This window comes from Lissotriton helveticus, chromosome 1_1 (assembly GCF_964261635.1).
Source record: "Lissotriton helveticus chromosome 1_1, aLisHel1.1, whole genome shotgun sequence".
Lineage (NCBI taxonomy): Eukaryota > Metazoa > Chordata > Amphibia > Caudata > Salamandridae > Lissotriton > Lissotriton helveticus.
In genome coordinates, this window is record NC_136057.1 from 1,541,341,710 (window position 1) to 1,541,485,888 (window position 144,179).

Genomic DNA, 144,179 nt, shown 5'->3' on the forward strand with positions numbered 1-144,179 from the left:
TTACTATTCCAACTCCAGAGAGTGAAACAGTAGGGAAAGCGTTGGATAGCGTAGGGGTAACAATTACTATTCCAACACCAGAGGGTGCAACAGTAGGGAAAGCGTTGGATAGCATAGGGGGGGAAATTACTATTCCAACCCCAGAGAGTGAAACAGTAGGGAAAGCGTTGGATAGCGTAGGGGTAAAAATTACTATTCCAACTCCAGTGAGTGAAACAGTAGGGAAAGCGTTGGATAGCGTAGGGGTAAAAACGTACTATTCCTACTCCAGAGGGTGCAACAATAGGGAAAGCGTTGGAGAGCGTAGGGGTAAAAAGTACTCTTCCAAATCCAGAGGGTGCAATAGTAGGGAAAGCGCTGGATAGCATAGGGGTAAAAATTCCTATTTCAACTCCAGAGAGTGAAACAGTAGAGAAAGCGTTGGATAGCATAGGGGTAAACATTACTATTCCAACTCCAGAGGGTGCTACAGTAGGGAAAGTGTTGGATAGCTTAGGGGTAAAAATGACTATTCCAACTCCAGAGAGTGAAACAGTGGGGAAAAGGTGGGATAGAGTCGAATTTAAATATAACATACTTAAAAATAATTTCTGTATTTAAAATAATAAATTATTTAATTTTTAAATAACTCTACATCATTTACAAATACCCATTAATAATTATTAAAAACATAATTACAATTGAAGAATTAATTAACAATAAATTAACACCAAATACCAATAAATATTATTTAATAAATATTGGTCACCAAATAATAAATATTGAACAATAAAATATTTTTCATTACAAAAAAATATTAAATATTTAAAATTAATTCACAATGAAAAAATATTAAACAATAAAAAAATCATACCAAATAATACTTTTTATGAAACATTGATTACCAAGTAATTAAACACAATTTCCAATTAATAAAAGTTAATGACCAATTAAAAATATGAATTGCCAATTAACAAAATTAATTACCAATTAAAACATTAATTACCAATTTAAAAAATGATTTACCAATTAAAAACATTAATTGCCAATTTAAAAATTAATTATCAATTAAAATAATGAATTGCCAATTAATAATTATTTAAAAATTAAATAATTATCCATACCAATAAATAAAAATAAATCATTAATTAATTACAATTAAATTACTTCCCACCCAATTCCCCTATAAACCCACAACCCGCTACAGAAATAAACACAAAAATTAATTTATAATTCCTAAAAATGAATAATTAATTTAGTATATTTAAATTACTTCCCACCCTATTCCCTATAAACCCACAACGCGCTCCGGTACTAAAACATAACATTTACTTAAAAATAACATTATTAATATATAAAAAATAGTACACATATATTTTAAAACAAGTAAAATACTTAACAAAAAACATATTACACATACATAATAAAAAACATAACAATAATACAAATATCGAGATTAGTTACATCGCTATATATGCTATTGATATTATTAACTTCGATATTACTTACATCAATATAAAAAAAATCGATATTACTTACCTTAGGGTCGATATTCTGTCCAACGATATTCTTCATCTCGATATTCTGTACCTTTGATATTTCCAACTCAATATTTTTGTAGGTCGATATTTTAAACTCAATAGTTAGACAGTGCACCATTGTAACTACGTGCCCTCAGCTGTTAAAAGAACGGAAGACTCTGTTGAGACCCATTTTTAATGAACTAGGGGTGAGAACATGTTGACTCGCCATTATAATCTGTCTCACTGGGAGTATGCCCCGCCTGGTCTCACAATTTGTAAAGTTTATTTATATTGTTGAAAAAAAGCTATAAACCAAGAATGATAATGATTGCTATTGCAGGAACTTGTTGTCAAAGTCATTAATGCCAAAATGATAATTTGCTCCTAAAAGTTCTCTGCAGGACTCTGAATTGAAGTTTGAAAAGGTTTTAAATTGTTACAGTGATTGGATAAACAAATTTGAGATTTAAGAGAAATGGTTTTAAAAAAAATTTAAATGCACAATTATCTATATTTGTGGGCCTGCCAAGAAGAAAATTATTTAATTTTTTAATAACAGTTTTTGGAATTGTCCTCCAGCTGCTAATACAAATGCACTTTACACATTGCTGCTCAAAATAATAATAATAATAATAATAATAATAATAATAATAATCTTTTCACAGTTGTACTTCAATTATTGATTAGCATAGGTACTTTTAATTATTGCTGCTAACTTTTCAGTATAAAGCTGTATATGTGTTCTATCGGCAACAATAATGTTCTTAACCTATTGCGTTTTACCCTTGATTGTAATGATTTTGATTAATCAACAAATAATGTAACTACTACTACTGCCTGCACCCAACTGCGTCATGAAAATAAAAGCATGTTTGTCCCTTTTGTGGTCTCTTGTGGTCTCCTCACACCCGGTGTTCAAAAGTAATAAGAGCCCAAAGAGAAGGGAAAAGACAGTTCTAAGACAGTTCTAAACCCTCCAACTATCTACCACCTGCCAACTCCTCTCCAGGTTTCTATGTTGCTTCCTTGGCTCAATTTATATCCCAACAGAGAGGCTATAAGGATGCTATACTTTATTTTTTCTTCAGGTTTCAGGATACCCACTCAAGCTGTGTAAGCCTAATTCAACAAACTTGATTTTTGTTCACTTGCACCAGGTAGTAGTAGCAAAAAAGCTAGTAAAAGAGGGTGCTCTGGGGAGGATTGCTGGTCCTTTTCCATAGCCTCAGTTAGTTGATTTTGTCTGTTCCCTTGAGTGTTGTGCCTAAGAAAGATTCTAGGCAGTTCCCATTGATCCTTTACCTTTCTGCCTTAAAGGGTCCTCTGTGAATGGTGCTATTAACCCTCTGTCTTTCTCAGTGGACCAGGCTTTCATAAGACTGTGAGAGTTGGGCCCTGAGAATTACTGGCAAAAACAGACACAGAATCTGCCTAGTGACTCCTTCCAGTACACCCAGATGATAACTACCTGTTAAGATTTCAATTTGACAACCTCTATTATTATAATAAAGGCATGGCCGTGGTCTGTGAGGTCTCCTGCACATATTTTGAGTAGTTCAGCTCCCTCCTACAATGTATATTCACCAAGAAAAACTGTTCACCGAGAGGTAGTTCACTATAGATGATTTCCTGGTCATGGGACTGCCTGGGTCCGATGCATGAACTTGGGTTTTGAACACTCTAAGGCGTCGATTTCGATCGGTAAAATAATCCGCCGTACGAATCGTATTCGTAGCCGATTCCGTACGAATGGGAAACTACCGTCCGACCTGCGAATTCCGATCCGTTTCTGTTGATTTCCGTACGATTTGCTACGACCCGTACGAATGACATTCGTTTACCCGTACGAATAAGCCTCGTGCAGACCACCGTACGATTCGTTATCAGTCCGTACAAACTCACTATTCCGATTCGGAACGAAAGGCCTGAGCGAGATACGTACGGGCCAAAGTATTCACGCTTCAACATTGATTCATACGGGACATTCGCCTCACTACAAGCTCCACCAATACATACTACACGCACACCCCTCGGCCAAGCCTACGCGAACCCCCCCACCCACCAACGGCCCGTACCACTCCCTCACACGCACAAGTACGACACGCACACCCCTCGGCCAAGCCTACGCGAACCCCCCACCCGCCAACGGCCCGTACTACTCACTCGCACGCACAAGTACGACACGCACCCCCCCCACAAGCGTATGCGAACACCCCCACCCGCCAACGGCCCGTACCACTCACTCGCACGCACAAGTACGACACGCACACCACTCGGCCAAGCCTACGCGAACCCCCCACCCGCCAATGGCCCGTACCACTCACTCGCACGCACAAGTACGACACGCACACCCCTCGGCCAAGCCTACGCGAACCCCCCACCCGCCAACGGCCCGTACTACTCACTCGCACGCACAAGTACGACATGCACACCCCTCGGCCAAGCGTACGCGAACCCCCCCACCCGCCAACGGCCCGTACTACTCACTCGCACGCACAAGTACGACACGCACCCCCCCAACAAGCGTACGCGAACACCCCCACCCGCCAACGGCCCGTACCACTCACTTGCACGCACAAGTACGACACGCACCCCCCCAACAAGTGTACGCGAACACCCCCACCCGCCAACGGCCCGTACTACTCACTTACACGCACAAGTACGACACGCACACCCCTCGGCCAAGCCTACGCGAACCCCCCCACCCGCCAACGGCCCATACTACTCACTCGCACGCACAAGTACGACACGCACACCCCTCGGCCAAGCCTACGCGAACCCCCCCACCCGCCAACGGCCCGTACTACTCACTCGCACGCACAAGTACGACACGCACACCCCTCGGCCAAACCTACGCGAACCCCCCCACCCGCCAACGGCCCGTACTACTCAAACGCACGCGCAAGTACTGCACGCACATCCCTCGGCCAAGCCTACGCGAACCCCCCACCCGCCAACGGCCCGTACTACTCACTCGCACGCACAAGTACGACACGCACCCCCCCAACAAGCGTACGCGAACACCCCCACCCGCCAACGGCCCGTACCACTCACTCGCACGCACAAGTACGACACGCACACCCCTCGGCCAAGCGTATGCGAACACCCCCACCCGCCAACGGCCCGTACTACTCACTCGCACGCACAAGTACGACACGCACACCCCTCGGCCAAGCTTACGCGAACCCCCCCACCCGCCAACGGCCCGTACTACTCACTCGCACGCACAAGTACGACACGCACCCCCCCCAACAAGCGTACGCGAACACCCCCACCCGCCAACGGCCCGTACTACTCACTCGCACGCACAAGTACGACACGCACACCCCTCGGCCAAGCCTACGCGAACCCCCCCACCCGCCAACGGCCCGTACTACTCACTCGCACGCACAAGTACGACACGCACACCCCTCGGCCAAGCCTACGCGAACCCCCCCACCCGCCAACGGCCCGTACTACTCACTCGCACGCACAAGTACGACACGCACACCCCTCGGCCAAGCCTATGCGTGCCCCCCCACCCGCCAATGGCCCGTACTACTCAAACGCACGCACAAGTACCACACGCACACATAACGCCAACACCAAAACGACCACAAGGACCTTGCTAGCGAGTCGCACTACCACACTGAACATGTCTCCTGTGTACACACCTTTGACAATCAATGTCCTGGTCACAGCCAAACAGCCAAACAGAGGACAACACCAACACCCACCCCATATAACACCCACCCCAACAATTCAAATTAAGCCACACCCACCATTTGACCAATAAAAGGGACCACACATACAACCCATCATCCTTTGCAACATACCCATTCTTGCGAGGAAACTGAGAGCACAAAAATTATTGCAGACACATACCTTCACACATACACCCTATCTCATCTACACCCACACCACCCCTTCACATTCTGACCCAAACACCCTCATTCATACACACCATCAACCCCTCAATCACATACACTACACACCATGACCACACACAAGAATCCAAAATTCACTAACCCGGAGATGGAGATACTTACAGATGAAGTCATCAGAGTCGAGCCGCAGCTGTTTGGCGCATTGGTCAGACAGACCAGCCTGGCAGAAAGAACACGCCTGTGGGAGAGGATCGTAGACCGGGTCAATGCTGTTGCACCCATCAGGCGCACCAGGGATGAATGCCAGGCCAGGTGGTACGATCTGCGGAGGATGGTGAAGAAGAAGATGGCACAGGATTACGCCTCTGCACACCACACTGGAGGCGGTGGTCCCCGCAGACCTCCTGTATACCAGCCCTTGGAGGAGAAGGTCATGGTCCTACTGCCAGCGGTGGGAGTACATGGAATAGAAGGAGCCATTGAGTCTGGTGAGTATACAAAAAACACAAGTTACATGGGTAGACTAACAACAGTGCCCAGCAGCATGGGGTGGGTGGCCATGACTCCAAGCAGTACACTACCAAATGGTGGTAGTTGCAAGGGGGAGGCACATAGGGTGCAATGTGTAGGGTAAGAGGCTGCTCTCATGCCATATGTCCCAGGGACACACACAAGCATAATGACCAATGCACAGGGATAGGTAAATATCATACAAGATACTACACCACAGCTTCTAAGTATTTACTATTTGCTGACACACCTTACAGAGATGCATCATTTTGTGACAAAGTAAGGCAGTGTAGCAAGAGAGCAAGCACTATCTACCTGTCTCCATCCCTGTCTCGCCCTCTCCCTCTGTCTCCCTCTCCCTCTGTCTCCCTCTGTCTCCCTCTCCCTCAGTCGCCCTCTCCCTCTGTCTCCCTCTGTCTCCCTCTCCCTCTGTCTCCCTCTGTCGCCCTCTCCCTCTGTCTCCCTCTGTCTCTGTTGCCCTCTCCCTCGGTTGCCCTCTCCCTCTGTCTCCCTCTGTCTCCCTCTCCCTCTGTCGGCCTCTGTCTCTGTCTCCCTCTGTCTCTGTCGCCCTCTGTCTCTGTCGCCCTCTCCCTCGGTTGCCCTCTGTTGCCCTCTCTCTCCCTCTGTCTCCCTCTCCCTCTCCCTCTGTCTCCATCAGTCAGTGTTCGTCCCTCTGTCACCTCAATGCACATCCCTGGGGCACACACACAGTTGCACACAAGCACTGCACAGGCCTCACAAACTCCATAGAGCAGAATGTTAAGGGATGTCTCACAAGTACCAGCAAACATCTGCTATGTGCCTGTAAGACACCCACCATTTGCTGTCAACACTGTACTGTGTCAGGACACACATCTCAGAAAGCTCTGTAGTACACAATGGGCATAGGTGTAGGCAGCACAAGTCCCTCCTGTGCTCATTGCAAACACAAACACCAGGACAAGGTCACACATCCTGTGCACCAACACAAATCCACGATTATGGCAGCATGCCACATGAGGGGACAGCCAAATCATGATCAATGGACACTTGCAATTCACAAACAAAGTAATAGCATGGCCTGTTGTACACACCCCTTACAGAAACTCATCCCCGGGGGACAGGCGTTGTATTGCAACACTGTCCCAATTGCCATGTACCACAACAAAACACGTACTCATATGAATATGCATACAACTCATACATGCACATAACAGAAGCTCCAGTCCATTGTGCCTCTCTAAAAAAGCACGTGCCCCATCTCATTACCTTTGTGGATGCACATAAGTACCAACATGGACATGGGTATTGACAAGGTGATGCGTCTTAGAGAAGTGCCAAGTTCTAAAGCCATGATCTAGAAGTGGGTGTACAGGTCCAGCGGTGTTGGCATTGTTTGGCCAGCATGGAACAGCAAAAGACATCCAAAGTAGTAGCTGACATGCTAAATAATGATGCTCTGTCTCTTACATCAACATGCTGCATCTAAACTCTGTGCATGCTTGACGCACACATAAGAATTTTCACCGTATCCAGGATGTTGCGTGAAACTTACCAATGCTTTACACGTGTGGTGCCGGCAACACAAGACACAGCAATGGCTGTGTCAGTCATTGTCAAGAGATTGGAAGAATGTAAATACCCCATCGTACAATTGTTTTTTCTACCACTAAATACACAACTGTACAATGTCAACAATGTATAGCTTGTGGAACAGTGATGCTGATAATGGATAACCAAACCACATGTCACTTGATATTGCCTTAACAGTGTCTGTCTCTCCCACACACAGGGCAACGTGCGGATCTCCCCCCCAGCCAGGGGGGCCAAGGATCCCAGTCCCAGGCTCAGCAGGACCCAGACCCCACCGGCAGCGCCGTCCCTCAACGCACTGTGGATGACCCCAACCAACCTGGCTCCTCTGGATCCCAAACCCCTGCAGCAACTATACCAGCTACATCTCTGCCAACCACCGGACCTATTCCCACCACATCCCAGCAGACAGGTCAGAGCCCTGCCCATGATTCACAAGAGAGCCAGTCTGAAAATGAGGGACACCCTTTGTCGGGCGCCCCTGAGGTTGGTGACAACCTCCACCCTCCCAGCACTCGGGGGCCCGTCGATCGGATGTGCCCACAAGCGCAGGCCGTGCTCATGAGGGTCAGGGTGGTGGGAGTGGCGCAAGGCGGAGGCGAGAATCTGGCCAGTCAGCTGCAAGGACCGGTATGGCTGAACTCACTAACATCCTTGAGGCATACCGGCGGGACACCATGGAGGTAAGCCAGCTTGCGGAGACCCTCAACCAGCTCAGAGAACAGCAGGCAGAGCAAATAGCCAGGCAAGATCTGCATTATGGACGGGTGGAGGCACACCAGGCTCAGCTCTTGATGGTGCATAGGGACATTTTCCATGTGCTACGTCAGATGGCTGCCAACATGCAGCCCCCTCCCTGTGTCACAAGGCCAGCAACATCACGGCAAAGTGCAACACCAGCCACAGGGAGGGAGGAGAGGGAGAAGGAGGAGGAACCCTCTGACGTAGCGTCCCATGCACCGTCCATGCCTGCACATGAGGGTCCCCCAAGGAAGGTGGGTCGTCCACGGCGAAGACGTTGAGGGCCTGTGGCCCATGGACTTCTCCCAGGACACTGGACCTGGCATATTGCCCCTGGGTGCAACAGCATCCCCTATGAGACTCTCCCACAGGGACTTGCTGGTCACAGTCTGCCCAATGATGTCAGGCACTGTGGCCTGGACTCTGTTGACTGAAACTGTAAGGCATCTCATCTCCAGCTGTGAATTTTGGATTCCACCCCTTTCTGTACAGCACCTATTCACGTTTCATGCACAAGATCACCCAATAAATAATCTAAAAATCATACGCATTTGGTGAGTAATCTTTGAAACAGCATACATGTATATGTGTCTGCAAATGTAAAAAATGCAAGGTATACAACAAACAGCAGTCATCCACACACTTGGATCAGAATATGAGTGAGGACACACATTGGTCAGAAATCTCCACAAACTACATACATGGATGGTAAGACACACCTGTGTGGGACAGTCAATGCTGGAGGGGGGATTGAATCCCAATACTGCTAGCACAGGCAGGCCCAGGAGAGTCACTTTGAGGAGTACATGTCAGTGTCACAAAACTAGTAGTCCATGTAGGGAGTACCTACAACTGTGTCCTCAGGTATGTGAGCTACCATCAGCATGATGCATTACTGTGTATGTGATTAATGCCGCACAGGATAACGGTGCCAGGACAGACTGTGGGCAATGGGCTGGAGCACTCTAGACAAGCACACCTGGTTAGGTGACCTACCCCTATGGAGCTACAAGTACTATACTACTGTAATGGGAGCAACGCATACAGAACAACGACACACATCAGACAAATACCTACCCCTGAACGGCCAAATCACACCACACCCAAGAGACAGGGTCATGGTGTGTGTCCCATGTGCCAACTTGACTGACTGTGACAGCAATGTTGAAGTGGTGTGAGCATGTTGTGTTCTGGCACGTGACTGTAAGCTAACAGTTTTCTGATCTAGTGGTGTTGACAAGCTAACACTGTACAATATTGTGCCTATGTAAGGTGTGTGTGTGTGTTGGACACGGCACATGACCTGGTGGTACGTAGACCCAATGTCATGTGAATCTGCATAGTCGTGCCAGTATGTGTTGCACACACACGCATAGCAGCAGCTATGACTGAGTACAAAGCATTTTTATAGCACGAGGGTGAATGTCTGGTGTTGTCTGTGTGTAGGGTGGCAGGAGCATGCTCTATTAATGGATGGAAGGAGGGTCATCCTGTAGGTGTCTGTGTTCCTGGATAGTGTGCGCTGCATGGTGGCTGTGTATGCAGCTGCAGCAATGAGTGAAGACATGACGGCAGGAGGGGTGTGACTAATTGCTAAACAAACACATAACACAAGGGCACCCGCAATGCACAAAGTGACATGTGGATGTGAAGGCAGGAGTGTCTGCCTCACTCAGGATCACTGACAACAAAATGGCACAGTAATCACTACACATCACAGTCACTGGATCAGGGCCCTTACGGTCAAGTGGGGCACAAGACACACAGCGTCAGCAGGTGTATACAAGAGCTAGTGTGTTCAAATCCAAACTGCACCAACAAAGACATCTACCTCACACACAACATAGTATTCTAGCCTTCACCCACCCCATGCGTGTGGTCAATATACAGTTACACACATAACAAGCATGAGGTAACTACGTTCAAAATAGTATATGTGCACATTAGACGGACATGTGTGTTGAGCCCCAAGCAGGCACTATATTCTGTAGGAGTCAGACGTCATGCACAACATGATAATTTACATTGTGAGCCCATGGAGCTTTCACAAACATACATGTGCATTGTCAATAAGTCCAATTTACACTAATCATGATGTCACCTGTAATGCCGCATTACGAATACCTACAAGGCTGTCAACGACTGGCCATACCTTTCTTCATCAGAGTGGTGTGATGCTCTAAGGGTTCCACCTCCGAATAGCCCATTGGTCTGAGTACAAACAACAGACACAAAAGGGTGATCAGGCGAGGGAAGGAGAGGATGGGAACTGCTGGGAGGGAGACCTGAAACAGAGGCAAATAAGCATTAGGACAACATTCTCATGTCACAGACACTTCAAAAACCTCATTAGCTACACTGTACCAGTCACACCTGTGAAGTGTACTGACTGGTGAAAAATAATGATGATTAATCATGCCATCACATGAGATACGATGCTGTGACACAGACACATAAAAACTGGGACAGTCTGTCATCCATTAGAGTCATGTGTAACGCTCACAAGTGAGCACCCATGCAAAAAGATCTATGTAGTATAAACACATTCCCAGGCACAGATGAGGTGGACCTCAGTAACAAATGGAAACATATGGAAATCCAACTACCGCTAACTCTAAAGTCTGTATCTGATATTGGTTAGCCATAAGGGCCATGTAGGCTAACTTGAGCAAATCCACTACAGCTGTTAATATCACATATGATGAGGAAGCTAATGATCGACATGCAATGAAGGCACTCTGTAGCCAGTCTTTTGGTGTGTCAAGTATGCATCACAATGCTAAACATGATATGCATGTACAATAAATATTAAGTGCAAGTGATGTCCATCCAAGCTACATAATCAGACCCTACCATAGCACAGTAATGGTGCCGGCGACCAGAGATTCATGTGAATGACCGCACTCCACTGGTGCAACACAAAAATTCACATATGCATCTTTCACACTTTTTACTTAGTCATGCTAAACATACATGGCATCATGTGCATCTAAACATCACTGCTACTCACTGTGAAGGCTGGCGTAGCAGTATTCTCAACCTGCACTGAGGTAACGACATGACAGTGACATGATATACTGCTGCAAGGGGCAATGCATCCATGTTAACTGATTCACAGGACAGTTGTCTTAAGATGTGGAACATACACTGGGCAACACCGACACCACATGGTTTCATGGTAATCACACTGGACTGGCCCACAAGCTGGAGGTGAGGATCCAGTCACATTCTAATGCACACAGTGAGGCTGCAATCCCCCACAGAGTCCGTGGTTGTGACCTCTGACACAATGTCATGACATGGTATGTGCAATGTTGCTGTGGCAATGTCTACACACATTGATGCATTCACCAGAGTATCAAAGTACAACAGATGACAGAAGGGGTGACTATCCTGTCATGGGAGTGGCCATACATGTCATAAGGTACATAATGGAGTAGCATGTATGCAAGGTGACACTACATGCACATGAACATGTACCACACGTTTCTACACATACCAACGCTAAACAGCCTCATATGAGTCCTTACCCAAATTGACTTCTCCACATGTCCAAGCATGCTCCGTTGATGTGGCTGACGTTGCAATCATAATGAGCAGTAGCAGGATGACCACGATGTACCCCAACGGACAACAGGCAGGGCGAGCTGTGGATGAGAGTGGCACACAAGGGGTCAAGTTCTGTATAATGTCATTTTGCCAATGTCTGTTGAATAGCCAGATGTAGTATGACACCTGTACATTCCAAGTGCACACATAGCACGTATGTGTGTAGCATTACAACTGAACATGTGACACAGCACAACACACATCCAAGTGATCTTGCTTACAGTCTGTTGCATACACAGCATGCTACCCATGCAACTCTATAGTCCATCTTTTACATAAAAGATGAAATGACTCACCATCATGAAAAGAAGTAGCGGATGAGGTGACCGCGGATATCATCTTCACCCTCCTCGTCACTGGCATCCTGGCCAAGGCCTTCATCCTCAACGGGCGGATGTTCCAGCTCATCAGGATCCAGGTAGAGTGGCACAGCCTTCTCCACTGCCATGTTGTGTAGCATGCAGCACACGGTGAAGATGTCACACACCTTGCGTGGGCTGTATTGGAGGGCTCCGCCTGTCTTGTCCAGGCACCTGAACCGGCTCTTCAGGAGTCCAAAGGTCCGTTCGGTCACCTGCCTGGTCTTCACATGAGCATTGTTGTAACGCTGGTCTGCAGCTGTCCTGGGGTTGCGTAGCGGAGTCATTAGCCACGGCATGTTTGGATATCCAGCGTCTCCTGCAATTTGACATCATGTACAAGAGTGAATCATATGATGCAGATCATGAAGTTGTGACATACTGACATACAGAGCTCACAGTGTATACTCACCAACTAGACATGCCCGGTGGTTGTGCAGCGGCAGCATTCTCTGTGGTACCCTGCTACGCCTCATGATGAAAGCATCGTGGCACGATCCTGGATAACATGCACAAACATGTGAGATAATCATGTTGGCAAGACACACCACCAGGGCATTTATTGAGTGGTAGTGTTTCCTGTTGCGATACGCTTGCTCCTGAGCCTGTGGTGGGACAAGATTAACATGTGTACCATCAATTGCACCAATTACATGTGGCATGCGGCCCAGGGCATAGAATTCCCCCTTGACATCTGTCAACTCTTCTGGAGTAGGGAATGTAATGAATTCATCAAGGTGGAGCAACATTGCTCCCAAAACATCACCCAATACCCGGCTAAACATGGTCCGAGACATCCCTCCCACATCAGCTATGGTAAATTGGAATGTACCTGTGGCAAAGAAATGGAGGGCTGCCATCACCTTTACCTTGGGTGTCAGTGCAGTTGGATACCTGTGGCGTGGTTGTAGGTGAGCCTCAAGCCTGCCCGTCAGGTCCTTGATCAACTGTCTGCCGAACCGATATCGACGGATGCAGTTGCGCTCCCTCATGGCTTCCAAGTCAGGCAACGGCCTTTCCAGAGGGGGTGCCCTGCAAGACACAATTTTAAGGAAATGTCTTCAACTGTCTGACTAAGACTATAACAATGTACATGGCACAAGCAACACTGCTTCAAATAATGTAGACAATTTGGAGTGTGGCGTGGGATACACACTGATGCCAGCTCCCACACACTCCTCCGTGGAGAAGGAAAATACCTGTAGTGTGTGGAATGGATGTGACATGCACACAAACGATCAGATGGAAAGGTCTTAGTGAGCATGACAATGTATCATGTCAGTGAGACACGTCATGTCAATGTCAGTAGGAGGTTGTCTGCACATCCAGACGGCTGACTGCAATACACACACACACCACATGTGCCATCATTTGCACTGTTCAGCCTTAGTCATGTTGCGGTGTGTACTTTCAGTTACAATTACATGACCATCATCATACAGCATGATAATTACATTTGTCACTGATGGTCTGTGATGCCATCACACATGTGAACGGGTCATTAACACACGTGGCATAGTGTGTGTACATTAGTCACCCTGCCATCACAGCAAGGACACAACATAGATGCTCCTACAGCAGATGCACAGAACTTTCAAGGACTAGTTACTTACCTTTTGTAAACCAATATCTGTAAGGAACAGTAGGCAGTAGCAAAGTGTCACATTTCAATACATACATAGCTTAGGACTAATTAGCCTCCCTGGGTGCCATCGATCTGACCAGTGAGTGGTGGCTATCCAGGCCACACCGGAACAAAACCAGTGTTGTAGATTGGCATCCGACAAGGGCGTGGCCACGTTTTGCCCGTACCTACAATGCCTACACTGGCAGCTGTTACACAAACATATCCCACAGAGAGTGTGGGTAGCAGGCAAAGATGGATGTCAAGTAGCTAAACATCACTCCCAGAGTCAGGGAGGATGATGACATATTTGCGTAGTGCCTGTACCTCTTGGATACCCTCTACAGCGTAGCTAACGGGAATGTGTTCTGTGGTTTTGAGGCCTGGATGCAGATGCTTCCTGGGATGGGGTGGTAGGACAGGGAACATGGTCAGTCCGGGTAGGGCAGTGGGGGTCTGACAACGTGCCTATCTACAGACAAACATGCTGCGTGGCTGTACATGCGTGCCAATATACATACAGTACTTTCATCAAGATAGGCCTGCAGAGGCTCAGCTGTAGTGTAGTTCCTATTATCCCAATAGGCTCTGGCATTGGAATAATACCTCCAATAGTATAGACCTAGACCAGACGTTAACTAGGTCTTCTACTGTCGATATTAGACTTAAAGTTTTGGGTTTGCCAGCTAGCTCAGAGTTCACTAGAAACTTTCTCGAATAGGCAAGGAGGAGTTGAACCTCCCTGGATAGACAAGAAGGGATTTAGTTTCTGACAACCATAGAACATGACAACTTTGCTCTCCCCTAATCAAGAGTGTATCTCTAGAGTCGTGTGAAAACAAAAGACAACTTATTTTACTCAGTCAGTACGTGCATTCTTAGTTTCACCAGATTGTAGAGAAAAGGAAGAGACGGGCGTGTTCAATAAAAGATGTTATTTATTGATCAGTCTCTTTTCTCGTACAAGAGAAATGGATCGATATTATTGCAATACTTATGGTTAAGTAAAGTGCATACAATAAAAGCAGAATTATAAAATAATACTGTAAAAACATTGATATGGTTTCTAAGCCATACGTTATTTAAAATGGACAGAATATATACATACACATATACATTTAACTAATAGTACTCAACTGGTGCTTCTAACTATGCCTACCCCAGTGTACCTGACCTAAGCCTAATACGTGGGCGGGGATAGAAAGTAGCAGTTTAAGTTAAGTTTGTTTTGCCAAGTGACTGACTCAAGAATTCTCTGCAAGGGGTTATTCAGCTCTGTACCTAAGATCTAGGATGGTTGAGGGATAGTATCTCTCGTCTGAGGTCTCGATATTCCAAGTTGCCTGCGAGGGCTGCTCGGAAGCGCCGGAGCTGGATTTCTCAGCAGGAGAAAGCAGCGTCTCGTTCTCAGCGCGTCAGGAAGGCGGGGCAGCGCCAGTGGGCTTCGCTCTCTGCTGAGCTTCGGCAAGTCTCGCTGCTCCGATCTCGTCACCACCGCGTGTGTTTGCTTAAGGCAATATCGGTAATATTTATACCTGTAAGGTGCCGAGATTGACGTAAGGATGGACATAGATACGTCAATAAGGATGTCATACGAGCTGGTCGTTAGCACATTCTTTTACTGAAGTTCTTTGAGAAATCAAAACAATGGCCGCAGGGATTTTCCCAGGTTGTCATAGGTTTGATTTGTTTTGAGAACTCCGTATGCCTTATCAGGGGCTGGAGGAATATTGCTTGCCTAATTAGATGGCAAGCGTTATGACCTAATCAGATAACGCGCTCCTGTGCCGTGGTCTGGCGTAATCAGATAACGGTTTCTGCATCATGGGATGGCTGCTAGTTAATTTGTTAACCAGAATAGGGTCAGGAATAGGGGGATCGATACAGAACCTATAGGAATACATCACACCCACTCCACGCTAACTATGGCCATATTTACGAATCTAGGCATAGTAAAACATACTGTAGAGTATCGTGTATACCTTACCACCCCAAAATACACATAATGCATTTTGAAATTATGTAACATACGGGAAAAAATAGTCATATGTACTATATGCACTCAAGCAGTAGAATAATGCTAAAATAATCACGCATATGTATACATTATTAGTAATTGAATATTAGAATTACACATGAAATGGCTCTTAATACAGAAGAAAAGTTCGAGACCACTTCATCACAGTTCAAAAATATTTATGAACATACCAGCGGGCAGCTAATGTCTATGAAGTTTCTAAAAATAGAAATTAGTTCTCTAAGAATAGTTCTTACTTTAAGCAGAAGAAAAGTGTCCCGTAAAAATTATAATAAAAATTTTTTTTTGGGGCTGCTAAAAAATTGCTGTCCGTGGACTGGAGGAAAAAGTTGATCTTGCTACTTTATTATTAAAGTTGAAGGCCAAATTCAAGGTGTCGGGAACGCCGTGTGCTAGCTTGTTCAAGAGTCATTATTTCTGCTCTGGTGAGAACATCATATCATTGAGACTGCTGAAAAAGCTGTCAACAGCTTCCTGTGAGAGTTCCACTAACTCGGAAAAGGATGTAACCATGCATTCATGTGCATGATTGTCTCCATTGACGTTTTGAGTAGTATTGCTGACAGAAGGTTGTACCTGATCGATGCTGCTTTCATCTTGATCTTCACTACCCCTTAATCGTAGTGGTGAAGTTTCCACGAATGCCGTCATCAGGATTGGCAGCCGTTGCCTTTACCGGACCCAACAATGTTTCTGCATCCATTGGCGCATCCAATTGTAGCGTCAGACAGGTGTCCAACACGCATTCTTCTCCGCACAGCATGCACCTTAATACAGGTAAAACACATCTTTGCCATATTGGCCGAAATGAAAGAAACCAAGTCATGTTCAGGTCTCTAAGCCGGGTTAGTCCCAGGATTTTTGATATCCGGTCCCGGTATCCAATGGCTCGGATTGTTTCTTCCCTTGTCGCGGGTGTTTTGTCTGTGACATGGTTTGCCATAACGAAATATAAGGACTAAGAATAGGATTCCTGCAATTAGTCCCAAAATGAGGGGAACTCCTCCAAAAATCGAATGGACGAAGTCTGGAAAAATACCCAGTATGGCTTTGAATGGTGTTAATGCCATCGAAAATACTGTCTTAAATACATTTGAGACTCCACTGGTATCAGAAATATTTAAGATTTCATTCAGGATTTCTGCGAAATGTATGGGGGAATTAGTTGATAATAATGAGTGAATCTCTGCAGTCGTCCTTGCGACTAGGAGATCATACGTTTCTTTTGATGACGTGAGCCTGGTCGGCGTCTGAAGAAGCACTGTTTTCATTCTGCTTAAAGTATCAACTCGAATAGAAGTAATTTTCAAGTTAGGCCATGCCCTTGCCTCCCTGTCTGGAAAGGAGCTGGGGAACAATAAGCGTCCACAGCACATGACCTTCGCAGTCGTACTAACGAGATAAGGAACCCCGGGCAGTAGACTACAACATCTGCGATCCACAATTAGAATGTAACTCCCGTTATAGAGTCTTTTAAAGAATGGTTCTATCTCTGTTGCAGGTGTGCCTAGCTGGTGACATGAAAGGTTATTTGAGTTCCCTTCACAGGCTCCATGCAAACTAATTCCATTACACAGAAGTGTACCGCTTTGTGACCTCGCACAATTATTGCCACTAAGAAACACTTTCTGTCCTTTATTACTGACACATGCATGTGAATAGGGCAAGTTCCATGTTGTCTTAATGTACCCTTTACCCAATTTTTCGTACATGCCAGCCTGTATATATTTTAGGCAGTATTGAAACCTGAAAGTAGATATCGGAATATTAATTATCCCATGTATTATCCATTCAATGACAGGTCGTTCTGACATTGTCAATGGTAATCTCTCGAGTTTCTCAATGCTCAGGATTGTATAATCAGCACCCTTCTGTGCCATACTGATTTGTTTATCAGTAAGGTTAAAGATATTGAATAGTGACGTTGTGTTGATTAAACGCCAAGGCACATAGCCTGAACGCAGATTTTGTAACGTCCAGCCAAGGTGTACAATAGAACGCAATTGAGACTGACCGTGTTGTAACAACAGTAAGTCTTGCGATATTATGTCGATTGCTGATGACACAATGCTGTCCAATGAAAAGATTCTGGATGACAGAGTCATTAACCCATTGTCCACTACAGAAAGCGATTTTTCCAAATTAATACGGTCAATTTCCCGTATACTTTCTGCTGTCTCAATTTGAGTTATCTTCCAGGCCTCGTTGTAAGCTGCATATATAGAGGCTGCTATGAAGCGTTTTTGATGCTGTTTGCGCGGTCCCATAATGAAATCACGCAAGTCAGCACCATCAGTAAGTAAAGTTAGGTGTTGCTTAATCTCTGTCAGTGTGGAAGTTTGTAGCCATTGAAGGCAGAGTTTGCCCACACTGTAGGTGGTGATTATCCCTGGGTGTTGTCTTTGGGAATATCTAGGGTCTGGCCTGGTCAATGTGAACCCCTGTGTTTTGTTCAGGAATCTGTCTTGACAGTTATTAGTATCTGTGGGCCAGATCAACCATTGTTTCCAATCAGGATTTGTTCTGTTTTGGTTTAATACAAAGTTTACGTCTATCTCTTCATCTGCAGAGTTATTGCTGTTCATTGTTGGTTTTGGAATAGACGGTTTATTTAAGTCTTAGATTTTGGCTAATCCAAGACAGGTAGTTTGTTGAATAGTTTCATTCAAGAATATAATTTGTTCTGGGATCATGCAGGCTCTAAACAATGATTCTATACCTTGTACTTGCCATTCTTTTGTACCCCAAACACTTTTTACTTCAACATTTTTGTCCCAATAATCAAAACCAAATGTATTCATTTGTTCAAAAAATGAGTCCGAATATATCAATTTCGTGTTTGTAAGCATGGTTTTTGTTCCTGTCCTATTTGACAATTTGAAATAAAATGTTTCAGCATTACTTGTGTTGAACCCTGAAAAGTATGAATATTTGTCATAAAAGGTTCTTGAGCTTCCTTTTGGAGGGGTTGCACAATGTTCCCATTGATTATAATTTAAAACATTTCTAGGTTGTGCTGATTTATGTAACAAATGGTTACCATAGTGGTTGTAGCAGTACATACTGTCATAATTAGATGAACCCTGCAAATAATCATGTTTGGTAAATTTAGCAGACATCACTAGGTCAGACATCATGTCATTAATACTTTCAAAGTCCCAATCATCAGCAAATGAGTTTGGTTTTACAAAGTCACTCAATGAGATCTTGATTTGGTGTGGATATTTGAGGATTTCAACCGGACCATAGATTTCATAGTCAGTATTGTCCCATGCTACCCCACCCGGTATAGGATTGGCTGTGAAGTTGACTGAAGAAAGTTCTCTTTTCTCGACGTGTGAAGACGTGTGTGGCTTGAGGATCAAGTTGATTTTCTGGCTTGCTGTGTCCATTTTTGCATATTTTCCCTCAATGAAGCGTCCCAAACATAGTATCATGATGAGCCAAAGTATCAGGATAAATACACCAAAGGACACCCAAAATTCAATCCATGGAGAAATCAGATAGGTTTCTTTCAGCTGTTTCAAAATTTCCTTAGCTTTATCTTTAAAAGTTTTTGTTGATGGCTGTGTCTTTCATTCACTTAGATCTTCAGAACAATCATCAAAGTTGATGAAGTAGCCGGTTGCCGTTCTGTCTATTGTTCCAATTGCTTCAGGATTACTGTTTCTTGAAGCTTCAGCATATTCATTTGTTACTTCATTGTAGGTTGGTGTGTCTCTACTAAATGTTTTTATTTGGGTTTTCAGAGGTGTGAGTTCCATTGCATTGTTGCATATTCCTTGTTGTTGTTCTGTAGGCGTTTCGAATGTGATTAGCCTTTTAGTTAGCACCTCTGTACTTGTAGCAAACCTCGGTGTTCTACTACTTATCGGGAGTCCACTTGGCTACTGTTTGTTATCGGCCACATGATTGTGGTTTTACCAGGTCGATGGATACAACTCGGTTCTCCTTTTTACCAGCAAGTGGCGGTAGTACAACTGATCTCGTCCCGTTGATGGACAAGACAGGAACTGCTTTTCTGTAAGAAGGCCCAAATTCCTTCTTTACCGCGATCTTTTCTCTGACTAGATCCCCGATTTTTGGAATCCAGACAGGTCTTGCTGGGACAGGTGGTGGTTCTTCAGTGGTTGTTGGCTGCTGTTTCAACTTTATGTTGCTCAGGTCTTTTCTTGTTTCGTTTAAGTCCTGTAAAATAGCCAAACGATCTTTAATATCAAAGCTTTTTTCTTTCACCACTGAAGTCTGACTGTCAAGATCTAAGACTAGCATCCTAGTCCCAAACAGTAATTCGTACGGACTGAATCCCCTCAGAGAATTTCTTGGCAAGTTGTTTAGACTACGTTGGACACTTATTAGATGTTTGACCCACCCAGCTCCCGAACCTAATACCTTTGCTGTTATAGATTGCTTTATGCCTTGGTTTTTTCTTTACACCATCCCGTATCCCTCAGGAAGGAAGTGAGAAGAATCCCGCTTCGCTATGCTCATTTGGCCGTGCTTTCCCACAAGCTTGAGGGCTAAAGTGAAAACATTGGTCAAACGTAGCATGCTCCTAGCGTATATGCCATTTAGACTCGCAAATCTTTGTATAACAGTCCCGACGTCAGCCGAGTGCTGGGGTCTACATTTATAAGTGGAAACTAGTCTTTATTTGTTAATGGGACGCATTATTTACACTTGTTTTACTGATTATTGTTTAGCCCTTATTGAGTGAAACGCCATGGTATTACCCCGTTCCTCTCGCCGCTGCGATCTCTGTTGCAGCCCGGGCATTTTTTTACAAAAATGTGATGATGCAGGCTCATGCCTGGCCACCAGTACACTGATTGTAGTTCTTCCAGAGAATCTTTTAGTTTGAGGTGTCTGAGACCCTCGCCCATATGTGCGTCTGCTATTAACAAAGTTCTCCTGTCCTTGTTTGGAATTACTCTATCCCCCACTCCAGGGATTCGAGCAAAAGGAACGGAGTTCGCATCGATTATGTATGTATATTCGAGTGGGTAACTGATCGGTAACGCTGAGCAGTCGCCTTTTGATGACGTTTTCACCGCCAGCTTTGTTTCACCGTCAATGTACTTTACTGCACGCTTTTTCCTAGCTACAGAAGCCGATTTAGTTGCTACCGCTGTGGCTTTCTCAGCCAATGAATTCCCTGCAATGTGAACGCCATCACGCTGATGACTCAGTGAGTGTATCACATGAGTCTTTGGTAGTTCTTTTTTTAACAGAACTATTTGTTCCCAAAGCAGTTTTTGCTTTATTGTTGCACCTGTGTCATCTTTGTAACCGTTTTGAATCCATTTCTGTAAATCGCTGTTATATGATTTGACGCAGTAATACGAATCGGACACTATGAGTGTCAGGAATTCGCGATCTGCATTATCTAGCGCCATTTTCAATGCTATTATTTCAGTCTGTTGTTCTGAATTAGTTTCTACTGAGTGTGTTTTTGTTAATAGAGGTCTTAGTATACCTCCGCGCCACACTTCTTTTGTAATCTCACATGTGGGGTTGTATGCTTGTTCTCCCCAAACGGATGGTTGAGCATGTCCGTCTGTATAGATTACACAAGCGTACTGTCGTAATGGCAGAATGTCGATTGGCAGAGGGAATATTCTTTCATATTCTAGATATTTTAGTTCCTCTAGTTCTGGATCAAAGTAGTATTTTACTTTGTCCATTGTAATGGAATTCACCCATTGTATCCATTCCGGATTCAATGCTGTTGTTGGTAAATTACACGGGGTTGTTAATGCCTCAAAGGCTGATTCTGCTGTTCTGACTGTGATGTGTCTACCGTCAGCTTTATCTTTTTCTCTAGCTATTGCGGTTTGAACTGCATGAACAATTTTTTCTTTAATGCTGAATTTCTTTTCAGCTTTAGTGTACAAGTGTGATTTGAATGCAATTGGTACCTTTTCTCCCTCATTAGAGGTCAGGTATGTGAATCCGCATCTTCCTGGGATGACTCGAATCACATGGTTGCGTGTGTTATCACGTGTTTCTAATTTTGTTTTAATTAACATATCTGTTTGTAAGGATCTCAGAATTTCTGTGTGTATTTGAGTCCAATTGGTTTTTTTAAAATCTGGTTTTATTAGATCATAAAGGGGTTTGACCCTTTCTGCGTAATTTGCAATGTATGTTCTTCCGAAATTTAGGAAGCCTAGAATTGACTGTAGGTTTTTTAGTGTTCTAGGTGCTTGGAGTACGGCACATTTCTCTAGGAAATTGTCAGCCAGGCTTTTGCCTTCACTTGATAATTCATATCCTAAGAACAGGACTGTTAGATGGGCAATTCTAGATTTTTTAAAGTTGAATTTGTAACCCTCTGCCGCGAACCCAAGTATTATGGTGTTCACTCTCTTCAAGTGAGTATCCAAGTCATCGTCTGTTAGGTATATGTCGTCGACATACGATAATGCTTCGTCATCATATGTTTGTAGTAACTCTGTTACTCTCGCTGAGAATAATCCTGGGCTGTTCTTGTACCCCTGGGGTAACCAACAGAATTCTTTTTGAGCGCCATTTATTGAGAACGCTGACAAGTATCTGCTCTCTGGTGCTATATTTTGACAAAAGAATCCATTAGAGATGTCTAATGTTGTTTTATATTTTTTGCGCACTATGTTATTCATTAGTGCAGCACTGTGCGAGTTTTGTACTGCAAAAGTTTTGCAACATGAGTTAAGGTGTCTGTAATCCAAAACTAGACGATATGAATTGTCTGGTTTGGAGACAGGAAACAAAGGGTTGTTCATTTGTGAGGTGCAAGTTTCAATCACCCCCTGGTATTCTAGTTGATCTAGAATTTCTTTTACCTGTTTTTTAGCTTCTTGCTTGATTGGATACTGCCTTTGTGCAGTAGGTTGTGATTTTAACTGGATTTTCTGAGGAGGAGACCCCTCATCCCATCCTACATGATTTTTATATAAAGCAGGAGCTTGAGCTACTGCCCACTTTCTTGCAAGTGTATATTTTTTATGAATTGGAATATGATTTGAGAAGGCAGGCATAATTATTTCTTCGCCATGTGGGCACTCCCTGACGAACTCTGGTGGCCAATCTTTTTCAGCTAGAAGGATGTCATAGCCCTTGGAGAGATTATCCCAAAAAAGGCCCCTTATTTTCCTAGTCTTATCCCCTTCTATACGTAAAGTTATTTCATATATTTTGTGAGGTTTGCTAACTCTGGTGTCTGCAGTTTCCACCTGAATGTATTCATTCGTGTCCACTGTCTCCAGATGATTCATAAGGACTTTGCGTGCTATGCTCACTTCTGCTGCGCTGTCTAGCATTGTCTGAGCCCACTCTCCGTTTTTCAGCTGTGTCCTCAGTATTCTCGGCATTGTTGAATACTTTAATACTGGCTACCTTCTTTTTTGGAAACTGTAATTTTTTATTTGGATGAGCAGGTTCCTTGTCTTTGGACTTGACGTGCCCTTCCCTGGGTTCTGATCGTCCTCTTCTTTCCGATTTCTGCGAGGAAGTCTGAAAAGATTGAGAGGGACGTGTATCAAAATCTTGATATCTATCCGGTTTCTTTATGTTATCCCTATTTCTAAGGTTGTATTTTTTCACAGAGGGCTCCATTTGGGGAGACCCGGGTCCTTGGTCCGGAGATCTTTCTCTCCGCCGAGGAGACCTTCCTCTGGACTGGAATCTCTTTTCTTTTGGATTGGATTGTTTGTTTCCATCCCAGTTCTTCTTTTGACTGTTTAGATTATTTTTAATAAATATTTTTTCAGGACTTTCAATTAGTTGGGGCTTTACTGGTATTCCACCCAAACTATCTCTACCTAGTTCTTCATAGGATTTTTCTATAATTCTGGCAATTTCAGCTGGTTGGTCAGCTATATCTGTCTCTTTTAACCTCTGGCGGATCGCCACATTCGCTGCTTCTCCTTTTATGTTGGCTAGTAATATTGCCGAGACCTGCTTGAAGTCTTTTAGTAATTTCATACCGAGAGTTAAAGCGGGTTCTGGACCGTATTCGTCTTGAATTTGTTTTAGCACATCTGGTATTACCGACATGGATGGTACACCATGTGTTTTTGTGTAAATGGAAGCAAAGACTGTACCCCAAGTGTCACAGTCCTCCACGTGTGGTGCGATTCCCATTGGAAGACAGATAGTCAGAATCCTGTGTTTATCCACAGGGGTGGTGTCTGGAAACACCGCCTCTATTTGGGTGATTTTTTGTGCTAACAGGAATGGTATTTGTTCCCGTTTAGCTGGTACTTTACCTAGGCAGGACTGTATGTTCTGTGGTGTAATTCTATTTGTGTTCCCCTGATGTGGGGTCAGCTGTGGAATTTTAACTACAGGTTGGATGGTTGAAGTCCGCATTACATATTGGACTAGTTGTCTATATATTTTAATTAGTTGTTTTAGTTGTACTAAAACATCTGCTGCAGACATTCTTTCGATGTCTGGATGTGGTGTGTATCCGGCTAGGACCGGCCATGTTGCTCCTGGTCTACCTAGTGGACCGAGCCTGGTGATGTGATTATTATGTTTTAGGGCGCCATTAAACAAGAGCAGGTGCTCTTGGAATTTGAGTGGTACTTCCACTTCCTCGAAAGGAGTGTAGGTATCCGGAGGTTCCTCTATTTTATAATAGTGGAACTCCTTTGTTACAGCATTTGCTGCTGGAAAGTTTATCCATGAATAGAATACCTCTGTCTGCCGATATTCGTGTGCCTCAATTACGAATATGACTGTACCACCTCTTGGTGTCAGTCCATTTTCTATAAGTTTTAACGTTATAGATCTTCTTATGTTGACCGGGATGAGTTTTATATCCGGGTCCGCTTCTTGCATAGTATTATCAGCTTCTATTAGTTCAGCTGCTAATCTAGCTCTCTCTCTTTCATCATCACTTTCTGGCATTTTACTGTCAGGAAGGTTATTCTGTTTGTTTGCAGATCAGGTTTCTTATGGAAACAACGAATAGATGCACAATATTTTGGAACAGTGTATCCTTCAACGTTGATTGAACCAAGAACCATACATAGGAGTTCCCTCCTGCGAGGTTTGGCGGATTTTACCTCTCACCCACTCCAGACGTCTTTGGAGTATTATGGGAAAAAGGGGTCTGAGTGAAAGAGCACGACTGAGTTACTCTAAAGTATTGCGTTAGTTTTATCGCCTATCCAAACACGTTGGGCGCCATGTAGTGTAGTTCCTATTATCCCAATAGGCTCTGCACATTGGAATAATACCTCCAATAGTATAGACCTAGACCAGACGTTAACTAGGTCTTCTACTGTCGATATTAGACTTAAAGTTTTGGGTTTGCCAGCTAGCTCAGAGTTCACTAGAAACTTTCTCGAATAGGCAAGGAGGAGTTGAACCTCCCTGGATAGACAAGAAGGGATTTAGTTTCTGACAACCATAGAACATGACAACTTTGCTCTCCCCTAATCAAGAGTGTATCTCTAGAGTCGTGTGAAAACAAAAGACAACTTATTTTACTCAGTCAGTACGTGCATTCTTAGTTTCACCAGATTGTAGAGAAAAGGAAGAGACGGGCGTGATCAATAAAAGATGTTATTTATTGATCAGTCTCTTTTCTCGTACAAGAGAAATGGATCGATATTATTGCAATACTTATGGTTAAGTAAAGTGCATACAATAAAAGCAGAATTATAAAATAATACTGTAAAAACATTGATATGGTTTCTAAGCCATACGTTATTTAAAATGGACAGAATATATACATACACATATACATTTAACTAATAGTACTCAACTGGTGCTTCTAACTATGCCTACCCCAGTGTACCTGACCTAAGCCTAATACGTGGGCGGGGATAGAAAGTGGCAGTTTAAGTTAAGTTTGTTTTTCCAAGTGACTGACTCAAGAATTCTCTGCAAGGGGTTATTCAGCTCTGTACCTGAGATCTAGGATGGTTGAGGGATAGTATCTCTCGTCTGAGGTCTCGATATTCCAAGTTGCCTGCGAGGGCTGCTCGGAAGCGCCGGAGCTGGATTTCTCGGCAGGAGAAAGCAGCGTCTCGTTCTCAGCGCGTCAGGAAGGCGGGGCAGCGCCAGTGGGCTTCGCTCTCTGCTGAGCTTCGGCAAGTCTCGCTGCTCCGATCTCGTCACCACCGCGTGTGTTTGCTTAAGGCAATATCGGTAATATTTATACCTGTAAGGTGCCGAGATTGACGTAAGGATGGACATAGATACGTCAATAAGGATGTCATACGAGCTGGTCGTTAGCACATTCTTTTACTGAAGTTCTTTGAGAAATCAAAACAATGGCCGCAGGGATTTTCCCAGGTTGTCATAGGTTTGATTTGTTTTGAGAACTCCGTATGCCTTATCAGGGGCTGGAGGAATATTGCTTGCCTAATTAGATGGCAAGCGTTATGACCTAATCAGATAACGCGCTCCTGTGCCGTGGTCTGGCGTAATCAGAAAACGGTTTCTGCATCATGGGATGGCTGCTAGTTAATTTGTTAACCAGAATAGGGTCAGGAATAGGGGGATCGATACAGAACCTATAGGAATACATCACACAGCGTAGCGTTAGTGTAGTTGAAGGACCTGAGTGACAAGTTGGTCCTCACCGCAGCAACAGGGAGATGAAGGGCCATGGTTCCAACCGCCCACATAAACACTACACTGTACGTTGCCCAATCATCCAAATACATCTTTTGAGTTGAGACATCACCAGTGTCTGGCTAGGTGTCCACAACACTCGCATCCCCCAGTCCACCTGTCCTGTGGTCTTGGGACTGACACTCACGTGCCAGTGGGTCTTCATGACCCTCCCAATACTCATTAGCGCCAATTGTAATGAGGTGTGGCCAGCTCATTGATGTTTACATTCCCATGCAGCATTAAGAGCGGTGTTCTGCCACACAGTTACCACAGCGGAGCCGTACAGTGTGTGGTATCGGGGCCAGCACCACCCCAGAATGGCGCCACGGCTGACACCTGGGGGAGATCTGGCAGTGAGGTTGTGAGTTGAACCAGCGGGGACCAGGATGAACATTCTGATCATGTCTGTCACAGCGGTTCTGGGACGTATGCACCGCCTGCGTCTGTCACTCAGCGAGTGATGGCGTCAGGGGCATATCAACAGAGGCGCTACTGCCCCCAGACGGGTACGGTGGGCCAGAAGCTGACGCTGAGTCAGTGGGCGGGGTGAGGGACATCATGGACATGAGGAAGTGCACTTACTCCTCCTGTGTTACATGCAGGGCTGGGACCGTAGGTCGTGGTGCTGGCTACGACGGCTGCAATTCTGATGGAGCCGTGTGGTCGCTGTCACCCTAATCCCATGCAGCATTGCACTTGCATCGTGGTTATTTGTTAATGCAATTACACATCTCTGACTTCTTTTGTTTACCTGACGAGTTTGGCCTGGGGAATGATGTACTAATAAGGGGCTCACATGTCTCCACACCCACACACATGCACTCGTCCTACATCCCAACCATGAGCTATTGTGGTGCTGTGCCAACTTCTGGAGTCTGAGTGGCTTGTGGGACAAATCACACCTGGATTCATATGTCTGGTCCCCGCAATTGGAGCAGCTCTTGTTGTTGTGCCTGACGTGAAAACCGTGGAGACACAGACGGTGAGGGTCACTCACCAGCATGAGGCTTTTTCATTCCTCACAGGCTTTGTAAGTGACATCCCTATTGGCACGGTCTTGAATACGACAATAAAAGGTAAATGCTCAGAAGTGTTAGTACAATGATTTAGGGTACAAAATGTGTAAGCTTTAACTAGACCGGACCTGCGCTGGTGTTGAGAAACAAACAGAGGACCTGACGTGTGCACGCAGAGGTGACATATGACTACTCAGATAACGTCATCAGGGCACACACAACGCCAAGGATACTTGCAGAGCCAGAGGATTTACACACCAACACACAAGTGTACGGTATTACGGAAATTGCCATGTCCAGGATGACATGTGGGGATATTCTGAGGTGAGTAATACGTTACTGACCTGTTCATGGCATATGCTAACAGCATGCACAATGTAGCACATAGCACACACATGACGTGGTCACACAGGGTCATGCTGTGCGGCTATGACACCTCTGTGACAGTGGGCATGTTTCTGTCATCATGTGCCAGTTCCCTGTACTGAATTGTGGGCCATTCAAGTGTTCATGTGCCTCGCTACATGTTGCTGATGTTAATCGGGTTGAAATTGTTGAATGCATGTGATGCACATGTGCATCATGATTGATGACATGTTGTGCAAGCTATTCTCACATCAACTGAGGCACAGGGTCACAATCCCTGTGCTTCTTCAATGTCTGCCACACCTGGCACATACTGATGTATATGTGCCATGCTGATGTATGCATCCACATCGTTGACATGAGTGTAGACTACATCCCTGCTGTGTGATTTCCTGGTGTAACTCTCCCAATGGTGACATGAAGGTGGACAGGGACGCAGCCTACACAATCGTGCACTTGACCATGTCTGACGCAATGTACTCCAATGGTACGTGCGTGTGTACGCATCGTTTCCCTATTGCATTTGGGCTCTACGCGAGCTAAGCGTACCCCAATGGTACGTGCGTGTGTACCATCGTTTCCCTATCGCATTTCGGCTCTACGCGACCTAAGCGTACCACAATGGTACGTGCGTGTGTACCATCGTTTCCCTATCGCATTTAGGCTCTACGCGACCTAAGCGTACCACAATGGTACGTGCGTGTGTACGCATCGTTTCCCTATCGCATTTCGGCTCTACGCGAGCTAAGCGTACCCCAATGGTACGTGCGTGTGTACCATCGTTTCCCTATCGCATTTCGGCTCTACGCGACCTAAGCGTACCACAATGGTACGTGCGTGTGTACGCATCGTTTCCCTATCGCATTTCGGCTCTACGCGAGCTAAGCGTACCCCAATGGTACGTGCATGTGTCCCATCGTTTCCCTATCGCATTTCGGCTCTACGCGACCTAAGCGTACCACAATGGTACGTGCGTGTGTACGCATCGTTTCCCTATCGCATTTCGGCTCTACGCGAGCTAAGCGTACCCCAATGGTACGTGCGTGTGTACCATCGTTTCCCTATCGCATTTCGGCTCTACGCGACCTAAGCGTACCACAATGGTACGTGCGTGTGTACGCATCGTTTCCCTATCGCATTTCGGCTCTACGCGAGCTAAGCGTACCCCAATGGTACGTGCGTGTGTACCATCGTTTCCCTATCACATTTCGGCTCTACGCGACCTAAGCGTACCACAATGGTACGTGCGTGTGTACGCATCGTTTCCCTATCACATTTCGGCTCTACGCGAGCTAAGCGTACCCCAATGGTACGTGCGTGTGTACGCATCGTTACACCATTCAATGTGTAGCATTGGCAATGGCAATGTCACCGTACTTGGGTGTGAATTTTAAAAAATGCATAGGGAACAACTAGGGGAACAGTGTACTGTTCAAAATGCAACCAGGTTGTCATGGATACGGAGTTTTTTTAAACTCCTACTGGTGTCCTGGAAGAATCAGTTAGGAAAAAGTATACAATGTTGCAAAAGTTGTTGTTCAGCTCTGGCTCTATTTTCAAACCATGCATATGTGTGTCATGGGCTTAGGTGTGATGTGATTGGATGGAACATAGGATGCAAATTATGGTGGCCTATCACACACTACTCCTTGGACTCACAGACCCTCTGCAGCACAGATATAAGGCAGCATGTGGCTGTGGGAGGGCACTTGCCTGCACAACATTGGTGTGCTAACCACAGCTGCTGTCTCTGAATCCTCTGGACCCTGATTAGCTGAACATGGAGAGGGCACCTGCATTCACTGATGGTGAGAACAAGGCCCTGCTGGATGCCCTCCTGCCAAACTTCAGCAAGCTGTATGGGAGACCAGAGGATCAGGTGAGTGATGTGTGCAATACCTTGGAGTGTGCACCTGTTGTGTGTGTGACATCATAGCCACTGTGTAGTAATAGTGGATAGATGCAATGTTGTTGTGAGTGAGTGCCAGGGTGCACAGTGTTGTTACAAGAGAGTTATTTGTTGTAGTGTGGTGTGTGACAGCATGTCACGTGCTGCATTGCACCCAGATATAGCATATATTGTTCAGTGAGTGCGATGCTCAAAGAGTGTTTTGCAGCCCTCATGTCATCTGTAGAATTTCAATGTCATGCAAAGCAGTTGTGTTTGCACACAGGCCACATACTCCTGGACAATGATGCAAATGTGTGTGGCATACGATGCCCTGTTGTCCTCATGTATTTTGTGCACATATGGGTGTCTTGGGAACATGCACCAGGTATACTGATGTTCTGTAACTTTACATTTGTGACAGGTATCTGCCTATGAGAAGGGTGAAATCTGGGTGGACATCGCCAGGGCTGTCCGGAGAGAGGGGGGGCCTCGCAGGAGGCTTCGAAACATAAAGAAGAGGTGGCAGGACATCCGGTGCTGGAGCCGCCGCATCGCCCGAGTCCAGCTGAATGTGGAAGCTCCACGCCGGCATGGCGGCAGCCGCCACCTCACCCCCAACATGCTCCGGGTCCTGGAAGTGGTGTTCCCAGACCTCCATAGGCAGTTGCAGGAGGGACAGCAGCACAAAGGGGGTAGGTACATGTCTGTTTGTAGTCATGTGTGTGTGAAATGGTACCTGAAGAGCTCAAAGGCATGGTCACACTCCCATAGTTTGAGTGGTGTGGTCAGACAGGCAGTTCATGCATTGGAATTTGATTGTCCCTCTGTCAGCAGCTGCTTCTTTACATGCCTTGCCCTACTCCACATTAGAGGTTTGCTTTGGCTAATGCTTGTTTTTGACATGTACTCCTATGGTGCAGTGTCTCAGATTGCATCTTCCTTTGCACATCATCATGTTGTAGGGGGGTATGTGACACCTGTTCGTACCTTAAATGTAGCACCACATGTGCACTATGTCTGCCCTTCTTCATATTGTGGCACTGTTCTTGAGTCTCAACAAGTGTTTTATGCACAAGTCAGCCTCAGTGGCCTTTGTCCATGGTACACTTTCTAATTATCTTGTGTTAGCTACAGGTGCACAATGTACATGTGCTATATTTTGGGCTTCTGCATACTCACACTGGGCAGTGCGTGTGTGCATATTCTCAACATCTGTTGCATGTTCTTTGTACATAGTATTGATGGTCTGCCACACAATGTGACTTTGGATGTACAAAGCGGTGATGGCAGTGTGAGGTGATGGAAGACTTGTTTCAGGTCCCAGGATGGCATCACATGGCAGTTCGCCCAGGACTTTTCTAATGTGGCACAGAGTCAAAGCGAATCAAACATGACCAGGTCTTGATTTGGGTGGCAGGGTTGGCTAATGAACTGTTATGCATCATCAGCTATCCTGTTGTCAGGCAGTGGATCATGATTGTGTCTCTCATACAAGTATTTTCCTTGCCTATACCTTGTCTCCTACCTTACATTGAGCGTTGTGTCTCTGACATTTGTCCACAAGTAGAATTGTCATTATGCAGAGTTCTGTGTCATGTGACTCATGATGCATGCCATGTTTAGAAATGAGGCAAAATGTATTGTAGCTTATATGTCTGATGTGTACAGGTGACTGATATGTTTTCATTCTTCTCCTTGCTCACAGCATCATCATCTGAATCTGGAGGAGACACAGGCGCGGACCAGGCGGAGGGACACACCGACAGTGCCACCTGCTTTGAGGTGTCAGAGGGAGGCAGTGGCACAGAGTGTGAGGAGAGTCTGCAGGCCGGACGACATGTGACTGACACATCTTACCATGCCGACGAATCCGAGACAGACTCTCAGGAGGGGGTGGAATATGCAGCAATGGTCACTCATTCATCTTTGGCTGCCCTCCCCTCCTCCAGTCCCATCTCCAACCTCCCAGTCCTTGGTGTGCCTAGGGTCCGTGCTAGCCCCGTGTCTCCTTTGTTCCCGGCACCGCAGCCCCTGCCCCTGTGTCCCCTGCTGCCCTCAGTGCTGAGACTGTGGACCTACTCCGGCAGATTGCAGTAGGTCAGACATCCATGCTGTCTGTCCTCCATGGAAATACACAACTGATGACACAGGTGGTGTCGTTCATGGAGGGCATGTCATCAGCCATGTCTGATCTGCGTCGGAGTGTGGCTGCCATTGAATCAACACTGACGGCACCTCTCTACACCCAGCAGCATCTGTCCCCCCCCCTCCTTCAGAGCCATCCACCTCTGCCTCTCACATACCTACACAGCATACACGCACACGCCACAGGTCAGACACACCCAGCGCACACACACAGCATAAGAAGCTCAAAGCTCCACGCACACAGTCTCAAGGGCAAGTAGGCACACCCACAGGGAGAGGGGAGACACCTCACACACGCATCCACACACCCAGTAGGACAGACTCACAGCCCTGTACCTCCACCCCCAATGTGTCCCTGGGTTCAGGTGGTAGTTTTTCCGCCCTGGCTGAGGTGTGCAGCCAGGTTTTTGAATCTACTTTCGGCGATGCCCCAACCAGTGTGGATGAATCCACTACACCTGCACCCACTCCACCTGTCCTTCCCTCTCCTGTTCATGCGGTGCCGGAGGATTGCACAGATGGTGCCCCCGCAGTCAGCACAGCTGATTAAACGCCATGTGCAGGCAGGTTTGGGTGAGATGACACCCATGGAGGCACAAACTGTTGCAGAGACTCTATTGGACTGGCCATTGGCCTTCAATGAGCGAGGACTCTCATTTGCTTTTCTTTTGTGATTCCGCTGAATAAAGCTAATTTTTTCCTTTTCAGATTTGTAGTTTGTGTGATGATGTCTGTGACTGCTGGGTGCCTGGGAGCTGGTGTGATGTTCACATTTAGGTCTGCTAAAATGTGTCTATCTCCTGAGGGTAATGAGGTTGACAATGGTATGTTTTTGATGTACGAGCTGGGCCGTGGTGGGCACTCTGATGCTGGGAAGTGGTGGGCACTCTGATGCTGGGCAGTGGTGGGCACTCTGATGCTGGGCAGTGGTGGGCACTCTGATGCTGGGCAGTGGTGGGCACTCTGATGCTGGGCAGTGGTGGGCACTCTGATGCTGGGAAGTGGTGGGCACTCTGATGCTGGGCAGTGGTGGGCACTCTGATGCTGGGCAGTGGTGGGAAGTGGTGGGCACTCTGATGCTGGGCAGTGGTGGGCACTCTGATGCTGGGCAGTGGTGGGCACTCTGATGCTGGGCAGTGGTGGGCACTCTGATGCTGGGCAGTGGTGGGCACTCTGATGCTGGGCAGTGGTGGGCACTCTGATGCTGGGAAGTGGTGGGCACTCTGATGCTGGGCAGTGGTGGGCACTCTGATGCTGGGAAGTGGTGGGCACTCTGATGCTGGGAAGTGGTGGGCACTCTGATGCTGGGCAGTGGTGGGCACTCTGATGCTGGGCAGTGGTGGGAAGTGGTGGGCACTCTGATGCTGGGCAGTGGTGGGCACTCTGATGCTGGGTAGTGGTGGGCACTCTGATGCTGGGCAGTGGTGGGCACTCTGATGCTGGGCAGTGGTGGGCACTCTGATGCTGGCCAGTGGTGGGCACTCTGATGCTGGGCAGTGGTGGGCACTCTGATGCTGGGCAGTGGTGGGCACTCTGATGCTGGGAAGTGGTGGGCACTCTGATGCTGGGAAGTGGTGGGCACTCTGATGCTGGGCAGTGGTGGGCACTCTGATGCTGGGCAGTGGTGGGAAGTGGTGGGCACTCTGATGCTGGGCAGTGGTGGGCACTCTGATGCTGGGCAGTGGTGGGCACTCTGATGCTGGGCAGTGGTGGGCACTCTGATGCTGGGCAGTGGTAGGCACTCTGATGCTGGGCAGTGGTGGGCACTCTGATGCTGGGCAGTGGTGGGCACTCTGATGCTGGGCAGTGGTGGGAAGTGGTGGGCACTCTGATGCTGGGCAGTGGTGGGCACTCTGATGCTGGGAAGTGGTGGGCACTCTGATGCTGGGCAGTGGTGGGCACTCTGATGCTGGGCAGTGGTGGGAAGTGGTGGGCACTCTGATGCTGGGCAGTGGTGGGCACTCTGATGCTGGGCAGTGGTGGGAAGTGGTGGGCACTCTGATGCTGGGCAGTGGTGGGCACTCTGATGCTGGGAAGTGGTGGGCACTCTGATGCTGGGCAGTGGTGGGCACTCTGATGCTGGGCAGTGGTGGGAAGTGGTGGGCACTCTGATGCTGGGCAGTGGTGGGCACTCTGATGCTGGGCAGTGGTGGGCACTCTGATGCTGGGTAGTGGTGGGCACTCTGATGCTGGGCAGTGGTGGGAAGTGGTGGGCACTCTGATGCTGGGCAGTGGTGGGCACTCTGATGCTGGGCAGTGGTGGGAAGTGGTGGGCACTCTGATGCTGGGCAGTGGTGGGCACTCTGATGCTGGGCAGTGGTGGGAAGTGGTGGGAACTCTGATGCTGGCCAGTGGTGGGCACTCTGATGCTGGCCAGTGGTGGGCACTCTGATGCTGGCCAGTGGTGGGCACTCTGATGCTGGCCAGTGGTGGGCACTCTGATGCTGGGCAGTGGTGGGAAGTGGTGGATGTGTTTACTTTACACCAGTTAGACAAACGTTGATATAGCAGTCGTATGTCCCATACGTCTATTACACTGGTGATGTGCGGTGACTTACCATACCCCGTGGTCGATGACGTAGGTTCGCCATGTCACCGTATTGCTCTACTGATGTGCGGTGACGTTCCGTACCCCGTGGTTGATGACGTAGGTGCGGTACGTCTCCGTATTACACTGGTGTTGTGCGGTGACGTACCGTACCCCGAGGTCGATGACGTAGGTGCGGTACGTCTCCGTATTACACTGGTGTTGTGCGGTGACGTACCGTACCCCGAGCTGGATGACGTACATGCGGCACGTATAACACTGGTGGAGTGCGGTGACGTACCGTACCCCAAAGTCGATGACGTAGGTGCGGTACGTCTCCGTATTACACTGGTGTTGTGCGGTGACGTACCGTACCCCGAGCTGGATGACGTACATGCGGCACGTATAACACTGGTGGAGTGCGGTGACGTACCGTACCCCGAAGTCGATGACGTAGGTGCGGTACGTCTCCGTATTACACTGGTGTTGTGCGGTGACGTACCGTACCCCGAAGTCGATGACGTAGGTGCGGTACGTCTCCGTATTACACTGGTGTTGTGCGGTGACGTACCAAACCCCGAGGTCGATGACGTAGGTGTGGTACGTCTCCGTATTACACTGGTGGAGTGCGGTGACGTACCGTACCCCGAGCTGGATGACGTACATGCGGCACGTATAACACTGGTGTTGTGCGGTGACGTACCGTACCCCGAAGTCGATGACGTAGGTGCGGTACGTCTCCGTATTACACTGGTGTTGTGCGGTGATGTACCGTACCCCGAGGTCAATGACGTAGGTGCGGTACGTCTGCGTATTTCACTGGTGGAGTGCGGTGACGTACCGTACCCCGAGCTGGATGACGTACATGCAGCACGTATAACACTGGTGGAGTGCGGTGATGTACCGTACCCCGAGGTCAATGACGTAGGTGCGGTACGTCTGCGTATTTCACTGGTGGAGTGCGGTGACGTACCGTACCCCGAGCTGGATGACGTACATGCAGCACGTATAACACTGGTGGAGTGCGGTGACGTACCGTACCCCGAAGTCGATGACGTAGGTGCGGTACGTCTCCGTATTACACTGGTGTTGTGCGGTGACGTACCGTACCCCGAGCTGTATGACGTACATGCGGCATGTATAACACTGGTGGAGTGCGGTGACGTACCGTACCCCAAAGTCGATGACGTAGGTGCGGTACATCTCCATATTACACTGGTGGACTGCGGTGACGTACCGTACCCCGAGCTGGATGACGTACATGCGGCACATATAACACTGGTGGAGTGCGGTGACGTACCGTACCCCGAAGTCGATGACGTAGGTGCGGTACGTCTCCGTATTACACTGGTGTTGTGCGGTGACGTACCGTACCCCGAAGTCGATGACGTAGGTGCGGTACGTCTCCGTATTACACTGGTGTTGTGCGGTGACGTACCGTACCCCGAGGTCGATGACGTAGGTGCGGTACGTCTCCGTATTACACTGGTGGAGTGCGGTGACGTACCGTACCCCGAGCTGGATGACGTACATGCGGCACGTATAACACTGGTGGAGTGCGGTGACGTACCGTACCCCGAAGTCGATGACGTAGGTGCGGTACGTCTCCGTATTACACTGGTGTTGTGCGGTGACGTACCGTACCCCGAAGTCGATGACGTAGGTGCGGTACGTCTCCGTATTACACTGGTGAAGTGTGGGAGTGTGTGGTGCAACGTACCCAGACATGACAGTCGTGCAATGGAGATGTGCCCGTGTGGCAACACGTACAGGTATGTTGGAGTTCGTTGTACTCACCTTCTGCGCCGTCGTCGGTTTCTAAGTACGAGGTGGTGGGCGTACAGGATAGGGATGAGACGGACGATGGCGTTTATGTCCTGCTTGTCGTGTACCGGGTGCCGGTTTTGCCGGAGTGTGGGTTTACGGTAGTTTAGAGCTCTCGTAGCAAAAGAGCCGTACGGAGTGTCTTCAACACGGATCGTACTTCCTGGTTCGGAAGGCGCGGTCTATTTACGTACGGACGCTGCGTGGTGCGTCAGCCGACTGCAATTCGTATGGATTTCCGATTTGTACGGTCTTTTTTACGAGTCGTACGGAGTGACGCTTTAATTTGTGATCGCACTTGCTGAATCGTACGGGGACGCCTACAGGTGCGATTCGTACGGGGAAAAACGCTCCGAACAGCAATTCGGAGCGCTTTTTACCGGATCGGAATCGACCTATAACTTGTTTGTTCAAGGAGCTGTGGGTCCCCCCTAATGTCTGACAAAAATGTTGGCCCCACCATGTATTCCTTGTTTGGGTACTGAGATAAATACGTTGACTGGCGAGTGCCACTTCTACCAGAAAAAGGTACATGCTTTCTGTTAGCCTGTAGACACAATATTGGGTCTTAAGGAGGTAACCCTGCATCAGCTTCTGGTACTAGTTGATCATCTAAACTTCACCTTGAGGATCATCCCCATGGCTCGCCCTTTTTCAATGTCAATTGCTAGGACAATAACTGACCTTACCCGCAAATATCTTCACACACGACTGCCAGCTGAGGTGAAGTAGGAACTGAGAATATATGTTTTCTACAGCAATTCAATGGCTCAGTTGTATGGCCTACAGGGTCGATCTCCATTCAAACTCTTGGTCTGTTCACTGATGGGGCTGTAAGTGTGGGGTTTGGGGCCATTCTTGGGGAAGGGTGATGCAGGGGTGATTGGACCTCTTCTTGGCATAACAGCTGTGTCAGAAGGCATATGACCTTCTTGGAACTGTTTCCCATTTTAGTGGCAGAGACCATATGGGCAGATGCTTTACAGAACAGAAATGTAGCTTTCTGTCCAACAACATGAATGTGGTAAAAAGGCTATTATTAGATAAGGGGTAATTTGCAAGTTGGTTTTTAGGTTGTTGAACCATCTGGTCTTGCTGTGCCTACAATTGAACATTTTATTTAGAGCTAAACATGTGCCAGGGATCCACAATAATGCTGCTGATGCCTTGTCTCAGTCCAAGTTGCAGGAATTTTCATCCACAGATGGGGAAGAAGATGTCAGAGTTCCCGCCATCTCTGTGGAAGATTGGAGTACCACCCTTTGGGTTCTAGCGGCGGCCTCCCTAATGAAGTGCATGCGGGCGTCATATGAGAAATGTTTTATACATTATTATATGTACTTTCTGCATGAGCATAACATGCAGGTTTATTTAGCACTACTGCCAGTTGTCTTTTCCTGGGAACTTTAAGGGACCAGGGCAGGCCAGTTTCCCATGCAAGAGCACACCTCACGGTTATAGATTTCTTTGCTAAATTACGAAGTTTAAAGGATGTGGGTAAGTGCTTCTTACTCAGGAAGGAACTGTCTGGGTGGGCTAGACTGAAAAACAGTGTTAAAGATGGCAGGAGAACTCTTAATGCATATAAACTGGGCCGCCTTGTAGTCAACATGCACAAGGTGAGCAGCTCACCTTATGAGTGACAAGATTTTTATCAGTGTTTGCAGTGGCATTTGATGGTGATTTCAGGGTCTGTGAATTGGTGGGAGCATCTAAGTTACATTATGCATGTGGTCTGCAGTAGGCAGGTATTCGCTTAGACCAGGATAGGCTCTATATCTGGTTAATGAGATCCAAGACGGATCATGAAGGGAAGGGGACATGTGTTGAGTTCAGATCAGCCCAGGGTTTGCCTATCTGCTTGGTGTCCCACATGTAGTCTTACCTTTTTGTAAAGCCCAACTCCAATACTCCACCGTTTTTTTTTCTATCTGAGTGGTCACCACCTTTCATGCTATCAGTTTGTTTAGGTCGTATCTAGCACCTAAAGGTGGCTGGGTAGATCCTGTGGGTTATTCCTTGCATTCTTTTCGAATTGGTCTGCAATGTTTGTCGCTGAGGCAGGGCTTTCTCACAGGGGGGTCTAGGGGATAGGTAGATGGTCAATATCGCCCTTCAAGCCTTATATATTTCCTGAACTGAAGTAGGAGTGGTTTACTTGCTATATACATCTCCATGCGTCTCTCCCTTCAGACTTCCTCTTTAACTTTTTTTAAGTAAAATTCCTTCTAAAATTGTGTGGGTCCTCTGACATTTATTCATAAGGCAGGGGGTCGTACAAGTTGCAACAGCGCCATAGGCCAAAGCCAGCACGGCCGCGAGACATTTCCTTCAGGTGGCACCTTTGGAATGTCCCCCACAAATTGCTTTGATGCGACTGTATGTTTTACCTTGATGGTGTGCACCTGTCTGATGTGGGAACGGACCTGTTTGTAGATGAAATGTGGGCATTCATTCAATCTCTCTGCTGTAGTGGGGAGGGCACAATAATTTCATTGCCCTGATTGCTCTTGTGGTGGGAAACACACTTCCAAGTTTACTTCTAATCATTAGCACAGGAGGCCTCCAATTCATACTTCCCAGAACAGCACTGTGGGTAGGGTGCAGCAATCCTGATCCGTGTAGAGGTTATACACACCAGCCTAGGGGCTTGATCTCACAGTTTACCAGTGTAGGACATAGGGATGTTGCTCCTGTTCAAACTAATCTTAGCTCCTCAGACAGCCTTGTGTTAGAGGGGCGGGCCCTGAGTGCGCACACAAGGGTAAAGTGAGTTAGAACCACCCCTCACAGATGCATGTGGTTCCACCTGGGTGGACTATGAGAGATCTGAGATCAGCAGGGGGCCTCTAATTCATACTTCCCTGAACAGCATGGAGGGTTGGAGTGCAACAATCCTGATCCATGTAGAGGATGTGCAAACCAGCCTAGGGGCTTGGGCTCACGGCCTACCAGTGTAGGGCATAGGGATCAAGCTCCTGGTCACACTACCCACAGCTCTTCAGACAGACGGGTGTTGGAGGGATGGGGCCCTTGGGCGCGGACAAGGGTACAGTATGTTGGGACTGCCCCTTGAAGATGCCAGTGGTTCCACCTGTGTGTCCATGAGAGATGTGGAATGCCACAGACCTTGGTGTTGTAATGTTCATGGAGGAAGCCTCGTGTGTATATAATTTGTGTTCTGATCTCAGGACCTGTAAAGACTCCTTCATATGCCTCTCTACAATTTGAATCTTTCTTTTTATTTTTTCTCCAATATCTAGTTGGTTGTATGTCAGTACAACGCGATCTTTTAGATCGCAGTACTTTACAACGCGGTTTCTACAACGCAAGTCGTTACAATGACTTGCGTTGGAGGGCGCGGATTGTGTATTATTATAATTTTATATTCCAACACCAGCCCACGTAACAGTAGGGAAGGTGTTTGGAATATAAAATTACAATATTCCTTAACCAACAGCGCCATCCAGCGCAAGTCGTAGTAATGACTTGCGTTGTAATGGCAGCGTGGTAAAGGTAGTGCGGTGTAAACACCGCGTTGTAAACGATGTTCCCCATCTACTTTGCTTTCGTATTTCTCCAATGTGTTCTATACCACAATGTACACACTGCTCACGGTTTGACACTTCTTATGACGGTTAAACTATTCAAATGCATTTCAAAACCCAAATTGTTCCTTCACCACTTAATATCATTGTGTTCCCAATATTTATTCAAGTTTCTTCTCAATAAATGTGTCTATGTAATGAACATGAAACAATTATACAATTAATTTGTAAAGCTCCTTCCTCGTTCACAACCCACACAGTATTATCCAAGTCACGTCTCTTCTCAATAACACGGTCATTATGATTTGAATATTGAGTGCATGTTGGTTGTATTCTGAGATGCTGCAACTGTCAATGACATGAACATTGATTCAGTGGAAAAGGATAGCAAACATATGAACACTCTTGAATTCATCTATATGTGTAGTAAATTCTTTGTTCTGTTTGAACTTATTTTAAATACGGCAACAGCGTTTCTAGGAATGCCGAGCATGTTTCTTTCAGGGTCTGCTTGACTCGGACTTTCAGGAGGTGCCTAACCCAAATAGTCAATGTATTCATGGTAGGTAAATGTAAAAGTGAGTGTTGTTAAACAATCCAACAATTTCTTCCCAAACATCCTTCTTATAATCATTTTCTTTTGTAATGCTTCTATTAAAAAAATGTAATTGGATAAAAACTCTCCAAATTGTTCAGAATGAACTTATCAGTTCTGGCTATCGTAGTCATAATTTGATAAATGAGCTATTCTCATATTTCCATTTGTGATTTATTGAGACCACTTACTGAGCATGGCAGTTATTTTCATCCATTTTTAATAAAAAACTTGACAGGAACTCTCATCCTTCATACCCTTTGATGTAATCAAAACAACTTACCTACTAGTTTAATTGCATTGTGTGCAATGCTGTCAATCGTCATCTTGTGCTTGCTAAATTCCTATTACTCATTGTTGGGACAGAAAAGTCATCTGCATGGTAAGAGATGTGTACCCCAGTCTTGTGTGTTCAACTGTACTGTTGATTTTGTTGTCATAGGCAAACACAGAACATGCGGGGGCGCCATGATATAGGCCTGTCTCAAGATTGCCATCTTGTAGGACCAGGAGGGTTGCCCAAAGCGCTACCATTATAGTGGTGGAATGCAACCAACTTTTCAGGAGTTAAGGAGCACGAGCGTGGTGTTGGCAGCGTACCATGCAGTGATCAGTAGTAGTGAACAGGACCTTTTTACCATGTGTCGCTGGAGTGAGGCCCACAGGCTCACTTACCTTCTTAAAAGCTCTGCTGCTGTGTGCTTAACTCACCCTTGGCCTCCATCAGGTAAGATGTGGAGCGCTGCGCTGCAGTAGTTACTGTGCTTATTGTATGCGTGCTTTGGAAGGGAACAGTACAAGGGTGAAGCATTACTATGCAGCGCATGTGTGTTTAGTACATGTACTGGATGCATGTATGCCTGAGAGGAGAACCTCACATGAGAGATGTAGTGCTGTGCAGTGTGTGCACAGGGGCATGTGTGTGGTGAATTTGTGCTTGTGTGAAATACAGTACATGAAGGGTAATGCATTGTGCAGCACGTGCATAGTGAGTGTGTGTCCTGGCAGTGTGTGTGTTTTTAAATAACACACCCTGGTTAAATATAGAAGAACTTGAGTAACGAACAGTGCACACAGATTGACTCTGTGTGCTGAATGCATGTATACATGAAAGTCAACAATGCATACATGGAGCAGTGTAGGACCCAAAGTGTGCTGTGAAGGTGCACTGAGTGAGTGTGCCTGCAATGGTACATAATAAGGAGGACCATGGGTCTCATTTTGAGAAGCCCAGGCCTGCCCGGTAAAGGCACGAGGAGGAGAGGAATCCCCCTAGACAAATTTGTGGATTGCTTCATTCCTGTAAGACGTGGAGGGGACAAACTAGAGGAAAAGGGAAAGAAAAAGACTCACTTTACACTTCAAAAGACTGATCTTTGATTCAGTGATAGATCACAAAGAAAGGGCCTGGACACATCTCAGGAAGGGACATGGGGCTGATAAGGGAATTAAAAAGAGTAGGTCTGGCGGTCTGAGATTAAACTTTTGATGCACATTTTACTATGACTGACATCCAGGTGTGAACTCTAGTCGCTTCCATGAATTGTGTTGTGGCCAATCAGCTTCGGAGTTGTGCCTAATGTGGCAGACCACTTTCATGAAGGAAGATGAAATGCAGAAGTGCCCACTTCAAAAGAAGTGGAAACCCAACTTAAAACTTCAATGACCCAAACCTAAATCAACTTGCTGTCTGGAAAAGGACTGTAATAAAGAGCGGTCGAGTCTCCAAAAATGTGTCATCTGCAAACCAGCCAGATGGGCTGTGTGAGAAGGGGAAGCTCTGCAAGACTTCTGCCTGTGAGCAAGACTGGGGTGAAGGCCTGCTAGTCACTCTGCTGGGTGAGGGGACCTCACCCAGGGCAACCAAATCCACCTGCCCTGGAGCCTGGGACAACACCACCTGTCTACTACCAAGACAAGTGGGAGAAGGAGAGGAGACTGTTAGAGGGAGCAAAGGCCAGTGGAGACTCCCTTTTTGAGGTGTGACAATTTGGCTGTGCATTGATCAGGCTTCACCCAGTGTGCAAGACTGCCTTCAGTGACTCCCCATATGCCAGAAGAGGGACGACAGAGACTGTGCCAAGTATTGAGCGCTGTGTGGAGAGCATCGAGCCCACTAAGCCTTGTTATGGTGACCCTGTATGCAAGAGAGGGCCACCGTTGGAAAAGTTGTGTGACCAGCATGCCAGGACTTGTGAAAGTCTGAGAGGCGACCCTATATGCCAGAAGGGGCCACCATGGTGCAGGCAATCGTACCTGAGGAGTCTACTTTGTATCAGGGACGTATGGCAGCAACCCTGCATGGTGAGGGGGTGCTGCCAGCACCATATCTTCAAAGACTTTGGCCCTCCACACAGAATTGAAGCGAAACTGTGTCTGGTGAGACTAGGTGCACAAAGGGATCTGCCCTGACTGAACCCCTTGGCCCGGAGGATGCTGAGAGGATGATGCTCTATCACACGACTCCAGTCTGGAGCCAAAGTACTGAATTCCCCTGCCTGGGAGAATTCAACTTTCCGCATCGATGTGAGCTGGAACCTGCTCCGATCCCTGTGGAGAGTCTACACGCCACTCCGAAGAGTGAGCCTGAGCCCTTCTGATGCTTCAGCATGTACCAAGAGTAGCCTTACTTCTCCAAGCAGGATATGATCTCATGAGTACCCATGCTGAAGGTATCTGCTGTAATGATGAACACTTCCGAGCTGCAGGAGAGGGTAGGACTAGAACCAAGGCCTTCGGGGCCCCAGGGGATTCACGGCTAAAGGTACTGCAGCACCATAGACACTTTTGATTGAAATTCTGACCAGTCAAAAAGGAACTCATGAGTAAGGCTTAATAGATTGCATGCATTCCCTCATGTGGCCACCAGTGACTGGGGAATAACTCTGAACATGTTACACAAAGGAGGGTGGGACAGGGATTTAACTGATGACCACTAGAGCCCCGACCTCAAATGAGATTGTGTTGTTGCATATGGATGTTGAATCTCTTTGCCTGTGTAGAGTTAGAAATAAACTGCTACTTTTTTTTTATATATAAACGCCAAGTATTTAGCTGGACATTGATTTATTGTTTGTACTGTTTGCATTTTGAGTTATGAGTTATGTTCACTCCCCCTCTAAGATAATGACAATAGTCCACTCACTGGTCACTAGTCTGATATGTGATCCACACTCAATAATCACCCTCTTTTTTGACATACAGAATTACCATAACTTGTAATAACCTCAACAGTGTGATATGAGAGAATTAATGCTTTGACATTATTAATGTTTGTATTATCTATGCCTATCAAATAGATGTGGACCCACAGCACACATGGGACATTGATGTATCTAACCGGCTATTCATTTGGTGGCCAGTATATTTTGATTTACTCTTTTCTTTTTTTATGCAGAGTGACTATTTATCGAGATCCTGAAGAATGCCCCAAAGGCAGAAACATATTGATCTTCTGTAGGGGTATATGTGTTTATAACCGTTAGTGCTCACATTTTTTAATCCTGTCCCTTGAGGCCACAGAGTATAGGTTATTAGGCCCTCTGTAGACAGTTTCATTCACTATACTCTTTGCACTCTGCCCTTCACTCACTCTTTACTATTGCTCCTAAGTTTCCCAACACACCTCAGATCCTTCTCTCTCTTAGGGGAGTTGTAGACTACACCAAGAACCTTGCAGCCTGGGTGTGAGGAGGGAACGCAATGATGAAGCATGTCATCTTCCGGTAAGTGAGGGTTCTTGTCCTTGAATAGATTCTCGCCTGATAACGAATCAATACACTACTCTAATCACACACTGCCTAACCTTTGTGGAGTGTTTTCCTTTCTTTCTTCACTAGACCTACTTTTATGAGGTTCAGTTGTAGTTGGGGAGTAGTTTGTCATTGGTTGGGCCCCTCTCCCTAGATTCATTGTGTGTTTGTCATACATAAGATTTGTCATTTTACAATACAATACAGGGCAACCGAAATGTTCTGATTCATATGACCAATATTCTGCCAGTTAACTGAAGAATAAATATTGGGCATCTATTTTGTTCTGTTGACGTTCGGAGAGGTGGCAACAGCACTCACAACCACTGGATGAGACAAAAGAAACACATCTGTATAAAGTTGCCTCCAGACCCACATGTCACAGATGTTGCAAATTCAGGTTTCCCCTACGACCATCACTGTCATTGTCTTTGATATTTATTTTTATTTATTTATGTAATTTATAGAGTGCATAAATCACCCCGGTTGGGATATCTCTGCGCTGCGGCCGTGTGAGAGACAGTGAGATAGGGGCTAGAAGAGTGATGTTTTACGTTTTTTTCTAAAGAACATGTTGTTAGTGCATTGACGTATGTCCAGGGGTAGTTGGTTGCAGATTTGCGGGGCTTGGTAGGAGAACGCTTTGCCTCCTAGTCTGGTTTGTTTTATGCACGGAACAGTGAGGATATCCTTGCCTTGAGATCGAAGGGTTCTGTAAGGCATGTGTCTGATCAGTTTGTCCGCCAGATATTTTGGTCCCATTTTTTTCAAGCCTTTGAACACCATACAGCTGATTTTGAATTTAATGTTTTTGCGTATGGGTAACCAGTGAAGTTTGCGAAGCAGAGGGAGTAAGGGTGTTCTATGCGGGGCACTGGTTACTAGGCTGGCCGCCGTGTTCTGGACCACTTGTAAACTACTCAGGGAGGTTTCCTTGGCAGAGATCAGCAGAGCATTACTGGAATCTAGCAGGCTAAGAACCAGAGTGTGTACCAAGGTTTTACGTGTGGAGGAGGGGAGGAAATGAAAGACTTTGCGGAGCAGGCTCAGTGCATGGAAGCAGGCCCTTTTAGTTGCAGCAATGTGCTTATCTAGGTTAAGTTTGCAGTCTATTAGGACCCCTAAGTTCTTAACCACTGCCTTTAGGGATGGTGCAGTACCCAGTTCCTCTGGCCACCAGCTGGGTGACCAACTGGTAACTGCATCTTTGAATAGCATTATTTCTGTATTTTCTGCGTTTAACTGCAGAAAGTTGTTGCTCATCCACGTTGTTATGGTTTTCATGCCTTCTGTGAAGATGCTCTTGATGTTAGGGGTGTTTTTATCAAAGGAGAGGAGGAGTTGAGTGTCGTCCGCGTGGGATATGGGAGTGAATCCAATGTTCCTTAGGAGGGACGATAGTGGGGTGACAGATATATTAAATAGTGTGGGGCTAGGACAGGAGCCCTGTGATACACTTTTGGATGCCATGGTGGTCTGAGATTTAAAGGGACCACGGTTTACTGTTTGGGTTCACCCCTTCAGACAGTTTGTCAGCCAGTTTAATGCATTGTCCTGAATGCCTATGGTTCGTAGTCTTTGCAGCAGGATCTGGTGTGAGATGGTGTTGAATGCAGTAGACAGGTCGAGCAGTATGAGGATTACTGGGGAAACATCCTTTACAACGCACCTTTTACCACGCAGTGCCTTTACGACGCAACTTTTACAACGCAAACCATTACAACGCATTGCGCTGGGGGGCACTCTAGGATAGGGAATAGATTTAATTTACTATCCAACACCTTCCCTACTATCCACGGGGACTGGAGTTGGAATAGTAAATTAAACTATTCACTATCCAGCACCCCAAAGCGCTATGCGTTGTAAAGGCATGCGTTGTAAAATACCGCGTTGTAAAGGCATGCGTGGTAAAAGCATGCGTTGTAATGTCATACATCGGGATTACTGCTCGGCCAGCATCTGCATGCATTCAGATGTCATCTATGACATTACCCAGGGCAGATTCCGTGCTATGTCTGGGGCGGAATCCTGACGGTGAGTGATCAAGGCAGTCAGAGGATTAGATGAAAGTGGATAGGTGTGTGTTAATGTGTCTTTCCAGTATTTTGCTATGAAAAGGAGCAGAGAGATCGGACGGTAATTAGAGATCACGTCAGGGGCAGTTTGGTGTTTTTTCTAATGGGCATTAACTGGGAGGTTTTCTACTCAGTAGGAAGCTTGCTTTCCTTGATAGAGCTATTTAGGATGGAGCATAGTGGTGCCGCCAGCTCTGCTGCGAGAACTCTAGGGTTTTTGGCTGGGATTAGGTCATTGGGGAATCCAGATTTGGCTGATTTTAATAGAGATTTTGTGTCCTGAATGGTGAACAGAGGGAATTCCGTGAGAATAATAGAGCTATGTGGGGCGGCGGGGTTAATCAATTGCATTATGGTATATGTAATTGATGGTATAGTTTAATATGTGCTAAACTGGGGAGTTTATTCATCATCAACACACTCCAGTACCACAGTTCATGAGAAAATCCACAGCAATGAGCAATGAATACATATCCAGCATAGTTGGCAGCAATAACCTTTGCTCTTTACCTCATGGCCTCTGATAGAGCTCAGAACCAGTCACTCCACATACACAACACAAACAGGCCACATGCACCCACCAGCCTTTCTTGGGATGTCCACTTCTCCTATAACCTGTTCTGCCATGGGAAAGGATATTGTCTGTCCAGATGTGTGTGTCTTAACAGTGGAGGTTAAGGGTGCAGGAACTCCCTATCTTCCAGCGGCCCACAGCTAACCATCAGAACAGGACAAACTCCTGTCCTGCCCAAAAAGGGTCTGTTCAAAACTTCAATATTGCAAGAGCTCAGGGTGGTATGCCGCATTCATTGTATCAGTTTGTTGTTCCTAGAGTCCAGCCCCTACCACTGCCCATGATCTGTTTAAATGCATGGAGAATAATATACATAGAAGTCACAACGCTGATATATTTTTAACAAGTGCTTTAAATCATATACGTGAATGTGTGCCTAAAGTTAAAAGGTTTTGGGCATGTATTTATTCATATTGGATTGGGCTCTTTTGTCAACATGATATTCATATAGCTTCTTCTATTATGTCCTTGATGCTTGTGTAATAGCAATAAAGGATGTGAATATTTTTTAGGAAGACTATTTGCAAAGAGAGACAATAAAACTATGCTCTCTGTTATTGCACCGCAACCCATGTACTTCACATGCACTTATTTAATTATCCATACACTCGCTCACTCATCAATCCATCCATCCATGCATTCACCTACTGATTGACTGTCCATGCACTAAATCATTCACTCCCATATCCATGTACTGACTCATTCATCCAACTGTTTACTCATTCTCATATTGACCCACTATACCACACACAAACAACCAAACTAAAGAAAGGTTGCTTTCACTAAGAAAAATAGCCAGAACAGTACCGTTGCTAGACTTTGCCAATTCACACAAATGTCCTTATAAATGATGTTTGAAGACATAGGACTCAAAGAAGCACACCCATTAGCAGGGTACAAATCGAGGGTAGACACAGGTAGACAGTGTCTATCCATTTTTTTTTTAAGTGGTGGGTGCTCTCTACCCTACCAAGAGGGTGGGCCCCACAGAAATGTGCTAAACGTGTGCCAGTGTAATGTTTAGACACTGGGACACATTCAGCAGTGCCTGCACATTGTTATGTTATGTTATGTTATTTTTGTCTTCTATAGCGCACGGCTACTCAGCAAGAGTGTCCCAGTGCTTTATTGACAACCTGAGAAGAACAAACACAACACAGAGACACAAACGGGAACTGTTATAAAAAGGGAGTCTAAAGGGCGAAGAGCCAGGTTTTCAGTCCCCTCCTGAAGGCCAGCAAGTTCGAGGTGCTACGTAGGGCCAGAGGCATAGTGTTCCAAAGCTGTGGGGCCCACAGCCTAAAGGAACGTCCTCCAGTACGGGCCTTCTTCACACAAGGGAACAAGGCAAGAAACAACGATTCTGATCTCAGAGATCGTGCCGGATGGTAAAAGGCGAGCCTCTTTTGCAAATACTTCGCCCCAGCTGCGTAAAGGGCCTTATAGGCCAGGGTCAGGGTCTTAAATACTATCCGCTTCAGGATAGGCAGCCAATGGAGAGACTGCAGGAGGCCAGAGGCTCTGGCTCGCCTGTGAAGGCCGAATATGGCTTGCGCGGCCGTATTCTGGACCACCTGCAGCCATTGCAAGAGGTACTCCGGCAGGCCAAGGTAGAGGACGTTGGCATAGTCCAACCTGGAACCAATTAAGGCCTGTACCGTCGTCCTCCTGTGATCCTCAGAAAGCAAAGGAAGAAACTTCTGAAGCATCCTAAGGAGGGCAAAGCAGGTGCCAGTAAGGGCAAGGATCTGAGATCTTAAAGTTAGACCATTGTCTATCTTGATCCCTAAATTCTTAGCCAACTGAGACGAGCGAGCTGGAGGAGACATATCGGCGGGCCACCATTCCTGCCAGTCTGGATCAGATTGACAGCCGAAGAAGAGTACCTCCGATTTATCTGAGTTGCACATGAGGCTGTTCAGCTGGACCATTTAAAAACAGCCCCAAGGCACTCACGGATACTCTCTCCATCAAAATCCTCTCCTTTCCGGCAGGTAAAGAGGAGCTGGGTATCGTCGGCATAGGATACGATCTGGGCCCCAAAACATTCGGCCAATACCGCCAGAGGCGTCATAAAGATGTTAAATAGAGTCGGGCTCAGCACCGAGCCCTGCGGAACTCCGACTCCCAAAGGCGGCATCTCAGCCGAACAGGATGAGGCCCAGACTGTTTGTCGACGGCCCGCTAGAAACGATCTAAACCAGCTAAGCACCGTCCCCCTCAGACCGATCTCATGGAGTCTGACGAGCAGACCCTCGTGGGGGACGGTGTCAAAGGCCGCCGACAGGTCAAGCATTACCAACATGGCTTTGCCTCCCAAATCCAGTGTCTCCTTGATGGCCTCCGAGACCTCCAGCAACGCTGTCTCAGTACTAAGATTAGGGCGAAACCCAGATTGCGTGGGGTGAAGCAGATCGTTCGATTCCAGGAAATTAGAGAGCACACTGTGCACATGCTTCTCCAAGATTTTGGCCAGCGCAGGGAGGAGAGAGATGGGCCTATAATTGACCAGAACCTCGGGATCGAGACCAGGCTTCTTAATAAGGGGGATGCCCATTGCCTGCTTCCAAGCCAGAGGGACCACCCCCTGGTTCAGAGAGAGATTCAGGAGAGGATTCGCCAACGGATTAACCACTGCCGCCATCTTAGCCAGAAATTTAGCCGGGCATGGGTCAAGCGGCGAGCCCGACTTAAGATTGGCCATGAGTATCAATGACGAAGAAGCTGACATAGGCGGAAAGTCTGACAGGACTGGCCCTGGAGGGACCGATGGAACTAACTCAACATCAGAGCCAGGGGTGATTACAACCTGCCTTGATGGAAAAGAGTCCTGAATCAGCTTTATCTTCGTAGTGAAGAAGTTGGCGAGATCAGAAACCCACAGCTCAGAGGGGGCGGTCTGGATCGAATTCGACCGCGGGGCCGTGAATTCCCTAACAATCATGAAAATCTCCTTGCAGGAGTTAGAAGCAGCCTCAATCCTCCTAGCAAAATAGCCTTTCTTCTCTAGGAGGATATCCCGATGGTAGGCTCTGAGCGTAGTTCTATACGCGAGCCTGGCGGCAGAGTCGTACTGAGCACGCCAAGCCCTTTCGGCCACCATTGTCTGCTTTCCTTATCAGAAGAATCCTGTTGGCAGGGAGTGGGCTTATCAGATTCCATTTGGGCGAATAACAAAGGCCAAAGTGAAGGGGCCCCCAGGCCTCCATTTAATGAATGATCCTGGCTGCCTGGGAGCTATTGGGAGCCTCACACCTAAAAGCAGTGGAGAGGTAACAAAGGCACACTGCCTCTCACTTCACAGAAAGTAGAGGCATGATTTTGACTTTGTTCAGTCCCTGTATATAAGACGTGCATGCACAGCAAGAGAGTCAGATGTGTTGGTCTGTCCCAGTTTTTACACAAATAACAATTTAAATACCACTATTTTGTTTTATTTCTTTTATAGTGCTGTAGCACTACTCATCCAGATTCAGGGTGTCACAGCACTTTATATCACACTTATACATTGACAATAAATCATATGTCTGTAAATCAATGTGCAGGATGTGTTACAAAAGACGCTGTGGGTTACAAGGTGTGGGAGCCACAAGTTCTTCATAGCTCATTGTGCTATTTTAGAAGGACTGCAATTTATGAACTCCAAGTAACAAAAGGATCTCTCTGTTAAAAGCAGAAACGCGCTTACCCATTTACATAAAAAAAACTCTGTCATCTGCTTGTTACATAATGTGTTTTACAGGAGACATATTTACACCTTATGCTGCTTCGATTTAAAACTGGGACTAGACAAGACACAGATCTCTCATCAAATATGTCAACTTCCAGAATTATTTTACCACTATTATTATTCCCTGAGATTTACTGGTCACACAAAGATCTCTGTAGCAGGTATCTTAACCCCATACCATATTTTAAAAAGCAAACTTTGCAACCAGTTAAGCAAAACATATTTACTGCCATGTGTCTCCTGGTTGCTAATCTTTTTGTGGCAGTCTTTTAAAAAATACATGTTGCAGTTGAAGCTCAGATTTTGCACCGGTGTTATGTCACATTTTAGGCTCATACCCAAAAGCAAAATCTCATTTGTTAAATATATCCATGATAGACCTGGCAAACATATGTGTGTGGTCTTCAGATCTGATGTCACTTCTTGTGATATCACTTCCTGTAAGGTCATGGGCTGTGGATGCCACTTCTTGTGATGCAATGTGCAATGACATGACCTGTGATGTCACACTGTGGCATCATGCGCCATGATGTCACTTGCATACTGCCTAACTTAGCTAGTGGCCCCATATTTGTTAGGACTTGTACACTGCCCACTAGACGCAGTATTTTTTCCATAGACTATTGCTAATTTCTTTTGGATATTTTGTTGCAGGTGCGGAAACAGCCATGGTTCCAGAATTGTGCATCCCTGTTGTGTTAACACAGTGGAAAATAAGTACTAAAGAAACTACATGAAACCCAAAATGGCATTGTTTCAACTTCTTATTGTGCGCTGCAAACACTTGAAACACCATGAAACATTCAAGAGAGTTCTAGGCAGGGCTTTAAGTGGGCCGGGTCTCATTGGGTCTGAGCACCGTTTTTTTAAAGGGGGCCTTGAAACGGGTCTCTATCGGGCTCTGTTTTGTCCCCAGGCACAGGCGGTCCGTTTCATTCCACTGCAGTGACAGCAGGCACATCGATGTGCGCTGCTCCCTTCTCACTAGCAGCCACGGCCAGTGGAGGGAGTTTCGGTGGAGCGGAGAGGCGGGGCTGGGGAGGGGCAGGGTGGGGGCTGCTAAAAACTGGAGTATGGATAATTGAAGGTAAGTAAACAATTTAATTAATAAAATGAATTTCGTAGCGCACCCTGCATCACATTTTGCGATATTCGCTGCCCCACCGAAACTCCCACCACGGGCGGTGGCTGCTCACTAGTGGGGAAGTTATGCCAAGTGAGCGATGTAGGGGCAGGGAAATCCTTGCTTCTTACATCTCCCATGTGTCTGCTTTTTAAAGCACAAGACTCCGAGCGCTGTTGCGAATGAGGGTCCCTATTGAATAGCGTACACTGCAGATTGCCACTTCTCTTTGTGAAACTCAGGAGCAGCAACATTATGGTGGTGTCACCAGGGCTTTAGGATAGTAAAAGCGTTTTCAATATTATATACAAGCCATAGGTGCTGCTTATTTATCTTATGCAACTAACAACCATTGACAAAGCCAATAGTCCTGATTTATTGTAGGTATATGATGTCACTAGAGGTATCATATATCTGGATGCAATGACAGAAAAGAGCAAAATCCAAGTCGGGCGCCACACTATGCTGAGAACAGATTGTTACCTTATGTGTTATAAGCCATGTCTTTCATTACATTGGCCACGCCCCTTTTAGAGACGCCCCAGTTTTTTCATCCCACTTAAAGCCCTGGTTCTGGGAATTTAACAAGGAGTACCAGATTTGCGAATCCCACAGTACATTTTTTTCAGGGGCGTCCTTAGGCATGTGCAAGCTGTGCACCTGCACAGGGCCACCAAACCCAAGGGGCCACCACGCCACTATATATCCTTAATATAATAATCCTCTGAGGATGGATACATATTTGCGTGGCGGCCCCTGGCAGGGATTTGGTGGCCTCCGGCTCTGTTCCACTTCCAAACACCCTGACCCCCCCCCCCCCCTCTTTACTGGCCTCTGCGCTCTGCCACGCCTGGACCCCCTCTTCCGGGGCCCCCTACCTACGCTCCCTGCCCAGGGCCACCATGAGCCTAGAGCCGCCCCTGATTATTTTCAGGCACGAAACGCCACCACAGGAAGATTTCACCCACTTCGCGTTTGTGCACAATTTTTCCTTGCGGCCTAGACTAAAATCATCGCTATAAATACACCTACATTTATAGATCTGCTTAAGGGTATTACATTGCTTCACTAAAAACGTTTCATTTACTGTAAAGCAATGTCTGCTTCTGATTGAATGCCCATGTATGTTTAAATAACAAGATGTGGAGATAAAGAGGGAAATGTTGTAATGTTTCCAGGCACTCGTCATACAAAATGACTACGGTTCATGTCCGCCCCGTCCCCCAATTCAGAAACAAAGCAGCGCCGGAGCGGTTTCTGCGGAGCTGTAATCCAAAAGCCAATGCTTTAATTATCGGCGATGATTTAAAAGCTCTTTTGAATAAACCACTCCATCAGCCCGCATTGCTGATCTGCACGACAAAACCCATTAGCGGTTGCTTTAAGCGCATTTTAAACATCATTTATCTCGGTGAAGTGGCTGTTTATGGTGTAAAGTGTGGGACAAGTATAGCGAAACCAGGGGTTGAAAGCAGAGCACAATTACTATTCATGTCTGGATGATAATTGCAGCAATTGGGTATGGTACACAGTGCGGATAGTGCTGAGGGTAAACACACAGCTGGAGCAGGCAAACAACCCATGGCTGTGGCCAATTAGTCCCTCCTGCTCTGCAAACCCACGGATACCAAGGTGGGGTTTCCAGGAGACGTGATTAGGCTCGTATTATGAAGCGTGAGCAGTGATTGACAGCTAATCAGTTGGAATGCTGCCAGTCATGCAGCCAGAACGGGAAGTGTGCAATCTCCTCGATCTAAAATTCACCCACGTGCGGGGCAAAGGCCACACATTTTCAAACGGCATGCTGACCTGTTAAAAATACACCAACTGTCTTACTCAGCGACGGTGCAGGGATTTTATGGAGCTCTAGGCAAAATTATGTTTATGCCTGCCTCAGGAGCTCTTAATACACAGAGGAAACGGTCATTTTAATATTATTTTTGCTCAGAGCCGGATACGAACAGTGAACGACACTCACTTGCTCTTCGTATCCGGCTCGGAGTGCTCCCATATTCGTCAATCGCCTCCAATATACTTTCCCCCACAGGGTTCTACCACCATTGCTCCCCAGTATCTGGCTCTGCGTGCTTCCAAATTTGGCCAGCACCTCCAATTTACTCTCCCACACTGGGTTCATCCATCAATTCTCCCCAGGGGTTGTGGATTCCCTTAACCTTGGAGTGGTTGCACTCCAAGTCTACCTAACCTTATTAAGCCCTATTCTGTCCATGACTTTGCCGTCTTCCGGATTTCAGGACCTCATTTCCCCCTAACATGGTGTTAATACTGGGACCCTTGGCGTGATTTCATCTGACTTTTTGCTTCTGCCTCCTGTATTTTTAACTGTATGTTGGACTTCGTTTATGCTGTTTATTTTTTAACTCTGGGCACTTTACCACTGTTGATCAGTGCTAAAGTGCAAGTGCTCCTGATTTTTGTCATTGTGGTCTTGTTTGGATTAGATAAAGATTGGTTATTTTTCTAAACTGGTGTGCTGTCCGTTGGTAGTGTTTTCACTGTGTTACTGTGTGTTTTATGTACAAATGCTTTACACATTGCCTCTGAGATAGGTCTGACTGCTCGTGCAAAGCTACCAAGGGGGTGAGCAGGGGTCAACTTTGGTGTGTAATACCCTTACCCTGACTAGAAGAAAGGGTTTGTACTTGGACATGGTGCATGCCTCTGCCAACTAGAGATCCCCATTTCTAACATTGGTGGTGAGCGGTGAGGATAGGACTTAAGTTTGTACCTGGCGTAGAGTGATTATTGTACACTACTTCATAGTGCAGACCATTATGCAATCACATGCTGCTTTCTGACTTTCATTTTCTGTTTTTGACAGCACTTAAGTTTTAGATTTAGAAATAATGCCTCAGCTTGGCGAGCCAGTGAAAGGAGTTGCAGAAGATAGAGAGGATGAAATCCTATACGTTGCCTCAACCTAAACAAATCCGCGAGGATCTTAATTGCCCTGTTAAAAGTTCCATAAGGAAATACAAAAGGCACTGAGGGGCTGGTGAGCTGCAGAGAAGCTTGGAAGTCAGAGAACACCGCTCTGGTACAGAACACTCCAATGCTGATGGTCTGTCTAGATTCTTCTTCCTTAGTAATGAGGACTCCCAGGAGGTTAGATAGTCCTCCCTACTTTCACCTGGAGGGAACACATGTTAGAACTGGCATCCTTGGCATGGTTTCCCCTGTCTTTTTGCTTCTGCCGCCTGTATTTTTTAATGCATGCTGGACTTCGTTTTTGCTAGTTTTTTAACTTTGGGCACTTTACTAATCCTGATCAGTGCTAAAGTGCAAGTGCTCACTGTATAAATGATGGTTATGATTGGTTATCCATGATTGGCATATTTGATTTACTGATGATTCACTAGTAAAGTTCACTGTGTGTGCCCAGGGCTTCTAAATCAAATGCTACTAGCGGGCCTGCAACACTGATTGTGCAACCCACATGAGCAGCCCTGCAAACATGTCTCAGGCCTGCCACGGCAATGTCTGCAAGTGCAATTCTAAACTGCCATGTCGACCTGGCAAGGGCACCCACATGCCAGGCCTAAACTCACCCTTTTATTACATGTAAGCCACCCCTAAGGTAGGCCCAAGGTATCCCCATGGGCAGGGTGAAGTGTATGTTAAGTTAGGACTTGCATAGGTGTGCTTTACATGTCCTGATAGTGAAATACTTCTAATTTCGTCTTTCAAAATTGCAAGGGCTATCTCTCTCTTAGGTTATCATTGGGGCTTCCTTGTAACACCTTACAAGTGTAACTTTCAATTGGAAAGAGATGGCGATTTAGAGTTAGGGTTCCCTGAACTCAGAATTTAAAAACACATATTTCTTTGAAGGTGGTTTTTAAATTGCGTCTTGAAAATCCCACTTTTAGAAAGTTGTCATTTTCTGGCTGTACCATCCTGGGCCTCTGCCAGCCTGTGGAATCCACATGTGTCGTAGATTGACAGTTGGGCAGTTTGTGCATTCATTCTAAATAGTCACACAAAGGATTCTGAGGTGTGCCCTCCATACCCTGATTGCCCATCACCTGGCTGATTGTCCTTCCTTCGCTAGAATGGTGGGATGAACTGTCAATGTATAGCGCTGTACCTGTCCTCTCACATTGCTGTTGCCACACCACCGTAGTGTGTCATAAGCCAGCGCAAGGCAAGGCAGGAACAGATCCTTCAAATGATAGTCATTGTAGTGCACAGCACTACAATGACTATCATTTGAAGTGTGCCTACTTCAAAGTTAGAAAAGGGTATAAGTTATAGACATGTAACCCCATATTTGTAGAACACTTCTGGACTGAGGACTCTGCCAAGAAGAGGAGCAGAAAAGCTGTCAGGAGGAGTACTGTCTCTTTGCTGTGTTGCTTTCCTGGGTTAACCTGCAGTTACTACTTCTGCCTGTGAGCAGTGAAAGAACTGGACTTTGCTTTTTGGGATCCTGCTTTCCATAATTCTCCAAGGGCTTGTATGTACTTGCCTCCTGTTGGATGTCTCACGGCCATCAAAGACTTCATCTGCAGCCCCCTGTACTCCTCTGCTGGGAGTTCTGATCTGCCCAGTGGTGCCAATTCAAGTTCTGGCTGCTTGGAGGTGGTGTTGCTGCTTCAAAGACTGAAAACCTTAGCATCGTCCTTCAGCACTGTTTTTCCAGCCATGGTGAAGCCAAAAAATCAACAGAGAACCTGTTTCACCACTGCATCGCCCAATGCTCCAGGATTTTCTACACATCGTACCTGTGCACGAAGCTTCCAGTGCATCACCCTAGAGAAAGAAACCACTTTTGAAATTCGATTAATGTTTTTTCCTCACAGTAAGGAATCGATGAAACAATTCTCCTGCACGCAGCAGAACTGATGTCTCAATTCCACTGAGACTCAAGAATCGATGCATCATTGTGTTTCCTAATGCTTCCCTCCTCTGCAGCTATTTTTTCACCTCGGATTTTGACGCATCAAAGGTACTTTGTACTAAAATCAACCCACCCATGGAGTTCTATGAATTTGTTAAACCTTTAAATCTGAGATTTCTACTTCTGTTTGTTGGATTTTGGCATTTCGATCATGTTTGATTTAGATAAAGATTGGTTATTTTTATAAACTGATGTGGTGTCTGTTTGTAGTGTTTTCACTGTGTTACTTTGTGTTGTATGTACAAAAGCTTTACACATTGCTCCTGAGATAAGCCTGACTGCTCGTGCCAAGCTACCAAGGGGGTGAGCAGAGGTTATCTTTGATGTGTAATCTCCTTACCCTGACAAGAAGGAAGGGCCCCTACTTGGAGGGGCGTGGCTTGAAAAACAAGATGGAAGACATTCTTTAACAAGGCTCCCACTAGGAGCCCCAATTATCTGACATTAATCCACTGTTAAGTGTGCCATCAAACATGGGAAAATAGTGCAATATTGCCCCTTTTCCCTCACAGCACAGTACTAATTTTCTGGAGAACTGTCTGGCCCTGGAAAAGGTGACATGCCCGAGACCATGCTGCCAACAGCTGGGGCCTGTAGCAAGGAGATGGGTGACTGTTGAGTGGAAGGGCCGAGGATGATGCGGAACCCAATGCACGAACTCGGCTTCTGCCTTACCCATATTGCTGGACTGGTGGGTGACTAAGGTGCCCCTCGGGACTGTTCATCCTCAAGGCTGGTGGCAGTCCTGCACAGAGTGAAGAACAGGTAAGCAACCTCTGACATTGTGTTGCTTCTGCTTCTGCTCACTGTGGGAGTTGTGGGTACATGCAAGCAGGCTCTTGTGCCACACAATGAGTATGGCACCCAGCTGCTTTCGGGGGGCCCTGGGGGCTCATTGTGTGTACTTGATGCCTGGACTTATGATGCCTCATGGCAGCCTGTACCAGCCACCACCTTTGAGCCCTTCTTGAAAAGGCATGCAGCACATTGCCTCGAGGTGCACATGGAGGTAACACCTGATCAGTTGCGGCTGGAGGACTTGCTTGCTACTGCCACCTGCTCCTACCCCTTACCTGCCTGTCCCATGCAGGAGAAGCTCCCCTTGTGCATGGCATCATCTGCAGACTAAGATTTGGAGCAGGTGGCATGGCCCCAAATGTGATCCACCTCAAAAAATCCTTCGGATGAGCGGGATTATTCAAACTCCTCCACTGCCATGGGGTGCAAACTAAAAATGGCCTTGAGGCAGTGGAGAGACTCGGAACCTTCCTAGATCGAAAAGAACCTTGCTTAAAAGTAAGATTTATAGTGTGGTGACTGACCTCACCTTATTACATGCAGATCATCACAAATTAGTTGACAAAACCTGCTCCATGGAACACACCATCAACGTTCTTGCCTACAGTACCCGCAAAATGGAGACCCCTATGTAGGCACTGTCTAACCTCGTGCACATATTGAAACGCAGAGAGGATGATGTTGAGAGTCACTCCTGACGAAACAATATTCACGTGGTGGGATTGCCAGAGGGAGTGGAAGTTCGAGACACTGTAGCATACACAGAGTGCTGGACGCACAAACTGATTCAGTTAGAAGTGCTGTCTCAGTTGTTCTCCATAGAATGCACCCACAAGGCTCCGGCACATCCTCTCCCATCTGGATCTAATCCAAGACCTGTTGTGCTCTGACTACTTAATTATGTTGACAGGGACTCTATATTGAAGGAGGCATTCCCAAATATCACAGTCAAAAATGCTTACGTAATGCTATTCCCAGACTATACTATTGCGATGCAGAGACAGAGGAACTCCTTCTTGGTTGTAAAGTGTTGACTGTGCATGCTGAACTAGCAATACTTATTTCTTTTTCTTCAGGGTGCCTACAAGTGGCATCTAATGGAAAAACAAGGTTCTTTTACACCACTGTGGCCACCTGGGAGTGGCTCAAATCAGTGGACCTATGTCGCCAGAATTTACCTGCACAAAATCGTGCTGGGTTGCATGGTAGGTCATCAGTTTGCAGATGGAGGGGCGGGGCGGGGTGCAGAAACATAACTCTCAGACTGGACTATGCCCCTGATTTGGAACAGATAATCTTAGACTAGACAGAGCCCTCCAAACAGTGGTGGCCTCCATCAGTAAAACAGCTCAAATATAAGACCTAAATGATGAGCTCACATAAGTTGGCACTGATGACAGCTATTAGAGTAACGGGCCCTCTGAAGCTGACTCCATAGTGCCTCCTAAAGTTACCCCACAGACAGCTGATGACATAATCTAAGCTGTACCCAAATTAGCTGCTGCAGCCAGAGTCTAATACTTGAACATACTGTTCATCCTTATTATCCTGCTGTTGACCCTAAGCAATGTTACCGCATGCACTGCAGTGGTAGGATGATATATACTATAATGTGCCTTACCCTCTCCCCATTTTTCCCTCCCTTTCTCCTGAAGGTCAACTGTTGTTATTAATGCATAATTAATTACTATGTTGCAAAATGTCACTTGACTAGATATCCTACCAATGCCTACTCACTTGACACACTGGGGGCGCCTACCACTGAACTCCTCTGGTCCTGCCTCCCTTGCAGGTACCTTCTTCATTTTTAATAGTTACACCAAATTAGTTGATTTGGTATTTTGGGTGGATCCGTTGTCCTCCTGCTTGGATGGAATTACCAGTTTTATTTTTCCTCTTTTGGGTTGCAAAAGTTCAAATACCACTCCCTTTTTGTTTTTAGATGGAGTCCAACACTGCACTCACACCCATGTAAGCCACCCACCTCCTCTACAGCATGCTCCTGACATACAAGTGATCGTTGATAGTAGAACCCAGATCCCCCAAGTCATGCTTCCCTTCACCCTCAAAACCCCACAAGTCAATGACTGACAAACAAGTGTTTGGGAGAAAAAGAGGCCATGTTTATTACAAACTGCACAAAAAAACATGACATTATAGTTATTCCTCCTAATCATAACAACATGGAATCAACATCCTATAAGATTTTCCCAGAACCTATTTACAAAAATTATTTTTTCACCAATGCCCCCAGACTCTTCTTAAAAGACAAGGATTTTCTTAAAAGTTGGGCAATGATTTGCCTGGCGTTGTACTAGGGACTGGTTGATCCTGATCATCAAAACTTCCAAACTGGCGGCTGATGCCATTTTGGTTGAGATTCAGATCACCGAATCAAAAATTAAAGCTACCCTGTCTGAAAAGATCTTCCGTAAGAAAAAGGAGGAGTCTGATAAGACCAATAGTGACTATAAAGATCACATCTTATTCACCAAGATGGAGAAGTTTAAGAAAGATCTAGACAAATTTCAATTTGACCGGGTCTATCCTTACACTAGCGAATCATATGCTCCACCTGTCTTTAATTCCAACAGTCGCAAAACCAGTTCGAACTATGGTACTTCTGATTCAGATAGCAACACCTCAGGGAGTGACTCTAGCAGCGATAACCAGACTAGACCAAGGAGGGGCAGAGGCAAGAAAAATTTCAATCAATCATGGCGGGGGAACCAACACAATCAAGGACCACAACAATGGTGGCCACCCAACACCTGGCAGTGTGGAGGCCCTGGATTTTTTCCTAACCAACAGAATCCTTTTCAAGCCCCAATGGGTCCTTTTCCACCGAATTACCCACCGGCTTTCCCAACAAACTTCAACGGACAGCCTTTTTTAGGGTATGGCCACGGCAGATCACGTGGCAGAAGGAGAAGTCAAGCCCTGGTTCAAACACCAGCACAACCCCAAGTACAGTTCAGCTCACCACCAACGACGAGCTCGACCAGGAACTTACGGAGCAACACGGCCAAGAACAAGGAACAAACCCACACGGAGACAGCATCGTAATAAATCTGAGCAGTCGTACTTTGACCGAGATTGAACAGACTGCCCTCGATAGAGGCCTGGGTTTTGTTCCCACTTTTCGGAATGAACATTTTGAAACCCGATTGGAATTGGCCAGATTTATCAGAAAGGTGAGACTACATTTCTTTTTCATGGACAAGGAAAGATCACCACAAGAGGAGGTAATGACGAATACAGGGCTTAGACCAAAATCGACTTTCAACCCACCGACTCATCTTATGCCAGCCCATGTGTTGGCTTTTGAACAGGCCCTTGAAAGAGATTTTGAAGAATTGTTCAAACGAGATGAAAGAACTTTCCACAATCTCCCTAAAGCGGAGCATCAAGCCCTTAAAACTTTGTCAGCTGACAAGTCAATAATTGTCAAACCAGCTGACAAAGGCGGGGCAATCGTCATCCTTGATACTGAGACATATCGAGCTGAATGTCTCCGACAGTTGAGTGACGTTAGATCCTACCGCCTTCTGGATCAGGATCCAACGGTGGATCTACAAAGAACGATCCGTAACATGACGGAGGAAGCACTTGTGGAAGGTTGGGTGATCGAATCCGAGGCCAAATTCCTCAATACAGAACATCCAATTACTCCCTACTTCTACATCTTACCAAAGGTGCACAAGGAGCAACGCCCGCCACCAGGGAGACCGATCATTTCAGGCATTGGGTCAATCCTGGAACCCCTGTCGACGTTTGTTGACCATTTTTTACGCCCAATGGTCCAAACAATGCCCTCATACCTGAAGGACACCACGGACGTCTTACGTCTTCTACCGGAGTTGGACTTTGATGTCACTACTGACCTGTTGGTCTCGTTCGATGTAGAGGCTCTTTATACCTCCATACCTCAGGACGAAACTCTTGAAGTGATTCATTCTCTACTTGAATCTAAGGAGTTAGACACCATCACTCCGGTCCACTTCATTATGGCCTGTGCAACCCTGGCGATGAAGAAAAACTTTTTCAAGTTCGAAGATAATATATACCTACAAGTGTCTGGGACCAGTATGGGGAGCGTTTATGCCCCCAGCCTGGCGAATCTTTATGTACACTACTTCGAACAACGACATATCCTGATTGAGTCCAATCCATACTTTGACCACATAAAAACATGGAAACGATATATCGACGATATATTGGTGGTCTGGCGTGGCACAAAGGCCAGCTGTCAGGATTTCCTAGGTTGGTTAAACAGCAGGAATGCCTTCTTACGTTTCACCATAGAGATTGGCGGTAACAATCTGGCCTTTCTCGACCTCATGATCAATGCCACTCCAACCGGTTTACAATCAGAACTATACAGGAAGCCCATGTCCAGGAATTCCCTCTTGGCTTATGACAGTCATCACCCTAAGTCATTACGGGACAATTTGCCATTTGGGCAATTCCTGCGAGTCCAAAGAAATTGCTCCACTGGCACAGCCTTTAAGATGCATTCCACTGCACTTAAGACTCAACTCATTAATAGGAAATACCCTTCTCGCCTGGTACATCGAGCCATGAAACGGGCTAGTAACAACAGCCGAGCAGCAATACTGGAACCAACTCCCCCTAAACCACCACTGGAAAGACTGACTTTTGTACACACTTTTGGTACATTATCGAACAGTATCAAAAAAGCAGTAAAGAAACGTTGGTCGATCTTGAACTCAGGACCCCATTCTATCCAACAGCCGTTGTTCTCCTTCAAGAGAGGACCAAATTTGAGAGACCGAATGGTCCATACTAGACCACGTGATGAGACCTCCAGAGCAGTGGGTACTTTATGGGACCTCCCTCCAGTATCCGGCCATCATCCATGTGGCACATGTCAATCATGTGCTCAAACGTCAAAAACCACAGAAATTGACATCGGTACATCTATACCCTGGAGGCAAGTGAAATTTACTAATTGCAACAGCGATAAATTAATTTACTTGATCACCTGCCCCTGCGGCCTCAGATACGTAGGGATGACTACTCGTAAGATCAAGGTGAGGCTGTCTGAACACAGAAGTACCATCAACTGTAAGAGGCAGGCCACCAGACTTACCACTCATTTCATCACCTTGAATCACTCACCGACGTCATTCAAATGGACGGTCCTAGAGAAACCGTTCATTCCATCCCACGTCACAAATGTGAGCAATTTCCTGCTTAAGAAAGAGCAAAAATGGGTTTTGACCCTTGGCACTGATCGTACAGGTTTGAACGATGACATACCCTGGTCTTCATTCTGATATAACCACCTGATTAATATTCTTCTGTGTGACCAAGACAAAAAATGTGCAAAAAATTGCAAAAAATCGTATTCTGAAAATTTTCGTTTCAGGGGTCAATCCAGTATCACCAAGTAAAATGCTACCTAGCCTTTGGTGACCGATTAACATCTGTTGGGCATCTATTACCATTTGAAGTCGCCGAGGTGCTTAGGTTAGTTCTATTGCCAATAGCGCGCAGGTACTACCCTGGCAAACACTGAAGTTCGGTGTTTTTGCCGTTTATTTACCAACCATCTCTATAACAACACGGGGGCTGCACGCTATTGGCCGAATCCCTCTAGCGCTTAACCAATCACAGCGCGGTTGGCATCACTAACGCGTGACGCGGCATCCTTGCGCGTCACGTGGTTAGGCTGTCCAATCAGACACTACTAGACAAAATAGCGTGGAAACAGACTGCCGGCACCTCCCCAGACGGCACAGATGCCGCGTTGAAGTACCGACGGAGAGGTAAGGCCTCCGTGAGTGCAGTGAGTATGCATTCTTTCTTCTTTTTCGTGCACCCGTATTACTACAAGGCGCAGCCTCTCTAAATCCCTTTTGAAAACATACACAGAGAGATAATGTGGCGAAACGGTTCCACCTCACGCCACATCGCTAAAATGCTGATATTTGTCTCGAGGCTCTTTAACCAACGTAGGGTACTACAGCTACCACAAGTATGTATGCAAGTGGTAGCACTGTCTGAGGGCACATGTTCTTCACTAGTACGATAGACCGGGACCTTGGGCCCCTTATAACATACAGAATGCTAAGTGTTAAGAGCAGGCTTAATACTATGGAACAATCCCATGTCCCATAACAGGGTTGTTCACAACTTGAGATCCAGATGGGCACAATGACTGAATAGGCCTAGAACGGGTATGACATCAATTGTACCGTTCTGCTTTGTCACACGAGCATACCATCATATTCTTGTGTGCACCAGCCTTAAATTAAGACAGTATGTCTCGGCTACGAATGAATCTTTTGTTGACATTTTGGTGAGTGATTCAGCTGTTGGATTTATTCACCTTTTTCAGAGCGGTGCTTCACCTATGTCCTGAGCCGCAGCCAGGTGGGGTGAGGTCTTTACTTCTTACAAATCAGGTAAGAAGTTGTCTGTGAAATTTGTAAAAGTTTCAAATTCTAATAGAACTGGTTGACACTAGTATAATACAGTGTGCTGTGGTTGTATGACTTGGATATAGACCTCACCAATGTTGAGAATGATCGATGGTGGACAAGGAAGCTTATTGTGGACAGGTGGTGGGTGATTTACTTATGCCATGCATTTCTTTTTCAGTCGAATACTGAGTTCGTAAGAGGTATCGGAACGAGTACACCTAGAAGGTTCAGGTGACATTTAAAACAATAACTAAGTCGTTCCGGTTATTCTTATTCTTCTTATAGAACACGAATCTTCTCACTGTAGGGTTTTTTTTGTTTGCAGTAGCGTCATTTCTAGGTCCTGAAGAAAGCAAGGCCAGAGGGCCACTTATTGCTGAAACATGTCGACCACGTTCCACCGCTAGACAGTTTATAAATTTTCCCTGTCTTGGCTATTTTTTAACCTTGGTGTCGGGAGCTATACCTTAATAAAACATTTTTGCTCCTCAAACCAATTTTACTCACCTTTTTTATTACTATTTGGTATCACTTTTTCCTAGCACTGCACTCTTTTTTTACCCCATCAGCCACATTGTTAGTATATATCTTTCTAACTCTCAACGACCATGCCCTGACCAACAGGAGGGCTAGTCCTTCTCTGTTAGAGAAAAGAACAGGTGCGTTGTCTGTCCTCGGAGCCCCAAATGATGAAGGGCGGTTCCGAGTGGTGACTGATGGGTGCCAGAGACTGGACGCAAACCTGACCTGGCTATTATAACTTTCACTGCTTGGCTATTGGTAACCACCTCTGTTCATAGTAATCACCTGTAGGAATCTGACCCTCTGATACTCTTTTGTGATAAATATCATTTGAAGTGTGCCTACTTCAAAGTTAGAAAAGGGTATAAGTTATAGACATGTAACCCCATATTTGTAGAACACTTCTGGACTGAGGACTCTGCCAAGAAGAGGAGCAGAAAAGCTGTCAGGAGGAGTACTGTCTCTTTGCTGTGTTGCTTTCCTGGGTTAACCTGCAGTTACTGCTTCTGCCTGTGAGCAGTGAAAGAACTGGACTTTGCTTTTTGGGATCCTGCTTTCCATAATTCTCCAAGGGCTTGTATGTACTTGCCTCCTGTTGGATGTCTCACGGCCATCAAAGACTTCATCTGCAGCCCCCTGTACTCCTCTGCTGGGAGTTCTGATCTGCCCAGTGGTGCCAATTCAAGTTCTGGCTGCTTGGAGGTGGTGTTGCTGCTTCAAAGACTGAAAACCTTAGCATCGTCCTTCAGCACTGTTTTTCCAGCCATGGTGAAGCCAAAAAATCAAAAGAGAACCTGTTTCACCACTGCATCGCCCAATGCTCCAGGATTTTCTACACATCGTACCTGTGCACCAAGCTTCCAGTGCATCACCCTAGAGAAAGAAACCACTTTTGAAATTCGATTAATGTTTTTTCCTCACAGTAAGGAATCGATGAAACAATTCTCCTGCACGCAGCAGAACTGATGTCTCAATTCCACTGAGACTCAAGAATCGATGCATCATTGTGTTTCCTAATGCTTCCCTCCTCTGCAGCTATTTTTTCACCTCGGATTTTGACGCATCAAAGGTACTTTGTACTAAAATCAACCCACCCATGGAGTTCTATGAATTTGTTAAACCTTTAAATCTGAGATTTCTACTTCTGTTTGTTGGATTTTGGCATTTCGATCTTGTTTGATTTAGATAAAGATTGGTTATTTTTATAAACCGATGTGGTGTCTGTTTGTAGTGTTTTCACTGTGTTACTTTGTGTTGTATGTACAAAAGCTTTACACATTGCTCCTGAGATAAGCCTGACTGCTCGTGCCAAGCTACCAAGGGGGTGAGCAGAGGTTATCTTTGATGTGTAATCTCCTTACCCTGACAAGAAGGAAGGGCCCCTACTTGGAGGGGCGTGGCTTGAAAAACAAGATGGAAGACATTCTTTAACAAGGCTCCCACTAGGAGCCCCAATTATCTGACATTAATCCACTGTTAAGTGCGCCATCAAACATGGGAAAATAGTGCAATATTGCCCCTTTTCCCTCACAGCACAGTACTAATTTTCTGGAGAACTGTCTGGCCCTGGAAAAGGTGACATGCCCGAGACCATGCTGCCAACAGCTGGGGCCTGTAGCAAGGAGATGGGTGACTGTTGAGTGGAAGGGCCGAGGATGATGCGGAACCCAATGCACGAACTCGGCTTCTGCCTTACCCATATTGCTGGACTGGTGGGTGACTAAGGTGCCCCTCGGGACTGTTCCTCCTCAAGGCTGGTGGCAGTCCTGCACAGAGTGAAGAACAGGTAAGCAACCTCTGACATTGTGTTGCTTCTGCTTCTGCTCACTGTGGGAGTTGTGGGTACATGCAAGCAGGCTCTTGTGCCACACAATGAGTATGGCACCCAGCTGCTTTCGGGGGGCCCTGGGGGCTCATTGTGTGTACTTGATGCCTGGACTTATGATGCCTCATGGCAGCCTGTACCAGCCACCACCTTTGAGCCCTTCTTGAAAAGGCATGCAGCACATTGCCTCGAGGTGCACATGGAGGTAGCACCTGATCAGTTGCGGCTGGAGGACTTGCTTGCTACTGCCACCTGCTCCTACCCCTTACCTGCCTGTCCCATGCAGGAGAAGCTCCCCTTGTGCATGGCATCATCTGCAGACTAAGATTTGGAGCAGGTGGCATGGCCCCAAATGTGATCCACCTCAAAAAATCATTCGGATGAGCGGGATTATTCAAACTCCTCCACTGCCATGGGGTGCAAACTAAAAATGGTCTTGAGGCAGTGGAGAGACTCGGAACCTTCCTAGATCGAAAAGAACCTTGCTTAAAAGTAAGATTTATAGTGTGGTGACTGACCTCACCTTATTACATGCAGATCATCACAAATTAGTTGACAAAACCTGCTCCATGGATCACACCATCAACGTTCTTGCCTACAGTACCCGCAAAATGGAGACCCCTATGTAGGCACTGTCTAACCTCGTGCACATATTGAAACGCAGAGAGGATGATGTTGAGAGTCACTCCTGACGAAACAATATTCACGTGGTGGGATTGCCAGAGGGAGTGGAAGTTCGAGACACTGTAGCATACACAGAGTGCTGGACGCACAAACTGATTCAGTTAGAAGTGCTGTCTCAGTTCTTCTCCATAGAATGCACCCACAAGGCTCCGGCACATCCTCTCCCATCTGGATCTAATCCAAGACCTGTTGTGCTCTGACTACTTAATTATGTTGACAGGGACTCTATATTGAAGGAGGCATTCCCAAATATCACAGTCAAAAATGCTTACGTAATGCTATTCCCAGACTATACTATTGCGATGCAGAGACAGAGGAACTCCTTCTTGGTTGTAAAGTGTTGACTGTGCATGCTGAACTAGCAATACTTATTTCTTTTTTTTCAGGGTGCCTACAAGTGGCATCTAATGGAAAAACAAGGTTCTTTTACACCACTGTGGCCACCTGGGAGTGGCTCAAATCAGTGGACCTATGTCGCCAGAATTTACCTGCACAAAATCGTGCTGGGTTGCATGGTAGGTCATCAGTTTGCAGATGGAGGGGCGGGGCGGGGTGCAGAAACATAACTCTCAGACTGGACTATGCCCCTGATTTGGAACAGATAATCTTAGACTAGACAGAGCCCTCCAAACAGTGGTGGCCTCCATCAGTAAAACAGCTCAAATATAAGACCTAAATGATGAGCTCACATAAGTTGGCACTGATGACAGCTATTAGAGTAACGGGCCCTCTGAAGCTGACTCCATAGTGCCTCCTAAAGTTACCCCACAGACAGCTGATGACATAATCTAAGCTGTACCCAAATTAGCTGCTGCAGCCAGAGTCTAATACTTGAACATACTGTTCATCCTTATTATCCTGCTGTTGACCCTAAGCAATGTTACCGCATGCACTGCAGTGGTAGGATGATATATACTATAATGTGCCTTACCCTCTCCCCATTTTTCCCTCCCTTTCTCCTGAAGGTCAACTGTTGTTATTAATGCATAATTAATTACTATGTTGCAAAATGTCACTTGACTAGATATCCTACCAATGCCTACTCACTTGACACACTGGGGGCGCCTACCACTGAACTCCTCTGGTCCTGCCTCCCTTGCAGGTACCTTCTTCATTTTCAATAGTTACACCAAATTAGTTGATTTGGTATTTTGGGTGGATCCGTTGTCCTCCTGCTTGGATGGAATTACCAGTTTTATTTTTCCTCTTTTGGGTTGCAAAAGTTCAAATACCACTCCCTTTTTGTTTTTAGATGGAGTCCAACACTGCACTCACACCCATGTAAGCCACCCACCTCCTCTACAGCATGCTCCTGACATACAAGTGATCGTTGATAGTAGAACCCAGATCCCCCAAGTCATGCTTCCCTTCACCCTCAAAACCCCACAAGTCAATGACTGACAAACAAGTGTTTGGGAGAAAAAGAGGCCATGTTTATTACAAACTGCACAAAAAAACATGACATTATGGTTATTCCTCCTAATCATAACAACATGGAATCAACATCCTATAAGATTTTCCCAGAACCTATTTACAAAAATTATTTTTTCAGTCACAATACAATTTAGGTAAAACATGATTATTTACTCATGACAATTAGAGAAGACAGTTCCATGAGGCTTTTGAGGGTCACCTATCCTTTCAAGCACTAAGGGACCAGTCAGCCCACGCCCTTGGGAAAACCATACAGCTCCTTCTTCTCCCTCTGTATACCAGATAAAACCTAAAATATTGGGATGGGTGGGTGGGCCAGCTTTCCACTGCTCCTGCCGCTGCAAGGATGAAAAAGGCAGGGGCCTGGCCTGTTGCACCGTAAATAGGCCCCCACACCATTGCCCGGAGGAAGCGGAAGTGACGCATTAGGCCGGCACCACCTGTGACCCTGGAAGGAGTGAGAAGCCCCCCCCGGCCATCAAGTCGGGGACAGCAGCAGATGCGGGACAAGCCCTCGGGGTCCCAGGTCCTAATGGCACGGGTCGTGAAGGCGTTGTGCTTGCCCATAGAGCCCATATACCCCAAGTCGTGCCTGCCCCGACCCCCAGAACCCCACGAGTCAATGATTGAAAAACGAGTGTTTGGGAGAAAAAGAAGCAATGTTTATTACATAACGCACAACAAAACATGATATTATGGCTTAAACATCGAAATCATAACCACATAGAATCGCAATCCTAGAGGAATTTCCAAAAACCTATTTACAATCATTATCTTTCCAGTCACAAAACAATTTAGGTAAAACATGATTCATTATTTGTGACAATTAAAGAAGACAGTTCCATGAGGCTTTTGAGTGTCACCTATCCTTTCTAGTAATAAGGGACCAGTCAGCCCGCTCTGCAGAGGGAACTAGGCAGGTGTATCCCACCTACATCCATGAGGGGTGGTTCCCAGCCATCTGATCCTTGTCCGCAACCCTAGAGGCCCACCCCTGCAAACACCAGGCCATCCACGGTGCTCATAGGGTATAACCAGAGGCTGCAGTCCCATGCCCTAGAATGTGTAACTGAGCGCCCTTGCCCCAAGCCTGTGTAAACATTCTCTCTGGGGTCTCCTCCCTCAGTGCTGCGCTAGGGAGTGTGTTGGAGGACTCCCCTTGCTGTTGTACAGTGATCTAGGTGTTACCCCCAAAAGGGTGACCAGGGCCAACCAGTCCTTTGCCTACCCCACGAAAAAACAAGTCCCGCACAAAGGCCCAGATTCTGTCAATGATGTAATCTGTGCTCATGTCTGACAGGTGGACTCCATCCCGATGAAACATGGGATCCCCCTGAGCAACCTGTGAGGTATGTCCCTGAGATGACCCAGCCCCGGGCTTGTTTATCTCTGCATTGAGGCGCCTCACGGATACATTTAAAGCTCTCTACCTCACCCCTGTTCCCACTTTGCGCCGCAGAATCATGTCATGACCAAGTCATCAGTGCTCTGGGGAAGGTCTTACCCAACCATGTGAATTCTGAAAACAAGGCCTCCCTGTCGGCCCTGCGTCCAGGCTTAACCATATCATTATCCCCGATGTGCAAGATAATAAAATCTGAGAACTTTGGTCCCTGTGGCTCCCTGTCTCTTCCACCTACTGGCGAAGCTGTACAATCTGGAGGCCCCCAACACCATGTCAATTAAAGAAAACATTGTCCAAACTCGCTGGCTTCAACATACGCTGTTGCTGCAACTGCTAAGAGGCCCCTCCCACAGCGGAGTGGCCCAGCACCCATACCACCTTGGAAGGCATTCTACTAAAGAAAAGAGAGACACATTTGAGATATGCAATGGCCTGCAAACTGTCAAGCAAGCAATTAGAGTAACCCAGGTCATACGTAATACCTAAAACAGGGTGACGACCACGAGTAAAATGCGTTTAACTTTGTCTTCCAACAACCCCACCCCTGCCACAAAGGTTGCTGCCCCATTTCTGAAAGAATGAGATGAGTAACCGACTGGGTCCAACCCCAGACTGTGAAGGGTACTGCTAAATACAGCTGTGAACTGATATTTTGAAAGGCAATCTCCATTAGCATGGACAAAAAGAGTGGAGACACTCACCTGCGGATGGATAGACAAGCATGCCACCATCAGCGTAACAGGGCATACTCCAGAACCCTAGGCCGGCCAGAGCCTGATTGTCACATCCCTTCCCGTGGGATCAGTCTTTGACCTCCTCAATTTGAGTGAGAGTCAGTCAGGATGAACTTTGGAGTCAAAGAACTGCCGACCCCCTGTTGTATCGGATTTTGATGACCCCACTTACTCACCAACCCTAAAGCTCCATAGAATGCCACAGAGAATGTTGCTGCAAACAGGGTTACCTCGTAAGGTGAAGTACATGCCACATGGAGACTGGCTAACATGGTGCCCAGAACTCGAACATCCAACGGTCTCCTTCCATCTCTTCTTGCTCCCTCAAGCCACGCCTAACCCGCCAAGGCTTTCCTTACCAGGAAGGAATTGCCTACATCACGTATGCCTCTTAGCTTGGCAGAGAAACCAATCGCCGCCAAATGAGTCCTCTAATATGATACCGGCCTTCCCCGTGACCTTAACAACTGCAGGAAGCTGTATGTGGCCCCTGGTGAGAATGGATCCATAACCGGTTGCTCCCTTACAAAGGCCCTGTATGATTTAAAGCATTTTTGGGAAGCCTTCCGAGTGTGCTTGATTAGCGTGGCTCCCACTAGATGTGATAAGGCGGGACACCAATCCTCTAAACAGATGTTGGGAAGACTGTCATCTGGGCTGCTGCTTGTGGGTGGAACTTCCGAAATACCTGCAACCTAAAGCGGGACAGAGCGTCAGCTGCTTGGCAATTTACAACTGGAAAATGCTTGCCCCTAAAAACCACAAACAACTTTAGAGACAGTAAAACCAGATGCTTCAGAAGCCTCATTGCCTGCCAGCAAGATGCACCCTGCCTGTTGAAAACCTCCACTACTGACATGTTATCTGACCAAAAGATCACTGACCTGCCCTGATAAAAATGAGACCAGATGGTGACATCGTCAACAATATAAATTAGCTATAAAAAGGCCACATTCCTTGTCAGCCCACTCTCGGGCCATGCAGCTGATCATTCATTCCTGCATCATTGTTGTCTAAGGATGGCTCTAAAACCAACACTACCGGCTGCAACAAGCCTAAGGATTTGCTGGATACCGGAGGGGTTCGCCAGACCACCACCCTATTAAAGTTCTGGAGGAAATCCCGCCAGATTCTTAAGTCCTCCTTCACCTCAGACCGAAGCCTACTTTCACTTTAAACAAAAAAAAAAAAGGAAATTACATGTTATTTTTAGTTTTATACCATAGGGCACCTGTTATGTTGGCATGGCACATTTTACACCACCTGTGTAGGCATGGTATATCTCACAGACTTAATTTCACACACCCCTATTTATAATGTAACGCATTCCTAGTAGGGAATTCAGTGATCAGTCTTTTAGCTGTGAGCTCCGCTGAAGGTTTGAGCTTGAAGCAGCTGATTGGTTTATGTGGCAATGAGCATTTCTGGATGGCATATCAAAAACACTTAAGTGAAACTCATAGCATCAGACAGACCTGGGTCAGACTTTAGCATCCAGCGGTGTAGCTATAAATGGTGCAGCAGGTGCAGTGGCACAGGATTTCGTGGGGCCCTCTTCTCCCAATAAGTGACTGTTATTTACAGCCATACCAAGTGATGGTGTAGCAATTCCCTGGCTTGCATTGCGGCCAAAAGACTCTTTCTTAGTAACTGGTGGAATCGGGATTGATTGTCTGCAAGCATGTTTACCCTGCGCGATACAAGGACTACACTTTTTACTAAAGATAAGGTCCAGAACTGATGCTAGACTTTATGGTGCTTCTCACTCGATTTTATTACAGCCTTTGTTTTCAGTGTGCATTATAAAATATCACATTTTAATGACTTGCAGCCTACACATTTCAGCGCATTCACAGCAATAAATATCATCTATCATGTTTGATACTCTACTTAGATATTCCAGCCTCATTCATAACACAGCAAATCTAATTGGAAAAATTATTAAGATTTATAGGAAGGGAAAAGGAGTGGGCTGCAAAAACAAAGCTGCGTGAAAGCTTGCAGGCTTTTTTTTACAGTAATGAACAACTACACTTTCCATTCTTTTTACCATACATAACCAGTATTCTGAACAGTATTAACAGATTAGATGTTGTACCACCCTCTTCATCCTATTAGAAAATCACAAACTATGTATAAATTGATGAGTCACAGCTATAGACAAGTGTACATTTTTAAATGTATGAAAACTGCATTTAAATTGCAATTTAAAGCAACAGAAACACCAATGTCTTGAAAAATATAGAGTTAGGCTCAAGAGGTATGGCGTTGGATTAGGGTTCTATATATGGCCTATTTAACTTCCTTGTAGGTCTACCGGTAAAGATGCCTAAAGTGAATATATTAAACACACAATAGGTGATGGGGAATGCTTGCAATAAGTCTAGTCCCTAGCAACCGCTCCAAGTAGCACTCCAGACCAACATTCTTTTGGCCACTATGACGCCTCCGATTTGACACAGCCATATGCAAATGAAACCTGATCCTGCTCCAATGGGAACAGTCATGCCAGAACTGCCAAGCCAGGTCCTCTCTGAACCGGAACACAAGAAACCCAAGACTGGTTTTGCCTTAATTTGGGCTCCTCAGTCAGGTGCAGCTTGGTTATAGTGGCACAGTGAGCATGGGACCCACGTCTGGACTTACCCATAGACATTTCGGGTATTACATCAAACACACAAAAGGTGATGGGAGAATGCTTGTCAAAACACTGCAATCGCTCAGTGTAGCATTCCAACCCATTGTACTTTTGCCTACCATGCCACCTAAAATTAGACCCAACCATTTGCAAATTAGTCTGATTCTGCTCCAGTGGGAACAGTCCAACCTGAACTACAAAGCCAGGTACTCTGTGAAATGAAACACAAGCAACCGAAGGCTGATTGAGGCTAAATATTCGGGTATACCTTGGTCCCAGCGACGCAAACTTGGATAAATAACCAGATGTTTTCCTATGGGAGTGCTAGCCATGCCACAGGGAAAATAAACTTGGGGGGGGGGGGCTTAAGTGACAAGAAATGAAAAACATTAGACATACATGCCCTACTTTTTAATTACCATGCACACTGCCTTATGGACATTAAGGCCCTACCTTAGCAATGACATTTAAAACTGAAAAACTATGCTGTAGGGGCACACTCAGAGACTGGTTTTTACAGTGTTACTTTAGTGGGTGGCACAATGAGTGCTGCAACCCACTAACAACATTACATTTACTGGCCCTGGGTAGAGGTATTACCCTGTACTAGGGCTTATAGGTAAATGAAATGTGCCACTTCGGTGTATACCACTTTAAACATGTATGAAAGGAAGGGCACAAACACTTTACCTCTGGCTAGCAGGGGTAAAGCGGGGTAAAGTGTGTCCCAGACCGAAAAAAAAAACTGATTTCACAACAGGAGGCAAAAGTCCAGGGAGACACTACCTCACTTTGTTTTTTCTATTTTTGAAAAACAAAAATGCTTATTTGCAAGAAGCATGCAAGAAAAAACTTTTTTACACAAAGCGATAATGCAAATTACACTAAAATATTTGCAGACCTCGCCAATATTTTAATGACATAGCTTTTTTATTGCAAGATTGAGGGTAATCAGCTCACTTTACGGAAAGATGCATGAATTTTGAAAATTGTATTTAAGAAATTCTCTAATATAATCTTGTGCTGTGGAATATTAGGTGATTAATTTGTGTTGAAATAAACGTATTAAAATGAATTACCATATCCAAAGTGCTCTACATTCACACAGCTTCATGCACTTGCACAAACGTATGATTATCATACAATAGAGGCTACTAGTCACATACGGTTATGACACTAAAGCCTACTTAGTGAATTAAATATGATCTTAACCTAGTTTTTCCTTGAATTCATTCTAATTTGGTGCATTCCAATAATGTTTTACATTGTCATTGTTTAATGTGTCACTGGAAAAGCCGGATTTCTGTAATGGGGGCTTGAAAATGTTAACTTTTATTCTATTCTGGGTTTGCCTAGTTAACACTGTTAAAGTAATTTCTTTTGTTTTTCTAAAATAAAAATAAAAAAATACACATTGCACCATATTCTATCATTTTGTCGTTTCTTGTTGCTTGTAGCAGGTGCTCTACTGTAATAGCTATGTACAGCTATAAGAAACTAATTTCTGATGAAGTCTCCACAGGCACCGCACAAAGATCTGTAGATCTTTGTTGGTCAACCATATCCATTGACAATTTTAGCATTCTTTAACCCCTTCCCTGCGGGGGAAATTCCCCCACGGTGCGGGGGAGGGGGGGAGCACGGCGCCGCAGTGCTCGTGCCAAGACCAGCTCGTCATGAGTCACAGTGGAGCTGTGCTCATGACGAGCTGGCCTCGTCATGACTCCGCCCACTGATTAATTCACCCGCACAGGCAGGAAATCTATCACGCGTTGGCGGAGCATAGCCGTTATGACGAGACCAGCTCATCATTAGCACAGCTCCACTGTGACTCATGACGAGCTGGTCTCGTCATGAGCACCGAAGGTGTTAAGGGACTACCATCAAACCCTTTGCAAACCCTTTTCTACTGTCTAGATTTTTCCACTGGGCTGGAGCGCCTCTATACATGTGACATATATAGCACATACAAATATCCCTAACCTCCCTACATACAGAAAGAAGACGTGCGACGAACGCCACAAGCTCAAACAAGTCTCCCAAAGCATGTATACAGCAAGGATTCTCAACCACTGAAGCCTCTAATGCAGTGGTTCCCAAACTTTTTTGACCGGTGGCTCCCTTGACCTAATTGGCAGTTGGCCGTGGCTCCCCACCATTATTTTACCGGTGGACAGGAGGGGGGGTGATGTAATCACGACCTTGGGAGTACTTACTGTTGGCTTCCTAAAGTAATTGGGATGCAATAAAGGTATTATATTCATATTTGTAACAAAATAAAAAGATAACAGTTGTTTAATGAGAACTAGTTAAGTGAGAAACAATACTACAAGATTAATAGCCACATGTTTCCATGCACCTTTTTTAACCACATAATTGTTAAATTAAACTTCTTTATCAATGCTTGTTAGTTGCATAAGATAAAATAAATAATCGACAACTCTATGGCTTTGTTGTTTTATAATATTGAAAATGCTTCAGTTGTGATATGATGAGACTCTCAAAGAAACATAACGAGTATTTTTGATTTTACATCAATGTCCGTGAAGTGTGGCACTGCTGCAGAATTAAGATTTTCTTTCATCCAGATGGTGAGGGCAAAAATGGAGAGCCCGCAAGAGACCAGTCTCAGCACCTGCGTTTCAGAACTGCCAGTGTGCACTGGCAGGACACGACTCACTTAGAGCCCTGCATTTGGCATTTCTTTTTACAGAGTTTTATTCAGCGCGAACTAGACCCGAAGGTATCAGAGCGCTTTACATTGATTAGCACTAGTTGCGATGGACATATTAATTTTTTTTTCAGCACTGGGGAGATTAAGTGATTTGCCCCTAGATTAGAATCACAGGATGTTGAGAATTCCAGCTGAGACTCAAACCTGGTTCGAGGTCTACCAGTTTAGCTGTAAGAGACCACATCCTCTCCCCAGTTGAGAAATCACCGATGCTTAACCCACGTGTGCCTGGATGAAGAACTGGATTATTCGGAGTTCACATTCACAGGTTGCTGGGGAAGTAACCGGGTTTGGTAAATCTATGCTCACATTTGCAGAAAGTGTTTACTTTACTAATTGTCCCACTTCTGCAAAAGCAGGTATTTGATTAATAATTTTACTGTGCGCTTTACTCGCTCCATGGAGCGAGTAAAGCGCAAATCGTACTTTTGAAGAAGAGGGAAAATTAGTAAAGTAAACACTTTCCGTAATGCCAGCATAGATTTATTAAACAAGGTTACTTCCCCAGCAACTTGTGGATGTGCACTAAGAATAATCCAGGTGAGTTCTTCATTCAGGCACACGTGGGTTTGGACTGGGGTGGGGAGTTGAACTTGTGGCCACAGTGAACTACATTTAAAAGGCATATCACACAGGATCCTCAACAACTGAAGTAGTGAACAACTGCACAGTGCAGCCCTCACTACTCCCCCCTTCCAAATCTCCCTCCCGCCACCCTACTTCCAGCACCTTTGCTCTAAAATCAAAGAGACACGTCAAACATGTTGTCATGCGCGTACATCTAGATGGCTTTTAGCACTGAGTAGAAAATAAAGTTAAAAAAAATATAAAAGGTTCTTGGTTCTTCATTTAAATGAACCGAAATGCTGCCTCAAAATTCGCATTTTCTCCTGTTGTATGTTTAGGAATAAAACTGGCCCCAGCCCTGCTTACCCACTCATTAAACGGAATCCTTGTTATTTTGGAGTAAATGTATCAGAAGACACACTTTGAGAAATTATTTTGTTGACCACCCCCCTCCAACTCGTCCTTATCACACACACACACTCCTTCATGCTCAGTCTAAGAAAAACACAACTCCAAATGTGCCGAGGTCGCGTCCAGAAAATACCAAACCACACGACATCCAAATGGGAACAAAAACAACGGTATACAACCTTTACAACGCAACTTTTACCACGACCTACCATTACCACGCATTTTTTACAACGCAGGATCCATGACAACGCATACCATTACCACGCATGTATTTACAACGCAGGTACTTTTACAACGCATACCATTACAACGTAAGTATTGGTAAGTATATTATTTTATTAAAAATATTATTTGTTTTTTTTTGTAAAGGGGTATTTTTTGGGTTCAGGGTCAGTTTGGGGTTTTTGGGTAAAGGGGTATTTTTAGGGTTCAGGGTCAGTATTCAGTTTTTGGGTAAAGGGGTATTTTTAGGGTTTAGGGTCAGTTTTCAGTTTTAGGGTAAAGGGGTATTTTTAAGGTTTAGGGTCAGTTTTCAGTTTTTGGGTAAAGGGGTATTTTTAGGGTTTAGGGTCAGTTTTCAGTTTTTGGGTAAAGGGGTATTTTTAGGGTTCAGGGTCAGTTTTCAGTTTTTGGGTAAAGGGGTATTTTTAGGGTTCAGGGTCAGTTTTCAGTTTTTGGGTAAAGGGGTATTTTTTGGGTTCAGGGTCAGTTTTGGGTTTTTGGGTAAAGGGGTATTTTTAGGGTTCAGGGTCAGTTTTGGGTTTTTGGGTAAAGGGGTATTTTTAGGGTTCAGGGTCAGTTTTCAGTTTTTGGGTAAAGGGGTATTTTTAGGGTTCAGGGTCAGTTTTCAGTTTTTGGGTAAAGGGGTATTTTTAGGGTTCAGGGTCAGTTTTCAGTTTTTGGGTAAAGGGGTATTTTTAGGGTTCAGGGTCAGTTTTTAGTTTTTGGGTAAAGGGGTATTTTTAGGGTTCAGGGTCAGTTTTGGGTTTTTGGGTAAAGGGGTATTTTTAGGGTTCAGGGCCAGTTTTGGGTTTTTGGGGAAAAGGGTATTTTTTTGGGTTCAGGGTCAGTTTTGGGTTTTTGGGTAAAGGGGTATTTTTTTGGGTTCAAGGTCAGTTTTGGGTTTAAATTTAAATTACATTAAATTAAATTGATTAAATTAAATTAAATTAATTAAATTAAATTACATTAAATTAAATTAAATTAAATTAATTAAATTAAATTAATTAAATTAAATTAAATTACATTATATTAATTTTAATTAAATTAAATATTAAAAAATATTATATACTTACCAATACTTACGTTGTAATTGTATGCGTTGTAAAGGTATATGCGTTGTAAATACATGCGTGGTAATGGTATGCGTTGTCATGGATCCTGCGTTGTAAAAAATGCGTGGTAATGGTAGGCGTGGTAAAAGTATGCGTTGTAACGTCATACATCCACAACGGTATACAACCTTTACACATCCGCGCCATTTATTTCCAAAATCAAAACGATAAAAAATAGATCCAGGGGGTTCAGGACAAAATTAAAAGGGGATTTTGGTGGACGTCCGAGATCAGAAGGCTGCAGCGGCTCTTCCAGGGGGCGCCTGACCTTCGGGTCAGAGTGTTCGGTATAAGTGAAAGTCCCCCTGTCCCAGACCCTCCTCTATAACAGCAGCACTTGCTACACTTTCCTAGGCTGTCAATGGGCAGTTTAGAAACACAAACATCTGAAGAGGTGGCGTAAGCGAGCCCCCTCGGCCCTTTGAAGGGAATAGAGAGCTCTCTCCATGGAGTGTGCAGCCGCCGCTGCTTAATCCACCTTCAGATCCGCCGACAAATGCGTGGAATCCCTGTCTGTCCCCCACCCTCACTTTCCCTAACAAAAGAGCCCCAAACCCAGGGAGGGTAAGGGGGAAGAGCATCTTCAGACTGTATCGTGCCAGTACTCTGGGGCCACACAATTTTCCCAGATTATGCAGGGGGGGCAGGGGGGAACATAATTCGCACTACAGCTCACACAAAATGCACTTTCCCACATTGTGTGCGTGGCACCCCTGGCACCTCACAGCAGCGCACCGGGGTGCTGGGGCGCACAGTTTGCGAACCACGGCTCTAATGGAATGCCCTGTTCCACAAAACATGTAACACGCCATGCGTCTTGATATCCACATTACACCACATACTTCACATCCATCTGAACCACAGCTAGACTGTTCTAGCAGGCTAACATAATTCAGCCAAAACTGTACAGTTGCAGCTTTCTCAACTATGCATCCCACTACACTGCATTGTGAGTACAGGGGAACCACTCTATCCTGCCACACAATCATAACTCACACAACAACTGTGTTGTTGAAGGATCCACACTCCTGCGACTTTTTAAGACTTGGACACAGTGGAGCCTGCCAGAAAACATGGCTCATGCAACCCAGTCAGTCACATAAACACAACACAACAAAAATGAGGTGCAAATGCATGATCTCCAATCTGGAAAATATTCAAGGCCTGCAGCCAGCCTAGGCATGTGCTGTCAGAATCCTATGATGAAGATTGATTGATAATTAAATGATTGGTTTAAAAAGATATTAACATGTAACATTCAAATGTACTGATTTTGAAATTTTCTAATTTAGCTTGGCCTTAGTTAATGTAGGCCGCATTTTAAAATGGTTCAAATTCAAATTTCAAATCTTTATTTCGATCGTTTGATCATAAAAGATATACAACAATTCATCATCGTTAAAATTTTTAAAGGACTATTAAAACAGAAATTAGAGTGTATCAAAACAGCATGTTTTCAATGGTCCTCTGCCATCTTTACATGTCGGGTTCTAGCATACCACAAATTTAGCCAGGTGATAGATCTGTTTTTAAAACTCTAAATGCAGGAAGGAAGGTTCTGAATCCCAGGTTTCTCAGTAGTGGAGCCAGCCAATATCATCTGCTTTTGAGATAGGCTGGGCAGAAGAAGATAACATGAACTTCACTTTCTCTAGTTTTAGCACAAGCAGGACACAACTCATTCGGCAACTGTCCCGCCCAGGCTTTGGTGAAGGACTTTAGGGGAAGAGTCCCATACCTCCATTGCAAGAAAAGTTTCCTTGTCAGAGCAGGAGCCATGCCATCCAACACGCTTTCAAAGTTGTATGAGTCTTTAATTATCATGAAGGCATGCGTCAGGGATCCTTCTCGGGCAGTAGCCAGAACTCGGGTGAGCATTTTTTCGTAATACACTCTAGAGAGTGCTTTCCTTGAGATCCTGGCGCTGGTACTTTCTGGGTGTAACCACAGTTCTGTTAATCCGAGGGTCTCGCATGTTGTCTTTATGTAATTTAGCCAAGGTATCTTGGCGGCGTTAGGTAAGGTTAAAAATTCCTGCAACTCAAATCGATAGGAAGTAAGGTCCTGAATGCTCCAAATGCAACGCCAAAACGTTAGGGGCTTTAACCCTAGTTCTTCTGTAATGGGCCTCAGAGCCAAATTCAGTCTCAAGGGCATGAGTGGGGTACTTATTGGTAGGGCTGTTAGTTGTCTTATGAATTTATTTTCTGTCATCTGTAGATTGGAAGATGACGTGTGACCCCACATCTCTCCCCCATAGGTAACGCCACCCCGAGCCTGCATTTTATAGATTTGGATAGCCGGGGACAAGGGGCGGAAGGTTGATTTGGACGCGATTCTCATGATGCCCCCCGCCTTCTGAGCTAACCTCATATTGGCTTTTATCCGGTGGGCCCCCATGTTAAGTTTTCATTTAGCGTTAGCCCCAAATACTCAATAGTGTATACCCTTTCCAGCCGCACAGAGCCAAGTAAGGGATTTGGGCGCTTTTGGGACATAGGATTCATAATCATGAATTTAGTTTTTTGGGGGTTTATTTCGAGGCCCCTTTCTGTACAGAAGTCCTGAAAGCCATCAATCCCCCTCTGTAGGCCCATTGGGGTTTTAGATAGCAGCAGGGTGTCATCCGCAAACATAATGGTGGGCACCCTGCTGCCGGTCAATTTTGGGGCGTCGGTATTGGCGATCCCGGTCAGGTGTGAGATTACCCCGTTCACAAAGAGGCAGAACAGGGTCGGTGCAAGCACACAACCCTGCCTCACCCCTCTGCGAACGGGGAATCTTTCAGTCAACTTCCCGCTTCTCCCGCATCTGACCCTTGCGAAGTTGTTGTGATGTAATTTAAACTAAATCGCAAGGATATCTTTAGGGACGCCCAGTTCTATCATTACCTCCCACAATTTTGCTCTTGGCACTAGGTCGAAGGCGGCACGCAGGTCCACAAAGACCGTGTATAAGGTGCCGCCCTCGATAAGTGCCCGTCTCCAGTATATGAGATTTAGTCTGAATACTTGGTCAATTGTGGAGACACCCCTCCTGAATCCAGCCTGATATGGGCTGAGGGTGTCCGTTTCCTCCAGCCAATTCTGCAAGCGATTCAGGATTAGTCTGCCAAAGAGCTTTTGCGAGACATCAATGAGGCTTATGGGGCGATAGTTGGCTGGGAGCAGGGGGGATCGCTTTTTAAATATAGGGACCACCTCTGCGCCCAGCCAAGTATCTGGGACCTCCATACCCCCAAGGACCGCATTGAATATCAGCAATAGATATGGAGCCCATATCTCTGGTTCCTGTTTGTACAGGTCTCCAGGGACCCCGTCCAATCCCGGTGCTTTGCCTCCTGCCAGCCCCGCAATTGCGGCGCGAACTTCTTTTAACACGAATGGTTCGCCCACTTGGCCTATCATGCAAATACTGTTAGAATTGGTATGGGGCATGTCCTCAGTAGAGTATAGGGATTGATAGTGTTCCTGCCATAGGGCAGGAGGAATGTTAGGTTCAATAGCAGAGGGGAGATCCTCCGACCCGTGGTTACCCACTCGCCAAAATTTGCGAGAGTCTTTATTGGCTAATGCCTCAGATAGGTCCTCCCATTGCTTTTGGTCCCATTCGGCTTTGGCATTTGCCAGCAATGTCCTATATGCCCGTCTTTTGCCTTGTATTATCTCACGGGATCCATGAGCCTTAATTACAGATAAAAGTTCCCGTTTCGCTTCCCGGCACGCGGTGTTGTACCAAGATTTTTTGTTTAGCATGCTACTTTTTAGTGGTGCTTCTGAGAATAGGTCTAACAGTAGTGTATTTATTAGGTCTTTATGGGTTTGACCCAATAATTCTACATTCCTTCTGTCCACTAGTTTATCAGTGAGACCAAATGCCCTTTCAAGTACTGGGGTGATTCTGGCATAAAGTCTAGATATTTTTGCATCGTTTGTTGCCAACTTCCCCCACCTCACTCTCCCCTGTTGTTCTCTAGGAGTGGCCCAGTAATCCCATTTTCATTATCCATTCCAGTGTCATCTATACCAGGGATAGCATATTCAAGTATGAGTGCATTGTGATCGCTATCCTCTCTGGCTTGTACCCTGAAATCAATTATTCGTGTCCAGTTAGATATTTGAGCTAGAATGTAATCTAGTCTGGATTCGCTACCTGGTTTGTTGAATGTGCATTTACAGGGGTTGTCTGATTTTGTACGCCCGTTGCATGCGCGTAGACCGTAGTTAAGGGTCAAAGCTGTAATTTGTAGTGCAAGGGGTGTCCAGGCTCTTGGTGGAGGAGCCACCGTGTCTGGTATCAAGCAACTAGCATCCTCTTCTAGGGAGGGTCCTTCCAACAGGGAAGTGGCTCATAGTGGGAATTGAGGTCTCCTGCTACCAACTGTGGAAGATCCCTCGGAATGTTACTCAGAAGGGTTGAGAGATCCTCAATTGTTTTCGATTCCCCAGATATGGGTACGGGTCTCGAATAGACGTTTATGACCAGTAACTTAGTCAGATTTGGCCATTCTAGGAGGACCGGTAGAATATCCTCGGAGTCCACAGCTAAACAACTAGCCTTACAGCCCAGGTGGGAGGCGACCAAAGTTGCCAAACCTTCATGACGGACATCCCTTGCCCCCCCACTTTGCCTTTTTAGAAAAAACTTCAAAACCTGGACATGTGAAATCCTCTCGTGCCCAGGTTTCCTGAAGGAGACAGATTCCTTTTGAGCTGATAAATGACAGCCAATCAGGACATTCAATTTTGTGACCAATGCCTGCTACGTTCCATGAAATTAAGTTAAGCGTAGCAGGTCTTAGGGGTGGTTGCTCAGTGTTATACAGAGTGTTCTCTTTGGGGACGAGGATAGTATTTGTCATTGGGGTTTGTGGAAATTCTCCTTGTTCGGACTCTAAGTTGGTGGTATTGTCCCTAATAGCAGGTATGCTGGTAGCATATTCTTGGGAACAATTTAGAATGTCAGGGGTGAATTTTATTTCTGGTTGTAACCCAGATTTGCCTCCGGTGGTGGGTCTATCTTCTGCAGGATATACTGCAGCAAGGTGGTCCACCACCTTTATATTGGAATCAGCCAGTCAGTCAACCATTTCCAGGGTACTGTACCTATTTGAGGTTGGAAGATAGGCTGGGTGATGCAATCTATTTGGACCAGGGACACCTCTCGGTCTACCGCCCCATCCTCCTCTCCTTCTTGTGACGTACTCCCACCCCTCCCCCTCTTCATGTGACGGTAGATATTCAGGGTGCATATTCATATGATAGTATGGTTCCCTTCTCCGTACACAGTTGTTTTCCCACTCTCCCAGTAACTCCTGATGATGACCCCATCTGGGAACCTCTACTAGATAGATGCTTGATGGGTAGAAAAATGAGAGGGGGAGAGCCTGGATTAAATTCCCTTGATCGTCAGGGGCCCAACTACAGATATACGCGGCTGTCCTTGGATCCTTAAAGCTAACCACAATGCAATCACCCCTGATAATCTTTCTCTGGTTGCCCACCCAAGCGACGCGTCTCACCATGGATACATCGCTAGTTGTTCCTTGTGGGAGGGGTCTGTAAATAGACAGCCAGTTGATGACTTTGTTTTTGAGCGAGGCTGTCGTCTCAATAGAATTGAGAGATAGTTCAGGAGCTCCCGCCAAAATCACTGTATAGGGGGATGCTTCCGGTGGTAAGTTTACGTGTTTGGGTTTCCAATTGTTAGTCTGGGTGTTATCTGAGGGCCGCGTGGCATTCTTAACTCTATCTGGGGGATCAGGCTTATGTGTGGGTTTGCTAGTTGTGTTTGGGATCCTGGGAATTGGAGATTGAGTTTGTGAAGGTGGTGCAGTTTTACTTATGGTAGCGGAAACTTGTATCGTCTTATTTTGTTTAGCAATTGATTTTATATTTTGCGAGGATGGGGGATCGTTTTTCTTCGTCGGGATTGTTCTTTTTGGGCATGCTATTTAGCCCTATTTTGGTGCCCTTGGTTTCTGACTTTAGACTGTCTGCAAGCTGGACTGTAGATTTCTCAATATTGACCAGCCTTGCTTCGATCTTTATCAGTCGGGCTTCCAGGGGGCTTAAGAGCGACCTAATGAGTGTGCCGATATCTGCAAGGGTAATGTCCTCATTTACCGAATCTATAGAAAAATCACCTTGTGGGAGAGGTTGCTCTATAGATCGAGAGGGTGTTTTTTGGATGTTCCTAATATTCTTGGATGGTTGTCCCGGAGTATTATCTCCCACAGTTCCAGCGTGGCCAACAAGTTTGGCCTCAGAAGATTTTAACTTGCTGCCATCTTTGGTTTGCCCCCCTTTCTTCTTTTTTTGTATTGCTCCCTCTCTTGCCCCCCTCTGTCGTTCTGAGGTGTTCACTATAATGCAAGGGGCAGTCAAATCCTTGCTGGAGGCTAGGGGTGGAGCAGACGATGTGCGGTTCAAGGGTAGGATCATGAGACTCATGTCCTCTAATTCCTTGGAGGTCTCCATAGTAAGATCTGGGTTAGAGACATAATGGATTGATTGTGAGACCATCTGGATATTACTATTAGGTTCTGGCCTTTCTTCTGGTGTTTTGGCCAGAGCTATTGGTCCCATTGATGATCTCCGCACCCAATCGATCTCTTGGGAGATACGGCGTTCTAGCACAGAGATTTCATCTATTAACAATGAACCGGCTTTGACAAAGTAATTGTCGATAGTACCTTTGGGAACTCCAGCTGCAGCCAATGCAGATTTGCTTCGCGTTTCCCTGGTGGTCATCATGGATTCCCGGTGGACGAAGTCCTCTAAAAGTCAGTAGGTGGTACAGGGCCGGCCAGGGGGGGTGATCCGATCCCGGTCTCTCCGGTCCTCGAACGGCCTCAAACGGCCCGCTCTTTGCCCGGTCTTTGCCCCGTGCTGCGTCCCGCGCGCGTCCCGCGGTCCGCGAGAAGAGGCGGGGTTCAGTAGAGAGTGTTGGGGGCCGGAAGAGACACCAGCTGCGCTGTGGTCATCAAAGCGCTAGGAGTGCTGGGTCTCGCAGTCCCGTCCCGGTCCCCGCAGCCAGTAGTCTCTGCTCCGGTGCTTCAATGTCCTGTATTCAGAACTCCTCCGGCAGGCAGAGAAAAAAAGCGGAAAGGCAGTGGCAGTGAACGGCTATGCAAACGGCACCCGTGAAGCGGGGGCCGGAAGCCGCTTTTAGCCTGCGGGAGTGCTGGGGGCGGGAAGAGACACCAGCTGCGCTGTGGTCATCAAAGCGCTAGGAGTGCTGGGTCTCGCAGTCCCGTCCCGGTCCCGCAGCCAGTAGTCTCTGCTCCGGTGCTCCATGTCCTGTGTATCAGAACTCCTCCGGCAGGCAGAGAAAAAAAGCGGAAAGGCAGTGGCAGTGAACGGCTATGCAAACGGCACCAGTGAAGCGGGGGCCGGAAGCCGCTTTTCGCCTGCGGGAGTGCTGGGGGCAGGAAGAGACACCAGCTGCGCTGTAGTCATCAAAGCGCTAGGAGTGCTGGGTCTTGCAGTCCCGTCCCAGTCCCCGCAGTCAGTAGTCTCTGCTCCGGTGCTCCAATGTCCTGTGTATCAGAACTCCTCCGGCAGGCAGAGAAAAAAGCGGAAAGGCAGTGGCAGTGAACGGCTATGCAAACGGCACCCGTGAAGCGGGGGCCGGAAGCCGCTTTTAGCCTGCGGGAGTGCTGGGGGCAGGAAGAGACACCAGCTGCGCTGTGGTCATCAAAGCGCTAGGAGTGCTGGGTCTCGCAGTCCCGTCGCGGTCCCCGCAGCCAGTAGTCTCTGCTCCGGTGCTCCAATGTCCTGTGTATCAGAACTCCTCCGCAGGCAGAGAAAAAAAGCGGAAAGGCAGTGGCAGTGAACGGCTATGCAAACGGCACCCGTGAAGGGGGGGCCGGAAGCCGCTTTTAGCCTGCGGGAGTGCTGGGGGCGGGAAGAGACACCAGCTGCGCTGTGGTCATCAAAGCGCTAGGAGTGCTGGGTCTCGCAGTCCCGTCCCGGTGCCCGCAGCCAGTAGTCTCTGCTCCGGTGCTCCAATGTCCTGTGTATCAGAACTCCTCCGGCAGGCAGAGAAAAAAAGCGGAAAGGCAGTGGCAGTGAACGGCTATGCAAACTGCACCCGTGAAGCGGGGGCCGGAAGCCGCTTTTAGCCTGCGGGAGTGCTGGGGGCGGGAAGAGACACCAGCTGCGCTGTGGTCATCAAAGCGCTAGGAGTGCTGGGTCTCGCAGTCCCGTCCCGGTCCCCGCAGCCAGTAGTCTCTGCTCCGGTGCTCCAATGTCCTGTGTATCAGAACTCCTCCGGCAGGCAGAGAAAAAAAGCGGAAAGGCAGTGGCAGTGAACGGCTATGCAAACGGCACCCGTGAAGCGGTGGCCGGAAGCCGCTTTTAGCCTACGGGAGTGCTGGGGGCGGGAAGAGACACCAGCTGCGCTGTGGTCATCAAAGCGCTAGGAGTGCTGGGTCTCGCAGTCCCGTCGCGGTCCCCGTAGCCAGTAGTCTCTGCTCCGGTGCTCCAATGTCCTGTGTATCAGAACTCCTCCGGCAGGCAGAGAAAAAAAGCGGAAAGGCAGTGGCAGTGAACGGCTATGCAAACGGCACCCGTGAAGCGGGGGCCGGAAGCCGCTTTTAGCCTGCGGGAGTGCTGGGGGCGGGAAGAGACACCAGCTGCGCTGTGGTCATCAAAGCGCTAGGAGTGCTGGGTCTCGCAGTCCCGTCCCAGTCCCCGCAGCCAGTAGTCTCTGCTCCGGTGCTCCAATGTCCTGTGTATCAGAACTCCTCCGGCAGGCAGAGAAAAAAAGCGCAAAGGCAGTGGCAGTGAACGGCTATGCAAACGGCAACTGTGAAGCGGGGGCCGGAAGCCGCTTTTAGCCTGCGGGAGTGCTGGGGGCGGGAAGAGACACCAGCTGCGCTGTGGTCATCAAAGCGCTAGGAGTGCTGGGTCTCGCAGTCCCGTCCCGGTCCCCGCAGCCAGTAGTCTCTGCTCCGGTGCTCCAATGTCCTGTGTATCAGAACTCCTCCGGCAGGCAGAGAAAAAAAGCGGAAAGGCAGTGGCAGTGAACGGCTATGCAAACGGCACCCGTGAAGCGGTGGCCGGAAGCCGCTTTTAGCCTACGGGAGTGCTGGGGGCGGGAAGAGACACCAGCTGCGCTGTGGTCATCAAAGCGCTAGGAGTGCTGGGTCTCGCAGTCCCGTCGCGGTCCCCGTAGCCAGTAGTCTCTGCTCCGGTGCTCCAATGTCCTGTGTATCAGAACTCCTCCGGCAGGCAGAGAAAAAAAGCGGAAAGGCAGTGGCAGTGAACGGCTATGCAAACGGCACCCGTGAAGCGGGGGCCGGAAGCCGCTTTTAGCCTGCGGGAGTGCTGGGGGCGGGAAGAGACACCAGCTGCGCTGTGGTCATCAAAGCGCTACGAGTGCTGGGTCTCGCAGTCCCGTCCCGGTCCCCGCAGCCAGTAGTCTCTGCTCCGGTGCTCCAATGTCCTGTGTATCAGAACTCCTCCGGCAGGCAGAGAAAAAAAGCGGAAAGGCAGTGGCAGTGAACGGCTATGCAAACGGCACGATTTCATTTTGTTTCATGTCGTCAATTATTTGAGGAGAAAACTGAACCAACAATCTTAAATGATGTATCATTTGTTTTCTGTTCTCGTGAAAATGGTTCCTTTGCACAATCAAGTTAATTGTATTGTAACTTGAGAAAATAATGAAGCCTTATCTGCCTGTGCCTATACCTGATTGGTACATCACCTCAGTATATTGTGTTGTTGTAACGAAATATTAGAAATGTATGATTTAAGCTAATGAAATGTAGAGGAGAGTTGAGATTCCTTTCAACTTGCCTTTAGATTCAGACTCCTTTTCCCTCACTTAGCAGCCAGCGGCTTTTAGAGCAGACACATTTATTAGTTAGTTCCTCCTGGGCTTCTCTCTGGTTCTTTTTAAACCCAGGGACCCAGAGAGGACCACAACATTGGGGCAGGAGTTAGGAGGCAGATTAATATTTGGAACATGTATAACCGCCGCACTGCCCAACCCAAACTCCTCCCCTACCGCCCTATTCATGGGCTGGCCCAATACAGTGCCTTTGAAAGGCAATGACTCAAGCTAGCACCATTGGATTTACTTTGTATGTTATATTTAACCATGTTATTCTGATTGTGAGTCTCTTTGTATCCCTGCCATACAAAAGCTGCAGGTCTTGTCCAACATTTGCGCTGAAAATATTTCTTAAACATGACGTTTTTGAATACTTGAGACTTGCAATATAAGTTTGTATTTCTGTGTGCTATAAACCTTGCTAAAACAGATAATATTTTGTTATTTTTAAATGTCTAGTGTGGTATGTTAGAGTCTGGTGTAAATGAATTGGCCTAATTGGCTGGATAATAATGTATATTCACAAAAGGAGCAACAGAGGGAAAAATGAACACCTAGTCGCCCTCCACTCATCAAACATCAATACCAACAAGACTAGGTCTCCAAGGCTACTTTCAAATTTTAGCATACGCGTGTGGATATCGGCCTTTAGCTGAGTTGCACTGCCCTTATTCCTTATTATTGAAGGGAAGTCACATCACGTACCTTTGCCTTTCTATTTTTATATAAAACCTTTTTACAACAGACAATCCTCCACAAACAACAACGTAAGGGTTCCTCCAGATGACTTGGTGTAAACCCCACAATAACAACCAGTGGGAAAAAATGTGTAAAAAAACACATGTGTAAAAAACAGACAAAATGACCCCTCACATGCGCACCACCAATGGAACAGCTGGTTGGTACTCACCAGTTGTGCCCACTTTTATCATCATTGGTGGTCATTTTGTCAAAAGAAAAAACAAAAAAGAAAAGAAAGTGTCTAAACAAAGAGAATGTATAAGATTCAAGTGCAGTGAAGTGACAAGAGTTAAATCCCATGAGATGACCCAGGGTGATATTTAAAATTGACAGGAGCACCCACAGAACGAACCTTTATTATTTTCATTGGGTGTTCATATCAAATTAAAATGAACAGGTTGCCATTCAAGCATACCTTTTCAGATACCAACATGTTTCATTCACTTCGTCAATGCACCCGTTTTGGACACCGTCACGGCAGCTGACAACGCGCTCCGTGAGGCCCCGAGAAATTGACATGACAGATGTATGGTCAGTTTCACAAGGGGGACTCACAAATGGAGTCACAGGTGACCTTTAAACTGAAGCTGGTATACAAATCATTGGCTCCCCTAGGTCCTCCTGAACACGATGTCAAAAACGGGTGCTTTGGCGATGTGTGTATAGCCCTGATGAATTTGCCTAAATTAACCATGGCAATGAAACATGTTGGTATCTGAAAAGGTATGCTTGAATGGCAACCTGTTCATTTTAATTTGATATGAACACCTAATGAAAATAATAAAGGTCCGTTCAAGCTATGTGAAAAATCCCAAACCAATTTTAGAAAAATAGAGAAGATTTTCATAAATAAAATAACGCCAAAAAGAGATCTATAATCGGAAATGCGTGGTATCTTTGACATATGGAATGGGTATTTGGGATATAGGGATGCCATTGTAATGCAGACGGAAGAGAATAGATTTTGTCACTGGCTACTAGGTATCCCTCCCTCAACCACACATTTTGCAATGGAGTTAGGCGTGGGATATGTTCAGGACACTATTAATGTCACACCCTTGGCTCTTTGGTGCTCTATCTGATATAAGAAAGAAGCCAAACTCAATCAGGCAGTCATCAAAGATTGTTTATCTTCTGACCATGGTTTAGCCATCCCATGGTTAAAATATATCAAAGAGAGCTTTTTGGTGCTGGGACGTACCCAGCTGTTTGAGCACCCTGGGTCAATCGTGAAGAAAGTTAGAAACTGTGTACAAGGCTGCTTTTTTACGCATAAACAAGCAAACAGGGAACAAATGGAAGTGGCAAAACCAGCAGTCCGAGATGACTGCATTATCCAAATGGTGCCAACGACTGCCCCTTATTTATTATATGTGACCAATGTGTATGAGAGAGTACTGCTGGCAAGATTCAGGTTAGGCTCCTTCCGTTGGCTAATCTGTTTCCCCCTTGGCCGGTATTCCTCGGATTCCATTTGCATTTTTCCATGTGATGAGCATTCATGCCAAACTATTTTACTCTTTGTCTTCTTTTATCAATTGTAACTGCCATTTACAAGGACATTTTTGTGACCCCTGTTACGCAGACATAAATTTCCTAAGTGTAAAGCCGCCCTATTTTACCTGTTGCAACTCAATAACCACTGTGCATGCCATAAAGTTGCTAGCTTCTTGAAGTGCGCGGAGCATGTTGTTCTGATGAAATTGTTTTTATTTCATTTTTAAACAGTGTTGTAGGTCTTGTATTGTAAAGTGAAAGTTTACCCCTGGCATCTTACTTTTTATCTATTTTATTATCCCATCAGATTTTATGTCCGTGGATTCAAAATGTATCACTTTACACACTGTAATTATCATCATATGAATTTTAGCTACTTTTTTTAACACGTGTTTTATATTACATGATCCTTTCTTATTGTATATATCTTATATAATCTGCTTTTGGGAGATTGAATAAAGATGATGATGATTATGATGATGACAAAACTCCAATACATAGAACCACAAATAGAAATGTTAAAGTTTGAATTAAAAGTAGTGCCAAAAAGCACAAAGCAGCAGCGGCTGTTATCTGGGTATGCTAGACTGGGTCGGAGTCAAAACTTAAGGCCGTCCGCGATGAAGCGCATGTCGAATACAGGGACCCGATTTATTGCAGTGGAATGTTTACTTTCTGACTTAGAGATTTTTCTGGAAAAAGTTGGTCTTCGAAATGTAGTCAGTGAGCAAGTTGTAGGCTCAATACGAAGCAGGGTTCAACAATCCTGTGTTCTTGCAAAGGAGGGTCCCAGTGCTGTCATCAATGAAGGTGGGAAAGTTCCATGCAGGTGAAGACTGTGCCCAGGAATGCCTCAACATGTTGCTCCTTGGGGTTGGCCCAAGGAAGTCCTCTATGTTTGAACTTAGAAACTTTTCTGAAAGTCAGATCTCCTTCAGTGGGGTAAATCAGCAAGTTGAAAATGACCAGCTAATTGACATTAATGAGTTCAGCTCAACTGCTCTCCCAGTCTTCCACCAGTTCTCCAGAGGAAAAGTTGGCAAAAAGTTTCTAAGTCCCAGCTTTTGCAGTTTGGTCAGGAGGAGTACACTGGAAAACCAGCCAAGGGTCCAGGACCCAGATGGCACCTCTTGGGGCTTAGGACTCACTCCAACAAAGGCCAGCAGCAGGATCCAGGGCAGGTCCAATTGGAACTGGTCAGCTAGGCATTTTTAGGGTGATCTCTGTAGGTCAAACAGGAGGTCAGCCAGTTGGCCCTTGTAGTCACATCTATGCTCCTAGGTAGAAGCAGATCCAGTCTTCCTTCAAGTTTGGCAGTCCTCCTTCTGATTCCTCACAGGTCCCGGAGGATACTGGGTTGCCACATTTATGCCCAGTGCCACACTGTGGATGGGGGGAACTCCTGGTCACTTCATAACCAATGGGGAATATGTTCCCAGGAGTGCCCCTACTCACATTTGTAAAACGTGCTGTGCTTTTTACTGTAATCTATCCCACAGTACTTCTCTTTCCCTAATACAAACAAGGCAGAGCCCCTACTTCCTTGGCCATATCTCCATGTACCTACCCAGAGGTGTGGCTATGGAAATGGATAAATACTCCTTTGTGGTCACTCCAAAGAAGTTCTGGGGCAGCTCCTGTCTCCCACTGGGATTGGAGATGAGTAGACAAAGAAGACAAATGGAGGTAGACCTAGGTGTGAGCTACGTCAGAGAGGGTAGGCATCATTTGAAGCTCTGGAAGGGTCTGGGCACAGCCGCCAGGCCATCCTACTCAACAAGGAAAAATACATCTCCACACATATGCCACTGTATGGGAGCAATCTGGGAGCTATTCAGGAGTTAGGGGACACTGAACACTGACAAAAAGGCCATTTTGGCTTAGGCAAATGACACATTTCTAAAAGTATTATCTACAAAATAGAAATATAAAATCCGACTTGCCGTTTAATTTGGATTTTAAATTACTATTAAAAGGAATCCTTTAATCATCTTTCTAGCTCGTCCCAAGCTGAAATTGGCATTATAGGTTGTTATAATGTAACCCAGTGTTTTCCTATGAATAGACAGCCTTAACACAGTGAAAAACAACGTTGAGGTATTTGACTGCCAGGTCATATAAAACATTAAATATACATGTTATACTTTTTACATACCATTCACCCTGCCTTATCAACATTTAGGGACTAGTTTGGGGTGTCTTATAATTATTAAAAAGGAAGACTTAGTCCTGGCAAAAGTTTCTTTGGCAACTTGTAATAGCATTTTGAAACTGCTCACCCAGGCTGCAGGGGAAGGCCTAGAGTCAACTTGTATAGTGCTACTTTAGCGGGAGGTACACAGTGAGTGCTGCAACTCGCTAGTAGCATTTCATTTACAGGCTCCGGGTACATGTAGAACCATATGCAGGGAACTTATTTTACCATGTTTAAAGGGACAGCAAAAGTACTTTACCATTTGTTAGCAGGAGTAAAGTATGCAGATTCCTATGGTCCACAAAAACGGGTTCAGTAAAAGAAGGCAAAAATCTGTGGCGATACCACACAAAAGATGGTTACTTCCAACAATATTTCAGTTCTGCCATTTCTCAGAGCTGTAAATAACATGTTGTTCTTATCCAAAATAACGGTACTCTATTTACTGTCCTCAGGAAGATGGAAGACTGAGTTTGTGTTTGTGTTTGAATTTCTGACCACAGATCGCAGAAGATGTCAATGGTGAGCATTGCGCACTGAGGATATTTGCATTCAATGTAAAGGCTGCACTTAACAACCAGATCGCTCACCCATCAATAGCTTGACAATACGCTCACACCTCACACATTTTCAATAATTTATTAAGGGATCATGTAGGAGGCCACCCACAAAAGTGCCTTGTGATTGAATGAAGGCACACAAGAAGAAGAACATGCATGGGAAAGCCATGCTCATATCAATGAATCATTAAACCTTCAAAAACTGCTAAAAGCTTGCCAGGTGCAACACAGTTCATTATGTCAGTTTGCTGTTTTACAGATTTCTCTTGTTAGTGTGCTTTGTTTGATAGAAATATTACGTATGTATGTCTTTTGTTAGTATTCGTATGTGCACTAACTTTGGTAAGTGAAAGTGGTGAACTGCTGCACACAACTTTGTGATGTATGTTTTTTTTTACTAGGGACTAAGTACAATTCTTATTTATTGAAGAGTTTTTATCTGGGACTGTGTATAACCATTACTCATTGAATAGTTTGGACATTATTTCCCTAATATGATTAACCTTTTGGATTCCCTTTAACTCTAGAGATTCTTTGAATGTCAACAGTTCTCCACGTTTGATCACTAGAGAACTACTGAAAAACAGTGTATATATACAGGAAAAGCATATAAATGCACAAGGTCTGGATTCTACCTGAACTCTAGTTGTGAGAAATTTGGTCATTGATTGACTTGGGTGTGAGCCCTGGAAAAGCAACAGCCACAATTCCTTGCTGGGTGAACCACAAAAATCACTACATTAATCTGTGCTTAACGCTGTATAGCTTGCACAAAAAGCAGTCAGGCTTAACTTAAAGGCAACTTATAAAGTATTTTTGCAGCAGACAAACAGTAATAAAGTGCAAACACAACACAAGAAAAATCCCAAACCAATTGAGAAAAATAGAGCACATTTTAATACCTTATTTAATACCAAAACAACAAAAATCCATATCCTTAGAATGGGAGTTTTGAAATTTTTAAGCTTTTTGTAAAATCTAGCAGACATCTAGCTTGGCGAGACTGGGTCAAAGTTGAAAAATATGGCCGATCGTGATGGTGTGTGGTTTGGACACAAGAAGTGGATTGGGCCCTGTTAGCGCTTACCTTCGGACTTGGTAGAAATTCTGAGAAAAAGTGTCTGAGATGATAAAGTTCAGGGGGTCAAGATTTCTGGTGGTGTCTGAGTAGGGAGCTGTGTTGTCAGATAGCCCTGGGTTAAAGTTGCAGTGAAGATTTCTACGTTCAGACTTAGTTGCCGAAATGGAAGTAAAAAATGTTCCAGCGGGATGAGGCAGAGGGCTGTAGTCAAACACAATTCCACAGGGTCAAATAGCCCTTAGGAATAGGTCCACTGAAAAGGATTTGCTGCTGCGGAGAAGTACGTATCAGGAGAAGTTGTGAAATCAGTCCAATTCCTGTCCTTTCCTTGCAGCCTGCACACTTTTGGCTTTCAAGCGCCCTGTTGTACGCATTGAAGGTAGGATTGTTTTTGTGAAGGAAGGGACACCTTCCTCCACAAAAACAATCCTGACAGGTGTTCTACTCTTTATATGCATGCTGCAGAATGCAGCACACATAGGAAGAGGAAAGAGCTAGGAGAAATACAGATTTTTCTCCTCCTTACGCCTCACCTGGGGAGGCCTAGCATTTTGATGCATTCCCAGGCCTATCATTAATGTGCCAAATCAATGGGTGGAAGCGCTGGAACACCCATATTGCACTCATGGAACACCTTTCTGCAGCACAGTAATGCAAGGCAGCCCCTTGCATTTGCAAAATTGTAACGAGAAATCCCAACTTTAACATTAAAGAGAGCTTATCATTACACTTTCTTGGGTACCAAACAAGATTTATCGGTGTACAACCTTTACAACGCAACTTTTACCACGCAGTGCCTTTATGACGCAACTTTTACAACGCATTGCGCTGGGGGGCGCTCTAGGATAGGGAATATATTTAATTTACTATCCAACACCTTCCCTACTATCCACGGGGACTGGAGTTGGAATAGTAAATTAAATAAATCACCATCCAGCGCCTAAAAGCACTATGCGTTGTAATGGTATTCGTTGTAAATACCGCGTTGTAAAGGCATGCGATGTAAAAGTATGCGTTGCAACGTCATACATCCAGATTTATCTACCTGCACCCATTTAAGGATTGCAGTCTATTAAATGTAATAATGAATCCCCATTCTTATTCTTATCCTATTGGAGGGGTAGGACTCACAGTAGTGAAAAATGAATTTAGGAGTTTTTCACTACCAGGACATTAGACACTTAAAAGTAAATGTCCAGCATTTTAATTACACAGCATACTACCTTGTGGGCTACCTTGGGCCTGCCTTAGGGGTGATGTGTATGTAATAAAAGGAGAGTTTAAGGCCTGGCAAGCTGGTGTAAATGCCAAGACGACGAGGCAGCTTGAGTCTGCATTCGGGCTGCAATGGCAGGCCTGGGACATATTTTAGGGTACTGCTTAAGTAAGTGGCACAATCAGTGCTGCAGGCCCACTGGTAGCATTTAATTTGCAGGCCCTGGGAATATGGTATACAATTCTACAAGGGACTTATAATTAAATGGTCGGCAGTGAAAAAGTACAGAGTTCAAAGTCCAACAGAAACAAATTTAGCAAAAAATCTGAGGTAGTTAGGCAAAATGTTTGGGAGTGACCCCGCAGAGAGGGCCAGGTCCAACACTAGTGTACTTTGCCCTTTTCTTAATTACCCATTCTCTCTTATGAGATTAGATGATTTAAAATTTAGTTCAATCCATATCCAGGTTGGAACATGTTAATACACAAATTAAATAATTATGCAGGTTCTAATTATTCCTGCACACACAAATACTTGAAAGTACAATTTCACTTGTTCCTGCATGAATGAGTTCACCCAGTTAGTCTCAAGATGGCTCTTGGAGTTAAAATTATGGATGTATGAGTTTTATATTGAGCACAATTTAGCAAGCTTTCTTGTGTTGGGTGTGGTTGCTTCTGATTATGTTGTTTTCACATGTACAAATGTGGACCTCGGGATGTTATGGTAAATATTTCTATTTTACATTACATTTCTTTTTCTTTGCAGGATTTGAACTCAGGAGTAGATTGCCATATGTGCCCCATTCCAAGTCAACATCCATATGCTGGAGCGAAGATTGAGTGCGTGATACAAAGGTCTTCATCCAGGGTGGGACTGGCCCATAGGACAATCAGGCCGTGCCTGATGGGCTGGTCTCAGAGATCCGTGAATCAAACATTGCCTGCAGCAAATCCATAAGCATGCAGTCTTCTATACCTTGCAAAATACTCATATAGCGTATCTTTACAAGTTCGAAACTGGCCTTATTTGCACACGTGGGCCACCTGGAGCTTTCTGGTTCGCTATTAAGGCCACTTTCATCTTGGTGACCCTGTCTTCACCCTTTAAAAGTTTGCAAGAACTTGCATAATTTTTACTTTTGCAGTTTTGTATAACGCAAACTTGACCCGAAGGTATTGTTTTTTTTCACAAGCACCAGTTACATTACATAAGGTCACATTCATTTTTTGAGGCATAGGTGAGATTAAGTGGTTTGCTCAGAATCACAGGCTGTTGAGCAGACGCTGAGGCATGAACCTAGTTACCCAGTTCCAAAGTCGACAGCACTAGCCATATCGCCACATCCTCTCATAATGTTGAGATATGGTGCTGCTTCAATACGGAGGTCATGCCCTAGATGGCTGTCATACACATGAGCTCAGAGAAATCTTGTGAGCTCACCCAACAGCTCAGTCTACATTTCAATCTACTGGGACTTCCTGGCAATCCTATAATGCAGCCCTGAGGTCATGGGCAATACAGGGAGATGCAGAGCAAATCAATAATGGAATCATGGACAAAACACAGGAAATCCTGGGCACTGCTGAGGTCTGAAATCTATTTAGCAATGATTGACTGAGTTGCTAGGCACAGCATGTGAAGACACATTTTGCTTTACACCTTGCTATGGAAGAAATGAGTGGCATATCAACCTGAAGTTAGCTATGTGAAAGTAGGGTTTTAGTCACTCTTTGTCACAATAGTTTCCCTTGCGAAGGAAACAGACTGAAGCCTAATGCTTCAGTGTGCTTGATGTGGGATGTAGAGTCCACAAAGAAAAGCACATTACTGATAGAGCTCAGTATTCCATGCTCCCTGTCTTTTGCTGTACTTTATAATTCCCATCTCACGTATACTAGGATGCTGTCCATAAATATATTGTCCATTGTCGTCTTGAGTGGCTAGTGTGACCATGGGTGCCCTGCATCTTTCGCTGGGGCTGGTGTTCAGTTTGTTCTGGCAAAGTCAGCTGTAGAGATAAAAGGTTGCCATCTTTTGGTGTTCTGTGTTGATGGTCTGTGTCTGGACCTGTCAGCATCTTCTTCCCAGCTCAGGCCTTTGTCTCTTTCTACCTATTCTTGTGATTAACCCAAATTTTTTTCGCTTCATAGGGCTATTAAGCCTAAGGCATGCTAACTTTCCTACTAGTCCTGCTTCAGTTGAAAAACAACCTCTTGAGTCCTTAACCCTTCTAAGTGCAACACATCAACATGGTAGGTAAGGGTTCTGCTCTACCATATAGAGACACTATACACTTGAAACACACTTGACTGTGCTTACCTATGACAGCATTTTCAAGTGTATCAGCCTCCTAAGTAGTGTAGTGAATGCCAAACAATGAATGGAATACAGTAATGCTCACATTTATAACTTGCACCATAATGTACACTTCCCCCCAAGATTCCAGAATTAGATACACACCACACATTATATCACAACCTTTCCAGTCATCTTGCTTCAAGCCAAAACCACTTGTCTTCTCTGCACCCTCTTTACTTTTGACTCACCCACAACTAAGCTGTTCCACGTGATATTCTGGGTCCTTCCACCAAAGCCAGAAGCCATAATGTGCTATTCAGCTGTAGTGAGCGGCTTGAGTTATTTATCCCTTACGCTCTCTATACTGTCATGCTAGATACATCAGCCTTAGGGTGGTCTTCCCCCAAATACTTTTTCCTTACTACCCTCCTTTATGCTGAAATTTGTTTTTGTTGGCTGTAGGACACTGCTGACCACTGCTAAAGTGCTTATGCTCACTCCTTAAAACGTAGTAAAACTGGACTACATCTGATGTGGACATTTAATTTACTTATAAGTCCCTAGTAAAGTAATACAACTTGTACCCAGGGCTTGCAATTTAAATGCTACTAGTGGGCCTGCAGCGCCTAATGTGCCACCCACTTATGTAGCCTTTTAAAGTATGTCACAGGCCTGTCAATGCAGCCTTTGTGCAGTTTTAAACTGCCAAATCGACTTGGCAAAATAAACATCTTCACAGGTTTAAAACCCCCTTTTAATACATTTAAGTCAACCCTAAGCTAGGCCCTAAACAGCCTATAGGATGCATTGCATTTAATATAGTGGATATGTACTTTTAAGTTTTACATGTCAAGGTAGTGGAAAACTCACAAATTTATTTTTCACTTCTGAGAGACCTACCTCTCCCTCAGGATAACATTGGATTATCTTATTGAATTTAATAAATGATACCTTTTTTTGGGAACAGGTGTAAATTTCATGTTTGGTCTCTAAATTGTTGTAATTAAAAATGTAATGTAAAGTCAGATTGTGAGTGGCAGGTCCACTTTTCGAAAGTTGACATTTTCTAATCCTAACCCTTTGGTTCCTGCAGCCTGTCTCCAGGGTCGCTTGACTTTGATTAGCGTGGCAGCTGGCCTTTGTCATTTCCTTCCAGACAGTGACTCAAAAGGGGACTAGATGTTGGTAGGACAGGCCATCCTGCCAGGATGGAAGGGGCAGGACTTCGCACAGCCGTACTTACATTTTAAAGAAGCCATCTCAGCACACACAGAAAGGACTTCACAGTATCTTTTTGTCACCCCAGACAGCCTTGGACCACGGCAGGGAGGAAGGAAATTCCAAAACTCTCTGTGGGGTGAAATCTCTAGAAGTTTCTTCCTCTTAAAAGCTGGCACCAGGTATAACAATAGAACCCTCAGACTCATTGTGCAGTTTACTCATTGACCTGTGACAAACACTCAGAAGGCATGTCCTGTACTTCTGAGGACTGCCCTGCTGCCCAAAGCCTGCTTTGAACCCTCAGAGAACGGTCCTGCTGCTGGAGGACTGCCTTGCTGCTTGAACTCAGGAATACCTCAGTGACGCTAAAGGATAGTTGGCTTGCCTCCTGTTCTTAGCTACAGGGACACAAAAAGCTCTAACAACTTAAACCATGCACCTCAACCCTGCCTGAAATGAGACCTGCCCACCAAGGGGGGCCCACTCAGTCCTGGACCCCTAGAAGATGTGTCAAATGTGTCCAAACAGCCTAAATCCAAAACTTGGGACTTAAAACATTCTAAGCCAAAGTGCCCTGAGAACCAAGAGGAGACTGGGGCTTGGCTGCTTGCTAATCTACCCAAGGTGCAAAAACAGTCAGCCTGACTTTCCGGTAGCTCCAGCTACTTTCTTCTCCGTAGCAGAAAGTCTTGTTCTGCAGCTTCTTACTGGAGGAGTATTTGGCCTCATGGAGCCCTTATAGGCTACATCCTTCTGCTTTGTCCTGAAGGTGATTTTAGGCTTTCAAAGTAGATACTATGTCGTAACGTAGAAATGTTCACAGCAACTTTGTCCAGTGACTACCAGAAGATGACGCCTCCTTCTCAGACATTGTAGGCTTGCTTAGCTTTACCTTCTCAAACATTTTTGTAAAAAAAAAATCTTTTAAGTCTGAAGGTAAGTTGAGACCAAACGAATGCGTTCGGCCATAACTTTAGATTTTGCCCCAGTCTTGTGGAACTAGATGTCCGTGGTTGGCACTCTGATCTTTTAGATGCTAGTTTTCACAAAAAAAGTTACCTATTCATAACACTTGTTCTACTGGTTGGAATATGTTTCATTTTGCCATCTAAAAGTTTATCAAATTGTACTCTATTTTTGTAAATTAGCGTGGGATTTTTTTGTGTGGTGTTTTTACTTTATTACTTTTTAAGTGCTGCATAAGTCGTTTACACATGGCCTCTAAGTTAAGCCTGATTGTTTTTCTACCAAGCTACCAGAGGGTTAAGCCCAGGTTAATTGAGTGACTCTTTGTGGTTCACCCTGACAGGGAGTGTTGTTGTTGCTGTAGGCAGGCTTACTCTCTCCTTAACCAAAAACCCAATTTCCAACATGACCCTAAACAATTACAGCCCTTGTGCTTCAGCAATATGAACAGTGGACGGATAAATGTTGTCTTCTCTGTAACTTTTCAGTCTCCACCATGTTTACTCTATAGTAGTGGACGGATTACATTAATTATCTATGTTTCAGTTGCTCCCAATCCAAATGGACCCCCAAACTGCAGATATATTCCTCCTCCTGGAAACTAGTGTTGTATCAATTGATTATGGAGCTCCTTGGATGGTGTCCTCACCTTCCCAGGGTTGATACTATTTGCCTCCCCATGAAATTGATACACTGGAGGGTCCTGACACAAAAGTGTTCTATGTATATCTATATGTCTATGTTTTTTGTGCAAAATAATTATGAATTTCAAAGTAAATGAGAAAGGAAAATGGATTACAATTACTTAAGACAACTATCATTAGAGCTACAGTTATATGATCTTGAACACATTTTGATATACAATAGTGAGTGCAAGAGGAAGCTGCTGACCGCCTACAGAGAACCAACAAGGATTCCTCATTTTCTTTCTTTTCCTGCTTCTTTCTCTATATGTCCTGTATTTGTGAAATCACTAGGGTTTGCCATTACAGCAGATGCAAGGATATTTTGACAAGCTTTTGCATTCTAAGGAGCTGTATCACAGATCATTCTAGGAGAATGGCAATGCTTGTCACCCCAAAAAACTCCCCTGAGGAGGAAAACTACCCTCAGCAGTTTGTTGGTATTTTTTATCTTTGTAGACGCAGTGAACATGGTTTGCAGTGGACTGTGATCCAGGACCCTATAGAAATACATTCAAACTTATTTTGCATGTCTAATATGAGCAGCTCTGTTTTCTAAAGAAAGTCAAACTGTTTCTTCCGGAAAGCGACTTTGTAACATCTGTTTAAATGTGTGCACTGTCGTATCTACGCTACAATACGTCTGATCCAGGGTATGAAGAAATATGATCAATCACCTTCATCCTGATGGCATTCCAGTGGCTCCCCTTGCCAGCCAGCCCCATCTTTAAAACTAGCTGCATCATTTAAAAAGCCACCACAACCAACACCCCTGCTTATCTTGCAGACAAGCTCATCGTCTGGCGGTTCTCAGAAAACCCCCAGCCAGGACACTATCAGCTTGTAGGCTAAGAAGTGCAAGAAATGAAAAAGAAGACAACAGGTTTCTTCCATCTATGCACTTAGGATCTGGAACAACATTGCCATATCCATCAGGACTGCTCCTATAATGCTCCAATGTAGGAAAGACTTGAAGACTCACCGCTTTAAAGAAAACTACATCACAATGCAAGAATCATCCACAAACTCAGCTTCCTCTTCTATTACTTACCAACTTTAAGATTGCTTTTGGCAATGTACAGCACTTTGTTGCCTTTTGGCAAGGTTTGTGCTATAGGGATCCCATATACATGCATACATACATACATGACAGTAAGCACTAACCTGCATGCTTGACAAATCCACTCTGAACATCCAACCACCACCATATGTACAGTGTCAGGACTGGGCGATACTATTCCCAGTTGAGCCCTTCTTATCCCGGTTCTAGGTTTAGATATCAGAAAAGGTGGAGAAAATCACAACTTCAGTGGACTGAATTAGTGGCACATAGTTTTCAGCTGTAGATAGGTTGAATGGTTTCCTACTGCTCTCGGCGGTATTCCAACATGGCGGCCACCTATTTCACTGAAGTCAGCGTTCTAGTTTGTTAAAGGAAAGCAGAAGCGTTACGGTGATTGCGCTCACACTCCCTGAGTGCTGCGCACTTTAAAGAGAAGTATCGTTTGGCTTTGGCGCTTCGTTTTGTCAGGAATTTCTGTGAGGAGTGACAAATTCTCCTCTTGTTTCAGCTTGTAATTGTTTGCCGGAATTCAGGTCGGTATTCTGGCATTTGAATATTGAATCTTTGCTGGAAAATTCAGGTACTTCAAGGCAACAAAGGATTGTCACCTGGCAGGAGAAATTCCTTTGGGCTCATTTCATCTACAGTTCTTGTGTGGGTTATTTGAACTTTGAGCTAATACAAACGCTTAGTAAGTTGGCGTTTGAGGTAATTATTTATAGACTATTCCTTCACGAGTTCTGGAGAAAAAAGTATTAGTGTTAAAATCCATTAAACACAGTACATCTAAAGCAGAAAAGATTAATCAACTTGGGTTTTCTAGTTCTCAGTTTTTGGATACCTTCATTTTGCTGCACAACTAATCCGATTAATTACTAACAGTACTAGTCTGTACTAAAACATTTCTAGTAAATACAAATATATATATATATATTTGTACTTACCATCTCTAACATCTCATTACCCCCATGAAAACTCACAGCACCTGCAATTAAAAGAAAAAAACTGTTAAAAACTGAAAAGACATAGCCTTATATGTAACAGGAATACTCAAGAATATTGTGATGAACTAACTATATAGAGAGGAGTAAGTCCACTGAGTTATTCAGGTAAAAGAATTGTGAGAACTATGGAAGTTTAAGGAAGGGTTGAAGGAAGTTGATGTGGAGGGTGGGACAGTGTTAAGTAGTAATATTGTGCTTTGTATTTACAGGTGCTAGGTAAACCCAGGCTTGGGAATACCGTTGGATGAGGCGCTTCAATGGCAGTCTCTCTTTTTCTCCCATTCCCCTTTCCCCGTCTTTACTGAGAGCGGAATTTTCATTGGTTCTCAGTGGAGTAGGGGAGCTGGGAAAAGTTGTTCTGATCCTGTGGAAGCTACGCTTTGGAACAAGTTGCGCATTGGGGAAAAGAGAAGTGGATGAGAAAGAGAGAGTTGCGGCATCAGTTGACCCGGTCACTCCACTACCGCACGGCCCCCGTGTGCCCGGATTCTGCTGCCGCTGCCTGCTTGGCCCTCTTGCTACCGCCTCTCCTTAGGGCCCCAGCTCTCCAGGCTTGCCCTCGCTCCCCAGGCTTGCCCAGGCTTGCCCCGATCTCCAGGCTTGCCCAGGCTTGCCCTTGCTCTCCCCCGCTCTGCTTTCCCACTCTTCCCCCCCTCTGCTCCCCGCCGCTGCTCTCCTGCTGCCCCGCCCCCTCTCCTGTCTCCCGCACTCCATTCGTCGCCCCGCTCCCGCCTCCCATCTGCCCCCCCCCCCTTCACCATAAATGGCGGGGACCACGCGTACGCGCAGCGGGCGTGCCGATTGCGTGCCGAAGGTGCGCCAAAGGCAAGCCCGTCTACGCCCGGCCACGCCTGGACCGCGCCAGGAAGCCTGGGCCCCAACGATGCCAGCCCACCCGACGGACCTACGACGCCGCCACCCTCCACGCACTCAACGTCGGCCGGAACCCTGCTTGCTACCGAGCCACCCCGAAACGCACCCACGGACCCTTCACCTGCCAAGCCTGCAAATTCACATGCCTCCGAACCTGCACCGCACCCGCCAAGCCGAGCACCAGCAACAACCACCTCAAGTGCATCCTGCTCAACACCCGCTCCGTCCACAGGCACGCCGTCGAACTCTGGAACCTCTTCGACACAACATCACCAGACGTCGCCTTCCTCACAGAAATCTGGATGAATGCCTCCTCAGCCCCCGACATCGCCATAGCCATCCCGGATGGCTACAAGGTTACCCGGAGGGACCGCGTCAACCAAACCAGAGGAGGCATCGCCATCGTCCACAGAAACACCATCCGCATCATGACCAACTCTAATGACACCCTCACCGCCGCCGAGCACCTTCACTTCCAGATACACACCGACCCCAAGACCACCCTCAGAGGCACTCTCATCTACAGAACCCCGGGACCACACACACAATTCAGCGAAGCCATCGCAGACTTCATCAGTCCACACGCCCTCACCTCATCAGACTACATCCTCCTAGGGGACCTCAACTTCCACCTGGAGAACAACAATGACAGCAACACCCCCGCCCTGCTGGACAACTTCGCCAACCTCGGACTCAAGCAACTGGTGAACACCCCCACCCACTACGCCGGCCACACGCTTGACCCCGTCTTCTCCTCCAGCAAGCACATCTCCTTCAGCCACTCCTCCGGACTACACTGGACAGATCACAGCTGCGTCCACTTCAACTTCAGGAGAACCACGACCCACCACCACCCGCAGCAGGTCCCCCGCAGAAACTGGAGCAAGATCACCCCCGACCAGCTCATCACCGCCCTCAGCCAGTACCCACCCACCGACACGACGGACCCCAGCGAAGCAGCCCGCAACCTCACACAGTGACTCTCCACCTGCGCAGATGACCTCGCACCACTGAAGAACCCTTCCAGCAGATCCGGCAGCAGGAAAGCCTCGTTGTTCACCAACGACCTCAAAAACTCCAAGAAAACCTGCCGCACCCTCGAGAAAGCCTGGCGCCACGACCAGACAGCAGAAAACATGACAGCCCTCAAGAAAGCCACCCGCAAACACCACCAGCTGATCCGCACCACCAAAAGGACAACATTCAAAGAACGACTGGACAACAACACCCACAACAGCAAGGAACTCTTCAGCATCGTCAAAGAGCTCTCCAACCCCAGCGCCTGCAACAACGATATCACACCCTCGCAAGACCTCTGCGACTCACTCCCCTTGTTCTTCCACCGCAAGATCGCCGACATACACACCAGCTTCGGCGCACAGACCACGCACCCAACCACCGAACCAACGCCTCCCACCACCACCCTCTGCACCTGGACCCCGGTCAGCACCGAAGACACCACCCGCCTGATGAACACCATCCACTCCGGCTCCCCAACCGACCCCTGCCCACACCACATCTTCAACAAAGCCGACTCCATCATCGCCCCCCAGCTCCGGAACATCATCAACAGCTCCTTCGCATCCGCCACCTTCCCGGAGAGTTGGAAACACGCCGAGTTGAGCGCCTTCCTGAAGAAACCCACCCCGGACCCCACGGACCTCAAGAACTTCCGCCCCATCTCGCTCCTCCCCTTCCCAGCCAAAGTCATCGAGAAGACCGTCAACAGACAACTCTCCGCCTTCCTCGAGATCAACGGATCCCTCGACCCATCACAGTCCGGTTTCCGAGCAAACCACAGCAACGAGACACCTCTCATCGCAGCTTTCGACAACATCAGATCCCTGCTCGACAACGGGGAAACTGCTGCCCTCATCCTCTTAGACCTCTCAGCAGCCTTCGACACCGTATGCCACCGCACCCTGATCCAGCGCCTCAGCAACACCGTAATCCAAGCAGCGGCCCTGGAGTGGATCATCTCGTTCCTCGCCGGAAGAACCCAGAGAGTCCGCCTCCCCCGTTCCGATCCGCGGCCACTGAAGTCATCTGCGGCGTCCCGCAAGGATCCTCACTCAGCCCCACCCTCTTCATTGTCTACATGAGCCCTCTCGCTGCCATCGCACGCCAACACAACCTTAACATCATCTCCTACGCCGACGACACCCAGCTGATCCTCTCCCTCACCAACGACCCCGCTACCGCCAAAGCCAGCGTCCAGGAAGGAATGAAAGACGTCGCGGAATGGATGAAGATCAGCCGTCTGAAACTGAACTCAGACAAGACGGAAGTCCTCATCCTCGGACCATCCCCTTCCACCTGGGATGACTCCTGGTGGCCCCCTGCACTGGGCAAAGCACCCAAGCCAATGGACCATGCACGTAACCTGGGCTTCATCCTGGACTCCTCCCTCACGTTGACCAAGCAAGTCAACGCCGTCTCATCTTCCTGCTTCAACACCCTGCGCATGCTCCGAAAGATCTTCCGGTGGATCCCCACCGAAACCAGGAAGACGGTTACCCAGGCCCTCTTCACTAACGGTGGGCGGCCAGCTACGCTCCGTGCACGGAGTGCGCGTAGTGCCGTCTCCTACGCATTTTGCGTAGCGGGCGTAGCCAGGTGGCACTACGCGCGCTCCGCAGACGGTGCGTAGCCGGCCGCCACCCGCCTCCCTCCCGCCCTCCCTAAATATTTAAATAAAAGGATTGAAAGGTTTTAAAAACACTTACCTGTCCGCCGCGTCCCCGGGGCTCCCTCTCCCGTCCCTGGATTCGGGCCGCCGCCATTTCGGATACTAATGCGCATGCGCGGGCGGCCGCGCATGCGCATTTCTCATGAGAAATGCGCATGCGCGGGCATCCGCGCATGCGCATTAGTATCCGAAATGGCGGCGGCGTGAATCCAGGGACGGGAGAGGGAGCCCCGGGGACGCGGCGGACAGGTAAGTGTTTTTAAAACCTTTCAATCCTTTTATTTCAATATTTAGGGAGGGCGGGAGGGAGGCGGGCGGCGCGTAGTGGGGCTACGCGGAGTGCGCGGGTGGGCGTAGTTTTGCGCCCACTTCGCATAGCTCCGCGGAGCCCCACTCCGCACACTACGCCCAGGGTTACTCCTCACCAGCCATCTGGACTACGGGAACATCCTCTACGCCGAAACCACAGCCAAACTCCAGAAAAGACTCAAGCGCATACAGAACGCTTCTGCACGACTCATCCTGGACATCCCTCGCCACAGCCACATCTCTGCCCATCTGAAAGACCTGCACTGTCTCCCCGTCACCAAGAGAATCACGTTGAGACTTCTCACCCACGCAAACAAGGCTCTCCAAGACATGGGCCCGAAATACCTCAACAGCCGCCTCACATTCTACACACCCACCCGCCAGCTACTATCCGCCAGCCTCACCCCCGCCTCCGTCCCACGAATCCGCAAATCCACCGCCGGAGGAAGATCCTTCTCCTACCTGGTGGCCAAGACATGGAACTCCCTCCCCACCCACCTTCAGATGACCCAGGACCATCTCTCCTTCAGAAAGCAACTCAAGACCTGGCTGTTCGAGCAGTAGCGATTCCCCCCCCCTCCAAGCGCCTTGAGACCCTAGTGGGTGAGTAGCGCGCTCTACAAATTTGCTGATTGATTGTTTGATTGATTGTGGAATTGAAGATGATACTGCTTGAGGTCCTTCAGTCATTATGTTCCTCACTAGAGCTTCCTTCAGCCTAGGTGTAACAAGAATGGATTTATTAATTGCCATGTCTTGTCACAAATATGTAATTTCAAATGTTGCATGGATATTATCAATGATGTCATAGAACATGTCATGACTCATGTGTGGTGTGATATGTGGGGTAGCTATCTATGCATAGCGAGGGCGCGAGTTATAGTTACCAAATGTAAAGAAGAGGATAGAGCTCCAGCTAGGAGTGCTTTAACAAAAATATGGTAAGTTCTCTTGGGGTCATGGATTTAATGACCTAGAAGACTTACTGTTTTTTTAATGGTGTTGAGTGGCAGCTGGACACCCTGCAGCCCCAACAACATTAAAAAAAATGGCTTGGTAGTGCCCCTTCCTATTCTAGGTGCATCCCTAAGCTAAACACAATAAAAAATTTGATGTCCTTGCATGGTATTATGGGGGCGCTCCTTCAACGGAGCAGTGAATAATAAAGGAGTGACTCCTGACGCTTATTTACTATTCATTTTTTGAAAATAAATATTTACTGTGAACATCTTGGCGCCCACCAGGGACACCCATATAATATTTTTATAAGGGGAGGGTGGCATGCAGCTCCCCTCTCCGAGACTTTCCAGGCCCTTGAGACCCCATCCCCAGAGCTGTATTATTTAAAAAAGAGAAAGCTACACATGGTCTCTTCCAAAGTCAGCAAGGGCCCCGGTGACCCCATACCTGGGGAATTTTCTAGATTATTTAGGAGAGGGGGAATGCACGGACCCCTCCTTTAGCCATTAGTGGCCAGTGGAGCTCATCCCTTGGGTCTTTTTCAGTAAATTAACAGGAGGGTGGCACGCAGCTACCATACCAAGCATTTAGGTCCCGGGGGACCCATTCCGCAGGGCCTCTAGTTGGTGCCCTAGTGCCCAAGTAGGGCACCCACAAACTACTACATTAGGGTCCGTGGTTAATGACCAAGGACCCCCACACCCCAAACTGGCTCCCCAGCCAGCAACGCAAAGAGTTCTGGCAGGAGCCAGCACTTGTTTTGCCCCCGCCAAGTAGGAGCAGCTTTTCTTAGTCACCAGCCGGGAGCAAAGTGCAGTTCCCTACCCAGGAGAGTGCAAGCAGGGTATGCCCGCACTTTTCCAGGATGGGAACCACAATGTCCCGGGGGTGGACTCTGTAGATTATCGAGCTCTGTGGAATGGGGTCCCCAGGGACAATATCAACACAAGGAGTGGGATGCACAGTCTTTGCCTTTGGCTCCATTTCCAGCTTGGGAGCGATGCCTCATGCCCGCTCCTGTTACTTTAGCATTTGTCCCTATGGTATTGGGTCCCCAGGGCCCTAATTTGCTCGGGAGGATGGGCCCACTAATACTCCCCACTCCAGGTACCCAATTTTATTTTACAAAATATGTGGGGACCCCTCTCCACCCTCAAGGCTTAGCGGGCAGGGGATCTCTACCCTGCCCACCCATATTTATTTTTATATTAAAACTCAGGACGGGGATTATGTAATGATTTCCTGCAACATTTTTTTTTCATGTTGCGGGCAGGCAATTGGAGCACCTTTTCCTGTAGGAGCATGTCTCCTGTGGGATAAAACTGGCCCAAGGTAAAAACAAGCTGCCTGGGTGTTTAACACACTCTATTTTTCAAACCTTGGTTGGTGTGACTCTCTTGAGAGTCCCCCAAACACAACTGTCAAGCTTTACAAATATTTTGAGACTTAACGCCAGATGTATGACCATTTTTTAGGGGCACAAAGGGGTTTTAGGCCCATTTGGTACCGCAAAAAACATGTGGACCATGTAAAAACCCTATTTTGCGGGTCGCAAACAATTTGCAAAATAGGTTTATTGACTCGCTATTAGGAAGGGGCATTCCAAGGGCGTCCTTTCCTACTTCCAACCGCAATTGGGGTCACAAAACACTCGCAGTTTACCACCCTTATCAGAAGGGTGAAAGCACTCGCAAACGGGAAGGGATCCCCTTGGGACCCCTTCCCCTTTGTGAATGAATGCACAAATATTTTTTAAGGGCAGGCAATAGTCCCAGGGGCCACTGCCTGCCTTTAAATAATTATACCAAAAAGTTTATTTTTTAATTTTTTAAATGCATCCTGTTTTCCTTTAGGGAAAACAGGCTGCATTTGGAAAAACAATGCTTTATTTGAAAGCAGTCCCAGACATGCTGATCTGCTGACCCCAGCAGACCACCATCCCTGGGAGTGCCAGCTATTCCCAATGGGGTCGCAAATTGGAAGAGCCTCATTAATATTCATGAGGCATGAAATTTTCGACCCCATTAGGAATCGCAAACAGTATCTCAGACACTGTTGTACATGGAATTTTGCGAATTGCAAATTACAACTCGCACTTTGTCGCAATTTGTTAGTCGCAAGATTCAATGGTCGCACATCTGGCCCCTAATATCTCACAAATTGTGGAATGGATGTACACCAAATAACCAAAAGAATGCTTTCCTGACTAAGATCTAGCTTTCTGTTAAATTTGAAGTAATTCCATTCAGTAGTTTTTGTAGTAGTGCTTCTAAAAAATGTCTACACAAAATGAATGAGGATTTTAAGTTTTGGGACCCCCAATTTTACTCAGCCTCTACTTAACAAACCACCAGAAAACTTTGCATGCACAAACTAGGAAAAAAAGAGCGCTTTCTAAAAAGTTCTTGACGATTTGTCAAACGACACTACAGTTATTAGAAAAACAAAAAGGCATTTTCTATGGAAACACTGACCTAACTATAATTATAACTGTCAACCACTGTTGGCTGTGTACTGTAATATATATATAAATATTCACAGATTATATTTTACTTAAAAAAAAAACACTTTAAAATAAACAAAAACCTACAAAATTCACTGAAAAAACACAACATTAGAGAAAAATGGTTGGAGGGCCCCTGCCATTTCTAGGGACACCACAAATTTCCCAAAAATCAGCAAAAAAGCCCCTCCAGGGTATTATGGGGTGCTCCTTCTCTGGAGCAGTAAATCATTAAATGAGCGGCTCCTGATGCATAATACCCCTGTAAACCCTTGCAGCTCTGCTGCCAGCACCATACTAGGGGCTGATGGGAGCCGGCTTAGTTAATTTGCTCCCACCTCAGTGGGAGCAGCTGATTTCACTGCTCCTGAGTGGGCGGTAACACAGCTATGTTTTATGCCTGGGAGACTGTGTGCAGGGTATGCCTGCACTTTTCCTGGAAGAGAAGAACAGGTTCCCAGGGGATGGGGTCCCTGGAACACTGCTTAGATCAGACCCTGGGGGACAGAGTCTCATGGAGGCTTGGGGGAGGAGACCACAGACCACCTTCCCAAATATTTTACAACAGCCCTGTGGAATGGGTCCCCTGGTGTCTTTTTGAGGCTTAGGAGGGGGGCCATGCCCCCTTCTCTAATTATAAAAAATGGCCCTATGGGATAGGGACCACAGAACCGCACAGGGACTCATGGTTTGGGATCACACACCCCTTCCCCAATCAAACTGTTTTGCTGTTCCCCAGGCCCTGCCCCCATTTCTTCTTAAAGTATGGTAAAAAACATAAAAATCGTTTTTAGCCCCAAGGGTCCCTCTGCCCCCCTACTAGCTTAGGTGGGTCATGGTATATCTACGCTGCCATCCTATATATGTTCTTTTTTGCCTTATTTTCAGGACAGGGAAGATATTGCTGGATCTTAAAATGGCTGCTGCTATGTCTTTGTTGATGTGGTTTAGTCAATCAGATTTTATCTTGAGATATCTGGGCTCCATATATCCTCTTTGGCATGAAATATGCAATGTTTTTAGCCTTAGTTTCTCCAAAACTTCTAAACAGAATTACACCAAATCACAAAAAAATTGATTCTGGGTAACAATCTAGCTTCCTACCAAATATGGTGTGATCCTGGTCAGTCATTTCTTCTGAATCGCTCTTCAATTTTCCTATCGAAATCTGCATGGGGAAAATGTGTTCTGGGACATTCTCTTTTCTTGCCCCCAATGAAACTTTCCAAGAAGGAGCTGATTTAAAATCAGTAATTAGCAAACTGAAAAATCCAATTCCTATAGAAATATGTGTGCTCCTAACTATAAAACTACTCAGTGGAGAACACCAATCGGTTGGTAATACAAATATATGGATATATTAAAATGATGCTGTTTGATATATTACCTCATTACTAATTTTAAATGTAACTTAACTCTGAACATATTGAAATCAAAATAAACCTCAGGCAACATGCTAATTTTAATTCACAACATATGATTTAGGCACTGAAATCCAAGTTAGGCTTGAAAGTTCACATTTTGGGGGGACTGTATGTGTGTCACAGTTAGTTCACTGTGAAAGGAGCATAACACAAAGGATTTGGTGATCTTTTCCTACATGAGACATGCCTAGAATGCCACACTCCCCTAAAATGATGCCAGGATGTTCTGTGCCCAATATGTACCCATTTCAGAGAAGTACACTGATTGATGAAGTGTAGTTGATGGTGTCCTGAAAAAGAACCCCTTCCCAAATTGCTAAACATTCAAAACATTCAATAATGTACTTTTGGACTATATTGAACTGTTTAACAGTTGTGCGTAATATACATTTTCATTTCCTTCTGACTCTTGACCAAACTATAGCCTCTTCTTTAAATCTGGTTAATATTGATTCTTCCCATAGCTTCAATTTACACTTATTGTGCAAATGAGTGCTAACATCATACAAATACCTGCAGCCCACGTATTGTATGTATTTTTTTCCGTTTATTTAGGTAAATATTTTAGGAGACTATTTTCTATCTCATGGTATCTTTGAGGTAACTATTTCTCAATGTCTTATCTTTTAAAATATTTAAAAGATTGTTTTGTTTTCGTATAACATGTATGCTGATAGGTGATCATTAACGGAATTACCCCCAAAATTGTCTACCTCTATCTAAAATTACTCCAAATCCTCTGCTCTTCAGTCATGTTGAATGATAGGTGATCATTAACGGAATTACCCCCAAAATTGTCTACCTCTATCTAAAATTACTCCAAATCCTCTGCTCTTCAGTCATGTTGAATGACTCCAGCATTGTAACCTATCTGAATGTCTGTAATGAAGAAAATATCTAGGTTGAAATTAGATTTTGTGGGGCTTATTTACAAGCCCCTTGCTTCACTGTTGGTTCCCTTTTCATGACCCTTCGGTGGCACAGAGTGCAGATCCATATCTATGAGGCCATGCAAAGTCACTTTGCGTGGCTTTTCACTGCCTCGTAGATATGGTGTACGGCAACGTGGTGCAAGTCGCTACATTACCTTACACTGCATCAGGGAGGCATTCCATGGGAGTTGCTGTGGGTGGATTCATGCACCATCCAAGGTGTTCCTTCCTGCACGAGAACAATCCTGTGAGAAAGTGCCATCTTTCTTGCATGGTATGCCCCCACTTTTTGCTGAATTGGTGCTGTGCTTTGACTGAGTGTACCCTGGGCTCCTGCCAATCAGGTGCACAGGGCCAGTGTTCCTTCCCTAAAACTGTATTGAAGGTAAAACCCAATTGGCATCCCTGGCCACATGTCAGCCCCTGGTAAACGGTACCATATGTACCCAGGGCATTGTGACCAGAGAAGACCCCTAAGGGCTGCAGCACTTATTGTGCAGCCCTAACGGGCACTGCACCCTAACTCACACACACTGCCTTTGCAGGTTGAGTGTCCTGGTGCAGAACTAACCAAAAAGTCGACCTGGCACACATCCCTGTGTGCCAGGCCTACAAACCCACTGCCCTGGCATACATCAGTCACCCCTCAAGCTGGGTGCCCTATGCCAGTGGTGTGGGCACAGGTGCATGAGCCCTCTGCCCCCACAGAACCCAGAGCCATTCCTAGGCACTGTAAGTGCCTAGATGCCATTAAGAGTATATGGTGCTGGGAGGTTGTCGTTATGACCTCCACAGAACCATAATGGCTACACTGAAGACTGACAAGTTTGATACCAAACTTCTCAGCACATTAAACCCACACTGATGCCAGTGTGGGATTAATGTAAAATGCACTACAGAGGGCATCTTAGAGATGCCCCCTGAAACCTAACCTACAATCCACGTCTTGTCTGAGAGGCTTCCTAGGCTGCCACACAGCAGACATGTTGCTGGACCCATGGGTGGAGAGCCCCCTGCTCTCCTGGGCCTGCAACAATACACATCCTGGGCGAGGTGCTAGGTCTCCTCCCCCAGGATGGGCAGGGGGAAGCTTCAAAGGCATGCCGCCTTTGTGAGCTTTTCCAGGCCACTTGCTATACTCAGCAACTGGCCCCCACGAGTTCTGACCCCCCACTCTGGCGGGAAGACTGGCAGGAAGGGGAGAGGAGTTGGCCTAACAGCTAGGGCGCTCGACCTCGGACCTGGGGATCTCGGTTTGAGTCTCCGTAACGACGCCAAAACCTCCTGTGATTCTGGGCAAATCACTTAATCTCCCCGTGCCTAAAATGAATGTGTGTCTGTCCTCATGTAACGTAACTGGTGCTATGTAAAGCGCTCTGATACCTGTTTCGGTTCGGGTCTAGTTCGCGCTATATAAAACTCTGCAAAAAAAAAAAAAGGAAACCCTACATCAGGAAAGGGGGTGTGCCAGCCTGTGCCAACTCCACCCCTCAGGTGGGAGAGGTGAGGTGAAGTACGACTCCAAGCTACTGCCATCTTGAGGATGGGGAGCCCTACCCACTCACAGCTAGGCTCCTGCCCCCTCCAACAGGACCCACCCCAGGACAGGGACCTACCCTCACCCTACCTGTACTGACCATTACTTTTACTAAAATTGAATAAATCAATTCATATTAAGTTTTTTAACTTAATCACAGGATATGTCTCATAGATCAATCCTATACATTCAATGTATTGTAGCTAATCAAGAGCCAAGAACACAGAGTTCAACAGCAATAATCACAAATTCAAGAGCATGTTTAATTCAATATATTCATAACTATCTCAATATAAAAAGATTTGAGGTTGCCCAAGCCGAGCGTGCATAAGATAAAAAGATCGTGTGTTAAAAGGAAGAGAAGGAAGAAAAAGAAATATAGGTATATTCACAAATTCAAATTTGCAATGAATCAATCGACACAATACATCTTTTTCAGTAACCTGGGTGACAATCTAAACTCTATACATTAATTGGAGACATTGCTTCCAAAATTGTTTTTGCACAAGAAAGTCTGTCACATTATCCAGGTATTCAGAGAAAAGAGCGTCGACGTTTCGACTCGTCTTATGGCCTAAAGGTAAGTTGGACCGTGGGAATGCGAGTCTTCATCAGGACTGAGAATATTGGACAACCAGAAGAGTAGTTAAGCCCTGAAACAAAGTAAATATATACATCAAACTGTTGCACTCAAATTACGACCAGAGTTACAGTCGCAATTAGATTAGGGCAAGAAAGCATTTTAACTTACCCTTATGAATTGGAGGACCAGGTGGAAATCTTCACTCTGTGTCCAAAAGTTACTCAATGTCGCCTAAAAAATAATAGGGCGGTCATATGACACACTCTCCATTGGTTCAGAAAGAAAGCTCCAATCAAATAATTCTGGACATGTCATTACCTTGTCCAGACGGCGACGATACAGAGCTAGGTTATCTTGATATAGCAGGCTGGTTGTCTCTGCCTATGGATTTCTTTTCCAGTGGAAGTTTACATGGATGGCCCTATAAATGGGTAAACAACCAATTCACTGTGTGGTCGGTATTAATCTCACAGTAATAGAGGAACGTCTAATGTTGTTCCTGCTATCCATAACCTAATTACATCTTGCCACCCTTACCATAAACATATATATGTTTCTTACCCATTAATTCGAGTATGGCGAGTCATAAATAGCTCAACATCGAGGGTTCAAGGTCGGAAACCAATCCGCTGTGGAGAATGATAATTGCACGTAAGTCCGGGTTTACACGGGCTTCAAATGTAACTTGACCTCCAATTGAACTCACTAGGGACTTACCCAAGTGGGTCCGCTCATTATTCTGAATAAATCAGCATACGGCTGCAACCGGTGCTCTCATTCCGTGTTGCTGGCACTTAGTGATCGTAGCTTTTTGTTTACAAAGGGAATCAATCCACTAAAAGAAACAATAACACGTACATAAGTCCAAGAGTTCACGGACTATGTAGCTGACTTAATCAAGTAAACATTCCCTCCGTCCTCTCGATTCCCAGGAAGTCGGCGTTCTGCCCCAGCGGGAGTTCGTACGCCGTATGGCTTGCTGGGTGCATAGTTATAGAAAGCGGACTTTCAGATGCTTTTATCACGGGGCATTTACTATGTGTGTACAATATGCGCTTAATAATGCGTGTTTAAAATATTATGTCAGAACAACTAATCACACGCATTTCGAGTGTTTTGCTGAAATATCATCAACGCTCGAAATTCCAAGACCGCCATTTTGGAATGGGCATGAACACATTAATTAACAGCGAAAATTACCCAAAGCAATACACAACGGTGTTTGCTACATCATAGACCCAATAATTAGTAAATCATGCAAGTTCACAGAGGTTCATTACATGTATTAAATGTGTAACCTTAGCTACCTTGTTCCTATTATACTTAAAGTCCAAAGCATACATAATATGATGCAGGATCCCATAGGGAGCTTGTAACTCATAGGGGAGCTAGTCCACACAGTGACTACAAGCAGCTAGTGTACTCAGTCACTGACAGAGGCATAGGTGGCCACAGATATGCGAACAAATGACTCTGTATGGATGGAAAGAGTGTATCATCAATGCCAACCCCAGTTGTTATTCAGTCGATTTAACATGTGATTGTTCTACAAACGGACTCATCCGTGTAACATATGATTGTTATACAGTCGATTTAACATGTAATTATTATGGAACAGACTCATCCGTGTACCATGTAGTTGTTGTACAAAACACTCATACAAATGAAAGTTACACGAGAGTTAAATGTAGAATCTTGCAGCATTGCAGTCGTATTCGTTGTAAAACACCTGGTGCACCACTGGTGGAACATTTCACCACGTTTGGATATGACTGTAACAGCCTTCGATGGTGGGTGATAGAGAAAGTTGAAATTCACTCACGAGGGGGAGATTTTGGGAATTTACTCAGCCTGAGGGAATGCAAATGGATCTTTTCTCTCAATACAGTGAATAAAGGATTAAATAAACAGGAAGAAACTAACAGACAGGTAGCTCTTCTAAGAATTTAGATGAACTATGTTAACCTTGTGTACAAGGTGGACTCTCGTGTAACTTTCATTTGTATGAGTGTTTTGTACAACAACTACATGGTACACGGATGAGTCTGTTCCATAATAATTACATGTTAAATCGACTGTATAACAATCATATGTTACACGGATGAGTCCGTTTGTAGAACAATCACATATTAAATCGACTGTATAACAACTGGGGGTGGCATTGATGATACACTCTTTCCATCCATACAGAGTCATTTGTTCGCATATCTGTGGCCACCTATGCCTCTGTCAGTGACTGAGTACACTAGCGGCTGGTAGTCACTGTGTGGACTGGCTCCCCTATGAGTTACAAGCTCCCTATGGGATCCTGCTCCATATATGTATGCTTTGGACTTTAAGTATAATAGGAACAAGGTAGCTAAGGTTACACATTTAATACATGTAATGAACCTCTGTGAACTTGCATGATTTACTAATTATTGGATCTATGATGTAGCAAACACCGTTGTGTATTGCTTTGGGTAATTTTCGCTGTTAATTAATGTTTTAATGCCCATTCCAAAATGGCGGTCTTGGAATTTTGAGCGTTGATGATATTTCAGCAAATCACTCGAAATGCGTGTGATTAATTGTTCTGACATATTATTTTAAACACTCATTATTAAGCGCATATTGTACACTCACACATAGTAAATGCCCCGTGATAAAAGCATCTGAAAGTCCGCTTTCTATAACTATGCACCCAGCAAGCCATACGTCGTACGAACTCCCGCTGGGGCAGAACGCCGACTTCCTGGGAATCGAGAGGACGGAGCTTGGTGTTTACTTGATTAAGTCAGCTACATAGTCCATGAACTCTTGGACTTATGTACGTGTTATTGGTTTTTTTAGTGGATTGATTCCCTTTGTAAACAAAAAGCTACGATCACTAAGTGCCAGCAACACGGAATGAGAGCACCGGTTGCAGCCGTATGCTGATTTATTCAGAATAATGAGCAGACCCACTTGGGTAAGTCCCTAGTGAGTTCAATTGGAGGTCAAGTTACATTTAAAGCCCGTGTAAACCCGGACTTACGTGCAATTATCATTCTCCACAGCGGATTGGTTTCCGACCTTGAACCCTCTATGTTGAGCTATTTATGACTCGTCATACTCGAATTAATGGGTAAGAAACATATATATGTTTATGGTAAGGGTGGCAAGATGTAATTAGGTTATGGATAGTAGGAACAACATTAGACGTTCCACTATAACTGTGAGATTAATACCGACCACACAGTGAATTGGTTGTTTACCCATTTATAGGGCCATCCATGTAAACTTCCAATGGAAAAGAAATCCATAGGCAGAGACAACCAGCCTGCTATATCAAGATAACCTAGCTCCGTATCGTCGCCGTCTGGACAAGGTAATGACATGTCCAGAATTATTTGATTGGAGCTTTCTTTCTGAACCAATGGAGAGTGTGTCATATGACCGCCCTATTATTTTTTAGGCGACATTGAGTAACTTTTGGACACAGAGTGAAGATTTCCACCTGGTCCTCCATTTCATAAGGGTAAGTTAAAATGCTTTCTTGCCCTAATCTAATTGCGACTGTAACTCTGGTCGTAATTTGAGTGCAACAGTTTGATGTATATATTTACTTTGTTTCAGGGCTTAACTACTCTTTTGGTTGTCCAATATTCTCAGTCCTGATGAAGACTCGCATTGCCACGGTCCAACTTACCTTTAGGCCATAAGACGAGTCGAAACGTCGACGCTCTTTTCTCTGAATACCTGGATAATGTGACACACTTTCTTGTGCAAAAACAATTTTGGAAGCAATGTCTCCAATTAATGTATAGAATTTAGATTGTCACCCAGGTTACTGAAAAAGATGTATCGTGTCGATTGATTCATTGCAAATTTGAATTTGTGAATATACTTATATTTCTTTTTCTTCCTTCTCTTCCTTTTAACACACGATCTTTTTATCTTATGCACGCTCGGCTTGGGCAACCTCAAATCTTTTTATATTGAGATAGTTATGAATATATTGAATTAAACATGCTCTTGAATTTGTAATTATTGCTGTTGCACTCTGTGTTCTTGGCTCTTGATTAGCTACAATACATTGAATGTATAGGATTGATCTATGAGACATATCCTGTGATTAAGTTAAAAAACTTAATATGTATTGATTTATTCAATTTTAGAAAAAGTAATGGTCAGAGACCACTGTATTTGAATAGTGTTAAAAACCCAGGTCTTTGACTTCATAGGGTTACCCCATTTCTGTTAATGCTCACCCTACCTGTAACACCCTGAACCTACCTTCCTCAGATCCCGATTTTGAAACAAGTAAGAAGACCAAGAAGAAGAAGACCTGCCATGCAGCTGCTTACAAGAAGACAACACCAACTTACTTGGCCCCAGCCCTACAGGCCTGTTGATCTTTGAACCTGCTCCTGCTAAATCCCGGCATCTCCTATGGACAGCAACCTCGAGAACCCCGGAGGACCTGCCTGTCTTAACCCTCTTAGAGACTGGGACTCCCATGAGCAGTGGTTCTGCTCAAACAGCAATACCCCTGGTGCCAGCCAGGAACCGCAAATCCAGCCCACTCTGCACCCGCCGAGCCTGGCCTGTGCCCGAGTGGACAAAGACCCTGAAGACGTCCCCCGGCGATTTTGACCTGGAATCCAGTGCCCAAGGAACCTCCTCAATGACACAGATGACGCCTGCAGCCTCAGAACCAGGGACCCCCAACCGCAACCAGCAGAGGGTAAGATTTCCCAATGCCAAAAGACACCCCTGCCCCCAGTGCCCCCCCGGCCCCCTGTGCCCAACTCCGGGGTGCCTACCTACTCTCCAAGATCCCAACTAACCCCTCAAAGTGTTGGTCGCTCCAGAAGATCCTCCGTCCCGAGACTACAGCCTTTGTTCCCTTTTCAAGATCTCCATTGAATAACATTGTGCGCCGACGGCTCAAAAGCACCCTGCACCCAGCCACCTGAGTGCTTCTGGCAGTACAACCTTTGTCCTATCCTACTTCCATATTTGACCTGAGCAAGTGACCAGGAGCCATTTCCCACAGCCGCCAACCGAAGGCCCCCTGCCTCTAATTGGATAACATTGGGCCTAACTACCTCTGCACCCGGCTGCCACTGTGCCGCTGAAGGTGTACCAACTGAACCTACCTGACCCTGGGAGACCCCTGAGTCTATGCCCAGAACCTCAACTCTACCAATCGATTACTTACCTAAAAGCCGACAACTCACTTTTCTTCCATAGGCTAATATTGACTGGTTTTGTTTGGAAATTCTTTTAAGTGTTGAGTTTTGGAACTTTAAAATATTCATCTAAAATTAGCCGAACAACGCATTACGATTTACTCACCTCTTATCAGGAGAGACCTCAGTGCTACATCTTTGAGCCCAGTACTGACCCTGAAAAGTAATTCTAACCGTACTTACCAGTAACTTGACTTTCCTTCCATAGGATATCATTACCTGCTTTTTGCTGAAAAAGTTTCTAAGTGTCGATTTTTGAAACTTACATATATTCTTTAAAACTCGTGCCAACGATAAAAACGTAATTACTTAGCTGTTCTAGATCAATGTCCCAGTGCTGAACCTAGGAGTCCAACACTGGATTACAAAAGTAACGTAAACATACTTTACCTGCAAACTGAATTTCCTTCTATAGGATAACATCAGTAATTTCAACTGGAAAAGTTTCTAAGTGTCAACTTTTAAAATACAAATAACTACTGAAACCAAAACGCTTTTACTCAATTGTTCACAGGACATGTCCCAGAACTGAATCTGGGATCTAGTCTTGAGGTTAGAAGAGTAATCTACAAAGTAACTAATTGCATTTAACTAGAAATTCCCATTGAGCTCAATGTTGCATTGTGTTTGAAATTGTGTTGCCTATTGCAGCACACTGAGACTATTGCATTCAAAGAGTCTATTGCCTATTTGAAAGTATTTCACTAAAGTAATCCATTCTGAGATAGTATATTTTGTACCTTGTTGGTTCTAAAATAAAACAACTATGGGCCATATGTATCAAGCAGAATTGCATTCGCAAATGCCGAAATTCACAGAATTTCGGCGTTTGAGATCGCAATTTGGCCAGATGGTATGTATGAGGCAAATCTGCGCGGAAAATAAGGAATTGCAAAATTTGTGATTCCTTAAATGCAATGTAAGAAGCACCAAAAAATTTCAATTTGGCCTTAAGGAATCGCAAATTACCACCAACTTCAAGTTGGTGGTAATTTGCGATTTCTTCGAAAAATGCACTTTTTTGCATTTTTCAAAGTGCTATGTGAAGCACATACATGCCCTTAGGGCATGTATGTGCTCTACATGTGCACCCATGCTTATTTCAGGGTGACACCCCTGCACCCTTGAAATTGCATTCTCAATTTGCAATTCGCTAATTGCTAATCGCAAATTGAGAATGTCTTCCCATTCAGTCCTATGGGCCTCTAGGCCCATTGGAACGAATGGGGAGGTATTCCTTAATTGCGAATCGCAATTTGAGATTCGCAATTATGGAATATGTAGGATTCGCAAAATGTATTGCAAATCCTACATACATAGCATTTTGCGATTCTCAAATAGCGATTCGCAAAAAAATTGCTATTTGAGAATCGCAAATGGAGATTTTGATACATATGGCCCTATATCTTTCGATACAAAACAATTGGCCTAGAGTTCAGTTCTTAAGTGTGTGAGACCATTTGCTGACTGAGTGTGTACAACAAAGGCTTTGCACTGTCCTCTGATACAGCCTTACTGCTTGACCTAGCTACCACTTTAGAGAGTAAGGTTATAACTAACTTTAGCCTCTGCCAAGCATCTGGGGACTGTGGTCTCTGTACACACTGTACCTTAGTTTGGTCCAGTACATACTGAGTCACTTTCCCTGCAACAACGCAGACACCATGGAGCATGAGTGCCTTCATTAGTGCTAGGCACCTTATTGTGCGCCAGCTGACTGGATAGGAATGCACCACATCTCGTAAATATGTTGCATTCTTGCCCTCTTGATGTCAGTAATCGCCACGCTCTTCGGGATCCGGGTGATGCTCAAAGGGTCCTCCTCCAGACCTCCCCAAGCTCGGCTCACCCTTGTACCCAGAGCTTAGAGGTGGTCCGGCGAGGGAAAATGTATAAGGCCGGGATGGTGCGGCCTGGAAAGTATCAACCTGAAAGACAAAGGAAGAACCCGTTATAACCACTCTAGGACACCTCACCGAATAGTATTCTCTTGCGAGGTGATGATCGTACCTTGCTAAGACTACCGGGGCGGGACAACCAATGCGGTCACCTGACGCTCTTTTCTTGTGTGAAGCTCCCTGACGGGTACCTATAAGACACAAGCATAAGTTACACCCTTCCTGCCACCCTGTCTCTATTCTCCATGCTTCTGGCCTCCCCTCCTCCAGTGCGTACCAGAGCCTCACTTCCCGAAACCTTAACCAGACGTCAGACCTCGCCCTCACCCTCCACCGGTTTGGATAGCAAGAGATTCAAAGGTTCACCAAACACCCCTCCTCCTGTTCCGTCACAGAAGCAAGGGCTGGAATCCACATTTTTGCACCAGAGCCCGAAACAAAAGGAAAAAGAAAGAAAGGAGAATAACACGAGTAGTCACAAAAGGCGAAATAGCCCAAAGGCCTGCTGCCAATTACCAATGGAGTCTACAGTAAGTCTGGGCTCCCCAGTCGGCATTGTCCAAGCTCCTCTAACCTTACCTCCCAGAGGACGAAGAAAGAACGTTATTCAGCGACCGTGTCTTCGCGTTTACAACAGCGAAGCACCACAGCACCGCAGAGCGTGTCAGCCGACACCCCTCCTCCGTGTATGGAACACAAGTCGAGTGTTGGGTGTGTCTTCGCAACGACCAGTTCCTGCGAAGCACCACACCACCACAGTAGGGAAACCACGTTCCCCCCAAGCCTCCGCTGAAAACTGAATAGTTCCTGACCCAGCCGGGTCACACAAACAGAAGTCTGTGTCTTCGCGAATCAGTCTGCGATGCACCACGGAAAATCCAGAGCCTAACGGGCAGCCGCACCGTCAGCACCACTCCAAGATGGAATCCGATACAACCCGACTTCCGGGTTCAGCCCACATAAGTAGCTCCCGCCTTCAGGTCGCCGGGACTTCTGGGACATGTAGTTCCTCCGCGCTAGGTAGGCGCCATGGTCCGGGACTCATATCCTGACAGTACGTCCTCCTCCTAGGTGCCTCCTAGAACCGGGTTTCCCTGGAAAACGAGCATGGAACATACGCACCGCCGGCGGTGCATGCACCCCCGAGCATGGCTCCCATGAGTCCTCCTCTGAGGTGTAGCCTTTCCACGACACTAGGTACCAAAGCCGGCCCCGACGATACCGGGAATCCAGGATCCTGCACACCTCATACTCCAGCTGACCATCCCTCACCACAGGAGGAACCGCCACTCGCCTGCGACTGCTAGCCGGCTTCAGAAGGCTGCAATGAAATACCGGATGCATCCGCAGGGACGCAGGCAATTTCAGTCGATACGCCACCGGATTTACCTGGCGCACAATCATGTATGGACTGATGATACGAGGGTGGAACACACTGCGATAGCGGAACCTGATGTTCTTGGTGGATAACCACACCCGGTCCTCTGCTCGATACTGCGGTCCGGCTTGACGATGCAGGTCTGCCTGTTTCTTATAAGTGATCTTGGACCGGATCAGCTCTGCCTGTATCCGCTTGTGGATCTTCACTAGGTCCGTCACTTGAGCATGGACTGAGGGATGGTTCTGTACCTCGCTTGGCACCGTCACCAGCAACGTGTTGGCATGGTACCCGGTGTTCGCCCTAAAAGGGGTTTCCTTGATGGAACTATGCCAGGAGTTGTTATATGTAAGTTCCGCTAGCCATAACAACGATACCCATGATTCAGAAGCCTCTTTAGCATAACATCTCAGGTATTTCTTGAGAGTTTGATTTAACCTTTCGGTCTGGCCATCCGTCTGCGGATGGAAGCTTGTGGACAAGGCCACCTCCCCCCGTAATGCCTTACACCATGTCCTCCAGAACCGAGCAACAAATTATGGTCCCCTGTCCGATACAATAACCTTGGGGAGGCCGTGCAGCCGGACCACCTGTTGCAGTACCATTTGGGCTGTCTGAGCGGCCGTAGGCAAGTTTCTACAAGGTAGGAAATGCCCGGCTTTAGTTAAACTGTCCACCACCACCAGGATCGCGTTACACCCTTGATCCATAGGTAACCCCACCACAAAATCGAGACTAACGGTCTGCCACGGGCCGGACGGAGTGGGCAACGGCATCAGGAATCCCTTCGCTTTACAGTTCTTTCCCTTGGCCCGAGCACAGGTGTCGCATTGGGATACCCAGGTTTTCACGTCTTTAGCCATGTCTTCCCACCAGAAAGATCGCTGTAAGGATGACAGCGTTTTCTTGCATCCGGGATGTCCCGCTAGCACCGCATTATGACACCAATTGAACGCCTTCTGGCACACTTCATGCTGAGGCAGGTACAATCGATTACGATGTAACGGTAGACCATGATGCAAGGAGCGTTGTCTGTCCCTCCTGACCCAGTCTTGCCATTGTGCCACAGTGTGATGATTCTTTACCAGGTCCAGGAATGCGTCCGCTGTGACCGCACACAAAACCTTCTCAGATGACACAATAGCCTCCAAGGCTACCATACTCTTGGTGTCTTCTTCGCTTTGTCTCGATAAAGAATCTGCTTTTCGGTTGTCGGTGCCAGGACGGTAGATTATTACGAAATTGTATTCTGCAAAGAACAAGGTCCATCGCATCTGCCTCTGTGATAAGTGTCGGGCGGTTTTCATAAACTGCAGGTTGCGATGATCCGTATATACCGTGACAGGGTGTTGAGCCCCCCACAGGTAGTGCCTCCATTCCTGGAAGGCACGTTTAATCGCTAACAGTTCCTTCTCTGCCACGGTATAGTTGGCCTCAGCCTGATTCAACTTTTTGGACAGAAACGCCACCGGATGCAACTGTCCTGTCTCGCGTTCCCTTTGCGATAGGACTGCGCCTATTGCCAAGTCCGATGTGTCCGCTTCAATGATAAAGGGAACATCGACCTGGGGATGGCGTAGGATCGGTGCGGAACAGAAAGCTTCCTTAAGCTGGACAAACGCTTTCTGGGATTCCGGAGACCAAACATAAGGAACACCTTTCCGCAACAGCCGAGTTATAGGGGGCCCCAACTGTGAGAAATGCGAGATAAAATGCCTATAATAGTTAGCGAATCCAAGGAAACGCTGTACCTCTCGCACGTTTTCGGGGATGGGCCACTCCTGCACGGCTGACACCTTCCTGCCCGCCATACTGAACCCCTGTGGACTCAAGATCACTCCCAAGAATTCCACCTGTCGTACCCCAAACTCGCACTTACTTAACTTGCAATACAGATGGTTCTCTTGCAATCGTTGTAAGATCATGCACACGTGCTCGGTGTGTTGTGCAGGGGAAGCAGAATAGATGAGTATATCATCGATATAAATGACCGCTATGCGGTCCAGATATTCCTTCAACACATCGTTCAGGAAGTATTGGAATGCCGCCGGGGCATTACACAGCCCGAACGGCATAACCAAATACTCGTACAGGCCATATCGCGTCTTGAACGCTGTTTTCCACTCATCTCCCTGCCGTATGCGGACCAGGTGATAGGCACCTTGCAGGTCGAGGTGGGTGTAAATGGTAGCCTCTCTCACCTGGTCCAAAAACAAGGGGATGAGCGGAAGCGGGTACCTGTTCCTCACCGTGTTTTTGTTCAAGACGCGATAGTCTATGCATGCCCGTTGATCCCCGTTGGCTTTAGCTGTAAAGAAGAGCGGAGAGACAGCCGGAGAGCGTGATGGTCGAATGAACCCTAGCGCACAGTAGTGATCCAAATAATCCCGTAGATGTTTATTCTCTGGGTCCGAAAGGGCATAAACCCTACAAGAGGGCAGTACGGCACCATCCACTAGGTCAATCCGGCAGTCGTATTCTCGATGGGGTGGTAACCTTTCGGCCTTAACCTCACTGAAAACATCCTGGAATTCCACATACTACGATGGCAGCTCTACTTCCTTCTTTGCCGCCGTGGCCACCTGGTGGACCAGAGCGAGAGACAAGGCTAAAGAACGGTGGTCCTTCATACACTGCGATACACACTCCTTGGTCTGGAATCGAACAGTTTTTTGCCGCCAGTCCATGGAAGGACTGTGTCGCCACAACCACGGCATGCCAAGTATGAGCTCATACTGAGGAGCCTCGATGATATTGAGGACGATATATTCCACATGATCTTGTGGATCCCCCGGAAGAGACAGTTCTAATGCTTCCGTGTGTTCCACAATAGGGTCCGACTTCAAAGGGGTGCCGTCCACAGCCAGCACCGGTTCAGGTTTCTTGCTGCGCATTCACGTCAGCCCTAGCCGCTGTACCAACCCCTAGTCAATGAAATTCCCCGTGGAACCTGAATCGATCATGGACCGGACAGGATACGTGTTATGATGGACCTTCAACAGCATGTCCAGAACAATGTGCGATTCCGAGTTCATTCGTTCGGTAATTGCCAGAGAGGGTATCTGCCATCCTGCACCCCGTGTTTCCTCCCTTTCTCCTACAGCGGACGGAGGACTCCTGTCAGCGTCTCCCACCGCGCTCACCGCCACCTTTTTCCCGGGAAAATAGGTGTTCCGTCTCTTGGGTTTAACTGGATAATCTCAGACATAGTGACCCTTTTTACCACAGTAGAGACATAGACCCTGGACTCGGCGACTCTCTCTTTCTGTCCTAGACAAGGGCGGCCGAACCGCCCCTATGCCCATCGGTTCCGGCCCTAACTCCCTAGGAGCGGCCTGAGAACGATTATCCAGTTCTCTTACCGGAGATGGCTTCTTCCCCTTTCTTGCTCCCCGTGCCTTTCGGTCATACGATGGTCTAGCCTGAGCGTGAGGTTAATGAGATCGATGCAGGAGGTGGGTTGGGGATCGATTTGTGCCAATACATCCTCATCTCCCCGCACAAACCCTGGTAGTATAAGGACATCCTTTTTTTCCTCAGGCCAAGCGGTCTCCGCGATCAAGCGGTTGAACGCTGTCATATAAGAGACTAGGTCCCTATTATCCTGCTTGAGCTCCAGAAGTTCTTTGTCTGCGCTGAAAGTGGTGGCCCGCCGGTCAAACACCCTCTCAAACTCCTTCCTAAAATCATCCCAGTTAGTGAGCAATGGGTCATCGTTCCGTACCAACGAAACCGCCCAATTGACCGCATCCCCAGTGAGATACGATATCGCAAAAGCGACCCTAGAGACATTAGTAGAAAAAGACGCAGGCCGAAAAGAAAAATGCAACGCTATTTGCGTAAGAAAAGTCTGAATTTTTAGGGTGTCCCCTGAATACCTTTCTGGTGTGGCTAATGGGACTGGCGGGGGAACCGTGACATGTATCTGAGGGTTGGATGAGGAAGCATCAAAGGGGTTGCGGGCCTGCCTATCCACCCTTTCCCTCAAAGCAGCGGTTTCAGCCTTGGAATCTGCAAGCTCCTGCTGTACCAGCACAAGAGCTTGCAGCACGTCATCCAGGGTTGCCATGTTTGCGAATCACCCAGACCAAGAAGAGCAGTAATTCGTGGGTATCGGACTCTGTCAGGAATCGCCACGCTCTTCGGGATCCGGGTGATGCTCAAAGGGTCCACCTCCAGACCTCCCCAAGCTCGGCTCACCCTTGTACCCAGAGCTTAGAGGTGGTCTGGCGAGGGAAAATGTATAAGGCCGGGATGGTGCGGCCTGGAAAGTATCAACCTGAAAGACAAAGGAAGAACCCGTTGTAACCACTCTAGGACACCTCACCGAATAGTATTCTCTTGCGAGGTGATGATCGTACCTTGCTAAGAATACCGGGGTGGGACAACCAATGCGGTCACCTGACGCTCTTTTCTTGTGTGAAGCTCCCTGATGGGTACCTATTAGACACAAGCATAAGTTACACCCTTTCTGCCTCCCTGTCTCTATTCTCCATGCTTCAACCCTCCCCTCCTCCAGTACGTACCAGAGCCTCACTTCCCGAAACCTTAACCAGACGTCAGACCTCGCCCTCCACCGGTTTGGATAGCAAGAGACTCAAAGGTTCACCAAACACCCCTCCTCCTGTTCCGTCACTGAAGCAAGGCCTGGAATCCACAGTTTTGCACCAGAGCCCGAAACAAAAGGAAAAAGAAAGAAAGGAGAATAACACAAGGAGTCACAAAAGGCGAAATAGCCCAAAGGCCTGCTGCCAATTACCAATGGAGTCTACAGTAAGTCTGGGCTCCCCAGTCGGCAGTGTCCAAGCTCCTCTAACCTTACCTCCCAGAGGACGAAGAAAGAACGTTATTCAGCGACCGTGTCTTCGCGTTTACAACAGCGAAGCACCACAGCGCCGCAGAGAGTGTCAGCCGACACCCCTCCTCCGTGTATGGAACACAAGTCAAGTGTTGGGTGTGTCTTCGCAACGACCTGTTCCTGCGAAGCGCCACACCACCACAGTAGGGAAACCACGTTCCCCCCAAGCCTCCGCTGAAAACGGAATAGTTCCTGACCCAGCCGGGTCACACAAACAGAAGTCCGTGTCTTCGCGAATCAGTCTGCGAAGCACCACGGAAAATCCAGAGCCTAACGGGCAGCCGCACCGTCAGCACCACTCCAAGACGGAATCCGATACAACCCGACTTCCGGGTTCAGCCCTCATAAGTAGCTCCGGCCTTCAGGTCGCCGGGACTTCTGGGACATGTAGTTCCTCCGCGCTAGGTAGGCGCCATGGTCCGGGACTCAGATCCTGACACTTGAATTGGCGTAGGGCAGCGCTGCAAAATCACGAGGTGCTGCCCTATGTCTAATCATTATAAATAAGGCAATCAGTCTTGGACATTTAAGGCAGTTTCTGTTTGGAGAATTTATATTAATGAGTATACAGGATAGCAATGATGAGGTAGGGAGAGGTGATGTGGTTTAGCGCATGCAAATTGAGAGGTACTGAGGTATTGCGGATTGGGTAAAAGATGGTTAAGCTGAGAGGAAGAAAGAACAGGAGCAAAAGAGAAATAGCAAGGGAGTAAAAAGGGAGAAGGAGGACGCTTGGAAATGGGAAATGGTTTCTCTGGGAAGCAGGAGTCAAGGCAATGGCAGCGGGAGGATTGGTGTTGTTATCACCAGCATAGATAATATAAAATTGGCTAGATATGATATTGCCCTTCTAAAAAAGACTGGAAATTGTTCACATGAAATGTACAAAAATAATAATAGGCCATACAACAGTGAAAAAAAGACAAAGAAATCTTTCCATCAATAAAGTAATTAAGAGAAAATCGAATAAAACACAAATAATGAAACTGATGTTTTAAATTTCTTCCTCCTTAAAACTGTTAAAACATATATAAGCAGTTATACATCTTATAGACCTCATTTATAGTTGGGGAGATGAAATAAAAAAAGGGAGCCTGAGTAGAAAGGAACGAAGATAAGCAGCTTTGATGGAGGGACAGGCAAGTAGGGTGTGACTAAAATGTTGCATCCCCCTCTACATAATGATCAAATTCACTCCTGCGACCCATACATGATTTTAAAGGAAGATTGTTTATTCAAACATATGGGAAAAGCTGCTCAGTTTTTAATCTTTCAGCTTAATTAGATATGGTTATTTTCACTAAATGATAATTTTCTAATTAAAGGGTTTTTATTTTTATCCTGTGTAAAAACTAAATTGGGTAACTGTGCCTTTGACGAGTTTCTTGACATGGCACTTTATTATGAGAATATGCTATGCACAGATTTGAATACCCAAATACGAAATCTCATTTTTTAGGTTCTTTTGAAAATTGTACATTCCTGACGCTATTTCTTTATGAAATAGCTTACGTAAAAAGTATGAAAGAGTCTAGTGTATGCAAGAAGACTATCTCAGTTGTACTGAGGGCTCTGGCATACTCTCTTATCAGTAGGGGTGGGCGATACATTCCGCTCCGCCAGAGGAATTGGCGGGATTTTGCCACTCTGTGTTACGCTTGTAACGCCGAGTTCTTGCCAAACTCCACTAACTGCTGCGTGGCATTGTTTTTTCTCGTACGCATAAGTTGCTGAGAGCGGGTGATATTCCGCATCCCCATGTGTGATTTTTAGTCACTAGGAGGGCACCAGGCAAGGTTTCTCCGACATGGAAGGTCATGGGCAGTTGGACCGTTCATTGTCAAAAAGTGGCTGCTTGAGTAGAAAATCTACTTGCCCAGCAGAAAAATCAACTGACATGCAATGTTGTGCCGTGCGCGCTGATTTTTCGGCACGTAAGGAGCTCCTCGCACTAAATCACAGAGAGAGCTGTGGGGTTAAATCAGCACACTTCAGGCCGATTCATGTGGAGACCTATTTATTCTCAAACCCGGAGCGCCGGGAGACACTCCGCTTCTCACTAGCGGTAGGCGCCAATAACAATATGGCCGCCTTCCGCTTCCTGCGTGCCAACTTCCCCTTCCGGGCAACGGGCGACTAGACCGTCACCACATATCTCCCCCCTTTATGCAACAATAACAATAATCAATAAAGTCCTTACTTCCAGTCCATATTATAGTCTTTAAACTTCTCTGGTACCTTTACCGCTCTTCCAACTCTGGTTCTCATTAAGTCAGTTCTACCTCCGTCTCCTGGCCCTTCCTTGTCCACTCTTCTCCCGTTGCTTTCACTTTCTCTGTCTCAAACTTCCTCGTATCCTTCTGCTTCGTGTCCGCTTCTCACCTCTTCACTCATGCCACATTCTCCATCACTGTCTCCCACTTGCTGACCTCCTTCTCCTACATTCTCTTCCTCCCTTCTGTTACTTTCTCTTCCACTTTCCTCTTTTACTTGCTGCGTTCCTTTATCAATGTCATTTCCCCAACTCAAGATTTTGCTGCACTTGGCCATTCTGTCCAGTGACCACACCTTTCCATCATTGAGTAGGGCAGACCGGGTGTAGGGTTCCAGCACTTGCAATGGCGGAGAAAACTTGCTCTCACCTTTCTTCTTGAGGATTGCCAGTTTAACCCTCACCCAATCTCCCTTTTCCAGTTCTGCTCCCTGAACGTTGCGTCTCTTGTTATAGTGCTTTGTATACACTTCTTGGGCTTTCTCTAAGTTCCTTCTGACGACAGCTGGTGACCACTTACTTTGCACCACTAATTTCCTCCATGCCATGTTGTCCTTCGTAAAGGCATCTCTACCTCTCAAAACTTTAAATGGGCTGTATCCTGTGCTGCCCGGGGTAATGCGATAGGCCCAGACCATTTTCTCCAATTCCTTCTCCCAGTCCATGCCATCGTTTATAGCCGCTTGAATGGTGCCCATGATCACCCTATTGAATCTTTCTACTTGACCGTTCCCGGCAGGGTGATAGATGGGCGTGTGTTTCACCTCTATGCCGTTCCTTGCCGTGAATGCGGTCCATTTTGCCGATGTAAATTGCGGCCCATTGTCACACGTGATGCTTTTCGGGATGCCTTCTCTGACGAACGTGGTGCGTAGGAAACGTATCACCGCCTCCGTGTCCACATTGTCCATTATCTCTACCTCCGGCCACTTGGAATATTTGTCTATTATAACTACAGCGTACTTCTGTGTACCTTCTTTGTTGAGAACTGGGCCCATGATGTCCACAGAAACCATTTCTCATGGTCCATCCGGAACAGGAAATCTTCCTAAAGGTGGTCTCAACAAGTTCTGTGTCTTATCTGCTTTGGCGCACGACTCGCACTTCCTTACATGCCGTTCAATCTGAGCATCAATGGCTGGCCACCAATACGCTTGTCTGGCTAGGGCTTTTGTCTTGGTGATTCCCTGGTGCCCTTCGTGTAGTAGGTTCATCAGGTGCTCTATTATGCCTTGTGGAGGGACCACCTTGTCGCCTCTGAGTAAGAAAATGGGGTTGTCGGCCAACGATAGTTCTTCCCTCACTTCCCAGAATTTTCTCAATTCTTCCTTGAGATGTCTTTTCTCTGGCCACCCATGGACCACGTATCCCTTGATGGCTTCTATGTCTACGTCCTCTCGGTATGCGTCTTCCCACTCCTGGGCACTAATCACTTCCTCTGTATCCTGAATGGTGGCTACAACATAACCTTCCCATTTTTGTGTCTCTCCAACATCCGCTGCTTCCATTGCTGCCGCTCTGCTCAGGAAGTCCGCCACTTTGTTCTGCGGTCCAGGAATGTGTTCCACTTCGTAGACGAAGTCCAACAGCCTAAGAGTCATCTTGGCAATTCTGGGTGTTGCGTGGGCATGGCCGCTTGAAGTCAGCACTCAGACCAACGGCTTATGGTCCGTTCGGACCAAGAATTTCGCTCCCCATAGGTACTGTCTGAAGCGCTCCATCGCCCAGACCACTGCCAACATCTCCTTCTCCACCACACTGAACTTCTCCTCGTTGGGTGCAAGCGACCTTGAAGCGAAACTGACCGTAGAGATGTCCCCATTTTCTGATTTCTGCATTAGGACAGCTCCTAAGCCCCGGTCACTGGCATCTGTGGTGAGGATGGATTCCGCACTTGGGTCGAACCCTTTCAGGGGAATGGCCGAGCCCATTTCTCGTTTCAGTGCTTCGAACTCAGTCTGTTCCTCCTGACCCCATACAAATTTGTTCTTTTCCTTCAGGAGTTGACGTTGGAGATGCGTTTTCGTGGCAAAGTGAGGAATAAACTTACTGTAATATTCGGCCATTCCCAGAAATGATCGAACATCCTCCTTTTTGGTGGGAGTAGGAGCATCCTGAATCGATTTCATGTTGTCCTTTTTCGGTAGTATCCCGTGTTCGCTCACCTCGTGCCCTAGGTACGTGACCGATGTCAGCCCAAACCTGCATTTTGTCCATTCCGCTGTCAGGCCATTTTCCTGCAATGTCCGTAGGACGACGTGGAGCTTCTCGTTGTGGTCTTGTTTCGTTTTCCCCATCACTAAGATGTCGTCTTGGAAAAACTGCACATCCTCTACACCCTTCAGCAATCTGTGCATAAGTTTTTGAAAGACAGCCGCTGCGGAGGCAAGTCCGAATGGCATTCTCACAAATTCATAGCAACCAAACGGTGTGATAAATGACGTGAGATGGCTGCATGAGGAGTGAAGTTTTACTTGGTGGTAGGCTGATGACAAGTCTATTGTGGAAAACCACTTGATGTCCTTGGTCCTTGCTAGCATCTCATTAATTTGCGGTAGAGGAAATTTGTCGATCACAATGTTTTTGTTCAGTTCTCTTAAGTCGACACACAGCCTCACCTTGCCATTTGGCTTTTGGGCTACCACCAGTGGAGAAAGCCATTCAGCACTTTCTATGGCTCTGATCACTCCCTCTCTCTCTAACCTATCCAATTCGGATTGCACAGCGTCCCTGCTGCGGAAGGGAATGTTTCTCACTTTGTGCACTACTGGTGTCGCTCCCTCCTTCAGCTTTATGATGTGAGTGTACTTCGCTAGCTCTCCGATTTGCCCATTGAATACTTTGGGGTACGCTCTTTGCCAGGACTCTTCGTCATCTCTGTTGTCCATATCCATTAGTAGGATTTTTTCAATTCCTCCTGGGTTGAGTTGTATTCCCAGTGCTCCTTGGTCCTTCCAGCTCAATACCGAGGGGCCTTTCTCAGCGACGTATAACTTGCACTGTGCATGACGACCACGGAACTCGAACAGGAGGGGACAATACCCCAACATGGGAATTCTTTGCCCTGTGTACGTGACTGGTCTCAAATCCATCGGGTGTAGTGTCTCTTTGGTCTTGGTAGCGAACTTTTCCTCCCACACTTGTCATTGTACTATGGAGATGGGTGCTCCACTGTCAGCGATCATTTCCAGTGGTATCCCTCCAATGTGCATGTTCAATCTGGGCTTGTCTGTTCCTTCCCCCTCCATTTCTAGCACCTGGACATCGATGTATAAGAATTCTTCCTGGTCTTCTGCGTCTTCTCGATCTTCTGCCTCTTCATTTTGTTCTTGGTCAACATACCTGACCACTGTTCCTTTGGGTTTTCTGCGGCACACCTTCTCATAGTGACCGAACACGCTACAGTATGAGCACTTTGCCCTGAACGCAGGGCACGCTTTGTCATTTGCCATGTGCCCGGTGCTGCCGCACCTGTAACAGCCTTGTTTACTTCCCTTGGTCGATCTGTTCTCTGTTGGAGTAAAGTTGTTGTTGTTGTTGGATCTTCTTCCATCTTGATTCCTCTGCGGATCTCTCTGCCTCGGCCGGTCGCTTCTCGCCGGTGCCATGATCCTGCATACTGTCTGTGTTCCTCCTGCCTCTTTCTTGGCTGCTTGTGCACAACGTTTTGACAGTTCCGCCTTTTTAACCATGGCCCATATCTCTTTGAGAGGAGCATCCCCGTTCACCCAAAGTTTTTCCTGGACATGGGAGATGGTAGTGTGCATGATAATTTGGTCTCTAATTAGCTCGTCATGCAGTCTGTCAAACTTGCACGTTAGGGCCAACCTTTGCAGGGCCACGACATACTCATCCACCGTTTCACCAACCTTTTGCTTCCTTTGAAAGAAATTGTATCTGTCGATAGTGACACATACGACAGGTCTATAGTGGGCGTCGAGATCTGCGATGGCGTGACTAAATACGTCTGTGTCCGTACCATCCCTCTCACCTTTGACGATGGTGTCGTAGATCCTGATCCCCTCGGGACCTAAGTTGTGTAAAAGTATTTTTCTCCGTCTCTTGCTGGAGAACTGAGCGTCGCCTTCTTCCTCTAGGGCATCAAGATAATTGAGGAAATACCTTTTCCAGTCTTCCCATTTCATCTCCGGTTCCCCGCTCTTTGTCAGGAACGGCACCAATTGGGTGAGAGAAGAAGACTGAGCCGCCATCCTGGAATCACCTCGTCGACGAGCTTGGATGGGGAGCTGTCGACCCGGTGGGCTCCCCGGCGTGTGTTGTGCTGCGGAGTCGCCTTCGCTGGGGTCACTGGCACTGTCCTCACCACTCTCCTTGGTCGAGAGATCAGGCGATGTCCGCTGAGCTTCCCTTTTGGCCAAATTTGCAGAACTGGTAGCTGCCGCGTCTGGCCGCAGCTCCGCCAGGGTGCTTCGCTCTGCCCACGCTGCTGGGGTTGGAACGCACCTATGCACAACGCGTTCTGGCCACTCTCGATGCACTCAAACAAACACTTGCACTGACTAGCTTGGATTAGCCTGTGCTTGTTTTTTCTCTTCCGTTTTTTTTTTGTGTAAGGCAGACCCTCTTGAGCAGTACAGGGTCCTTTATGCGCCTTGCAATGCTTGGACGAGTGTCCTGCACGAGCGGTGGGGCGTTCCCTGTTTTCGCGCCCTTACCGACACTCTCCTCTCTCCTCTGCCGCGCTCCGGGCTTCGTGCGGCGCTGAGCCGGATCTCAAGGATGGGGCTTGGGGCGTCGGAGCGTGCGCGGGCTATTCTGCTGCCCTCGTCGCCATTGTGGGGTTAAATAAGCACACTTCAGGCCGATTCATGTGGAGACTTATTTATTCTCAAACCCGGAGCGCCGGGAGACACTCCGCTTCTCACTAGCGGTAGGCGCCAATAACAATATGGCCGCCTTCCGCTTCCTGCGTGCCAACTTCCCCTTCCGGGCAACGGGCGACTAGACCGTCACCACAAGAGCAGCGTAACATACCTATTTCTGCCTGTTCGTGGTTATCTCCCTGAGTTTTTTGTAACATCTCCACTAGTAAGTAAACATCGGGCAGGTATTGAGCTAAACAGAATCAGTAAAAAAATGACTGCTTTATTGGTAGCATTGAAATTACGTTCTTATAGGTAAAATAGATCCACAATGTCGATGTGTACGAATGAGTCACTGTTTATGGACAAAGGCATATGAGGAAATGCTTTTTTGCCTATTATTAAATCCATTTATTCCATTGATTTATATTGTGAAATGTATGGTACTATTCTCAGGGTCTTCTTATTTACAGTAGTGAAGCCATGTTAGGGGTTCTTTACTGCTCAGCCTTCTGGCATTAATTTCCGTGTGTTTGCCTCTGAACAGGGCGTCTTGATTTTCTTTAGTTATCTCAATGATCTTCTGTTGGCATTTTTGCTAATGACATCCATTCTTGCAGGGTCACTTTTTTTAAAAATGTAGCTGTGGTTTTAATTGTGCAGTGGTATTTTGGTTATATACCATCCATGGCTTATGCTTTAGTTGGATAAGTTTGTGTTTCTTTAAGCTGATACTTTATTGAGTATGTGTCTGTTGTATGCTTCTTTTGCTCCCTGATGCCTGGTACTTGACCTCTTATGTTTTGTAGATGTTGATTTAACCTGGCGACAGTTTCAACCCTGTACAATTTGTCATTAGGAGCTCTGCTGCCATGTAGATCCCAAAGAAATTGCTTGCTGTTCTAATGCCCTATTACATACCAGTAATCTTAATTTCTCCTGGTCCCCTTGTCCTTGTCCCAGTCATGAAAAAGTGAGATAGAATTATTTCACCAACAGAAAAAAAGAACAGTGGAATGCTGGCTTTGCCCCACACCATACCCTTGGGAGAAGAACTATATACCTATCCCAACATTCCTCCTGAAATACCAAGTCACTGATGAAGGACGATAAGTCAGGGAGGGAGGAAGGTTAGTAATGTATAGGATGAGGACAACGGACCAGGAGTAATGAAGATTTATGGTAAGTAATAGGGCATTACCCCCAGGTCCCTCCTGTCCTCGACCCATTCATGAAAAAGTGAGAATACCCAAGCAACCACTTACATCCATCAACAACAAACCACCAGGACACAAACTGACTGCAGAACATAGTGATTTATTGCAATAAACAGAACAAGAAATTCAGGAGCACACAGCCCACAGTACCCCAAAGTGAAATTAGCATCATCCTCCAGCAAACTCTGGATCTGAAATGCCTCACAAAAGTATTAGAGGAAGCCCAAGTAGCCACCCTACAGATCTCTGACAGGGACACCCCCCGAAATTCAGCCCAGGAGGCAGCCACACCCCGGGTAGAACGCACCTGATCACCCACCAAAGAGGGGCACCCAAAAGAGAAAAAGCCAAAATAATGACCTATTTCAGCCAGCGGCAAATGGAAGAAGAAGAAGCCTTTCCCCACGAGAAGCCACCCCAAATGAGACAAAAAGTGAATCTGACTTCCTAAAGGAACATGTATGATCAAGAAGGACACGCAAAGCCCTGCAGACATCAAGCAAAGGACAAGGAAGATCATCAGCAGATTCCAGATCCGCACACAAAGTAGGCAACACCAATTCCTGGGAACGATGGTACTGCGAAGAAACCTTGGGAACAAAGACCGAATCCAACTGGAGCACCACCCATAATCTGAAAAAAGACAAAAACGGCTACCGAGCTATCAAGCACCCAACTCCCCAAGGTGCCACCAGAAAAACCACCTTTGAAGTTATAAATTTGACATTCACCTCAGACAAAGGCTCAAATGAAGGAGCCACAAGTGCCCGCAACACCGGGTGAAGATCCCAAAAAGGAAAGGATGGCTGCACCACATGGCGGGATAATGAGAAACTCCACAAAAAGCGAGATACCAAATCCTCCACATCTGACGAACTCCCCCAAGGGGAACAGAAAGCCTTAATCTTGGTCCACAGAGCCTGCAACGTGGAAACAGATAGTTGATTCTCAAAGCCATCCCAAAGAAACTGAAGCACCTCTGGCAAAGAGCAATCCGGAGGGGAAAAATCCAGAGCCCGACTACAGCGATCGAAATTCCCCCAATTACCCCCATATGATTTCAAAGTAGAAGGCTTATGAGATTGCTGCAGGGCCAAGGCTAAATGTTCAGGAAAACCTCTACGCCTCCACCCCTGCCTCTCAAATTCCACACCAACAGCCATGGGAGAGACAACAGAGGAGACGACCACAGGGGAGATGGAAAGCAAGGGAGAAACCAGGGACCCTGCACAGCCAACAGCTTCAGAGTGGGGAACCAAGACTGCTGAGGCCGAAACGGAACTAGCACCACCGTCTACTGGGACTCTCGACTCAGGCAAGCTAAAAACCGGAGGATCAGTGCCACTGGAGCAAAAGCATACAGCAGGTGCAATAGCCAAGGAATGGACAGAGCATCCACCCTCAAGAGCCCTCCAGCTGAACACGGGAGCAGAACCAGGCTAGCTGGGCATTGTGCCGGGAAGCAAAGAGGTCGGATAAGGAAGACCAAACCTCTGGCATACAACGCCAAAAAGACACTGGGTCAGAGACAACTCCTGGGAGGTGGGGAAATAGCAGCTGAGGGCATTTGCCACACCGTTGTCCACTCCCCAAATGGGAACAGCTGAGAGAGACAACATTTGCCTCTCTATCTCAGAATCACGACTGCAGTCAGAGACTTGAACCTGGATCCCCCTTGATGGTTCGGGTAGGCCACCAACACCATATTGTCGAAACAGACCACCACATTGCGTCCCAATAACTGCCAGCGGAAACCCATCACAACAGGTGTCACTGCAGTTAACTCCTTCCAATTTGATGAATGCAACCCCGCCTGAAGGGACCAGCAACCCTGAAAAGACCCAATCTCCAAAGTCGCCCTTTACCCAAAAACACTGGCATCCGTCGTCAAGATCGTCTCGAGGAGACGGCAATGGCAGACCCCAAGAAAGATGGTCTGATACCATCCACCAGCGTGGGCAGGGAGGAGGGATGGAGACACTGGAACCTGAAGAACCAGATTTCGTGATAACAGATTCCAACGGGCCAACAGATACAACCACAGATGCCTGAGATAAAACCGAACCCACTGTAAACACTGTCCCAGTCATGAGGCCCAGTAGCTGTAATCAGAGACGGACTGGAAAAGAGACCCCCCCATCAACAACCACTGAGTGACCCAAGGTCACAGCCTGGGAAAAAGGCAGTGAACACCATGTTCAAATTGGTGCGAAAGTATGCCTCAATGAAAGTCAAGTCCTGTGAGGGTTCTAGTGCCCATTTGGGACGATTCAGGAGAAACGTATGATCTCGCAATGCAGAACACACCACTTCCCGATCCACCAACAACTGAACTCGAGAAGGAGAACAGATCAACCAATCATCCAGGTATGGACAAACGAGGACCCGCTGAAGATATAAGGAAGCCACCAGCAGTGCCACCCCCTTCGTGACCACCCACGGGGCAGATCTCAGGCCAAACATCAGGACCTGAAACTGGAAATGACGTCCCTGAAGGCAAAATCTCAGTTACCGGCGAGAGCTGGGGTAAACCGGGACATGATAGTTTGCATCCTGGAGATCATGGGTACACAAGAAATGCCCCTGGAGCACCAGCGGAATCATTTGCTGAAGAGTCTCCTTCTGGAAGGGCAGATGAACCACAGAGCCTTCAAGTTGAGGACCAGTCAGAACCCCCTAGTCGCTTTGGGAACCAGAAAACCCAAGGAGTAAATCCCCCGCCCCACTTCCAGAGGAGTAAGGGCCTGAATCACCCCTTTCTTTAAGAGAGACTTGACCCCCAGAGACAGCTCCGACCTCTTGGCCTGACAGGATGGCCAAAGAGCCGGTCGAATCCCTGAATCTGGACCCGCGGAGGCTCTGAAGATTTGATTTGATAACCCTGACGAACAATGGCCAGAACTCAAATGTCGGAACAAGATTGCAGCCATACTGGTAGAAAGAACTGCAGCAGCCCTCTTACCAAGAACCTGGAAGCTGTGGCCATATAGTTAGGAATGAGGTTTAGGAGGGGGGGGGAACTTGGCCTTTCCATCCTGACCCGACCAGAAGAGAACCTGCTGTGGCCCCTGGAAATCTGCATACGAAATGGAGGGTGAAAAAAATTGTTACGTTTGGAAGAGGCTGCTTAAAGGAAGAAGAATGCTTTTTCTCCTTGAACAATTTATGTAATTTGCCCTCCAATTCCTCCCCAAACATCATAGTATCCTGAAAAGGCAATCGCAAGGCGCAAGCCTTCTGAGTCGAATCAGTCTTCCAGTCCTTTAACGCCAGATTGTGCGGGCCATAACACCTGCACCACCGGAAAGGGCGGAAACCCGCACCACATCGAAGGACACACCCGAAAGGAACACCACCTGCCACTCGATGAGCTTCAAAAGCACGGAGCACTCAAATGTGTCATCCATTTACTGATACAGAGCCTTGATATCAGAGATCAGTGACTGAGCCACATAAGTGCCATAAATACCAGCCCGTAAGGCCACATGACACCCAGATTACACCTTCCGGTGGGAAACATCCAACTTGTTATCCACTGGATCTTTAATCACTGCATCCTCAGCCAATTAAGTCTGCCCACAAGACTGACCACAAAGGAATGAATCAGAATAGAATCCGGCAATTCCTTGGACATATCCTAAAGTGAATAAAGTTTAGCCATAAACCTTGGCAGCATAATACATTCTGGATCCTTCCATTCCCTTCTCAGAACCTCACAGATGTAGGGATGGAGGGACACATCTACTGCAGCCAAATTCTGAAACTGCTGCAGCAATGAACCACCAGACGTGGTGGGTCCATTATAAACCAAGAAGAAACAGGTTGGTTATGACATGTTTAAGTTAGCCAGATAATATTCTTGTCAATATATTTGCCTTTATGTTCTGCACTCCCCATCCAATCCTCCTCAGAATCAGAAGACTGAAAGGAATGATCAGTAAGGGGACCCTTTTAACAAGCCTCAATCCCACACAGAGTTTCCTTGATCAATCTCTTGTTCCAAGGATCATCCCCTTCCCTGCAGCATTTAGACTGCGCTGGAGAATGGGAGGAAGAAGAGTCTGAAGAGAAAGAAGAGGAGTACTCCACATGCTTGTGCTTTCTGGAATGCTTCCCCATGCCAGCACTAGGAAGCCTGGGGTGGATCCACCAACCGGCCACCAACCCAACAAGTTAGGAAGTGCCTGGGTCAGAGGTAGAGTGGCTGCAGGATCACCAATACAGGGAATACCAGGACCACCCCTGCCATGTGTAAAATTAATTTCTAGACAATTATAGCAGGCAGTCACCAGGACCGGTCCACGGGGACACCAGTCCAGCCCAACCCACCTGATCCACAGGTTAACCGGAGTGTGTCACAATCAGAAATCACTTCCAAAAAATATCTAGCAACCGATATGCAGTACTTACTTTTATGCCGGAGATCCAGAAGCAGCCTCGCTGCCGACCGGCACACCAATGCCTGACTTCCTGGCTTGCCTTCCCACCGGAAGTTAAGCAGCGAGACCGGGATGTAGAAGGTAATCCGGGAACAAAATTTATAAGGAACCACTGCGCCATATTATGATGAATGCACTACCCCCAGGGCAGCCGCAAACTCGCTCTGCCCCCAGGGCAACTCATTCATGTGAAAAATGTTGTGGCTGCTTTGAAGCCGCTCTGTGTTTTTATAGTGCAGGCGGCAATCTGCCTGAACTTTGAAGGGGGATTAGAAATTCCCTTGCAGGGTTGGTGCAGTGAGTGACTGTGCCCGCCTGCAAGTGGATGCCTGAGGAGTCCATGGGACCCCCTTTCCCCCTTCCAGAGGGCTGCTACGAGGAGGAGCACTGACAGTGCTCCTCCTGAGAGCTTCTTTCCCTCTGCTCCCACGATTGTAATACAGTGTGGGTGAAGAGGCAAAGGGATTCCCTCATTTGCATAGGGCACATCCCCATGCAAATGAGTGCACACCCTCTGAAGATAGCTGTGTCGCTTTAAGCATGCCAGCTATAGCAGTATTACAGAAGGGGTCGCACAAGCATCTGTGGCTCCTTCTGTAATATCAAATTGCCCAGTTAAAGGGTGCTTATCTATTTGACTGCTTGGAAGTAAATGTTGAGGGATTGTTCCCCTCCTTAATATTGTGACCACATTTTTAAGTGGGGTGTGCTACTGATACTAGGAAATCTAAAAATTCACCCTTGAGGAGATATTCAGTTAATGCTTGTGGTGTTTGGTACAAAAGGGGGTGGTGATGGACGGAGCATCTGAACCAAATGAAACACTCACACCCAGTCAAAAGATCTGGGGTTGATCCATCACCGTTCTTTAGCCCACTCTGCCACCCCAGTTCAGACATGGCTATATGCAAACCAGTCTGACCCTGTGCCTCATGGGAACAGTCCAGCCTGAACTGCCAAGCCATGCCTTCCCTGGACCGGAAACAAGCTTCCGAGGACCGGTTTCTGACATTCCAGCCGTCTTCAGCCCGGCTTATTTGAATCCAGTGGCAAAGTGAGCAAGGGACTCACGTCTGAGCATACCCTGCCACACTTATGGCGGCCAAAGCTGTACAAAAGGGGGTGGTGATGGACCGAGCATCTGAACCAATCAAACACTCACACCCAGTCAAAAGATCTGGGTTTGATCCATCACCGTTCTTTAGCCCACTCTGCCACCCCAGTTCAGACATGGCTATATGCAAATCAGTCTGACCCTGTGCCTCATGGGAACAGTCCAGCCCAAACTGCCAAGCCATGGCTTCCCTGGACCGGAAACAAGCTTCCGAGGACCGGTTTCTGGCATTCCAGCCATCTTCAGCCCGGCTTGCTTGAATCCAGTGGCAAAGTGAGCAAGGGACTCACGTCTGAGCATACCCTGCCACACTTATGGCGGCCAAAGCGGTACAAAAGGGGGTGGTGATGGACGGAGCCTCTGAACCAATCAAACACTCACACCCAGTCAAAATATCTGGGTTTGATCCATCACCGTTCTTTAGCCCACTCTGCCACCCCAGTTCAGACATGGCTATATGCAAATCAGTCTGACCCTGTGCCTCATGGGAACAGTCCAGCCCAAACTGCCAAGCCATGCCTTCCCTGGACCGGAAACAAGCTTCCGAGGACCGGTTTCTGGCATTCCAGCCGTCTTTAGCCCGGCTTGCTTGAATCCAGTGGCAAAGTGAGCAAGGGACTCACGTCTGAGCATACCCTGCCACACTTATGGCGGCCAAAGCGGTACAAAAGGGGGTGGTGATGGACGGAGCATCTGAACCAATCAAACACTCACACCCAGTCAAAAGATCTGGGTTTGAGCCATCACCGTTCTTTAGCCCACTCTGCCACCCCAGTTCAGACATGGCTATATGCAAATCAGTCTGACCCTGGGCCTCATGGGAACAGTCCAGCCCAAAGTGCCAAGCCATGCCTTCCCTGGACCGGAAACAAGCTTCCGAGGACCGGTTTCTGGCATTCCAGCCGTCTTCAGCCCGGCTTGCTTGAAGATAGCTGTGTCGCTTTAAGCATGCCAGCTATATCAGTATTACAGAAGGGGTCGCACAAGCATCTGTGGCTCCTTCTGTAATATCAAATTGCCCAGTTAAAGAGTGCTTATCTATTTGACTGCTTGGAAGTAAATGTTGAGGGATTGTTCCCCTCCTTAATATTGTGACCACATTTTGAAGTGGGGTGTGCTACTGATACTAGGAAAACTAAAAATTTACCCTTGAGGAGATATTCAGTTAATGCTTGTGGTGTTTGGGCCACCACTTGCTCCTTTCGAGGTGAGTCTGTATTTAACAAGGTAGCAGGATTGTCTGCTGTGTTGTTAATGCCGTTATACAGCTGTTTTTGGGACCAGCTGCAATTGGGCCTTTAAATACCTAGGGGTGCAGCATAGAAGTGCCCCAGGGGCACAATGGGTATTTGTGCCGGCTTTGCGTGCCCCCATGGCACTTAGGTAATACAGAAGGGGCCAGAGACACTTGTGCATCCTCTTCTGTAATATTGAAAGCACTGGCACACATACAGTGCCAGCGCTTCCTTTAGAGGGTGTTCCCTCTTTTGCACAGGGGCCTGCAAGGAGATCTGTAATCCCCTTTAAATGTGCAGGTGGATTGCCACCGGTACTGCAAAAATGCGGAGCAGCTTTAAAGTAGGCACTCTGTTTTTCACTTGAATTCACTGCCCACAGGGCAGCTCGAGTTCGCGGCTGCTCTGGGGCGGCACATTCACCCTAATACAGAGCATTTTCCTTAATTGCACTGGAAGCACATATTAAAAGCTGCACCCAGTGCAATCAAGGAAAATGCGCCTTACGTATAATACGGCCCCTAGTGAGCAAAGTAGTGACACTAAATTTAGATGTGGTTAGATTATGCAACATAGGAAATCTGTTGTTGCGCTCTGTGGGTCATAATGGGGTGATTCAGGGAGGGACATTTAAAATTGATCAGAAGACTGTGAACGACAATCCTTCTTCTTAGTATGCTAGCTTCATGATCACTATTTTCAAGTGTGCAGTTAAATAGGTGACTACATTTGCTCAGTCAAATGTGAAGAGGTCCAGGTACTTTTAATAGCTTTTAGTGAAGATTTTGTCACAATTGTTACCTTGCATCCCCAAAACATGGACCCTGTGACACACAGAGAGCAATGAGCATGACCTACGGCCTTGAAGCTTTCAGCCTCACAGAGGAATCAGATGCTAAGTGATGACAACAGCACTCAATCCTTTATTGATGCGGGGGGGGCATGACACACCAGTTCTGCAAACCAAACTGGTGTCGCAAAAACACCCCTCCCAAATCCTATGCCACCACCCACCAGAGTCCCTACGTACTTCGGCTGCCACCCATCCTCAGGCTTCCTGGGAAATGCAGTGTTCAGGAGGGCTCAGTCTACAGGCTAAAAAGGTTAGGGGCTACTCACACATAGGGTATAAGCAAAACAAACTGCTTCTATGGTAGCCTCCCCCCGGGTAGCTCTGAGAATCCAGATCAGTGAGTGCATCTGGCACTTGCAGAGGGAAGAGGTAAATTCCAAAACACCATTTTGAAAAGTTTATGGGGTCTACCCTAGAGTGGTGGAGTTCCAAACCACAGTAAGACTCAACTTTAGAAAACCACAAGTTGTTTAGAGTTTGTGAAATGAATCCAAAAGCGATGGAATTGTAAGATGTAACTTTGAAGTACAGGTAAGTGGCAATTACCACAGAATTCAAATAGTGTTGTTTTGACTGCACTTATGAGCTGTTCTGAATCTTGACAGATGTTAAAGTTTGTGACCTTCACCTCAAAATAAC